Raw genomic sequence first — 119,537 nt, 5'->3', positions numbered from 1 at the left:
CTCAAAAGACTGCAGGAACGAGCAAATCACCTCAGTGAATTCATAACCATTTTATGTAATAACGTTCTGTGAGGGAGCTTTTAGAGGTGGACGTCTGGTTCCTGTCACCACCACTGTGATTAATTCTGAATTGGTAAGTTTCTCTAGAATGGAGCGTTTCACACCAAACCAGAATGACTCTGTTAATACATTAGAATTATGATATATGTATCTTATAATCTTAACCATATAGTTATGTAGAAACTCCCCTTTAATGGAGCTTTCAACAGATCCAGTAATGAGCTCACACCTGCCTTGTATCATCTTTTTAGCTGGTTTAAAATATCCAGCTGCTCTTTACATTGAGTCAAAATTGTGCCTCAAATGCACCAATAGAAAAGTGCAAAATTATATATTGGAGGAAAGATATTATTTTAGAGACAAGGTTTTGTTTCAAAAGCCACACTTTGTTGATGACATTCACATGTATTTTCATGCATTCTGCCCAAAATGAATCCAGTGAAAGTGATCCATTAATCCAATCTTTTTTATTTTTTTTTAAATAATCAACATGATGCCATTTGTTTTTTAGAAGATAGATTAAGGTTTTAGTTAAAATTCAATTACAGACAATACCAATAACTTAAAAAAACTGAATAAAGCACACAGGGCCACTGACTGAAGTTCTGGGATCTAAGAGATCCAGCTCTTCTTGGTGAGCTGAGCTGACTGATCTGACCTACATTCACAATCAGCTCTGCAACATTTACACTTCATTCACTAAGAGTTTATTTCCCTGATCATCCTGGAGGAATGTTGTTTTGTCTCACTGTGTACTTGTATATAACTGAAATGATGATAAAGCCTGACTTGAGTTGATGGAGGACTAGTGTCTGTAGATGATAAAAGAGTGTTGTTTCATTGGTGAATTTTCCTAATTGAAATCTGTATTCCCCTGACTTTTTCCCTTTTTTTTAATATGGTGCTTTAATAAAGGGCTTTTAAAGTTTCTCTTTCTGTCTGCCTATCTCTTTTTTTCTTTTCTTTCTTTGTCCCTCTCTTTCCATCTCTCTCACTCTCTCTCTCATTCGCTTACTTTCTCCCCCCCCTCTTTGGCTAATTTCTTAGTGGGAGAAGCAAAGTTGGCAGTATGGAAGTCCTTCAGATTGGGGTCTGTAGGGCAGGAGTCGGATGTATTAGAATTGCTCCAGGTCTTAGTGAAATCACACAGAGTTGAATTCATTTTTATCAAGTTTTATCAATTTTTGAGAAAAAGCGATGTGTTGGTCACAGTGACACAAGTGGAACCTAATAATGCGTAAAAAAGGGGTTCAAAAATTCTTATCAGATCCAAAAATTTCCCCCAAGAAAAGGCTCATAAGTTTTAACAAAATCAAACCTTATTTGCGGTGTTTACAATGCAATAAAACCCAATTTAGAATGGAGAAGCACTCCAAACATCAACACAGCATGGCATGCACACATAAATAATTCTTTACGGTGCGACTAGACAGCAAAAACACAACAGCCCCAACGAACGAACCAGTGCACAATCATGTGAAAAAAGCTCACCTTAATTGCCGGCTTGGTGCGGGAGTAAGTGCACTAAGGCTGTCGGTGATGCAGCAAGTCACAACACATCCGTTCGTGACGCCAAATTCTTGTTGTTTATTAAATAGCGATGATGTGAAGATGACGAAGAAGTCTCCACTGACACTGTCTTGCTTGTATAAGATGTTTATTACAAAGTAAAACCGTATCATATCAAGCACCATAAAGTACCTGAGAGGGGATCCATGCCAATTCTGAAGTGTCCCCTCCAGAATAATATATGCATCTACTTATATAGGGAGATTGTTTTCGAAAAAGGGAACAGAACCTATGGTCCTTTTTAAAATGATCTCATCTATCTGGAACTAAGAGAGTAAGGGAGAGGAAGGGAAAGGGGCCCACTCCCTATGGGGCCTTTGGACCAGGGGCCCCCTAACTTAAACATTCCAAACCTGCTAGAACACATGGAACTTCAGACACCACAGAAGCCTGTCCAAATGCGCTGCTGTTGTTCTCATCAAGCGCTCATCATGTTTCTATTTATTTACCAAGAAACTGATCGCTGGTCCTCTCAGTCTCACTCAGTTCATCTGATTCCCTTTAAATACTGTAAATATCAGTTAACATGATGCTAATAATGCTAATGTTTTCCTCTACTCACCCAGAGATGTGCTGTTAGACCTTCTCTCTTTGGCCAGCACTGATTCAACCATCTCTCCAACACCTTTATCCTCAGGAACTGAGATCATCCTCTTCAGCATCTTGTTTACTGATTTGATATGAATAATTATTAACATGTGTCCAGCTGTGTTATCATCATAGAATCAGGTAGAGATCACGACACCGATACTGATACTGAAACCTTGAGTATCGGCCAATAGTGTTCTGATATTTGATCTTAAAAACGACTAAGCTTTAAAATGTGCTGTTTTTAATTGAAGCACTAAAGATGATCATCTAAAAGTAGCATTTTCTGCCGATATCAGTCTGAAACTAAGAGCTGCTATAACATGAGTGCCATCTTTAGTATCTGGTGGTCATTTGTTTACTCACCCAGGCGCTGGTCAGTCGCTTTTCCAATTAAGTACACCAGGCTCTCCATGACCCCAGTGGCGATTTCAAGGTCAACTTCGTTGTCCACTAATTTATTTTGAATGGATTAAGTAAGACAGATTAATGTCAATATTAAACAGAATTCCTGCTTTTGCCTGAATGTAGTTATTTTATAACTCCTTCTTTTACTCACCTGGAGGTTTCCCCATATCTTCCCGCTCAAACTCCTCCAGGTAGATATTCCTGAGGGTTTGGACAGCATCAGCAGCCGTCATCACCTTAACTGTCGTCTTCTCATCTGCTTTCACATTAATAGATACTGTCAGTTGTCCAGCTGTGTCATTTTCATTCTTCAAGTACTTGCACGACTATTTCCATTACATACCAATGTACTGGTCAGCCTCATCCAGGTCTGTGGACACTGGCTTCTTAACATCATCCGTCTTCTGTTCCTAATTCAGATTTTGAAAGGATCAGCAGATGTTCAGTCATAGTATGTTGAGTTCTGATGATCCTCTTCAATTCATAAAGTGAGAAAATGACCACTTCACAAAATCATAACTACTGTCTGATGGAGTTTGGGTGGTCATCAACAACTGATTCATTTATTAGGTGAACAGAAATGGACCGTGTGGACCAATACCAGCCTGGTTTACTGCGTTGCTGTGGGATGAGAGAATGTTCTGGCTGGTGATCTGCACAACTTATCATGTGTCTATTTATCTACAGAGAAACTGATACCTGGTTCTCTCAGTCTCACTCAGTAAGTCTGCATATTTTTGAAGATACAGAATATTCAGACTTACCATAATGCTAATAATGCTAATAGTTTACTGGGCTACTCACCCAGAGATGTGCTGTTAGATGTTCCAACATCATCTTGCTGTGTTTCCCTCAATTTACTGCTGGCATCATCCTGAGGTTTTTCAGTGATCAGCGGCAACATCATGTTTTCTGATTTAATATGAATAAATATCAACAGCTGTCCAGCTGTGTCATCATCATAGTATCCATTGTTTTTTTATCTTTACTCACCCAGTTCATCCAGCTGGATTTCTAGGAGCTCACTGATCTCTGCAGTCTCAGTTTCATTGAAGTTCACTAGATTATTTTGAATTTATGTGATAACACACCTTTACTTAAAACTTGATTATCCTGAATTTATTAATTTAGACACATTAGTGTTCATATTATGGTCAATTCCTGATTTTACATGAACTAAACATCAGGAGTTTCTCCAGTTGTGTTATTATCATCATGTGATCTGTTGATATTATTTACTTACCCAGATGTTTCTCAGTAGATTCACCATTATTATCATCTAAGTCGATGTTCATTAGGTCTTTGATGGCTTCAGCCTCGGCTTCATCAGCCATCATCATCATTTTGATCTCATTCTCTGCTTTAATATGAATAAATATTGTTAGTATTACTTCACTAGGTTGTTTTCAATTTATTCAGTAAGTGCTAATAATGAACAGAATTCTCACCTTTGCTTAAATATTATTCACAAATGTCCTCTGTTGATTTTCTTTACTTACTCAGAGGTGTCTCCACAGTTTCTTCATCAGTCTCATCCCCGTTAATGTTGATGAGATGTTTGACAGCTTCAGGCTCGTCTTCAGCAGCCACCACCCTTGTCATCATCTCACTCTCTGCTTTCATATAAATAAATACTGTCAGTTTTTCAGCTTGTTCTTTTTCACAGTATCTCTCACCCAGACGCTTGTCATTAACAGTTCCTCCAGCAATTTTCTCTTGCAGCAATTTCCATCTCTACAGGAGCTCACTGATTTCAGTTTTGCTCACTTTGAGAAGCTCTTCTGCTTTAAAATGTATATCAGCATTATGAATATGAGCATTTGTTCTGCTAATGTGGAGTCATCATGAAGATATTCATGCTAATAGGTGAGCTGTAAGAGGGTCCAGCGTTGTCCAGCAGTGTTTCCTTCAGATCTGCTTCATTCTCTGGTTACGGCTTCCATCATGTTGACCTCTTTTCCACCATCAAGAAAGATTTTCTGTTAAAACTCATTTATTTTTCATTTATTAATTTAGACAGATTAGAGCTCATATTATGGTGAATTCCTGCTTTCACATGAACTAAATATCATTTTGTTTTAATCTGGGATTATTATGAATCATCAACTATTATGAATTATTCAGTTCCTACTATGAATGACACTTAATAATATGAATTATTCACTCACTGTTATAAATATTCAGTAATTATTATGAATTATTCAGTAACTACTATGAATTATTAAGTTATTTCCATGTATTATTAAATTCCTCCTTTAATTATTAACTACAATGAATTACTCAGTTACTGCTGTGAAATATACATTAAGTACTATTACTATTCAGTACCTACTATAAATTATTAATGGACTATTATGAATTATTCAGTGATTCCTCTGTATTATTTAGTATCTACTGTGAATTATTCTGATTATGAATTTTTCAGTGTGTCCTATGAATCAAGTGTCTATAATGACTTATTCAGTAACTACTGTAAATTATACTGTCATCTACTCATTTACTCACTCAAACTCTGCTCAGTGTTTGCCTTGACCTCATCCAGCAACTCTTTCATTAGATCTTTAATGCTTTCCTCCATCTCTCCAGTAGTAAATTATAGTGATGCTGCTGTTTAATGACTCAGTTCTGTTTGGAGCAGATAATATGAGTCAGGAATAGATCTGGCTGATTGACAACTTTTAGAAAAAGTGCTGTAACTTCATTTCATCACCCTTACAAAGAAAATCTATAGTAACACTATAAGAAAACATTTCTATAGTGATCAATAATATCTACAATAATTTGTAATACTTTTACCTTTATATAATGTTCCTGTAGTACTGGTTTCTAGGAATCTATAGCACTTGGTTGATTGATTGATTGAATGATTGATAAATTTACTTCATATTTAAAAATCCACACTGTGCTGCAGACTGTTCAGACTGAAGGATGTTTAAAAGTGAGGTAAACTAAGCAGCTGCCTGTGATGATGTAAAACACTGCCAGCTTGTTATCGACCTCAGGCTGGAGCTCCCCTGGATTAAAACACTAACACTGCAGCTTCATTTGTTAGTGATAGCTACACTGTAACAATGAAATCTAAGCAAGAGAAAACATCTTTAATCTAATCAATATATCTAAGATAGTTATAAGAATATTATGAGATTATTTAGTCTATTTCTAGACATTTTTACTTGTTTATAGTCCCTCTTTTCTGGTGAAAGTCTTTTATTCCATCAGCAGATTGAATTACCAAAGATGGGCACATGAGTAAAATATGAATTTTAATTGGTTATTTCAACATTCAGCAGCCATACTCATAGGTTAATGCAGATAGAACCTACCCTTCTATCTCATTAAAAAATCAGGACACCCCACCCCTACGCGCAAACACGCAAAACGGAGGGCAAAGGGCTAAGTGGGAGGAGGCCTCAGTTGCATCTTTGCCAGGCTTAAGTAAGGAGTGTGACTGATACTTTTGTGAAGGACTGAGGCAACGGACCATGTACTAAGGAACATTTAAACATATTGAGCAACAAGGGAGCTAATTTGATGGCCAATTTCTTATAGAATTCCATTGGGAACCCCTAAGGACCTGGAGATTTACCACTTTACATCATACAGACTGCATGCATGACTTCTTTTATCTGAAAAGGTTGGTCCAAATGTTGTTTTAGTTCAGAGGAAATGGTAGGAACCTCTATTTCATTAAAGAACTCTCCAGGTGATTCTGGTGTATACAAATCTGAGTAAAGGTTTTTTTGAACGTATTATAGATTGTAAAGGGGTTACTAGACAGTTAGGCATTTTCATCTTCTAGTTGAACTATGAATTGTGGTGCAGAATTAGTTTTCAATTGATGGGTTAAGAGACTGCCTGCCTTTTCCCTGTGCTCATAGAAAAAGCTACCGGAACAGAGAATAAGTTGTTCAGCCTGATGTGTTGACAGTAGATTATATTGAGTCTGGAGTGCTACTCTTTCTTTATAAAGTTCAGCTGTGGGAGAAACAGAATATTATTTCTATAATAAATTGAATAAGCTGTTGGAGTCTTAGATTAGAATAGATTAGATTCAACTTTGTAATTCTGCAGAGTACAAGCACAGAGACAATGAAATGCAGTTAGCATCTAACCAGAAGTGCAAAATACAGTTTTATTCACATATGAAGTGCAGGAGGTAACCGTGATAAGTGATGCTGTGGTTACAATATGTACAATACATATTGTAAAAAGTACAGTAACAGTGCAGTGAGTACAAAGATGCAGTTAAAGTGGTGGTGTGGAGTTCAACAGGGTCACAGCCTCAGGGAAGATGCTCTTTCTGAGCCTGCTGGTGTGGGAGCAGAGGCTCCTGTAACGTCTGCCAGATGGAAAGAGGGTAAAGAGTCCATAGTTAGGATGAGAAACATCCTTGATGATGTTCCTCACCCTGCTCAGGCAGTGCTCATAGTAAATGTTCTCAATGAATGGTAACTGGGCACTTGGGTAGTTTTCACCACCTGCTGGAGTGCTTTGCGGTCAGATGTGGAGCAGTTGCTGTGCCACACTGAGATGCGGTTTGTGAGTATGTAAAGTAAGTAAGTAAAGACGCTGTTACGGCTTTTTGACCATGATGGAGGAGTTTAAAGGCCAGGTGAGATCATCAGAGATGTGGATGCCAAGGAAGTCAGACACACGCTCTACTTCAGCTCCGTTGATGTAGATGTGGGAGTGTGCCTTGCTCCTGCCCCTCCTTAAGTTCACTATGATCTCCTTGGTTTTCTGGGTGTTGAGTGCCAGGTTGTCATCACACCATGCAGCCAGGTGCTGCACCTCGTCCCTGTAGGCCATCTCATCGTCACCTCTGATCAGGCCTATCACTGTGGCGTCGTCCGCGAGCTTGATTATGGAGTTAGAGCCATAAACAGGAAAACAGTCATGGGAGAACAGCGCGTACAGAAGAGGGCTCAGCGCACAGCCTTGTGGCTCGCCTGTGTTCAGAGAGATGGGGGAGGAGAAGAGTTTGTCTAACGTAACAGACTGAGGTCTGTCAGTCAGGAAGTCCAGAATCCAGTGGCACAGAGATGTGCTGATACCAAACTGGCTAAGCTTTAAGATCAGACTGGAGGAGATCACTGTGTTAAACACTGAACTGAGGTCAATGAACAGCATTCTGACATATGAGTTTGAACAGTCTAGGTGGGTCAGTACAGTGTGGAGAGCTGTGAAAATGGCATCCTCTGTTGACCTGTTGCAGTGGTAGGCAAACTGGTGTAGGTCCAGTGTAGTAGGCAGACAGGACATCAAATAAGAAAACACTTGGAGATGATGGAGGTGAGTGTGACAGGGCGGAAGTCATTCAGAGCTGAAGCAGTTGAATACTTTGGCACTGGTGGCGGTCTTGAAGCTAGTTGGTACACCTGCCTGGGCCAGCAACAGATTAAAAATGTCTGTGCAGACCCCAGCCAGCTTCTTAGCACAGGTTCTTAGCACACGACCAGGTACACCAGTGTGAGTGGCTGCTCATCAGGTGGTAAATCTGTTTTGGAGAAGACCACCTTATTTCGTGGTCTAGCTTATTTCGCTATTGTCGAAGCGAGCATAGAAGCAGTTAAGCTTATCGGGGAGTCAGGCACAGTTGGTAGGGGGCACAGTGCTAGGTGGTTTAAAGTGAGTAACTGACTGTATGCCTTGCCACATACGCCGGGGGTCAGAGGGGATGAAGTGCTCCTCAATCTGCTGTTTGTAGCAGTGTTTAGCCTCTGAGATGCCTCTTCTGAGGTTGGCTCCAGCTGAGCTGTCTCCAGACCTGAAGGCAGCATCTCTTGCCTTGACCAGGAGGCGTACCTCTCTGTTCAACCAGGGCTTCTGATTAGGGAAGGTATTTATTATTTTGTGAGTTGTCACTCTGTCCTCACAGCTGTTGATATGATCCAGAACAGAGTTAGTGTAGAGGTTAATGTTGGTATGAGAGTCTGTGGTGGCCTAGGCTGCAAACACATTCCAGTCTGTGTGCTGGAACTGTTACTGGAGAAATGAACCAGAGGGGTGTGGCTTTAAAGGCATTAGCCACACTGGTGTAAACGTGATCCAAAGTTCTTTGTCCTCTTGTGGTGCAGGAGACATTCTGATGAAACTTTGGAAGTACAGATCTCAAATTGCTGTGATTAAAGTCCCCAGCAACAATAAAGGCTCTGTCTGGGTGCACAGTTTGCAGTTTGCTAATAGCAGCACAAAGATCAGATCAGATCCAGATCAATAGAGCAGTGGGTATCCACAACGACAGAGTCAATGCAAAAAAATGCAAACACCACCACCATGGCTCTTACCCGAAGCTGTAGCTGACCTATCAGCTCTGAAAAGAGTGTGCCCCTCTAGTTCCACTACGCTTTTAGAAACATCACTACTTAGCCATGTTTCAAAAAAAAACATGAAACTGCAGTCCATGAGCCTTTTCTGTGTGAGGGTCCAGATCTTAAATTCATCATTAATTCATTGGTCTCGGTGTCCTGGTCAGCTCCGGGGGTAGCGGGGTAGACACATGATAGTCAAATTCTTGCCTCCTTTTTTTAAAAAAAACATGCATGTGGGGCTTCTGAGTGGCATAAACGTCCAAGCATTGACCCTGTCATCAGGAGATCGCGGGTTTGGTCCCTGGTGATGCTGCAGCCATCCGTAGCCGGGAGTCCAAAAGAGCACAATTGGCCTTGTTCTCTCTGGGTGGATAGGATGGCCCCCCTTCTCCCCCCATCACTCAGCGTGATGCTAGTCAGCACAGGCGTCTGTTAGCTGACATAACAGATCTGGAGGTTGGCGCTTTCCTCCAAGCGCGTTCAGCTGTCCAGTGACGTTGCGTGAGCGGCAGTTTGAAAAAGATGCAGTGACTGGCTTCACAGGTCTCGGAGGAAGCCTGTGTTAGCCTTCGCCCTCCTAGCATTGATAGTATCATGTGATTGGGTGAGTCCTAACTAGCGGGTGGAATTGGAGACGACTAAATTGGGGAGAAAGTTGGGTACGCATCTATGCACGTATGTATATATGTGTGGCAGTGTGATGTTACACTAGATTATTCACTTCGGGGATTTTATTTTGAAACCAGCGATAGCTTTTAATTGTTGGAGCAATTCATTGATGAAAGAAAAGTAGAATTATTAAATGTAAAAGTATTCTTCCTGTCTGTAATATTCTTAGTTGTATTTATTTTATTGTTTCTTTTACCTACTGCAAATTATTTAGCTTGAGAAATGTATAAAAGAGTAGTTTGATTTACAAGAGCCAGTTCTATATGGGTGGAGTCTCAGCAGGCTTTACGTGAGTGGAGTACAAAGTAAGCTGTAGCCCCACCTTTTGTCCTCTTTGAAAAACACCACTGTGAAAGAAGGTATGTGCTGGCGCAGCTCCGTAATTTTGGGTTAAAACATGTTATGTTTTCCAGTTTTCAACATAAAATGAGTTAATTCAGTCACATAAACATTATGTCACACACTGATTATGCTGTTGGTGTTCTATCGGGTTGAGGTCAGGACTCTGTGCAGGTCAGTCAAGTTCTTCCACACCAAACTTGCTCATCCATGTCTTTATGGACCTTGCTTTGTGCACTGGTGCGCAGTCATGTTGGAACAGGAAGGGGCTGTCCCCAAACTGTTCCCACAAAGTTGGGAGCATGAAATTGTCCAAAATCTCTTGGTTTGCTGAAGCATTAAGAGTTCCTTTCACTGGAACTAAGGGGCCAAGCCCAACTCCTGAAAAACAACCCCACACCATAATCCCCCCTCCACCAATGTAGTCAGACAAGTACCCTTCTCCTGGCAACCACCAAACCCAGACTCGTCCATCGGATTGCCAGACGGAGAAGCGTGATTTGTCACTCCAGATAACACATCTCCACTGCTCTAGAGTCCAGTGGCAGCACTTTACACCACTGCATGTGACACTTTGCATTGCGCTTGGATGCAGCTGCTCGGCCATGGAAACCCATTCCATGAAGCTCTCTAGGCACTGTCCTTGAACTAATCTGAAGGCCACATGAAGAACTATGCGCCTCAGCATCCGCTCACCTCACTCTGTCATTTGACGTGGCCTAGCACTTTGTGGCTGAATTTCTGTCGTTCCCAATCGCTTCAACTTTGTTATAATATCACTGACAGTTGAATGTGGAATATTTAGTAGCGAGGAAATTTCATGACTGGACTTCACAGGGGGCATCCTAAGATAGCGTCGCAGACGGCGACACTGGTTGGGAGCTCCGTCGTGTTTTGTTTGTTTTTGTTTGTACTGTTATATGTGAACCAGTCTCACTCACATACACTGCAGAAGATCTGCTGAACATCAGGCAGTCCATGCCACAAGGCATTTTTTCTGACTTTTCACTTTCTGACTGTTTTTTGGACATTTTGGTGAGAGGAGCGGCTGCTCTCTAAAGCAGGTGCAGACGCAGGCGGACACGCAGACACTGGAAACGCACTGGAGTGCTGGTTAAACTTCGACAGCACGGACTCTCCCCAGCATTCACATGGCGAATCTTCGCTCCTTAAGAAATAAATTGGACGAGCTTTCCCTTCTAAACAGAACTAACAAGGACTCTCTCTGCTGTGCTGTGCTGTGCTGTGCTTCACTGAGTCTTGGCTCACTGAGTCTACCCCGGACAGCGCGCTCCAGCTCCACGGCTTTAACTTCTACAGAGTGGACCGCTCCACGGAGCTCTCGGGCAAGAAGAAAGGCAGCAGGATCTGCTTTTACATCAACCAAGGCTGGTGTACAAAAGTCACAGTGTTAATGAAAACATGCAGCCCTAACCCGGAAACTACGGAGCTCCAGAGGGGACGGAGGTAAAAAAAAATAATTAATTCGAGCGAACATTTTGCAGTTTGTACGCATGTTTTCTTTTATTCGTGATCATGATTTTCTCATTTGTTCTCTGGTTTTATTTTAATCATGGTCATTGTTACGACCTGTCTAGGGGTTTGAGATGATCATAACATAAAAAAGACAAAAGAGAGCCAGTTGACGTTTAAACAGGTCAAATCGTGTTATTTTCTTTTTATGCTGCTCTTTTGTGTATATGACACAGGAGAACGTCAGAGTGGGCAAGCGCCAAAACAATAAACATAACAAGCCTAGCTAGAAATGTTAGATAACTAACTTACCTATGCAAACATAAAGAAACAAAAGTACAGTCAGTCTTTCCTAACTCCCTAACTATACCAAAAACAGGAGAAAACAAGATCAAAAGAAATGGCACCCACTCCTACAACCTGGTCGGCATAAGAGTGAACATTTACAGAGACAGATCATGAGCTTACAGTTTAACTGCAGAGATAACTGGGTATAGAACAAGAGGTAAAGCTAAGCTATTTCATTTGAGAGGAGAGTAGACAATCGCTAGCAATAAAACAAACAAGCTGCGCTGCGGTTCGGATCTAAAAACAATCGCCCCAAGCCGCCATGGAGGAAAGCCTCGATAACATCCGGCGCAGCCGTCGAAGATATACGCCATGCAATTTCAGCCAGCCAATCAGATGAAATTTCGTTACGGTACTCCAGCCAATCACACGCACAAGTGGGAGGGTTCCTAATAAGCGAGAGAATAAGAGAGAGAGAGAAAGAACGAAAGGGAAGCAAGCAAAACAAAACATACGTCCTATATGGACGTAACAGTCATGTTTTATTTATAGCTGAATGCACGTTGTTTGTTTGTTTTTTTTAATTTGTGTGCAAAATCAATGTAGGAGATACAGGTCGTGTCATTTCTACTGTGCAGAAGATAACAGCTCCCTGAGACTGTCTGACGGGTTTTGATGTGTTAGATTGATGAGATAATGGACAGAGATGCTCATCAGGTCTGATTTTGATTTTGATTTATGAGGAAACTGCTTATAGTTTCAGGGAGCTGTTATCAAAACACAAACAATGTGTGTTCAGTTAGAAATGAAACATGACCACGATTAAAGGAAAACGAGAGAATGAATTAGAAAATCGTGACCACGAATTAAAAAAAAAACATACCCACGAAGTAAAGAAAACGTGCACACGATTAAAAGAAAATGAGGGAACAATTTAAGAAATCGTGACCACGAATAAAAGAAAACGTGCGTACGAACTGCAAAATGTTCGCTCGAATTAATTCTTTTTTTTTTTACCTCTTTTTTACACTTTTTATAAACTGTAAACCATTTTATTGTCCGAGGGAGTTTTCGTCTGTTGTACTCACAGGAATCTATATTCCACCCCAGGCGTGCGTGCACACAGACTGTTTTTATCATTTTAGGGGACTTCAACAGAGCGCAACTCACCAGCAAACTGCCTAAATACAGACAGCATGTTACCTACCCCACCAGGGAGAGTAATATTTTAGACACTGCTACACTGTGTCGCTCTGCTCTGGGCCTGTCCGATCACCCGCTAATCCACCCCCTTTCCAACCTATAGGCAGAAGCTTAAGTGTGCCAAACCTGTAGTCAGCTCTGTGAAGAACTGGACCACCGAGGGGCTTCAGGACTGCACGGAATTAACATATTGGAGTGTGTTTGAGGACACTACAGGCAGCCTGGATGAATATACGGATACTGTGACATCCTACATCAGTTTTTGTGAAGACACCTGTGTTCCCACCAAGACTCGCATTAAATATAACAACAACAAGCCCTGGTTTAATGCCAGACTGAAACAGTTGTGCCGGTCTAAAGAAGCAGCGTATAGGAGTGGAGATCGGGCTCTGTACAATCAGGCAAGGAACACGCTCAACCAAGAAATCAGAGCTGCAAAAAAGAGCTACTCAAACAAGCTGAGTAGTATGATGTCCACAAATGAGCCATCAACCATCTGGAAGTGCCTGCAGAACATCACCAGCTCCAAAGAACACCCCCCCAGAAAACAGGTGATGATCAGCTGGCTGATGAGCATAACACCTTTTATTGCAGGTTTGAAAAGCCCAGGCTACAAAGGAGCTTCTTCCCACAAGCCATCACTCTCTTGAAGAGTTAAAATATTACACATTAAAATATTTAGACCCATACTTTGCACAATGTAAAGGTTACAGGTATGACTGTGTGTGTGTGTATGAGTGAGTGATGGTAGGAATGCATGTTTTATTTATTTATTTATTTTTTTGTATTGTATTTTTATTTTATTTTGTTGTATTTTATTTGATATATTTTTATTTTATTCACTACATGTAAATGTCTGTCTGATACTGTGCACTGTGAGCTCCTGTAACCAAAACCAAATTCTTGTATGTGTAAGCATACCTGGCCAATAAAGCTTGATTCTGATTCTGATTCTATCACAGTACCACGCTGGAATTCACTGAGCTCCTGAGATCGACCCATTCTTTCACAAATGTTTGTAGAAGCAGTCTGCATGCCTCGGTGCTTGGTTTTATGCACCAGTGGCCATGGAAGTGATTGGAACACCTGAATTCAATGATTTGGATGGGTGAGTGAATACATTTGGCAATATAGTGTATGTTAAAGTGGACTGTTAAGGTGGAATGCTAATTACGAAGTTAGATAAGTGTTCACAGGACATTTCTTGTTTCTTTTGCTTAATAAGACATTTAAACCATCAGTGCGTGCATTTGGTTGTTTTTTAATAAGAGCTGTAACTTTTATTCACGATTTTAGGGTTTTTATAGTTCGTGTAGTGTAACAGTTTTGTTGTAATATGAGTGCATAGTGTTTAACAGGCGCAGCTGAGAGCACAAGACAGATAGAAAAGCTAATATAGCCTGTTTATTCGCCTTTTGTGCACTCTGTGGAGGTGGAGAAAATAAATGCTCCCTCGTGTTAAGCTGGTGTGTTGGTGTCATCACTCTGCTCATCATTCAACCCTACACAACACATCATCAGTCAAAGATACAGTCCCATTACTTATAGCATTAACTATAGCAAAAAAAAAAAAACAATACTGCTAAATTGGAAAGATAAAAAAAATATTTCTGTCACACAGTGGACTAACCTATTAACAAAACACCTATCTTGTGAACAAGCATCAGCTGCAAGCCACAACAAAATAGATGCATTTAATCTAAACTTTTCAAACTTACTAAAACTATGTAACATGACATGAGTAGTAGTACCCCGATACTGAAAGATTTTTTTTTGTTGTTTTTGTTTTTTTTCCCTTTACATATTTGAGAGTGTGTAAATGTATGCATATATGTATATATATGTACATACATATATACACATATTTTATAAGGACATCTTGTATAATGCAACACACCATCAGTGAGTGGTGCTGTGCAGGGGCATGGGATGCTGTGGGGTCCTTAGGGGGCTTCCCCCACCATTACCACCATCCGCCCCCCTCCCGTTACAGCAGAGCTCTGGTGCCTCCTCGGAGAGAGCAAAATCAGCAGCTTTCACTGACAAACACAGAACAAAGGAATCCTGTGCGTAGTGGCCATCTCAGTAAGGCCACATGGGCACTTCAAAGGAATCCTGTGCAAAGTGGGCTTTTAAATAAGACCCAGAAAGTGGCTCTGATGCGATGTTCAGCCTGCGCTGGGAAGCAGGTTGGGGCTGGAGGGGTGGGGGAGAGAGACGAAGAGTACAGAGGGGACAGAAAACGGTTGGTGGGGGGTCCTCAGGGCACCCTGGCTCTCCCTTTCTTCTGCACAGCAATGCAATATTGCCTACTTATTATTGCTGTAATAGACTATTGTATTTTATGTACAAAATGTTGAATGGGTGTGTGTGTGTATATGTGTATACATAAATCTTACTACTTTATTCACTTCGTATACTGCCTGTCTGTCATTGTTACTATTATTATTTTTATTATTATTATTATTACTATTATTACTACACCTCCTTTTTTTTTGGTTTGGTTTGTCTTGTATCACTTTGTTAGTTTGCCTTATGTACTGTCTCTCTGGTATGGGAATAATTTCTTTTTTTCTTTCCTTTTGAGTGTGTTTTTTCTTTGTGGCTTGTTTTGTCTTAATGTACTTGTCTGTCTCTTGTACAATATATTTGTTGCTAATAACCCACACAACACAGAACTCGTTACATGTATGTATTTCATATATTTCTCGCTTTCTTGCTATATATTGTTTTATGACCTCTGTGGCATATGTATTTTGTAGTACTGTATGTTCACTACATGCTGCAGCCCCTTCGCTCCCACGGCTCCAATCATCAAGTGGTTGGTAAAGAAACACACAAAGAGCAGTCTACCTTTCACTCTGGATCCATTTCAGTTCGTGCAGCATCCTAACCAGTCTATAAAGGACACCATGTCTGCCACTTACCTTTTACTGAACCACCTGGACAGAAAAGAAACTAAATTATTCAGCCATGGTCATAACCAGGGGGTCAGCAGAAGTGATGTGTGATGTGAACCAGACGTCCACTTTTGAAAGCTCCCTCACAGAAATGTACTACATGAAGTGGTTATGAATACACTGCCTGATGTCAGACATAGTCTACAATAGTTTTGAGACTTCGATTTAAAACATATTTTAAAGGGAAACATGTAGGACATTTGTGTACCTTTGATTTACATACATATTCATAACATCGGTGGAACACAAACTGCATCCCAATTGTCGAGTCAGCCATATCATATTTTTATTTAACAGGTGATTTTCTCAAGCAGTTCAGACACAATTTGATTTCTTTTTGTTTCTTGGGCTGAAAAGCAAGAAGAGTTTTGCTCCACAGTTTTAACAAAGCAGTAAAGTACAAATACATATAAATCAGTTTAATGATTACATATAATCGCATAACATGAAAGCTGAAATGAAAATTGGATATCCTACTGCACACTAACTAGATTCATTAGTTTAATAAAATGGTCATAGTTTATTGTAGAAGAGATGCTGTGTATTCATGATCTTCCCAAATGATTTAAACTAACATTTGCATTCATTGCATTTGACAGATGCTCTTATTCAGTGACTTACAGTTTAATATTTTTACACAAATAGATGATGGTAGTCTTGCCCAAGCACTCCTATTGGTATAGTAAGGGGGGGATTAAATCACAGTCTATAGCATGGCAGGCAGGTGTTACCCACTACACTACACCAACCACTTCTTTTTTTTCATGCAGTGGTTTTGTGAGGATGAAGCCAAAATAGTGCTGCTTTTAGCAGTGTTAACAGGACTTGTTACATGTTTACACATAAATGTGCAGTTACTCCTACACTGCATTGAAGAACAGAGCCAGTTTTGGGCAAGACGATACAACTTTGAAAACAAAGCATTTGTTGGAGAAGAATAGCGAGAGAATCTCCGCTTATCAAGGACATCACTGTTGTTGTTGAGTGAGCTGCTTCACCTGCACATTGAAGGGAAGACAACTGTAATGAAATTGCCTGTCAGTGTTAAAAAAGTTGCCTGCACACTCTGCTGTTTAGCAGATGAGGGGACATTATGCTAGACGTCAAACGTTTGGATTGCCAAGACAGGTGGTTTTGAAAATAGTAAAGCAAGTGTGTGAAGCATAGATTAAATTTGATTAAATTCCAATCAAATATGACATGGAAAACATGTAAATGAATCACTCTGGCTGCGAGTACATGACTTCACTGCAGTAGAAATCTTTAGTGGTTTTGGTGAACTTCTCTCTCTGCATGTTCTTGAACAATACTAGAGTCGGGGCAAAGACTTCAAACACCAATCTTTCACACAGTTTTATAGTGGCTTCAAAAGACGGGTCATAATTAATTACTCTTTCTTTCTGATTGATGAGCACTGCTTTCTTAACACCACACACCCACATCTGATAATTGAGGAGAATTCTAGTGTCCTTTAGGAGGTTTTTCTTGGCAGCCTCATTTTTCTTATCAAGGACAATGATCTGTTTTACTTCAGTTTGGGGGTCCGTATGCATCATGACCTTTTCTGCAATGAAACATGGGTACTCACTGTGTTCTACTTGGTTTTCAATTGAAATGCAGTCAAACATTTCTTTGGCTTCTCCCTCATTGTGGCATTTTTCCTTTACCCACTCACACAGCAGCCTGTAATGTTCATTCATTTTGCTTTCTTTCAGCTCTTGTGTTTTGTCTTTTTCTGTTGCCTGGTTATTGAGCTCTTGTGTTGTTTTGTCTTTTTCTGCTGCCCAGTCTTTCCTGTTCTCTGCCTCATAAGGCTCACTGTTGCCCTGTCCTAGGTCAACCTCCTTGTTTGGTTCACTCACAATCTGCTGCATGTCCACAGTGATTCCCTCTGGTGGTGCGTCATCTTCTCCATCAGACTTTGGAGGTTTTCTTTGGGGTTTTTTTGCTTGCTTTTGAACATTTTGAGGCCGCAGCTCTGTGTCTCTCTCAAAAAACAAATCTACTGCAAGATTAGGAAAGTCCACACCCTGTGACTGAAAAAATCTCTTAAGTTTTTGGTTACTCTCAATTTTTTTAACCTCATTGATGCTAAAACAAAAACTTTTTTTCAGCTTCTTATCTTTTAGGTTTTCTTTCAGTGCCTCCATTTGACCATCTGCAAGCTTGTTTTTCAGTTCATCAACAAGGTTCTGGCTGTTTTCCAAAGCAGACACCCATTTTTCCAGCTTGGCAAAGGTGAACAGGGTCTTGAGATCTGTTTAAGGAAACACTGATGTTAACAGATTGCAGATTAGAGTGAACATTTTTAAAGGAACCCCAGCTGATGAGATGTTTTGACGTTAATATGATGTAAATAACAAAGTAGTTAGTGAATCAGAAATAAGAATGCATTTGTCTGTCTTAATGTGACATATTGTTGAGTGAATCAGAATATTTGGGCAAGAAATATTTTTTTTTACTTTTTAAGATGTAGATGAAGCAAAGTTGTCAAGTCTAATTAGATAATGTGTGTGAGATGGACTGTGTGTGCACATTGCTCATCAGCAGACCTGCCTCACAGCTTAGAGCTAAGTGCTATTATTGTGAAATGGAAGCATCTAGGAGCAACAACAGCTTAGCCACAAAGCAGTAGAGCACACAAACTCACAGAGCAGGGCTGCCGAGTGCTGAAGCGCACAGTGCCTATCCTCTGTTTAACGACTCAAAAGTTCCAAATTGCCTCTGGAAGCCCCATCAACAAAAGAACTGCACTCATCTGGGTTTGGCGAATACCAGGAGAACGTTATCTAGCTGACTGCATTGTGCCAACTGTAAATTTGGTGGAAGAGGGATAATACTATGGGATCGTTTTGCAGGGGTTGGCCTAGACCCCCTAGTTCCAGTGAAGGAAACCTTTAGTGCTTTTAGTGCCCCCCATTTGGGATGAACTATTACATAGATTGTGAGCCAGGCCCTCTAATCCAACATCAGTGTCTGACCTCACAAATGCTCTTCTGGATGAATGGGCAAAAAATCCCACAGACACTCTCTAAAATCTTGTAGAAAGATTGTTAGCTGCAAAGGGTAAGGTTTGGTATGAAGTGTGTCCCCAGTGTGACCAGATGAGATCCGATTGTACTTTTCCTGTGTAAAAATCACATTGACATACATGTCATTTCCATCGGCTCAGACAGCAAGAAGTCTCTTGGTATGGAGCTACCTTCAGCCTTGTGTATCCTCCATCTTTAATTTAGTTCTCGCACCTGCTCATCAGATGCTTTTTGCTTATGTAATCTTATACCAATCAGAGTCAGTTTAGGAGGAGCCTGCCCTTTTCCTATTTCCCCATTATAGCAAAAAACAGGACTGCAAAACACCAGAGGACGCCCGCAAGTGAGTCCTCAATAAATGGGGGGCAAATGGAGCTAAACGGCTAAAAAAAAAAAGTTAAACTAGGTTCTAATCACTTACCTAGGACCTTCCTTTAATTTAGAAAGTAGAGGGTCGTATTTCACTAAAAAGGCAAAGAAAACCTGTATGTAGGGTTTGGCGTTAAAATGATAATAATTATCGTGATATAACTTTCCTCGATAGAAGTATAAGAAATGTTCGATAAATGTTTTATATAATAAAGCATTCTCACACTTCTGTGTTCTGGCGACAGCCCTGATGGCATTTTCTACTGCAAGGAAAGCAACACTACTCTGCTGTCGCCATGAGAGGGCGCACTTCTGAGTTTTTTGACATGATTAGAGGACGGCAGTCAAGGAGTGAAATGAGTCACCTAATGCACGTTATCAACGTCTGAGAGTTCCTGGTTACTCTGGAACATCTGATGTTTGAGGTGGCACACTTGCCTTGTCAGACTGTGATATGAGGTGAGATTCAGTCTTTTCCTCACTCTGCATTGGATCTGCAGAGTGAGGAAAAGTGGAGTCAGGATCACAGTTCATTTGTTGGCTTTCACTTAGCATTAGACTGTCTACTTCCACACTCAGAGTGGTAGACTGAGATGGCTCTGCTGTAAATGTCTCCTGCATGTCCACTGTGGTGCCCTCTAGTGGTGCACAGTCTTCTTTCTTAAACTGTGTCTGGACATGTGTGACATTTTGGCCCTGGGCTGCATGGAGATCTTGCGTTTGCTTTTGAACATCAGACTCTCCAGAGGGAAGATTTTGCTGAGATTCAGATGACACATAGGTGGTTTTGGGCTCAGTGGGTTTTTGCTCATTATGCTGAGCATATTTGTCCTCTGTATGTTCACAGGGAGCACAGAGGTCATCAGACTGTGTCTGATCCTCACTTTGTGACAAAACATAATTGCTGAGAATAGACTGATCGCTGTAACTTGAGCTGTCAAAAGACTCATTTCTGCTTCTGTTTAAATTCTTGTCATCACTGTAGTCTGCAAAAAATGTCAGAATTGTAAGATTAGGAAACTTTACACCTTGATTTTTTCTGAAAAGTGACGGCTATTAGTCGGCTATTGTCAATCTCTTTAATATTTGTTACACTTAAACGTAAACTGTTTTTCAGAATTTTATTCTTCAGTTTCTTCTTTCAGTGTCTTCATTTCACCAACAGTAAGCAATAGGATCTAACTGCTCACCATGTAGTCATGAGGGAGAGGGATGCAGGCTCACTTCCCGCTCTAAAATGTGGAGGTGTGGCCAAAATAAGGCTCTGCCTAATGATTATAACTCTGTTTCATTAGTGGGACAGCATCGTTTAAGTAGATTTTTATCAGAAAAATAACCTTGGGATGAATCTAAATATTTCAATTTCACTTTAAATGAAATCAAAATAAAAATAATAAAAAAAACAACACCGTGGTGCAATCTTATTCAGCCCGCAAAATTATTTTGAATTTTCTATTAATATTTACACCTTACTTTTTACACCTCTGACAAAACCTGAATAGGACAATAAGCTTAAATTTATTTTAATTAGAATAAGCAGTAAAATGTCTTTGACTCCTTTTTTGCCATACAGTTCGGAATAAACATTTAGAATGTTTTGTACTTGCATCTCAGCCAGTTTGTCAGTTCAAATGAATGTTTGTCAAGAGGCACAAATTACAGTGAAAATTAAGTACAGCTGACATTTTTAACCATTAAAGCTTTAACTGATGTTTAAAACATAGAATTACAACAATACTACAAAAAATACAAGACTTACTAGGTGTTCCGAGACCACTGTCTGTCTGATCCACAGCTTCTGCAGAGCGTCTGCACCTCTTTCCTATGTGTGTGTTAGAGTGGGTGTGTGTGTGTGAGAGAGAAAGTGTGTGTGTGTGTGTGTGTGAGAGAGAGAGAGAGAGAGAGAGAGAGAGTGAGTATGGAGTGAGATTACTTTCTTTAATGAGAGCGCAAAGAGAAGGTTAAATCGACTAAGTCAGAAAAACGAGCGCGCAGAATCAAGAAAACCAAGCGCAAACAGCGGCAGTAAGAGCACAGAAACAAGAACTGCGCGCTTCATTATTATTACAGCAGGAAATACGTCAGCGGCTTGGTAGCTGATTACCTGAACTGTCGATTGCAAGCGTTCACGGTTTTGATCTGTCTATCTATCTATCTACATATATATATATATATATATATATATATATATATATATATATATATATATATATATATAACATTTGAAGAAGTCAAGCCAGAGTGCAGGACAATGGTTCTAAAACAAAAAAATTATATAGTGCCTCTAATGTAAGGATATGTATTTTCTGGCTTGGCCTTTGGAAAGTTCCAATACAATATGTAATACACAATTATCTAGAGGTGGTCGTTCACAAGAATGAGAAGTTTAGAATAATCGTGTTTCATATTTAAATAGAAACTGATGCCCAAACCTTTTACTTCGTTTTGCCTATGCATGTGACACCTATATATCCACAGGATAGTATGTCATGGGTTAGGTAGGTTAGGTGGGTTGGGTATGTCAGGTTAGGTAGGTCTTTAGCTGTGACACTTGTCACCTGAAACATCACTTTATTGCATTCAAAAGCAAAAGAAAATAAAATGTGCCATTTAGACTGTAATAATATTACCACATAAAATATACTTTACTGCTCAGCTCTCTGGTTTCTTGATCTGTGACATCATCTGAGGTAAGGATCAATTTGTCAAAATCTAGGCAAGGTGTAGCGCCATTCACGCATATAATTTGGTGGTGGACTCTTTGAGCCAAGCTTGCAGCAAAAAATGTCTCCAAAAGTCCTAAGAATATGTACACAACAATTAAGGTGGCCAAAGAGTTTATAACAATATATTTACTAGTAATAATTATAGATCAATACCTGAAGTAACACTGGTCAGGGGCAGTTACTGAGCAGATGGGATTCTTCCCTTTTTGGTCAGAGCTTAATCTAAAGAAATGTGTTTTAATTATTGACATCACGTCTGCCAAGAAATTAAGTGTATTACATTTGAACAGCACTACTAACGCAACCCCTCTCAGAATATGGAAAGCACACCATAAAACGACATAAAATTCTCTCAACCTACTGAAAGTACTTGAAAGTGATTACTGATGAGAAAAAAAGTATTTAAAATAATTAATATCCAAATAAACAATAATGAATCATTAAAGAAACTGCCAGTTAAAAATTCCTTCAATGCTCCTGTATCTACACTGGCTTTACCCACAGATAACACACATGCAGGGAGCATTGTGGGGTGCTTTTAGCGTACAATGTGTTATTTTTTAAATAAAACTTTTATTATTAAACGTTCAGCTAATTTTTATTTTTTTTTCCCAATTTAGTCGTCTCCAATTCCACCCGCTAGTTAGGACTCCCCCAATCACACGATACTATCAACGCTAGGAGGGTGAAGGCTAACACAGGCTTCCTCCGAGACCTGTGAAACCAGCCACCGCTTCTTTTCGAACTGCCGCTCACGCAACATCACTGGACAGTTGAACGCGCTCGGAGGAAAGCGCCAACCGCCAGATCTGTTACGTCAGCTAACAGACGCCTGCGCCGACTAGCATGAGTGATGGGGGGAGAGGGGGGGGGGCATCCTTCCCACCCAGAGAGAGCGAGGCCAATTGTGCTCTCTCGGACTCCGGCCTACGGATGGCTGTAGCATCACCAGGGATCGAACTCGCGATCTCCTGATGATAGGGCCAACGCTTATACTGTCTGCTTTTGCTGTCGGCCTGCTTAATAATATAATAAATAAATTAGTTCATAAAGGCAAGACTGAAAAACAGTTGTTGGATATGTGTATAATTCAGATAATTCAAGGTTGAAAAAAACAATGGCAACAAATTCAAGCAGTCACAGACTGAACACTTGCAATCGACAGTTCAGGTAATCAGCTACCAAGCCTTGGCCGCTGACGTATTTCCTGCTGTAATAACGAAGCGAGCAGAAATTTCAGAATCAAGCAAAAAGTGAAAGGCGAGCTGAAATCAGTGGAGCGAGCGCAGGGCTGAGATAAGCGAGCACACTAAACCCCTGGTGTGCCATATCTGAAGCGCGCAGTTCTTGTTTCTGTGCTCTTAGTGTCGCTCGGTCTTCTTGATTCTGCGCGCTCGTTTTTCTGACTTAGTCTATTTAACCTTGTCTTTGCGCTCTCATTAAAGACAGTAATCTCACTCCATCTGTGAGTCATAATAACCTGTACATGACAGAGATATGAAATAATACTGAAAGAATAATGCACACTTTATAACAACTCACTTGCTGGGGCTCCACCGTCTGTCTCGCTGCTCTTTTCTGTATGAAATTAATAATAAAATAAATAAATTCCACACACGCTAAGTCAAATAGATCGTAATAGCATTAATGAAATGCTTATTATTAAGACATCACTGTTGTTCAATTTAGCTCTAATGATTCTGAACGTTTTGTGCATCTTTATGTGAGATACCACTGCAGACTAATGGAGAATAAAGAGAACAACACTGTGCTGTTAAAGACACACAGGCTTACCCAGCTCTTCAATCAGATCAGGCTCGTTGTCCTGCAGCCATTTCAGCGTCAATTCAAATCCTCTGTTTGAGTTCAGATGCTCATAAACTTCACGCATTTTATCCACTCTGGTTTTCTGAGTGCGGATCTTACTGGCCATTTCTTGAGAAAGAACGCTCGGCTCAGAAAAACTTGGTTGACTCAGGACGTCAGCCAAACTGTCCACATCTCTCACACGCTGTACAATTGTGCTTTGGTGGGTCTCCAGAAAACGCCAAGCCTCAGATTCTTGCATATTCCTATTAGTACAAAGAACTCAGTTAGAAAGCAACATTATTAATGTCACTGCACAGAACTTCAGAAAATGAATACTGTCTTCCGAAGTTTCATTTTCAAACTGCGCATGCAGTTCACTTTACAGTTCATTTTAGAAATGCTGTTTTCCACTTGCTTTGTAACTGATTCACCATTTCAAATGTGTTCATTCCTTCTCATACCATCTCAAAATACCTGGGAGCCAAAATATTTTTCACATATCATTAAAAATATTAAGTTTAAAAAAAGTGCATAGAATCGAAGCTTTCTGTGAGCTACCATGTTTCACTGTAGAAAAGATGCACATATCCTCAGTAGCACTCAGAAGTGGATATGCGTGTCAGAATTGCTTTGTTTTTGGTCATGGGTAGATAGATACCAACACGAGATCAGAGCAGCCCTACCTGTAGCCATCATTAAAAACATCTCTGATTGATACCACAGTAGCTCTTCTGTTGGTTTTTCCCTCCTTAGACCACTGTCAGTAGGTACTCACCACTGCTGACCAAGGTGCCCCAGTATTATCTGCTTCATCTGTAAGTTATCATAATGTTTTGGCTCATCAGTGTACACACCCCCGTCCCCTTTATGAGCTCCACCTACATTATAGCTCCACTTTGGGGAAGTGCAGACCTACACCCAAAACATTTTAAATGGCCATTTTTGCCATAAGAAATTTTTTTATAAATTTTTATTATAACATTAAATGTATCATATGTGATACACAATCCTTGGACCCCCTTTTTCATCTTCTAGTTTTTTTATTTTTATTTTATTTTTTTTTTATTTTTCCCACAATTTTCTTTCCAATTTAGTCGTCTCCAATTCCAGCCGCTAGTTAGGACTCCCCCAACCACACGATACTATCAACGCTAGGAGGGCAAAGGCTAACACAGGCTTCCTCCGAGACCTGTGAAACCAACCACCGCTTCTTTTCGAACTGCCGCTCACGCAACGTCACTGGACAGCCGAACGCGCTCGGAGGAAAGCGCCAACCGCCAGATCTGTTACGTCAGCTAACAGATGCCTTAGCATTTTATGAGCTTTATGAGCTCCACCTACATTATAGCTCCACTATGGGGAAGTGCAGACCTGCACCCAAAACATTTTAAATGGCCATTTTTGCCATAAGAAAATGTTTATGATTTTTTATTATAACATTAAATGTATCATATGTGATGCACCACATTTTTCACCACATACATACCCATTTTTGATCTTCTAGTGGAATGCACTACCCAAAAACTGATTGTACACTTTTTGCTAGTGAAATATCAGTGCGATATAAACCTTTCACACACATTTTCCAAACAATTAAAAAGTGCTTGTTTGCATAGTGAAGCACAAGGACACTGAGTAAGAAATTTAGCAATAGAGTTAAATGGAATTGAAAAAAGTAATATTTGAATACTACTTGTAACATGCATGTCAAATTTGATGCTTTGAGTAAATTATTATGAGATATTATGAGTAAATTTCATAATAGCAATGTTTACTATCTATGCCATTTTTTTATAGCTGCTTTGCCACCTCAAACAGTTCTTTAGAACAACAAAGTAAATATTAAGACAAACCAAATAAAGAACAAAAACGCTGATGAATGAATACCTGACTGACGTAAATTGTCAGCTACAAGAGAGGGGATTCCCAGTGGCACTTGGAAGCTGTACCTGAGTTTCATACCAAGTAGGCTGTGTTTACTAATTTATTGCTTACACTGAGTCCACTTTCAGCTGCATTTATTCAAATAACCTCCTCACATTATATTAAACATTTTAAATAAAACTCCTTGAATAGGAATTGGTGGTGTTCTCTGGGTTATTACTCTGTAACTGGTTTAAATTCAGCCATTAAAGAATCGGTTTAGCTTTTCCTGCTTAGTTCAGTTGAATGATTAACACATTCATCCTTTCATTTCAGAGGAAATGCAGAGATCAGTTTCACTTTCAAGTAGTTCTTTATTGCTCTGAGTACTTTAACCGAAAGATCTTCATCTCTTTTTTAACCTGTACGGTACACTAATCACACTACTTACCTTTGGTTTCTGTTTAGTTGTGTTTATTCTGAGTTTAACTGACCCTCTTTGTCTGACTCGCTCTGCCAGCACTGTAATCCCTATGATTGAATAGTGTCTTAGAGGTTGAAAAATAACTTGATTATCTTTCTCACTCAGGCTGCTGGAAATAGCACAAGTATGAGGTACCAGCGCATCAGTTATGCTAGGTTTAATGTCTCGGAGGTTAAATGCAAACACTGTTATCCAAACGTTTTATTAATGATTCAGAGGTTTTGTGTATTACTTTAAAGCATGATCTTTTTATGGCTGCCATTCATCCAGTGAATGACGAGAACAATTCCTTATTCAGGGTGCAGGAAAAGACTGGAGTAGAGCTGTTGTGCTAATTTTAATCAAACTTTTCTGGAGGTTAAATATTAGCACTGTTATCCCATGGACTGCATTACAGGTGGTGATTACCTATTTTTTCGCCATTGTTTATTGGTTTATACTTGTAAGCACTTTGTCTTTATTTTTCCTTTTCATGTTCTTTTTACTTTTATTAAAGCACATTAAATGGCCTTTGTGTAATAAATCTGCTATGTAAATAAACTTGCCTTGTCTTACTTGACCTAGATTTTCTTCCAGACCTCAAAGAGCTGTAATCCTGACCACCACATCATCTACAGGACTAAACTTACATATCAGACTGACCTCACAGCAAGTCAAGTCCCAAGTCAAGACAGTAGAGTCTTGATTCAAGTCCCGAGTCAGTGCAGATGAGTCAAGTCTCAAGTCAATAGTCCTAATCTTCAAGTACTAAACAAGTCATTTATTCTTTAGCTAATTTAAGGCCATTTCAACCTAAACAACAAACATGATGTAACAGTAATTTTAATGACAGTGTGTTAGTGGTGTGTGGCTGTATATTCATTTAAGTATTTAATTTTTCTTTTACCCTTCCAAATAAAATACAAAATCCATAGTACATAGATAACCATTACAGACATAAAGGTATACACAAAGTACAACTACACACTAAACTTATAAAAAATAGCTCAGCAAACTAAAAACAGACGCTAGTTTGAACTGAATTTAGTAGACAACAGAAACCAAAACGACAAAGCTGAGCTAAACAAAGTTTACAGAAAAGACAGCATAATAATAGTAAATGTATGAAGCTGGAGTTGACTTTCTATTCATCAGCTTCTTATTCAAATATTCCATTCTACCTTAAATCGTGCAGCAGTTACATTCTGGCGCCTATCTGCTGCACCATTTAAGGTGGAACAATAAATTCCAATATGACTTCAGTCTTTAGGTGGATGTTGCAGTTGTTTTAACTGCAAAAGCTGTTAAATCGGGTCAAACAGAGAGAGCTGTGTTTATTTTTTTTCCATGAGGAAAATGGTCAGTTCGCCTGGTAAGTTTCTCCAGTACAGTGCAGGCTTATTTCTACCTTATGGAGGAAAACTTGAAGTCTAACGCTTCACTCATCCTCCAAAATAAAATAAGCCAAGCATAAGGACAGTGACAGACGTTTGATGATGTTGCTGTACATCAAATTTACAGCAGGAAACACATCCATTCACATAAGCGGCTGTGTAGAGTCCCATCTGCAGTCAGGCTCTCCACATCTTTTCTGTTTGGGCCTCGAGTCTTTCAGAGTCATAAAGCTCAAGTCTGAGACAAACAGAGTTATTTATGTTTAAATCAAAGTCGATTCGCAAATCATCAAATTCGTGACTTGAGCCTGATTTCAGTCCAAGTCATATGACTTGAGTCCACACCTCTGATATGAGGAAATAATAATTGAGCTGAGGATACAATTTATTTGTTTGCATTTTGTTTCTAGCAAAACAAAATGAAGGACTGTGCAAAAGTCAGAGATCACCAGCAGGAAAAACTTTGGAAAAATTTGTTACCTTTGTAACAAAATTTTGTATTTTTATAAAGTCAAGGCCGAATGTTTATTGATTATGAAGAGGCGTTAACTCAGGGGACGGCTTGGGAACGTCCACACCTGTATAAGTTGTGAGATGTTACCTTGTGAGTGAGGCTGAACCCTGCCTAGTGTGCTCATGGCAAGGTGATGTGATTTATCAGAGTTTGAACGAGGCATGATAGTGGGTGCCAGATGGATGGATAGGAGCAGAAGATCCACCAGAGTGCCTCTGTTAACACCATGACATGACCTGGGCTTGACCCAACTGGACCCTAGAAGACTGGCAACACGTGGCGTGGTCTGATGAGTCATGATACCAATTGTTTTGGGCTGATGGTAGAGCTCTTGTGTAGTGCAGACCCCATGAAACCATGGACCCCAGCTGTCAACAAGGCACTGTGCAGGCTGGTGGTGGTTTCCATACTGGTGTGGGGTTTGTTCTCATGGCATTGGTTGGGTCCACTGGTCCACCCAAATGGCAATGACCGGTGACTGCTACATTTCGATTATACACAAATATATATATATATAACACATCTGGTTCAGATTATTTATACTCGTATAATCGAATATAAATAATTCAATTAAATTATGTGTGTGTGTGTGTGTGTGTGTATATATACATATACGTATATATATATATATATATATATACGTATATATATATATATATATATATAAACACTGGAGACTAAGCTACATGTATTTCTCCAACTGCATTTATTAGCTGTTAAAATGATGTACAGTGTATTCTAGTTCAAACTATTTCTTTCAGATTCATGGGCTGAAAAGCAAGAAGAGTTTTGCTTCAGTTTCAAAAAAGCATGTAAAGTACAAATACATATAAAGCAGTTATAAATGTTTACGTAAATGATCACATATAATCATATGACAGTGGAAATGAATAAAGTGGATGTAGTTTATTGTAGTAAAGATGCTACGTATTTATGAACTGACCATACAATTTTATTCTAACACCTAATAAAGTATTACAGAACAAACAGGAATTGACAGCATAGAGACCTTAAAATTCCAATCAAACCTGACAGAGCCATCAGTGAAAACTGTTAAATGAATTACTCTGGCTGTAAGTAAATGACTTCATTGCAGTAGGTATCTCTAGTTGTTTTTAGTGAGTGAATGCAGTATTTTTTCTCTCTGCATGTTCTTGAACACTGCTAGAGTCGGAGCAAAGACTTCCAAAACAAACCTTTCACACTTTTTTATTGTTGTACTTTCAAAATCCGGGTCACAATCAATTGCGTCATCTTCCTGATTAATGGGCATAGCTTTCTGAGCACCACACACCCACATCTGATATTTGAGCAAAAAGTCATCCTCTCGGGGCTTGTCATTGTTCTTTTTCTTGTTCATTTTCTGATCAGTGACAATGATCTGTTTTTCTCCGGTTTGGGGGTTTTTATACAAAATGACGTTCTCTGTATCAAAGCATGAGTACTCACTGTGTTCTACTTTGTTTTCAATAGAAATGTGTTTAAACACCTCCCTTACTTCTTCCTCACTGCCACTGGGGCATTTTTTCTTAACCCACTCACACAGCAGTCTGTCCTGGTCATTCATTTTCTTTAATTTGCTTTCTTTGGGCTGTTGCTCTCTTTTGGATTTTTTTTGATGTTTTTTTTTAATCATTTGATGGTGCACTTTGCATTGGATCTGCTGCCACACCCACACTGGTGGATGACTCTGCTGCACATGGCTTGCATATTTAGATCACCCTGCGTGTTCATGGCCTCCTTTAATGGTATATCGTCTTTGTCTTTACACTCTATTTGGACAGGTGATCCAGATTTCCTACATTGTTTGTGAGACGGCAAATTTGTACCCTCAAACTTGGGGTCAGGATCACAGTTCATTTGTTGGCTTTCACTTGGCATGATGTTTACACAGCAGGTAAAAGTGGCCCAAATCCGATCTTTTTCTTCATATATGACACAGATGTGTCATCTGTGTGGCAGTGTGAACAGCAAAAACGCATTGAATCTGACATTTTCAATTCCGATTTGAGACGCTTTCATATGTGGTACTGAAATCCGATACATATCCAATCTGCGGCAATGCGACTCAGTCTGAACAGCCAGATCGGAATTCATGCGACTTTTACGTCAGTACAACTCGACATTCGTCATCATTTTGTGCTGCTGAGACTCATAAACATTTAGACTGATGTTTCTGTACCAAAAAATTAGAAGAGACTCATCACAACCGCTCCGTGGTTTAGAGGTTTAGAGACCGACGCTGCAGCGTCAAAAAAAAGTTTAAAGAATCCGAGGACACAAACCAAAGAAGTGGCCGTGGTCTCAGACTGTCTACTTCCACACTCAGAGTGGTAGACTGAGATGGCTCTGCTGTAAATGTCTCCTGCATGTCCACTGTGGCGCCCTCTAGTGGTGCACAGTCATCTTTCTTAAACTGTGTCTGGACATGTGTGACATTTTGGCCCTGGGCTGCATGGAGATCTTGCGTTTGCTTTTGAGCATCAGACTCTCCAGAGGGAAGATTTTGCTGAGATTCAGATGACACATAGGTGGTTTTGGGCTCAGTGGGTTTTTGCTCATTATGCTGAGCATATTTGTCCTCTGTATGTTCACAGGGAGCACAGAGGTCATCAGACTGTGTCTGATCCTCACTTTGTGACAAAACATAATTGCTGAGAATAGACTGATCGCTGTAACTTGAGCTATTGAGCACCATCAGCTATTTTTTTTCCTGTTTCTCAATCATTTGTTGGCTCTTTTTAGGAGTGGAGACCCATTTTTCCAGTTTGGCAAAGGTGGACAAGGTCTTCAGTTCTGTTTAAGATTCAGAAAACACTGATGTTAACAGACTGCAGGTTTTTAAGAGCAGGTTCTGTTGAAGGAACAGATTTTTTTTTTAAGTGCCATTGACATGAAGTTTCAATTAATGGACTGGCTAAATATGCAGCTCATTTATTCAATTATTCATAAGGATCATCATAATTTTTTATTTTTTACAAAAACAGGTGGAAAACACCCAAGTAACGGTATTTCATTACTCTAACGCTTTGTATCTGTACTTTATTCCAGTATTATTGAATTTGAATATCGCTTATACTTTGCTGATTTTTTTTACTCCTGACATTTTCATTTAGACCCACGGCACGAACAACCCTTCAGCTAGTAATGGATGAATCTTTGACTGTACTGATGAAGTAAGAACCCGTTTTTGTTTAAACGGAGGGGCTAGTTACTTATGTTGTTAACTAGAACGAGGCTGTCAGTTAGCCAACAGGCTAAACAACTCCAACATGAATACTTGGCTTACACACTTAAAATATCCATGTTTCAGTCAGAAGTAGCATCAAACCCAGGCTGAATCCCAAACTGTTCCGTACTCCCTCGCTAAATAGTGTGCTGTGTAACATTTTTCTGTTCCTCCCAGCAATCAGTTCCTGTGTATTTAAATTAACTGTTTTTATTAAAACATCCATCCAAATCCATATCAGTGTAAAATAAATTGTCAAAGCTGAGGGCAGTTGAGTTTGTTCGAGGACTAGTAGTAGAACACTTAATTTCTACTTTTTATAATTTACTTTTAAAATTAAATTTTACATGTATACTGTTTAACTGTCACTCAAAGACATATTTTGGGTCTACTTTTAATTGGATAAGATATTGACACAGTATCCAACTTTCACCTAAATACAGTTTCTTTTTAACTTGTTTCTTTCAGCTTTTTACATCTCCAACAAACCCTAAATAGGATAAGCTTAAATAAATTAGCTTAAATTTAAACAAGCTTAAATTTATTTGAACTAAAATAAGCTGTAAAATGTCTTTAACTCCTCCATCGCCATCGCCACAGGTGGTATTGTGTGATTGGGGGTGTCCTAACAAGTGGGTGGAATTGGATATGTCTAAATTCGGGTGAAAATTGGGGATAAAAAAAGAGTAACAATGTCTAATGTATTAAGTAAATTCTTATTCATGTGTTTACTTGTTCAAAAATATAATATGTGAGACAACTAAACCAAAACGTATAAATGTTCGGTGTTATAAGATAATGTTCTTTACATATCAAGCAGCAAGCAGCGGTTCAAAAAGATGCCGTGGTGCTTCACAGGACTCGGAGGAAGCCAATCGTGTGATTGGGGGTGTCCTAACTAGTGGGTGGAGTTGGATATGACTAAATTGGGGAGAAAATTGGGGGAAAAATCACTTTACTAAACAAGAAGATCAAACTGCATAAATAGCCACATTTTTGTTCAACCTTAAAGGGGTAACATTTACTGTAGTACTGAGTTTGCTCGGATAAGTAGTTGGTGCTGTGAGACTCGGGGAGCTGCAGCTGCTTTAGTTTCTCTCCTTTCTTAAATGTGGTTTGGTTAATGAAGCTGCAGGTGTATTTAGAGAAGAAATACTCAAACTTTAGCTGACTTTGTTACCACAGTGCGGTGCATCACACTTTAATTTTACAGCACTGCTGCCATCATTAGTTGACAGGAAGAACTGCAGCGTACTGGTTGGTCTTGTAACACACTCCTGTTTAATCATGACTTAACTACAAAATTGAGTTAATTCCCATCTACTATTTACATCGATCTAATATGTCTAATATGATGCTGGTCCTCTGACTCACTGAGGCATGAACTGTGCAAGACCTCTGAAGGTGCCCTGTGGTATCAGCAGGGGCTTCACTAGAGGTTTAGGGAAACTCCCTCTATAGCAATATCCCTGCTGATCACTCTGTAACAACTTACCGTTTCACTCCGTATATTATATCAAAAACTCTATATTATATCAAAATCTATAATTATAGATTTTGAATAAGGTCCTTTAGTAAGCTTTTAGCCAAAATCCTGTGTTCAGTTTCAGCGGTTGCTGAGTGCCGTTAATTTGCAGAGTGAGCAAAACCAGAGACCCCCCTCCTGGTCTCCCCTAGTTGGTATGATTGGCTTACAATCATCTCTGGTAGCTCAGCAGAGGCAGCGCTGCATTAGTCATGCCCTGCTATCAGAGCATGTTGTGAATTTGAAGATGCGATGGCATGGTTAATCTGCAAAACAGATTAAAAAGTAAAGCAAATAAGCCAGTAATATAATTTTATATACTCATATTCGAGCTGGGTGATGGCCAAAAATCTTTTCACGATAAAAAATTTTTGTATCATTTCATACTGATATATATCGAGATAAATGTCAAATCATTATTTTTTTGCAAGTTTAAAGGCTAATTTTTGCTCCTGAGTGGTCAGTTGCTGTTTTAAGTTATCCTTTATGGTCAAAACATGACAAACACTCGCCAAACAGTGGAACAATTCACAAATCTGTCATAGGAGAGTGGGAGAAAGTGGGACGGATCACTGCTTCAAGTTAGCCAGCTGCTAAAAACAGCTAGCCTCGAAAGATAGCGCTCTCCCACTCTGAATGCCACACACAGCGTCCTCAGTTTACTTTAGTTTAAATCAGGGCTGTAACTCACATGAACCCACTACTTTCTTTTACATTTGCTGCTTGTGAATGCACTAATACTAAAATATGACTGAGCGCTGTAGTTGTGAGGAGCAGACGTGATTTAACGATGCTAAAGCTTGTTAGAATGTAAAGAAAAGAGGCTCACTGTAGGACAGTACAGTTACGCCACTTGTCTCATCACTCACACTTGGTCACAGAAGAACAGATCGCCAGTCACTCCACTAGAACAGGGAATATAAAACTGCACGTTTCAAATGTTGCTAAAGTATATTTGGTGACTCATTTTCTCACCCAGCCCAACTCATATACCAGAATATGCAAATTCCCCCAATTTTCTCCCAAATGCACCAAAAAAGTAGCATCCTTCTGCATTATGGACAGTGTGGTAAAGTTGGTTTTATATTGGACATTTGTTGGATATTTGACTTTCTCTCCTCAATATCTCATAAAATAAATGCTCAAACGGATTAAACCTACATTTTCTCACTCCTAAAAACAAAACAAACTACAACCAGATATATTTCAGAAATGTCTGTTGTTAATTTTGCAGATTACTGTTGCGTTAGTCACTAAAGGGCCCTCTTAACACTGTAAAAAATTTCTCATGTAGAAATAACATCACTTATCTTGGAAAAATCACATCAAATCACTTGTGGTAAAGAGACGGGCATCCCTAAACTGGGTGTCACTGCTAGGTTGAGAGTGAGCCACCACCCAAAAATATCCATCCAAGATGTGGTCAGAAACTGGCCACTGATAAATGTCTACAGGGTGACTAACACAAACTGTCAGATTATCTACAGTCTCTAACTTTACATGTGTTCAAAACAAGAAGTCATGGGATGTTTATTGTTGTGTGAGTGTAGCATCACCTCTTTGTGAAAAGATTTCATGTTTTTTATGAATGACTGAGCAAAAAGTATCTACCCAGTCAGCTAGACTGGAAGGAACAGGAAAAAACAGCTGTGCCAAAGGAAGCATTCAAACACTTGATGGCACTTTGTGGCCAGCTTAGCAGATCTAGTAACTCAGATGACCTGACAAATATACCCTGGGAAGCTGTACCTGAGCTACATACTAAGTAGGCTGCTACTGAATTCACTAATTCATTGTTCAAGCCCATTTTCCAGCAGCATTTATCCAAATAAACTCCTTACATTATATTAAAATTCTGATTTTTAGGAAAACTCCTTGAATAGGATTTGACTATGTACTAACAAGGAGTTTGACAATGAGTTATTAATTTGTAACTGGTTTAAATTCACCTATTAGAGAATCGGTTTAGATAAATATTAGTTTTAGCTTTTCCTGCTTAGTTCAGTTTAATGATTAACACATTCATACTTTCATTTCAGAGATCAGTTTCACTTTTAAGTAGTTCTTTATTGCTCTGTGTACTTTAACCAAAAGATCTTCATCTCCTTTTTTAACCTGTACGGTACACTAATCACACTACTTACCTTTGGCATCTGTTTAGTTGTATTTATGCTGAGTTTAACTGACCCTCTTGGATGTTAATTGCCAGCACTGTAATCCCAATGATTGAATAGTGTCTTAGAAGTCTTACTGTACTTTGGGGGGGAAAAAAAAACCTTATCTTCCTCACTAACCCAGCTGGCAGGGTGCTGTTAAAGGTCCAAGGTTTCAGTGCATCAGTTATGCTAGGTTTAATGGACTGTCTTGACTGCCAACACTGTTATCCCAAGGACTGATTAATGACTCAAAGGTTTTGTGTATTGCTTCAAAGTATGATCTTTTTATGGCTGCCATCCAGTGAAGGATAGGAACTCAGGGTGCAGGGACTGGAGTAGGACTATTATCCTAATTCTCCGAATTTTCTGGAGACTAATTGCAAACACATCCCATGCACTGACTGGTGCATTATAGGTAGTGATCGTCCTCATTCAGAGTGCTGGAAAAAGACTCGAGTACTATATTACTTCACTTTATATTTTTCAGTTTTTTGCTTTTGTGTAAAGCACACGGAATTGCCTTTGTGTAATAAATCCGCTATGTAAATAAACTTGCCTTGCCTTACTTGACCTGGTCAGCCTCCAGACCTTACAGAGCTGTGAACCTGACCACCACATTTTCTACAGCACTAAACCTACATATCAGACTAACCTCACAACAACCTGAACTCTCACAGGAGATAAAACCACAACAGAGCTGCTTTAACAATCTGTAACGTAATTAAAGATACACTTACCTGTGGTATGACCAGAACTCCGACCTGCTGCTGAAGAGTGCAACTGCGCTGTGTTTGACTGACCCGCAGTTTGAACCTTTGGTGCCAATAAAAGGCGGGAAAAGAAAACAAGCACGTAGCGTTTCTCTGGGGTGGTTCAACAAAGGCTGTGTTCACATGCAAATATTATCGCCAACCGACTGAATTCGTTGCTTTTGAAGGTGAAGACGGACGTGTTTATATGCTCTGTACTCAAAAAGCCAATGCAAATCTATTTACGTGTGCACTACAGGGAATCAGAGCCAAAACAAAGCGCATGCGTAGAGTACCACTTGGTGAGGACATTACTATGACAACGAGCGTCACGAGAGAGCCGCTCAGTGTAGCTATAGTTTCAGATGCTTACGTGTTACCTTATCATTAATTACTGCTTCCTCAATGCTTCAAAAGAGAAGCTCAAGTTCGGGCACATGTGGAGTCTGCACATATTAGTAAAACCGAAACCTCGTCAGGACTGAAATCAGACTCCGTTCTCATTTACCAGAAACTATGACTTAAAAGTCTTGTCTTCACTTGAAGCAGCAGGTAACCATCAAATTACAAGTTACACAACACAGCGTGTTTCTGCCTTTTCTGTTTCTCAGGAAAAGGAAACGATACAACACACTTTCATTCAGATTTATTTTTGTTTTTACAGAACAAGGAGAATCAGCAAAATTAAAGTGGGGGACAGCAACTCTAAATAATCCAGAAATGACTTGTTCTATACTAACTATATGAGCAAATCAAATAATAGTTAAATAAAAAGTTCAAGATAGTTTAATATTAATTTCTTTTCATTCCACTTTAAAGCAAAAACCAAAAAGAGGTGTAAAAAAAGGACTCAAACTAAAAATAACTCCTGACCTGAGGAGTCCAACTGAAACCTCTTTAACCACAGCAGCCGGGACACTCTGATGGGGCTGCTGTCGTGTCAATCCTGAAGCAGGTGTGAGGAGGAAGAGAGGATGAAACAGACGAGGATGCATTGGAGGAGGTCACCATTGAGGATTTAGAAGAATTTGTTCGGCTTCAGGCTGCCTGGGTTGGTCTTTCAGAGACTTTACTCACTCATAACATTGTTAACTACCACTGCCAGTAAAACAAACAAAGAACAAAACTTCAGCGCAGCCTCTCTCTCACACACACACACACACACCGAAAGGCCTTGAAAGAGGTTGGAGTTGAGGAGAAGGTAGAAAGCTGTGGTCAAACCCTCCACCCACACCTGAGAAGCCCTGAAGACTGAGCAGCCAGCCTCCACCATGCTGCTTTAGGACAGTCTGCTTCAGCCTGCAGAGAATCAGAACTGACCAAATGGTCTCTCAAGTTCAGAGTCCAGGTTAATGCTGAGTGCAGTTGAGAGTTGGGCAGCAGCAGCTCGGGCAGTTTAAAACATGGTCGGGTCCCCGAGTCTTTCTGACTGACCATCTCCACGTCCAACCTGCACAAATGGGACGTGTTCAGATGCAACTCGAGCCTTCCTCTGATTGGCTGTGGCTCAGGAACACTCTTCCCCTATTCGCTGGCATGAGCGGCCCACCTTGCGCTCAAGCTTCACCATTTTCCTCACAGCTTCCTGCCGCCCGCGGCCCTGGTGGTCAAACACACAGTCGTGCTGCTCGGGCAGGCGATGCCGCATGCAGAACACATAACCTACACAGCAAAAGAGAGAGAAAAATCACGAGACGAAAAGCCTACAAGCTGAACATAGCAGATCAAGAGTTGGTGCTGCAACAATGATCCATCATATTGATTATGAACACATGGCTTTTAATTGTAGACTTAATTAAATTACACAATTATTTTAATTACTTATTACTATATTAATGTTCATATGATGCATGTGCTCCTACTGATGTTTGATTTAAAAAGCCCTCTATAATGTCCATATGATCCACACAGTCATTCTGACAGACTGTAATACACTACAGGAAGTGTAGGCAACATTAAGTTTCTGGTAGTGGATGTTGGCCTACAGTCACAGTGCTGTCATGCTTGTCCCTGGGCAGGAAAAGGGCACCATCATGCTGAGTTCTACTTTCTCAAATCTTTGGACTGGTTTGGAAAATGTAATCTGTTCCCACCTTAATAAGTCTGATCTGCCACTAACATTCAAGACAAATCTTGTTATGAGATCATATCTAGCCATGCTACGAAAGAATACATCGCACAGACACAGCTATTGTGTACGCAGTTGTATACGTTAAGGGTGGAGTGCAGAGTACTGACCGCAGCGGCAGGAACCCAGCTCCTGCTGAACCAGCTCCAGTTTACTCTGACAGCGGAAACAGCGACGACGGCTCTTCTGCTTTTGCTCCTCCGGAGAAATTCGTGCTTTCTTCCTCACAGACTCCTCATCTACACATAGATAGATAGATAGAGAGATAGAGAGAGAGAGAGAGAGAGAGAGAGAGAGAGAGAGAGAGAGATTAAAAGTTAATATATAAATAAGTAAAACAATTGATTAGATTGTTTTGAAGATAGAATTAGACAGAATTGAATAGATTATTTATTACATATTTACAACTTTTGATAATTTAGAAACATTTTTCACTGGGTGAATGCAGAACCTAAACATAAAATCAGTTTCAAATTTTCATTACTCACGTCCAGCCGATAATAATACACCAATCAGGCATAACATTATGACCACCCTCTAGTTTCTACGCTCATTGTTCATTTTATCAGCTTCACTTACTCTATAGGGGCACTTTGTAGTTCTACAGTTACAGACTGTAGTCCATCTGTTTCTCTGCATACTTTGTTAGCCCCCTTTTACCCTGTTCTTCAGTGGTCAGGACCCCCATAGACCCTCACAGAGCAGGTACTATTTGGGTGGTGAATCATTTTCAGCACTGCAGTAACACTGATGTGGTGGTGGTGTGAGTGTGTGTTGCGCTGGTCTGAGTGGATCAGACACAGCAGTGCTGCTGGAGATTTTAAACACCTCAGTGTCACTGCTGGACCGAGAATAGTCCACCAATCAAAAATATCCAGCCAACAGCGTCCTGTGGGCAGCGTCCTGTGACCAGCGTCCTGTGACCACCAATGAAGGACTAGAGGATGATTAGCTCATACTGTACAGAAAGAGATGAGCTATTGTCTCTGGCTTTACATTTACAGGGTGGACTAACAATGCAGGTGCGTCTAATAGAGTGGACAGTGTTTAAAAACTCCAGCAGCACTGCTGTGTCTGATCCACTCGTACCAGCACAACACACGCTAACACACCACCACCACGTTAGTGTCACTAACAGAGTCCTGAGAATGATCCACCACCCAAATAGTACCTGCTCTGTGAGGGTCTATGGGGGTCCTGACCACTGAAGAACAGGGTAAAAGCGGGGTAACAAAGTACGCAGAGAAACAGATGGACTACAGTCTGTAACTGTAGAACTACAAAGTGCACCTATATAGTAAGTGGAGCTGATAAAATGGACAATGAGTGTAGAAACAAGGAGTTATAAATGTTATGCCTGATCAGTGTATATTTGGTTGATTTTCTAAATGAAAACAATCACATCCACTATACAGAATACACTTAAATTTGGCATTTTTCTGCCAATTATAGCACAATTTCAATTTATATGTTGAGTTTACCTGTGCACTAAAATATTCAGAAGTTTATTTTTCCATACACAAACACATACATACAGTCAGTGAGTATATATCATATACACAGTCAGTGGTTCAGCTCCTCCATGATTGTATCTCTTGCTCTTGTTCATACAGCTTGTGGGTTCTTGTTACAGTGGAGGATTTCAAGGGGAAATGAAGCTCTAACAAGCTGCTGCTATTAGTTTGCTGCTGGTTGATTTATTCATAGTACTCCGGCAAGCATCTGTCCAGCGTAGTCTGCTGAAGGTGCTAAAGGTTTTGCTTTAAGACGTTTAAAAGCTGTATTTGAACGAGAGCTCTACAATCACAGATTCTATCAGAGCGACATACAGCACTACAGCTGAGCTTCAGTCTGAACTAGAGATACGACTAAAACGATTAACGTTCACTTTAACAGTCCTAAAATAAAAGCATACATACATTCATACATTAGAACAAGCAAACAACAGTTCAGCCAACACAGCCATAGTTTTAGCACTAGCGGTATACCTGAATCACATGGCCGTTTAGCTGATGTGCAGAGAGGTTCTGTATGTGAAGCTCCTGAAAGGAAACCACAGATACAGCACTATTATCAATACTGTTATCAATTTGGATGTTTCAATAAAGTAAATGTGTTGGAGCTTGAGTGGCAAGAGAAAAACAAGGAAAAATTCTCTGAAGGTCCACATGAAAATGCAAAGGGTAAAAGGTATGTTTCTAAGTATAGTTGTATGCAAAAGTTTGGACTTCCCTGGTCAAATTGTGTTTTGTTGATTTTCACTTATATATAATTTAACATATTGGCAAACCAATAAACAAAAAAGCGGCCTGTGCAAAAGTTATGGCCAAATTTACACATAATGTTTTATTTTTTGTTAAACTAAGCAAATACATTGACACTGTGCACAAAAATGAGATAAAAATGTAGTTTAGGTTTGTTCCTAACCTGATGTGTTATTTTCACTTACATAAACTTTTGCATGTGACTTAAGTAAAAACATGTATGAAGTATTTAATTTCAAATATACTTGAGTACTAATCATACAAAAAATACGTAAGTACCTAAACTCTTAATTACCCAACTACACCACACAGAGTTCTTTGAATGATGGAAGAACCGCTTTTGTTCTGAAAAAGATTGTAAAGAAACTTTTCATGGTTTAAAGAACGTATGTAATGTAAAGGTTACATATCAATTTAATAGTTCTTTCTAGAACCATTATGTTAAAAGTTATTTAAACGGATCTCTAGTGGAACATCCACTGTAAGAACCCCACAAAAGGAATCATTTTTGGCACTTTTATTTTTACACATTTGCTTATTTTACCTCATGAATTTGCTCTGACACATTAAAAAGGATTAGTCTGCATTTCTGTTACTTCAATTATTTTTAATTCATTTTAATTAGGCTTGGCTTCAGCTATGAATAAAATGAAGAAGATCAGTTTGTGTAATTGTACCTAATTTCAGGTCAGTGACTTTATTTTCCACTTTACAACATTCCTGCACCCTCAATGCAAATGAGCCTGTCTGCTAAGATACCATTTCAAATCTATGCTGTTCTACTTTTATCATATGAATGAGTGAAACATTAACTGGGACTAAAGCTGACAGTCAGCTGTTGAACAATTAATCACTGGATTATTCTAGACCCAAAGTCCTGCCACAGAGTGACAGCTGCTCTCCATTAAATCTTACGTTTTGTGTACAGAGGAAGCACAATAAAGATGGTAACAGCCCCCTCTACTGGACATAGAGAGGCTACTGCTGTATTAATAGAGTTTAATGTATTAAAAATAGATCTACTTAACAATTTAAACACATTTTTGTTTATTATTAGTCTACATGAAATTAAATGCTGTTTATTTATAATTAATGAAAATACTGCCTTTAATTAAAGGGGCTATCATAGTGTTTAAAAACTCCGGAAATTTTCTGGTAAAGTTTCAAAACATACCATTCACTCTCCAGCTCATACAGTCTATATATGAAAAGTGAACTACTAAAACATCTTGTTCTAAATTCACTATCTGTGATGTCACAAAAACCAGCACATTTACATATATCCACCTATTCCGCACACAGTAGTTAAGCCCCACCCACTGACACTGAAGTTAAAGGAGTGTTTCAGCTCAGACTGCTTTTTGAGTGATTCACAATACAGTACAGTCAATAAGAACAAATCTCACATATTTCAGTCTATCGGGCACAGTAACAAAAACAGCTTATTTCTGCCTTTAAACCACACACACATAAGTGGACCTCAGCGAGGAAAAAATAAAATCCAAGAGAAATATAACATAGGCCCTTTAAAACTTGCCTGAAGCCCACAAAATATTGAGGCAGAAGATGTATACAGGTCTAAATACGGAGTACTAATATATCCGCGGTGAAGATTTGCTTCAATTTCAATAATGCCAATAATGCCTTGCCTTAAACTTGAGTAAAAAGTCATGGTCACATTACAGAATGCCAAATTCCATGTGCTCTGCAGGGAAACTAGAGCACAGACCAAAAACATCAGCTCAGAGGGAATACAGGCTGCAGTAGACTCACACTGATCCCTCAATTTTTCATTGAATCTCTGTCTGCCACATTTGTAGCCTACCGGCCGATTACAATGGACAATGATGTGATTCCTTGAAAAGAACTGAAACCCTGTTGCTTTGGAACTCATAACAGACACCAATCAGAAAGCGATAAATTCAGTCTGCAAAACGTGTACGTTTTCAAAAAAAACATTTTCACGACGTCTTCGGTCAAGGCTGTTTGTGAATTTGTATAGTTTTATATAGTCTCTCAAATCTCCATGAACAGGAAGAATCTGTGGCAATTTGTAACCAGCAGGCAGAGTTTTCTGAATAGCATGGATACCAGGAAACCCAGGAAAAGCAAAAGTAACCAGAACTACTTTTTAAACTTGGGTTTACTCCAGTGTTGTAATGCTGGATAAAATTTTATAAAAGCAGCTTTAGTTAGATATTCTCTCAGTCTGCCTGATGAGCAAGTTCACCTCACAGACTTCCAGGGCGAATAAACTTGGCATGTGAAATTAGGGGAACTTTGACGTGAACTGACCAATAGCGCTGCTGCTTTGGCTGTGCTGACCACTAAAAGGGCAGGGCCTCAGATGGCAGCACTGAACCTTCAAAATGGATTTCATCAGTTTTTAAACACAAACCCTCTAGCATTTCTTCCCCACTGACTATAAATAACTATACTATACTAACTATAGACGGCATTATTATTTTTACTTTTGTGATTTTACTTGCCAACTGCAGTGTTAGCTTTTGGGCTAATTGCGGCTGCACAAAAGTCACTCCACTGCCACTAACCATGCCAGTTATCTACACCAGCTACAGAGATCAGTGTATAGCACAACGCTGTGGTGAGTATATAATTACCTGATATAACTATGTGAACTATTTTGCTGTTGCTGTTTATGGTCAGCGAGTTGGCTAGCTTGCTGACTGCACTGAAATGGAGGATTTTTTCCCATCAGCCATCTCCCAGACCAGCCTCAGTCACACCCATTTCAAAAGGTGATGCGAACTGCAAAAATCTAGTGAAAGTGCTGCTTAAGAGAGTGATAGAGCAGCTGTTCTTATTTCTCACATACACTATTACATGGTCTCCAGCAGGTGGAGCCAAAGCTCTTACCTTCCTGTGCTGTGAGGTCAGCTTGTTTAGTTGAGTTCTGCTCTGAGCACTTCTGTACTGTCAGTAAAGCCTGGCCTGCACTACTACTGCTGTTGCTGCTGCTGGTGTCACTGTTGTAGACGGATGACTGGCTGCTTCCAGAAGCTGGACTGGACTTTGTGGAACACTCAATGTCCGACTGTTTCTTCTGGATGTCTGAGAAAGGAACACAGCAGGCTTTTAATACCTTTACAGAGGACACATACCTGACAGGCTCCTCCTCCATTCACAAAAGCACAAAATCTGACTGCGGAGAGCAACAGTAGAACGAGCCTTCAGCACTAACCACCAGACGTCGCTGTTATACAAAGCAGCTTATTTCTTTTGCAGTAAACTGGATCACTTATTAGATATCAAAATAAGAGCTACAGTTAAAAATAAACCTTCCTATTGTGACTGGCCTAACTATCATGCTTTTATTTTACATTTTTTAACTTACATCCAACTAATGAATAGAAAACCTTAATATTAAGTCTTTTGTTTTAATTGCACTTTGTAACCTTGTGTTAAGAAGGTGCTATTTAAAATTTCACGTTATTATTGCTTCACTTTTGTTATTACAACCCCATTTATAAAAGACTGGGAAGCTGTGCAAAATGTAAATAAAAACAGGATGCAATGATGCGCAAAATATTTAAACCCTATATATATTAGCTCAACAGTTCTGGGTTTTCTTTGTTGTATTTTTCATTTCATAATGTGCCAAATGTTTTCAACAGGGTGACAGGTCTGGACTGCGGGCAGGCCAGTTCAGCATCGCGACCCTTTTACTACAGAGCCATGCTGCTGTAATACATGCAGAATACGGTTTAACATCGTCTTACTGAAATAAGCAAGCCCTTCCCTGAAAAAGACGTTGTCTGGATGGCAGCTAATGTTGCTCCCAAAACTGTATATATCGCTCAGCAGTAATGTACACTAATGCCCCCCTATAACATCATGGATGCTGGCTTTTGAAGTGTGCACTTATAAGCTGGACTGTCCCTCTTCCTATTAGCCCGGACAACACCTTGTCCACGATTTCCAAATTTTGATTTGTTGGACCGCAGGACACTGTTCCACATTGCCTCGGTCCATCTTAAATGAGCTTGGGCCCAGAAAAGACGGCAGAGTTTCTGGATCCTGTTAATATATGGTCTCTTCTTTGCACGGTAGACTTTTAACTTGTATTTGTGGATGCAGCAATGAAAGATGAACCACTACTGAATCGTGTCTGTTTTTAATGCAGTGCTGTTTGAGGACCCGAAGATCACAGCCAGCCAAGACTGGTTTTTGGCTTTGTCCCTTGCATACAGAGATTTCTCCAGATTCTCTGAATCTTTTAATCATATTATATACCACAGATTTTTTGCTATTTTATGTTGGGAAACTTTATTCTTGAATTGTTGCACTATTTGCCCATGCAGTCTTTCTCAGAGTGGTGAACCCCTCCCCATCTTTACTTCTAAAAGACTTTGCCTCTGGGATGCTCTTTTTATACCCAATCATGTTACTGATTACTGTTGCCAATTAACCACCAGTTTTTTTTTGTTTTTTTTTAGCATTACACAATGTTACTAATCTTTTGTTACCCCTGTGCCAACTTTTTTTAAATGTGCAGCATCAAATTCAAAATGGGCATGTATTGTTCAAAAAATAATTAAATTTCTTAGCTTTAACATTTGATATGTTATCTTTGTGCTATATAATTAAAAATAGGGTTTAAATTATTTGCATTTCATTGCATTCTGTTTTTATTTACATTTTGCACAGCATCCCAACTTTTTTGGAAACAGGGTTGTATATTTATTTTTATTATCATTATCATCTTGCTAACTAGGCTAATTTAGCCACTGTTTTCTAGCCAAGTGCTGAAGCTTCAGCCTTGAGGCTCTCAAGGATACTGAATGTAAAAGTATGTTAAATCTCCATTTTTATTTTCTTCACTTTTATTTTAAATATTCATTAAATTAGTTCATTGACAAAAAGTAGCAATTTAATTCAAATTAATTTCTACTCTTTTCTTTTTTAATACCAGATTCCACCAGCATAACCAGCATATCACAGGCCCCAAAACATGAACGTGAAGTCCAATTAAAGTCTCTTTACGCCCTTAGCATTAATGTTATTGTACTGTTGTTTACATTTGCTGATACTCTGAAAAGAACTGTTCATTGTCTGGGTAAACTGGGTAAACATTGTTTTTTAGGTGTGTATTAAAGTGTTTATTTAGTTGTGTCTAAGTGAAACAAATAAAACAGGATTAAAATTGAACTGCAAATAAAGTTATTTATTTATTTTTTAATTATTTTACCCCTACTGGTTTTTAAAGTAGAACAAGAGATGAAAAATGATCATGGGAGTCAAACTGCAGTCCTGAAGGCCAAAGCTCAGGACAGTTTAGTGTTTAACATCATTTAACATGCCTGATCACTAACCCCTCATTAGCTGTCCTGGGAGTGTTTAAGAAAGCAAAACACTGAAATGCAGTGAAGCAATCAGAGCCTTTAAAGCCTGCCAGACGGTTACAGATGACTTTTCACCAGAAAAACAAAGAACATGAGGTCATGAGCACATTAGCTTGCTTTACAACATAATGTCATGTCTTTCTCACACAGATTCACCCACTCAGAGACGAACAGCAGGAAACTTACCGGCAAAACATTTAGAGCACAGGTTCATGGTTTTACTGGACCTATAAACACAAAAACAAAATCACCCACATTAACTCGCTATTTTAACCAGCACCACACAGTAAACCTAATGTAAGAATGTGTGCTAATATGCAAATTACAACATGATTTCCAACAAAGAACAAATAGCAACAAACAATTAAATAACCGTTTCTGATATCTGCCTGAATCAAACTTGTAATGGGCTTTATACTCATTTCAATATAAGATCAGTTAACTACAAATGTGTCACAGTTCTCCTGTCCAGGCTCTGCCCACAAACACATTCTTTTATAGCTACTGTTGCAAGGTTGGGCATGCTTTAGAGAACGCTGTGATAAAAAAAAACTCATAATAAATAAACCTAATAACACAGGACAGAGTTCAGAGTCACCGCATAATGTCAAAGGGAAACTCCACCATTTTTTCAAACTTTTCTGCATAATTAAATGATTAGGATGTAAACAAAGTTATTGAAAGTAGTTTGGTCTGAAATAAGGTTGGGCATTACGACAGTAACAGTACACCACAGTATGTAAAAATGATATTTAAAGATGATACCAGTATGTCAAAATTATGATGTAGCAAATTTGTAAACAAACATTTCACCAATTAGCTCCACCAGTTATCTCACCAATGGGCGGCGATAACAGCAAAAAGGGAGTCATGAAAAACCTGAGAAAAACTAAGTATGATAGCAGCTCAGTCACGGCAAAGACCTACACATTTTATACCAAACCACTCTGAATGATTCTGTTTAGATCTCAAACACTGAATTATGTGGAAACTCTATTAAACAAAACAAAAAAACAACAAAAAAAAAAAAATCTGTAAAAATTCACCTGTCTCCAATCTCATGCAGCACATCAGCTCTTTACGCTGCTTGAACAGAAACCTCTTTCTTCTGTATCATAAGTTATACATTCCAGTCTCATACTGTAACAGCTGAACTACAGAAAGAAAAAGAGGAAAGAGGATCTATTCCCAGAACATCCATCTTATTCATATTAGCTCAAAGGCTAATATTACTACAGCTAATATTAGCTCGAGCAGCTTTTTTCCCCCCTCGTCGAACAGGCTGAGCTACTTAAACGTGCCAAACAGAGTTAAGGGAAGACACCTGAGCTCTTGCTGAAATCAATGAGTTACAGCCACAGGAATTCTAGTCTTTAATCTTATCAGCAGTGAGTAAAGTAAACTGAGAGTGAATGTGTCATGTTCTCGCTGGGAGCTCAACTAATGCCACTCCAGGCTTTTCTCAGTGTCCATAGGTTACAGACGCCTGAAACACGTGAGCTGAAACCAACACGTGAGCCTGAGGCCAGTGCCCTGAGAGCCATTTATGAACAAGGTTAAAGTATACATGTAAACATATGATAAACTGAAACATATGTCAACTCTCACAGGGCTGCCTCAAAGGGGAATTCCATTGATTTCTTACATTTTATGCATAATTCAATGGTTGAGATGTAAACAGAATCATTCAGAGTGGTTTGGAGTTAAATGGGTCATTGCACACCCTTAAAAAAAAGATGGTTCTCTTCAAGGGTTCTTTAGTAAAGAAAATGGTTCTATATAGAAACATGTACACTCAAAGAACTCCCTGCATGATTAAAGGGTCCTTTGTATCATGAAAGGTTTCTTCACACTGACGGAGTATGGGCTGTAGATTCAATAATTCAATAAACCTTTCTGAAAAAGGTTCTATATAGCACCAAAAAGGGTTCTTCTATTGTTTCGATGTCAAGCTTGTAACAACAGAAAAAATATCCTTATAAGAAGGTTAGAGAGGAACTAATTTACTATTCAATATTTTAAACCGTCACAAAAATATTAGAACATAACATCCTTGCTGTGATTGAGTAGTTAGAGCATGACAGCCTACTTCTGGATGCTCATGTTGAGTGACGTGCTTTAATTAAAAAGAGCTTGGTACTGGCTGATATTCAAGGTTTCAGTATCTGTATCGAATGAGAAAGCGATATAGTCCAATCTCTATATAAACTAAGATTGAAAGCAGAGAAATCAGCAATACTTTAAGAAAATATTTGGTCGCTGTCAAAATGTATTTGTAACTTCATAACTATACTCTAAATGCCCAACAATGGACAAAGTAAAAAGAGCAGTTGCTGCTTTTTTTCTATTTTAAACAAAAACAGCAAAGATAAAAAAAAAATTAAAATTAAGAATTAAGGTCTCCACATATGAGGTCTCCACATGACGGCAATGATGCATAATTACTGCTATAAAAGCTATATTATATAGCTATATGTATTGCTATATACAACTATACTCAACAAATGTCAACAAATATTGGTTTTAAAAAAATATAATCAGATCTAAACATCAATCCAAGGCTGAGTTTTCTTTTTAAACCAAATATCTTCCGATGATGTGACTCTGACATCATTGTGCATCACTATTCGAAGTTTTAACTGTTTTTTTTTCTAAAAAAAAAAGAGCCCTAATACAGTACATACTAGTATTATAGAGAACAGAAGATAAACTGTATGAATAATTGCAACACAGGCCTAAATCACTCCGGGCTGGTCTTGTGACGGGCGGACTCCTCCCTGAGGAATTCTGACAAACAGCGGATGTTTATCCAGGTGATGACGAGACTAACTACTTTTGCAACTTCACAAACGTCATCACTTTTCCAATAGTAGTGTACCTGTTTTGATAAGGAAGCAACTACTTGGGCTGCACAATACCTGCGAGCAAATTAGAATAATAAGAATGTGTGTTCAGTGAAGTTATAAATATGTAGGTTAGAAGAACACAGTTATAAAACCTAAGTTTGGTTCCTGACTTCTCACTGCACTCCAGTCATGGCATGGATTTGTTCAATTTAATCATCTGATTTAATTTAATGAAGGACTCACTGATTATTATAACTGATGAACCATATACTGAAATTTAAAAGCTGTAGTTTGGTATTTTAAGAACCCTAACACACACAGCAGATGACCCTATCCCACTCCCCACTTATTGCAATTCTTGACATAATTGTCTGACATACTGTAATCAAATATAATTATTGCATTTCACACTGAAATACTTTATAATACTTTACTTTAATTCTTATAATTATATAATTTATATATCTGGTGAACCACTACTGTATTCCATTGCTTTTGTTCTGGTTGCTACCTCAGTGACTGCTATGTTCTCATATGCTGGGCTATCTGCTAATATGTCATTGTATGTTACATCCTGCTTTGCTCTACATATTCTCAATACCATGTACTGTCTGTGCCCGGTTTTGTATTTATTCTAAGTCTTTTGTATTTATTACAGTGTATTGTTGGTCCTGGAAGAATGTTGTTTCATTTCACTGTGTACTTGTATGTAACTGAAATGACAAAGCCTCTTGAACGTAAACTTGAAATTAAGTATTAGTATTCACATGGTCACAGAGAACCTATACACAGATAGGCAGTTCAGTCATGCTTTTAAATGGATGTAGGTCAGGCTGGTCAAACTGGGGACCTTCTGGGCCCAAGTGCTGTGGAGATCAGCGTTTACCCTCATCTAACGCTCTCAATTCAGTTCACAAGGCCTTGCTAAGTAGCTTCTGAGCTGAATCTGTTGTGTTTAATGAGGTGGTGTGCTGATTGTTGCAGCCTGCTATAACTGGAGACTCATCAAGCCTTTTGGTTACTCAAGGAACCTGTTACAATACAAGACACCTTTGAGGAACACCCTAAAAAGGGATATCTAGGGTTCATAAATAACCCCATTTGGTCCTATAAGATCTTCTAGGAACCCCCAAAGGTGCTTGAGGAGAGTTCCTCCAGAAACCCTGTGCTGAAATGTGGCGCCTGATGGAACCAAGTAAGGTAGTTAGAAGTGCCTATAAGAGCTTGTAGAACCATTGATGGCTCCTCCAGCAACCCAAGCATATGGGAAGCTTTTGGGAGGCACCTAAAATGAACCCTACTGGATGGGCACCTTTATTTTTTACAGTGAAGGTAAACTAGGTACTGGAGGGTAACTGTAAATGCCGGACTTCCTCGAGGAGAGCTCTGGAAATGGTTCAGCAAGCACAGTGACAAATGAATGTTTTGACAACCCATATGTAAATTAGCCTAGAAATCATTTCCCAGATGCTATATTTAATCATAATGCCTCAGGTCTGTGCTCTACTTGTCACATCACCACCTCTTAGTTTGGCATTCTAGGTTTCTCTTTCGTGTGGAACATAATAGATGAAACACAGCTGAACCCAGCACAGGAGAAACTGGAAGTCCACTGCGTATTCAGGTCATTGTGACCGTTCAGTAAAGAGCTGGAGGGGCCCTCGGTCTTCAAACCAAAACGGGTTTTGTTTTTTTTCTCTGCTTTCAGAGCAGAAAGGTGACATTGAGAATGTGGAGAAAACAATCGAATTTGGTTAATATAAAAATCAATATCAGCAGAGGAGAAGAGCCAAAAAAAGGGGTGGGAAACCACATGAGCAAGTCTATCAGAGTAGGTGATGATTTAGGCATGCAGCTGATGCTGATTGGTGGGGTACAGGCTTCTGGTACCTGTTAGTTACATTAGTTTTGAAGGTTCGGTGCTACAGAAGAATAAAAGTTCAGACATATAACTAATTCTAAGTCACAGGTCACGTAAATTAATTCTGACTGTCTTTACAGCATCATAAGTATACATAAGAACTATAAAAACAATAAAACTGGACATGGGCCTGAATGATATAACAGCAGCTCCTGCAGAGCCTAGATCACTACAGGGATCCATCCAGTTCACCTACAGGGAATTCCATGATATCTGCTAATTTTGTGCCAACAGTGATGCTTTCTGACAATTTTCTGCCTTGGGAAAATAAAGCATCAACCAGCTGCACTCCCACTGCTAAGGGCACAAAAGCCATGCTGTTTAACCCCACCAGACGTCCATGCCTTTCAGAGAAGTGCCATGAAAAGCATGAAGACCTCTTGAAGGGAGAAACAGCCCGTCAGGCGCTGGATGGCTAAAAGCAGGTGCGGCCTGTGGACGCTCTGCCATAAACACCTGAAATGGAGCTTTCAGTGTCTGTAGTCCAGGAGCCCAATCCTGGTCCTGGAGATCTACCACTCTGGAGATTTCAGATCCAACCCACCTGGCTCAAACATTTACAAGACTCTGGAGGTCTTTATGAGCTGGATCAGATAAATTTAGTTATAGATGGAGCTAAACTCTGCAGTGTAGTAGATATCCAAGACCAGGATTGGTCACCCTTACTACTGTCTAGAATGTATTGTAGAGGTAGTCAACATGGTAAAGCTATATCATCACGATTCTTCAAGACATTTTCATGGTGCAAGATATCCATCAGCTTTCAAATTTAGTTTGATAAGGTAGAACAGACAAAACACTATTAAATCATGAATACAGCGATTAATGTTTCACATACTGCGCTGCACTAAATCTAGGTCGAATCATACTCTCTCTGTAGTGAGAAATGCAGTTGGTCAGTGTTGTTCAAGCACTAACATTTACGATATGACAAGGAAAGCATATTGTGATGTAATTTGCCACGATAACACCAGTCATATTACGGCCTTACTATAACGTTAAGGTAACAGTACAGTAGAATACAATGCCTCTGTTCCAAGAGCAGGGTTGAGATAACAATGCTCTACACCCATGTTCAGGGTTGAGCCTGTCATCCATTTCCTAATTTTACGACCTTGTAGATCACACCAAGGCCCAGAGGAACAAAAACCATTTCAATGAGAGCCAAACTAGCCTAGAATACTCAACTTGTTTCACACCCAAGGTCTTCAGACTTAAAAAATAAAAACATAACAAAAAACCTTACTCACCAAATTATAACAAATCCCAAATCATTTTAAGGACAAACCATCCCACTTTGATTATTTGACAGTGAACTAATATAGCTAGAACACTGACATTAACTCTCAAAACCTAACCAGGGGGAGTTATTTACAGAGCCCCTAATGTGACATGGTGACTGTTTTTTAATAAAGCAAGGCCACACATTAGCATACTAAGGCCAAGAGTTAATACATTTAGGCCACTAGTTACAATATTGAAGCCACAAACTATTTGAGATTTAGTTATGGGAAACTTAACTCGTGGCCTCAATATAGTAATTCGTGGCCACGCCTTTAAAAAAATTAATCACCACGTCACCTTAGGGGCTCCGTAGTTACTACAGCCCCATCAGAAGTGAACTGAATTCACATTTACAGATTTCTGTCTTTTACAAAATCAGCTGGTTATCTCCCCCAACCCCCCACCCGGCCACGACGACACAGCAAAGTCTCTAGTTTCGAGCTGACCGATTTTCGGTCCAAATATCCACTTTATTTAACAGTAAACAGGGTTAAAAACAGAGATACTCACCCCCAGAATCCGCAGGGGCATCGAGGCGGTAACGCCGGCGCTTTGCTGCGCTCACTGCCCTCCATGAAGCCAAGCAAGACCGAGGATGAAGCTGAGGCCTACCGCTTAAAAACGGTTGAAGACCAAGAAATAAGCACGGGTATCTACCTGAAATGTTAGTTTAACCCTCCGGGAACCAAAAAACGGTGTTTTGTTCAAAGACAATGGCATAAAAGCGAAGCGCAAGGCAGCAGGATTTCGGGTGACTGAGTGAGAATCAGTTACTGAAATCAAAGCGATCAGCTGGATGGGATGTACCACAGACTTACGGAGGGGGACGACGTAAGCGTTGATACACAAATAAGCAAAAAAGAAGAAAGCAGTATCATGTTAATGGCTCAGTTTTCTTAAATGTTCCAAAATATAAAAAACAAGAAAACTATAATTGGGTTACGTAAGGAAAAGTTTGACAAAGTGCCTGCACATGCAGTATGGTCTTCCAATCCGTGTGAATGGAAGCGCCCACATTAGTTCTCAGTAGTACAAAGCTCGTTTAAAGGGGTTGAGCTGCTCAGGCAGGAGGGGTGGGCGATACCACTGTTTCCGATCCGATACTGAGTAATATGAAAAGGCTAATATCACGATGCCAAGTGTTCTTGTTCAAGTAAAAAGGCGAATTCTTTATCAGGGTTGCTGCAAAATATTTTAAACAATATGCAATGCTTTTTTATTTTAAGGAAAAGCATAACATTTCCACCATGCAACAATGCACACAAATCTCAAAAACAATGTTATTCTGCTCAAACAGATTGTAATCCAGAAGTAGATAGGAGTGTTTAGTCCTTTATCACAGGACCACTGTTGGCTAGATATTTATGTCTGGTGGACTACTCTGAATTGTTATATACAATACAGCTGGTCTTTGGGTATCATCTCAGAATTGAATGCAATTGGGGAGCTATTTTCCAGTTGAGTGATATTCATTTTACAAATGTGTGTAAAGGTAAATGATATTTAATTCACACAGATAAAACATCCCTCATATGCATGTTTCAGATAAGTAACGCCTGTTCCATTATAACTACACTTTACCTCAAACTATAATCATTAAAACACTAAAAAAGTCTTAACATCTCATGCTTGAAACGAGTTGATCATTATAGGTTATGAAAAATGTACATTTTAGGGTCCCACACATTCACCCCTCTGAAATATCTTGAATATTCCACAAGACACATGCTCAACAGGAAATGACATCATCCAAATATTCCTGAAGATCATGAGTGTCTATTTTCTTTATTTTCATGACACAGTGATATTCACTGACAATGTCACTTTGAAAGTACAAATCTGCTACCCAAATTATAGATTGAAAGTAAATTATTAATAAAAAATACATTTTAAGAAAATCATTACAATGTCCTTAATGCCCTCAGGCCATTAGCCTAGATACTAGCTTTGTGTATTTGCTAATTCTATGCTAAAAATGTATTTTTACTCATTTAAGCCACTGTAAGCTAAGAGATCTTTGTTTTTTTACATTCACTGTGCAAATATGGTAAGTAAATAAATGAATAAATAAAAAAATCCCTTCATTTTCAAGAGTTAAAAGAGCTAAATGAGCTCAATCATGGATTCACTTTAATACCCCTGAAAAAACGAGGCATTTACAAACCTTGTTAAAAACATATTTTGACTTTTTAAGTAAATTTAACTCAAAGGAACCTTGTTTTCCGATTTTCTCAGTGAAGGCCAGTAGCAGATCAGCTTTTGTATGAGTCCTGAATAAACTTAAAATATAAACTGATAATTTATTGGACTGAAATAAATGATCCACCATCATGCTATAGAGTTGATTTATGATTACTCAGCATGTACGTATGATGAGCAGAAGGAAAACAACATTTTAACATACAATTTCATAACATTGAATGAGCTGTTTAAAGAATACATTTGATATTGATATTCTTATCTGAGGATTCTCAAAATGAAATGTGAGCATCATAAGTATTGATCGCTTATCAGACAGAAAAAGCAGCAAAACCACACGTCTATATCTAAAAGTGGAGACTGACGAAAGCAACATGGAGCCTTTTACCTCTAAAAATTACTTTTATTCAGCTTAACACAAGTACAAATGAGGACACGCATGCCTTTTAAAAGCAATTCACAATTTCCTTCAAGATTAATAAAGTTTATATCTATCTAAAGACTTGGAGGCTTCTCAGAAAACGAACCATGCAGACTGTGCTGCAAAAGTGTACACAGTTAATGCCTTCCTTAAAAATTACATATAAAGAGAAATGAGGGAAGAAAAGAGGACAGGAAAGCAAGAAAAAGGCCTGTAAGCATCAATCAGACCCCACCAAATCCACTGCACTTCCAAATTTCAGCCCCATTTCAGTACTACTTTTAACATGTCCTCCTTGCCCTCAGCTAGGTTAGCTTAGCAAAGTTAGCCATGCAAACATCGCAATGTTTCTTTGAGAAGTTTTGAACATAATGTACATACATTTTTGTGGATAACTGCTTAGTTTGGCGATAACTTTAGTTTAAAACCGCTGTAGTGCCTTTATTATTTGTTGTTAGCTGTGTAGTTTAAAGGTTTTAGCATTTTTACCCTTCTCAATACTGATATCATTTTTTGCTTATTTTTATTAGAAATAAAGCAGTTTATAATACTGTTAACTGTTCAATCGCTTAACTTGAAAGTTTTCCTTTTAAACTCTAAGGAAGTGAACCAAAGTGAACCAAAAGAACAAAATGTCATGTGACACAAGGGAAAAGAAAAACCTCAATTGCCATCAGCGTGTTTTGGTAGTGAGATAAAATCGCACCACATACTATATTTCGTAAAATACACACGAAAGTTTAACCACCCTGGTCGAATGAGTTTTGTTCACACATCCTCTACAAAGGACAAACTTAAATGCTGCATTTTTCTGCAGATTTTAATGCACAATTTCTAAGAGGTTTAGGCCATTTTATTTCTTACCGATATGTTAAATTCAATTGTGCATTAAAATGTGCAGAATTTTCACTTAGAAAGTCAACATATGATTTGACCAGGGGTACCCAAACCATGCATACAACTGTTTTTTAAATATTTATTTATATTTAAATATTTAGATTTTAAATACTTAGTATGACATCAGCATACAGCATATCTTCAGATCTTGTCTTGTGGTATTGAGAATTTGTCAATTAAGATGGAAAATTCAACTAAAAATCAATTTGGAATAAAAATCATTCAGGTTTACTTGTAATGATTTAACCAGTTAACACTGTTTATGTATTTTAAAAAGATGAAAACATTAAGTACATTAAGTTTTTCAGATTGGATCCCAGTGTTGCGTTTCACGAGAATAAACCCTCTCGTGGGCAAATGGCAAGGGGACAGTAAAGTGATATTGAAGTGGGTGGAGGGAAGACCAGTTTAGATCAAGAGAGAATGGACGCAGTTTGAGTGGGTCAGTCTCAGCAGGACGCAGCACACTCAGCCCTGAAAGCACATAAAGGACACAGCTAACTCTCTAAGCAGGCATTAAATTACCATTCACACGCTGACTACAGTTTTAGCGAGCAGTGCGTTGGAGCTCTAAGCAGTACCAAAAGGCTTTAATACTAATGCATAACTTGGTTGAGCCCACTTCAATTCCAAAGTGCAAGTGGATCTTTAAGGAAGTAGACAAAGATTTCTCTAAAGCAAATACTGAAATACTGAATTCGGAACCAATACAGCAATTTGAGCAATAAAACAAAGAAAATCGGAATAAATACAACATATGTCTTGTTTTAAGAGATACTGAAATTCAAAAAGAAACCACGTTCACAACATCTAAATAACAAAATATACACTAATAAATAAGACCAGCAATCAGATAAACATAATTATATATAAACAGAGCTTATTCCTAATCATAAGTGGATGAGTATTGCTGAGTAACAGTTACAACAGCAAAATGCAATACAATCCTACATGAGGAATCACTTAAGTGCTATTCTACAGAGCAATAACTCCTTTTTGTGGAAATACTGTGATGTTTACCAAATGGATCATTTAGCCTAAAGCGCTACGCAGCCCAGAAATAAAAATAAACCTGAGCTGCTTTCATCCATAGTGAAAAAAGTTAGCAGCGTATAGTGTCTCCACGGCAACTCAAGGCCACTTCCAGGACATCTACAGCACTATTCAAAAGTCAGAAACCACCCATCGTTCGTTTAGTTTCCAGTCAAAACGGCCATTAAGTATTAGTTATTCATTTTTCAGGAGATATTTCCGAGGAGATTAGATATAAGATAATCCACTTGCATAAAGAAGGAGAAAGTCAAAGGAGAAACAGGAGTTTCCAGACGTTCAAGAACTGATTAAAAGCTACAGAAAAAAAAAATGGGACTCCTAACAATCACCTGGAAGACCTGGTAGACACCAAAACTGTCCTTAACAGCACTTAAAGCTTTCAGCTTTGAGAGAGAAGAGAAAATCAAGCTGCCTCAGATCGGAAAACATCCACAGGTGTTTCTGTCTGTTTTTTTCATTTTTTTCTGAAAAATCCCTTGAAAACTTGTAAAATTTGTACTTAAGTGATTTAGACTGGAAATTAAATAAACAAAGGGTCTTTTGCACAGTATTGACCTCTGTATAGTACTGTACATTTCAGTGCAGCGCTTAGTGCTGTGCAGGGGAGGAGGAGGAGGATGATGAAGTCGAAGGTGCCTGGGAGGGCAGCAGGCTGTGTGACCGGGCGGGTCGTGGAGGCCGGAGCTGCTGAGTGGACGTGCCCGCCTCAGGCCAGGAATTCCCTGGACTCCCTTCTTTTACCTCAGTGTCCAGCTGAGCAGGACATTCAAAGTGCACACAGTGGAAAACCTGCAAAAACATTAAAAATATGATTTATGAGTAAGCATATGCAATATGACAGTATGTTATTGTTTCTGTCCTACTATCTGTCCAGAAAGTATCTCGACAGCTGTACTAACGAGTGAATTCAGCTACTTTAAGGTCACCCAATATACACCGATCAGGCGTAACATTATGACCACCTACTTGTTTCTACGCTCATTGTCCTTTTTTTCAGCTCCACTTACTATATAGGCGCACTTTGTAGTTCTACAGTTACAGACTGTAGTCCATCTGTTTCTCTGATACTTTGTTAGCCCCCTTTTACCCTGTTCTTCAGTGGTCAGGACCCCCGTGGACCCTCACGGAGCAGGTAGTGGGTGGTGGATCATTCTCAGCACTGCAGTAACACTGACGTGGTGATGGTGTGTTAGTGTGTGTTGTGCTGGTACGAGTGGATCTGACACAGCAGTGCTGCTGGAGTTTTTAAACACTGTGTCCACTCACTGTCTACTCCTTGTCAGTCCACCTTGTAGATGTAAAGTCAGAGACGATAGCTCATCTGCTGCTGCACAGTTTGTGTTGGTCATCCTCTAGTCCTTCATCAGTGGTCACAGGACGCTGCCCACAGGACGTTGTTGGCTGGATATTTTTGATTGGTGGACTATTCTCGGTCCAGCAGTGACACTGAGGTGTTTAAAAACTCCAGCAGCACTGCTGTGTCTGATCCACTCAGACCAGCACAACACACACTAACACACCACCACGTCAGTGTTACTGCAGTGCTGAGAATGATCCACCACCCAAATAGTACCTGCTCTGTGAGGGTCCATGGGGGTCCTGAAGAACAGGGTAAAAGGGCGCTAACAAAGTATGTAGAGAAACAGATGGACTACAGTCTGTAACTGTAGAACTACAAAGTGCACCTATACAGTAAGTGGAGCTGATAAAATAGACAATGAGCGTAGAAACAAGGAGGTGGTCATAATGTTAATACTTTACTTCCAATGAAACGGGTGTTTTCGTGATAATCTCGGAGCATACTGTGGATTTGGTCAACGATTAAAACACTTCCCTACTGTATGTATGATTAAAAAGAGAGCATGATTATCCCTGTTGAACTGGATTTAGTGAAGCGCAGTATGTGAAATGCTGAAAACAAATCATTGTATTCATAGTTTCTGATAGTATTTTTTTAATGTGGCACTACTCATCTGCTCTAACTTAAAAGATGTCAGAAAAGTTTAATGATACTACATTTTTGCCATATCGCTCAGCTCTACATAAAATACCAGGCTCCTGTCTCTCGGAGCGTAGAGACACTTATAAACCCCAAACTAAACACATAATTTTGAAATAATTAACTGAAATCACTGGTAATAATTCACAAAAACTTTTTTTCCTCTCCAGGGGTTTTGGCTACTACACATGCTCACATCTCCATAACGAGGGTGAGCTTTTCCAGCTTGTGGCCTTATCTGCAAGTCAATTGGCTTTTTTATTGAAGGGTGTGAACAGATGCCAAGTTGAGCGTTACAAGCTTTCCCTGTTCATTTTCTAACCAGTCCAACACCATTTCTCAACTGCTCAAGCCATCTGCTTAGCATAGTAGCACAAGCTGTGAAGCAGGTTCAGTTCTGGAGTTTATGGTAGCTGAAGTTCTTCAGGCAATACCAACACTAAAGAACAAATCCAGATGTTTGTAAACAAAGGCCCTTGCCAAGTACAAAATGGCAAGAAAGTGTTTAGTTTGGAGCTGTAATGTCATATTTAAATTCTTCTGAATTGGGATTTTACAGTTTGCCTAAATGAAAAAAAAGTCCTACTTTTCTGGAAGCTTTACTATTCTTGGCCTATTTTTAATAATAATCATAAGCTGACTAAACTAAAAATCACTATTACATAACAGTGAGCCTTACTTTCACTTCACATTCTGAAATGTCTGACTCCAACCATATGTGCATTACTGCTATTGAGGGTTTTCAAAGACTGTGTTCAAATAAGGCCCCCCCCCTTAGTGCTAACAGTGCTCCCTTGTGAGGAATCTGAAATATTCAAGAAGTTAATTCTCTGTATACACAACATGAATATTAAAATACAAAACTTTTACACAGTGATTTTGTTATTATTCCACAGTTAATATGACAAATCGTTCCATTTATATATTTTAGAAGCATTTTATGTTACTTTTATTTCAATGCTAAAAATTTGTGCTACTTGCAACTTTTATAGCACCAGCACTACATGCTCAAAAAATGTACATATAGCCCTGTCCACACATGAAAATGATTGAGCTTATGTATGCTGCGTGATGTAATATCTTACATTAATGCCATATTTATTGTATCTAATATTGATGAAACCAATGAAGAAACTGTCTCAAAATTACCAGAAGAAACAATGTTCCTATTATTAGTGGTAGCAGTAGTTGTAGTAATAGTAATAGCAGTATCTTTAATTACATCTGCTAATGCTTCTGAACACATCAGACATGATGATGATGCTGATGATGATAAAAACGATACTAACAAAGGTCATTTTAACTAACTCTGAAAGGGACAAGGGAGCAAACACAATAATAGCATCTGAGTTTCCTGAGCTATCGCTTTTGACAAATAGAAGGCCACACAAACTGGTTTAACTCTTCACCGCAGATATTTTACAAGTAGTTACTGGAATAAGAGCATTATGTTACCAGCACAAACCTATCCTCAAGTACAGTGATGTTCTATTTTTGTCAAATTGCCAAGTCTTACAGCTGAGTGTATTTCCTTACCTCGTTGGCAGTATTGTGAGTTCCCACTATGCGAACAAAAGAAGCTGCATGCTTGTCAAATTTCAGTGTCTGCCAGGATCTGTGAAGCACAGAGAGTCTGATAAGTGAAAGTTTGTTATAGTGATGAGTTAAAGGCAGATGCAGATGTAAACACTCACCGACATGCCACTTTGGTTCGATCCACTACTTTAGTCCAGTGCTGCTGATTGGTGGAAACTTCAATGTAGTAACTGTAGGATCTCTCATCACAGTCCCACAGCAGCAGGCTAAACGTTAAAAATAAGATGTTATCTTCACTGCAACAGATGCTAAATGATTTAATAATACACCAGCAACAAAAAGTACACAATGTTGGTACATCAAAACACTCCATGCTTCCAAATACAGTACAAGTCAAAAAGTTGACACACTTCTCCTTCTTTTTACTGAAAAGTTCGTTCAATCAGACGAGTACAAATAATACCTCCACGAGTAAATCATTTTTCTTGTGCCCTAGAGCTGAACAATTATTTATTTTTTTTTACATCAAACATTTTATATATCACAAAAGCTGATCTTAAAAGATCTTAAAACGTTGTCTTAAACAGATATAAAGATATTTATATTCAGATATAAAACGTATAATTTTAAGTGTTAAGTAAATTTAACCTCAACTTAAAACAATACACACACACACAGACACACACACACACACAGACACACACATAAAGAGACCTCAGTCAAAACCTGGTGGAGAACACATTTGAGGATGTGAGTAAAATATCTACTATTGTCATCACATCTTTATGGGTATACTGTTGATTTTGCATTTGAGACCTAAACATCAAGCTGGACTGTCTTTTCTGTGCTCAGTGTGTGTGCGTCAGTGTAAGTACACTGGTGGAATGAGTCTGCTGCTTCACAGTTTTATTTGTGTACTGTTTTGTATTGTTTGTGTGTATGTTCTGATGTTTCTCTGCTGGCTGGGGACAATCGTATCAACTGAGGTAGTAGCCAAGAATTATTTTTCCCAGAGGTTCAGAGGGTGCTGGGGCTGGCCACCTGATGCAGCTACACTGCAGCTCCAAGGCGAGAAGGGTCCTGCTGCAGACATGCACTCTAAGCCTGACATACACCGACAGCCTATTAATGACGTCAGTGCACGCTCTGCCATGACAGTGGTTTAGTCGGTTTTATGAGGAAAAACAGCGAACCATGTACTGTTGGGCAACAAGAGTTATACTGAACAAATATTAACGTTGTCATACTGATAAAAAGGTAGAAAAAACAAACAGGCTACTGCTGAAACTCATGAAAGCCATGCTGAAGACGATAGAGAACCATTAGGAATAAAACCTGATGGCTTGATGGTTGAATCCTTTGCGCTGTGATATCAACCCATTAGGAAAACACAGAACACCATTAGTGACTACTGGACACCACCAGGAACCAACAGACACTTTTAGTGGGTTCTATGACTTTTTTCAACAGGGAGGTACATTGTATGGAATTCTCTAGCTGTGTTCCAGGTGAAAAATGGATTAAGTAATGATATCGCTAAGTAGCAGCAGCCAAAGGTTAACATGCTGTTGGGCTGCTTCTGCCATTGTGGCAGAGAGTGCATGTGCATGTGACGTCACTGGGGCTGAGAGTACATCTGGCTGAGAGTGCATGTCTGTAGCCAGACTCTATCGTGCGAGGCTGCCAGAGCCGGCCGCATATGTGACGCTACACTGTAGTAACGAAGGCCACCCTCCACCAGCTGAGGAATTGTATGTGTGTGTGTTTTGTTTATTGTTGATTATGTATTTTGTCACTTCTGTAAAGTGTCCTTGGCTTTGAGAAATATTAATAATTAATACATTAGGAGAAATTCATTATTCCTGTCTTACCGCAGAGAATCGATGATGTAAGGCTGTGCAAGCTGGATGACTATGGCTCCGGAGCCCAGCTGATGGCAGGTGTAGCCTGAGTCCCAGTCATAGTTGCGCGTGTCTCCATTCAGCAGAGCGTTCCGACTGCGGCTCACTCCCTCTATCACACTTGCACACGCTGAAACTGTGGCTACATTCTCATTGGCCACTGCAGAGACATACAACAAAATCAAAGAGGTCACACATTCATGGATGTTCAGCCTAGCATGCTCCTAACTGACAGGTGTTAAAATAAGGAAAAAATAAACAGAATAAAATGGAACAAATAATAAATACAAAAACAGAATAATGAACTAAAAAACTAAACAACAAAATACAATCCTACTTAAATGCAACATTAACACCTTCAATTTATCATGCCTATAAGTTAAAGGTACTAATTTCCCAAATTTCTGCTTAATTCAATCGATAAGACGTAAACAGAGTCATTCAGAGTGGTATTGTGTGAAATTGTTTATTGTAGGGATTTTTTTTTGGTGGTGGTGACAGGAACTGGGGATCACCAAGTCTACAAAAGTATTTTCTATTTTCTTTTTTAATTAATTTTATTTATTATCCAAAACCACTAGTGAACCTACACGTGTCCTCTGAGTTTTTACATGGAATACTGATGAAGGCAAAATAGTGGAAAACTTTAATGGAAAGTTTTCTTTGGGGACTATTTTGCCTCACAACACCCTGCATGTATCCCTCCACCATGAATGGATTTCAAAAATACAATTTAGGCCAACATTTTCTCAAAACCATCATAAAACAGTGTCTCAGACATCAGGCAGTGTTTTAATAACAATTTCATGTAGTAACTTTCTGTGAGGGAGCTTTTAGAGGTGGATGTCTGGTTCCTATCACCACCACTGTGAACAATTCTGACCCTGAGTTTCTCTAGAACAGAGCATTTCACACCAAACCACTCTGAATGGATCTGTTTACATCTTAACCACTTATTTATGCAGAAACTTTGGAATTCTCCTTTGAGAATAACTCAGTCATCTTGTTTTCCATATAATTACTAAATAAGAAGCCACTGAATGTGATTTTCACAGGTTAAATAGGTGCATTTAAAAAAGAGCTAAAGATGTCAATTGCTCTCAGTTTTTCAGGCAGAGAAAATGTTAATACGAGAGAATTAATAACATATTACGGAATGTATTCAGACATACAGCACTCTCATGGAAATCAGTCATTTGCAAAGTCTCACAACAATGAAGCATTAAGTAGCTGTGACTCTTACCCAGAAGCCCTTTCTCCAGGGTGAAGGGACGCTGAGTGAACATGCACTCAAAGGCCACAAGATGGAAGACCTTGTTTACAGTATTGTGTGTTCCAACAATGCGCACGTACCTGCAACACAAACATCGCACTGAATCAACTCACTTCAAATGTGAGTGAAAATTAATTTACTGTTAGTGCATTATTTATATATTTATTTACATTATAAGTCTATCAGTCAGTCAGTTTACTGAAAATGTATTGGTCTGTGTCAGTTATCTTTGTTGCTTAACTGAGTTACCAGTGTAACATGCCTCTACAATTATAACTGATACATTTGATGATACAACTAATATTGACTGACTGACTGACTGACTGAAAATATATGAAGAGTGAAGCAGGTTTTCCTGTTTACCCACAATTATACATGGTTAATCAGAGACATTATGAAAGGGACACAGTTTACTGGATATAATCTGAAGAAATAACTCGTAACATGGTGGGAAGTTTTTGTTGAAGTCATAAGCAAGAAAGCCCAGCTGGTTGTGGAGATATGTGCAAGAGTAGTAGACAGAACAACCTGAAAAATATTTTTTTGTGTGTAATTTAAAGCCAGACAAAACAAACTATTTCATGCAATTTGTCAGTTTTTTTAGCCAGAGATTTAACAAACAACACTGTGCAAAAGTCAGAGACCACCCTTCACTTACTTAATTTCCAGTCAAATCAGCCATTCAAGAAAAAAGCCGAAAATATTTATCAAAAAATTACACAGAACCCATCAACTAAATATAATATCAGATGTTTCAGTATTTAGTGTGTCCACTCTTTACCTTTATCACAGCCTCCATTCTTTTCAGGAGACTCACTTTCAGTTTCTCAAAGAATCTGCAGACAAACCTGCACAGTTCAGTCCCAATTACTGTATGTTTTGAAGCAGCAGCTTTCCTTACAGTTTCAGGTTTACAGGTCTCTCCCTGCTCATCTAGTGAAACTTGGTCTTGTATGACCGGGGCAAAGGCCTGGCCAAGACAGCTGCCCAGTGGACGGACCTTCCTATTTGTCTGTCTCATGTGACATCACTGCTATTGTGATGACCAGGAAAATTTAAATATTTGTGTGCTGTGAAAAAGAATCAAACTTATCCACACTATCACTTTGTGTAACGGTCCACACGGATCATTGTGATAACTAAGATAACTACACTAGTTATTTATACACTTTTATTTTATTTATATAACTTCACATGTTCTCTGTCCTATTCACAGACAGTTTATAAATGTTACGATAAGGTTTTTAGCAGATGATGCTACCTACAGAGATTTAAAACGACAGGCGAGTGTAGCAAGAGGAGCCATGCAAAAGTATTTTATATACAACAGCAACATTAGAGTTTGTGTCTGAATAGGGGAAAACCTTTGTCCTCACATGTGTCCACTGCGAAGTTAAAACTTTAAATAATAGTGAGAACTTCCAAGACAAATTTTAGTTTTAGTGTCGGATGGAGTGGTGTAGAGCATGCCACCACTGCACGCTATTCTGTGGAGTGATAAACCATGCTTCTCTATCTGGGAGTCTGATGGACGAGTCTGATTTTGCCGAATGCCAGGAGAACATTATCTGCCAGACTGCATTGTGGTAGTTGTAAAGTTTGGTGGAGGAGGGATAATACTATGGGGTTGTTTTTCAGGGGTTGGCCTAGGACCCTTAGTGCTTCAGCAAACCAGGACATTCTGGACAATTTTACGCTTCCAACTTTGTGGGAACAGTTTGGGGAAGGTCCTTTTCCGTTACAGCATGAGTGAGCCCCAGTGCACAAAGCAAGGTCCCTAAAGGCATGGCTGGGTGAGTTAGGTGTGAAAGAACCTGACTGACCCACACAAAGTCCTGACCTCAACCCCATCAAACACCTTTGGGATGAACTACAACAGAGATTGTGAGCCAGGTCCTGACCTCACAAATGCTATTCTGGATGAATGGGCAAAAAATCCCACAGACATACTGGAAAAGTGGAAATGATTAAAGCTGCAAATTTAATGCCTATGGATTTAAGATGAGATGTCATAAAAGCTCCTGTAGGTGTAATGTGTCCCAATACTTTTGTCCATATAGTATGTGTGGGGGGCCGCTTTGGAAGGAAATGGCCAAACAGTTTACCTGCACACTCGAGGAGGAAAGTAGAGATTCTGCCAGGAGCGGCAAAGGAACTTTGAGTGATCCACCACTCGCACCCAGTCCAGCTCATCCATAGACACTTCTATGTAATATGAGTAGGACCTACAGAGAAAAAGAGAAGCCCAGAAAAATTATCTGATGCAATATTTTTATATTAAAGGAACAGTTCAGCCAAAATACAAATTTACAGTTTTCTCCATTTAAGTGTGACGTAAACACTGCTAGTTTCACTGTTAACACATTGTTCACTTTCAGTCCATATATATGGAAACTAAGCTGCAAAAACAGCTCGTTTTGAATTTACTTCTGTTGTGAGGTCACAGCCTTTTCATCTATGTATATCCACTTATTCAACCTATAGCTGTTTAGCCCTGCCCATTCAAACTGCACTTATGTGAAGTGTTTCAGCTTGAATTGCTTTTTGAATGCAGCACAGCCAATCAGAACAGAGCCCATTTACATTTATCAGTCTTAAAGGTACAGTGACAAAAACAGCCTGTTTAATTATGAGGAATAAAGAGAGGCTGGAAAATTGGCACGTAAAAAGAAGTTTTGATACACAAACCCACACAAACTTTAACTGAAACTCAGAGAGAAAAAACAAAACACATCAGATGTAGGATAGGAAACCTTTAATTAATCTTGAACAGACATGCTTATGTGATTTTTGACACGGAATGATACACTTACCTTTCACTTAAAGACTCGACATGGTTTGGGGAAAGTGTGTGATGAGGTAACCATGCAGTTTCCACAATGCTAATTTGGGGTGTACACTTCCATTAATTGTTAGCTGTGTAGCTTTGGTGTAAAACTAAAGAAGCAAACTTCAGACACCAAATATGTCTTTGCTAATTGACTACATTTAAGTTTAGGGGGAAAACTATGTTCCAAATATGATTTTTGACCAAACTATCGCTTTAATGTCTTGGTGGGTTAAAGTTGGTCGGTGGTGTACCTGCTGTCCCGATCCCACAGAAGGATGCGGACGTGGTTGATGATGAAGGCCTGGCCGAGCTTCACCTGGATCCCCGCTCGGCCGTCCTCTTCAATGGGGTGTCGAGAGAAGCCGTGGTCCAGGTCGTAGTTCTGAGTGTCTCCATCCAGCAGCGCTGACTTCAGCTCACCTTTCACCACCTGAGCTCCGTACTTCATCGTAGCAATGTTCTCCTCAGGAACTACACAGAAACACAGAAAAACACACACAACTGCTAGTTCAACAAAGCATACAAAGCGTTAAAGGGCCCATATTCTGTTTTTCTTGTCTTTTTCTTGTCACAAGCTTTCTGTAGTTTTAAAGTCCACTTTTACATGACTGTTTTTCAACCTTTCGTTATCTCTTAGAATTAAACAGGCTGTTGTTGTTAGTGTGCCTTTAAGAATGATACGTATATAGGCTCTTCTGACTGGCTGCTTTATTCAAAAATCAGCCCAGGCTGAAACAATTAGATGTGAGTGGACGGAGCTAAACTGCCATAGTCTGAATGTCTGAATAGGTGGAAAAATGTAAATGTATTGGCTTTTGTGACATAACAGAAGCAACTGATTCAAACCAGGCTGTTTTTGCAGTTAGCTTATATATGGGTTGTATGGACTGTGATATATTTAAAATTTTAGTAGAGTTTAAAACAAACATCAAGCTTTTTATTTAAAAAAAAAAAAGAGGAAAATTCAGTTTTCCATTATATGAACTCTTTAAGACACTCTTTTATAAGATCGTATCAATTGATTGTCGTTTCACAAAACCTAAAATCAGCACTAAATGAAACGTATAGGCTCAAACAGAACATACTGATTTGCTTGCAAAACTGCATGCATAAATTTGAATCAGGGAATTAGTTCAACCTAGACACAAGATGGTAGTTTTTCAATGTTTTATTCAATATTTCTTGTGTTTTTGCACAATTCTGCCTCAAGATTTGATTACTAGCTTCCTTTAAATGGTGGATTCAGTTCTACTCAGGTCACTGAATAAAACAATGGAATAGTTTGTAATATGTAAATCCACTTTGTTAAGGAGTTATTATTGTACATGAACTGACAAAACTTGTTAATGTGGCAAGTGTGTACAAATTCTTGTACTGTGGACAAAAGTTTTATGAAGAGTTTCCAGTGGGTTTATATTTTCTGACTCATTAGAGAGAGATCTAGAGGCTCTCTAAGGATCAAACTGAACTCACTGAGCATGCCACGGTAGTTCAGATCCATGTCTCTGCTTTCTGAACGCAACTTGATGGCATCCAGTAGATCGTCAGGACTGACCAGCCCTGAGGGTCGCACCACATTCAGCATCTCCGTCAGGGTCATGAGCGGCAGGCGTACCATTGACATCACTTCCTGCGTGGCCTCTGCCTCTGCATTCTGGCGACACCAACGGCACAAAGCCTGGAAGATTTCTTTCTCGCTGGCTGCGAAGGAATCCCGACAGACCACCGTCAGCAAAGCCGCCTACAAACACACAGGAAAATCAGAAAAATGCAGGAATTAATACAGAGGAACAGCACTGAACAGTGTGGTACAGACAAACGAGACACTGGATTATTGTTTTTAATTTTTTTAGACTCTTTAACAGTTTAACACAATTTAACAGACCCACCCAAAGCCACTTTTACCTTAGAGAGGGTGAGGAAGCCATCTGAGGCCAGCACCTCGGGGGCATGTCGGTCCATGTAGGCACAACAGGCGGAGCTGAGCGCGCTCAGACCGTACAGCGTGGCCACGTCAAACACCAGGCACACGTTGTGAGTGTTTAAGATGGTTCGCAGAAATTCAGAAGTGGAGTCCTCCAAGAGCTGCAGGCCGTAGCGATGCGCTAAACCCAGAAAGTCCAGCAGGACCTCCTCCCGAGCCGCACTGAGGCTGACCCGACCCGTGTAGATGTAACCCAGCAGCATGGAGAAGGCTTCAGCTCGAGTCTCCTCTAGACAGACCTCTGCCTGTGGCTGAGACTCCTTCATTCCACCGTACAGCAGAGCTCTGCAGGACAGAAAAGTACAGCTGTCAGTACTGATTATATCAGCACTTGACTAATCTAAAGATGATGATATTAACAATTACCCAAGCAATAAGAGACCATGAAGAACCTTTCAAAAATAAACAGGGAAACCTTTAAAGAAGCTTCATTAAAAATATATAATCACTTTGTTTAAAATTATTTTCATAGTTTCGACATCCCTTAAATACACAGGCTGGGTTTAAAAGTGCTGCAGTGCATCATGATGACTCGATCTGACGGTGGCAATTCAGCTGTACTGATTTTAGAATGTCAAAATTAATTATAATAATATTTAATAAAATATGCATTTATTTGTGGCCAAAATTAAATTCTCAGGCTATTTGAGATGTTTTTTGTCTATATTACATTACTGTGCAAATAGTTCCTACAGCGACATTCATATATTTATTATTTTTTATTTTTTAAATAATTCCATATCGTAGCAATCAAATCAACTTGTGGTGACATTTGAGAATCTATAATGCACTGAATTATTTCCTAAGGAATAGTTAACAGTGATTTAAACCCCTACAACAGTGGTTTTAACCCTGGACCCTGAGTTTAGCTCCAATTTGCATTTAACATGCTGCCCCTCCCTTTCCTAACACTAATACATCTGATCCAGCCAATCAGGAACTTATTAAGATGTTAATTAGCTGGAGCAGGTGAGGCAGATTGTGGTTGGAACTAGACTCCGCAGGAAGGTATTGCTCCAGGACCAGGGTTGGAGACCAGTGCCCTACAGGTTATATTTTGAACAGCGGAGACCAGGCTTTATCCCCCTACCTGAAATAGTGACAACGTGCTGCCAGAATGACGCGATGCGCAGGAAAACGTTTCTGCTCCACTACGAACGTCACATCGCTGTACTCCTCCCCCGGTATGAGCGCCCCCAGCTGCTCAGACAGCAGATCAACATGATCGATCTCTGACACGGAGCCGAGGGGGCGTAACGGGTGGCTGCTGCTGCTCATCACCGCTGCTGCAGCTGTAGCATCTGTCAGGAGAATAATTACAACAGGACAATTTAATGCAAAACCAAAAACAGTGTACAGCATCACAGCCAGCCAGAGGAAGAAATATTCTAACTAACATCTCCTCTTAATCTCATTTATGTCTCCTGAGTCCTGTTTGAGTCATCTCACCCTAGTCTGAGCAGAATAACACTGGCCTTACACCTTTTAAGCGATTTCACTATCACAGACAAATTTCCAATATTGGAATAAAATCATGAGAGTCTTGCTGGTGTTTTAACTCCACTTTAAAACAACAATAAATATATTTCCCTAAAGTGTAAACTGCCTGTTTTAATATTTTAAGTTCCCTGAACGCAACAGTGATGTAAGGAAATGTGCAGAGGACTTTTAGAGAATTTAGAGAATAGCATTACTGAAGAAGCATCAATTTTTTTTTCACCCTTTTGTGTGTTTTCAGTTACAGTGGTTTCTTATTTTGTTTGTTCCTTATTTATGGTTTAGTTCATAACACACAATCAACAATGCTGAATCACTGCATGTTTTGTTGATGTGTAAATCTTTATGGTAAATACAAAGGTAACTGCACATTTTACAGATTAATTAAAAAAATACTAATGATGATGATGTGCAAGAATATGCAGTTCTACAGTGAATTGTGCTGAGCCCTTTACATGCCAACGTATCTTCCCATTTGTATCACTACAGAGTGGAGAAGGAAAACAGCTTCTCTGCTTGTAAACTTCCAAAAGGTGCATGATGGGAAATAATCTCAAAACTCTAGTTGCAGTCTTACAAAGAGTGACCCTGCAAGATCCCCAGTCTTTGCAAAATCATAGTTTATGACTAAAAATCTGACATGGTCTTTAGATGTGAGAGTGTCAGACTAGAAGTTTTCTAGTATAAGGTTAGCATAATATTTACATAAGATCTCAATAGGCCTCATTCACCAACCGTTCTTAAGAAAAAAAAAAATCTTAAAACCCACTTCTGACATTCACCAGTGTTTTCTTATTTGGGATTTGTTCTTAGGTAAGAACAGAATCTACATACACTTGAGAGCACAAAGGAAAGAACAGTTCTGCGCTTTAAGAACACGTCATAAATCTGACAGAGACTTTTTCTTAGGATCTTTCTCAAGAACATGTTTAAGAACAAACTTAGAAAGATGTTTGGGAATGAGACGCACTGTTTTCTTTCACAGCTCTCTTCTACATCTCAGAGATCTTTAGCAGTCTATGAGTACAGAAGGAGAACAGATGTTTTTCTCAATCATCTCCAGAACTTCTTACAGCTAAATGCTGAAGCTAATCTCCTCTTTCCTCCTGAGAAAGGTTTTGGAGAAAGAACTTAGAAGCCCGTGATCCTTCATTAACACAACATTGCAACCTCAACCTAAAGATATTTTGGTTGTGGTTATGTTCCTGCCTAAAGCAAACAATCAGCATACACAATACTGAGCAACAGTCTTAGGCGGCTGTTAATATCATTTATTTATGTGGGCAGAAAATGTGTTTTGCCAGTAAAAACACTAAATGTCACTGTAATAAATACAAATAAACACAAACATGGTTGTTGATATCTAAGTTGGAAAGATACAGTTAGAAGATCTTGGACCGTAACTGTATGAGCAACACAGTGTTTTTGTGGGTTTTTTCCTAATGCTTTACATATCATTTTCTGAGATGGTTTTTGCAGAGTACTGTATATTCCGTACAATACTAGGTATAGCTAGCTATTTTTACACACTTTAAAGCGGTCAATTTAATGGATGTTCCCTTCTCAAACTTTGTGACCTATGCACTGCCAATACAAAAGTAAACTATGTGCCATGCCAATAAATATGGAGACAAATTTCTGCCAAATTGAAAAGCAATTACTACAGTGGACAAATGTGAAATGCAATGCACACAACACTACTGTTCCATAGCGAGATGCAGAATGCAAGCCAAAATTAAAAACAAACCCTCTATAACACTGTTTTCACCTCGCTGGAGACCATCTGTGTCAGAGTTGAATACAATCTGCCTTGAAATGTAAAGAATTCGCTGCCATATTGCTTTTTCACAGTGCCGTACTTTAACAGTAACAGTGAAAAGTAGTGCACAAAACATCACTGCTCTACAGTGACATGTGAAATTAGTGCCAAAACGAAAAACAAAACCTCTATGACAATGTTTTCACCTCTCTTGACTCCTTTTTTGTCCTTCAAACTTTCTGCCTCATTGAATTGTAGGCAACAGTGAAATGCACTGCACATGAGAGATTGCATTCAAACTGTAGGTTAACATGCAGAACACGTGTCAAAACGAGACGTGATAGATCCATTACACTGATTTACAATGCTCAAGTACTGCAAGGGGAAGCATTACATTGATGAAGTACCTTCATTACATTTCAAGATGGACTGTATTAAATTCTCACAATTTCCTTGCATTTAAGAAAACTTTAAATGCATGTACTGTTTTCAGTAAATACATTTTGGCATGTTTATATGGGACAGTAATGTCATGTATGCATTGCATTTCATGTTCTTCCACTGTAGAGACAGATTTTCAACTTGGCACAAATTCATCTCCATAAACAAGACACTGAAATAAAGGACGTGGACTGGATTTAACTGACTCCAGAAAGCTGGCCGTTAGTGTTGAGCTTTCAAACAGCAGATTCTGATAAGTAGACAGGTCCTGTGCTGTTAATTCCCAATTTTATGCCACACTTATATAATAATTTCGAAATTAAGGTATTTTCCTTTTGATAACAGGCCTTTTATAATCGATGGTTTGAGCTGAAAAGTAGCATTTAATCTTGTTTACTAACTACGCTGTAAACTGAAGCACGATTTTTAGCTTAATTACTGCTCACGACTAATAAATCAACAAAGACGTCTGAAAAGATTGGCTTCTTACTCGACTTGACCGTTCCACCTTAAAAGTTGCAGCGGTTACACTCTGGCGCCGGTTACTGCGGCACCATTTAAGCCATTTAAGGTGGAACAGAAATTTCGAAAAGAAGCCCAGTCCAGCGTCGTATTTGTCTCATATTTAGTGTTATGGATGGCTAAATAATTTCCAGTTCACCCGCTAAAATGTGTGCTGAATTAGTTTAAAGTCAAAAACTAAAGCTAAAAGGATCATCATTTGTCCTACCAGCTCTCTGCGGAGCTCTGTCCGTCCGCGCTATTTTCTTCCGTTTCTCTTTTTAGACGTCAGATTCAGCTCCACCATAAAGGTCTGACAGTCGAAACGTAAATAAAAGGGTAAATTCTCAATATAAAGCCAGAGTAGTTGTTGTGTAAAGAGTAAAAATGTGATATTATACTGAGGTAAAGAAAACAGCTGTCACGAAGCGGCTCCCAGCCCCGAATAACCCGGATGTTTTTGAGTTTTTAACGGTTCTAACCACAGCCGGTTTATGAGGAGCCTGGCCACTTCCTATCACACACAGGACTGCTGAACAGCAGAGGGCGCCCGCGAGCGAGTCCTCACTGAATGGGAGTCAATGGAGCTCAACGACTAAAAACGAAAAGTTAAGAAGTTTCTAATCACTTACCCAGAACGTTTCTTTAATTTTAGAAAGCAGAAGGATGTCTTTCACTAAAAAAAAAAAACAAAGAAATCTTACCTATATATTTCCTTTTTTCTACATTGATTGACGAATAGAGCAGCTCATTGGCTGTTCGCGCTCACTGACGTCACGAGCATACATGAGGCGCCGTTTTAAACTCCTATAACTCGAGTTTAAAAGCTCTTAAAAATGTAACAGCGGTGTTAAGATATTTTATGCTATTCAACGTTCAGGAAATGATCGCATTCTTTTACATTAAAAATGTTTAAGTATTTATAAACTATGATTTTGCTCAAATGCTCCATATCAGCCCATTCATTTTGGACTCGCTCGGGAGCGCCCTCTAGCGTTTGAGAAACCCGGAAGGCATTGAAAAGTGGTAATTCTCCTCTCTACAAGTTCTCTGGTTTTAACGCAGAGAGAGAGAGAGAGAGAGAGAGAGAGAGAGAGAGAGAGAGAGAGAGAGAGAGAGAGAGAGAGAGAGAGAGAGAACGCCCCCTCCCTGTGGAGGTGCAATAACATCCCAGCAACGCTGCTTATATAAACTTTCTGCAGTTGTACAGTTTAATCAAACCTATTTAGCCTTAAACTGCCTATAATTAACAATATAAACCTTCAAACCGTATTTATGCTCGCGTTCAAGCATTTTATTCCTGCGTCACAATTCTATGCAGAAAATAACATCACTGCACTGCCATTCAAACGTTGGGAGTCGTTGTTTTCAATGCTATAAAAGCAGTTTTGTTGCAGATACATGAATAAAAGTACTTGATTGTGATGCAATCATTCTTTGTTTCAATTTAGAGGAAGCTGTTAAAATAATTTTACACAAACCATTGATTTATGTTTTTGAGTGTAGTTTCTAACATTGCAATCTACAGTGTATCAGTTCATGCTGAATAACAAATATTTAAATAGCAGAGTATATTCTTCTTCTTCTTCTTCTTCTTATTATTATTATTATTATTATGTTAATAATATTTATTTATTTTTAATATTTTTATTGCTTTGTATGTGATAGCTGTATGAATAGATTTATTAAAATACATTAGTTGGGCTCCTGAAAAAAGAATGCAGTAGTGAAATATACAATTTGTTGCATTTCAAATGAATTACATGAAATGTGAGGTACCCTTAAAGCAGGAAAACACAAGAAAATGCAGTTCATACACATAACTTTTGTTGGATACACTATATGGACAAAAGTATTGGGATGCAACTCCTAATTATTGAGTTCAGGTGTTTTAGCCACACCCATTGCTAACAGGTGGATAAAATTAAGCACATAGCCTTGCAGTCTCCATAGACAAACACTGGCATTAGAATGGATGGTACTGATGAGGTCCGTGCCTTTTATAGGATACCACCTCTGCCACAGCACGCCGTGGTGTAAAGCACACCGCCACTGGACTCTGGAGCAGTGGAAACGTATTCTGTGTTTGGGGAAGACACTTTTCTGTTCCAGCATGAATGTGTCCCAGTGCACAAAGCAAGCTCCATAAAGGCATGGTTGGGGAGTTTGGTGTGAAAGAACTTGACTGGCCCACACAGATCCCTGACCTCAACCCCATCAAACACCTTTGGGATGAACTAGAATGGACATTGCGAGCCAGGCCCTCCAGTCCAACATCAGTGTCTGACCTCACAAATGCGCTTCTGGATGAATGTGCAAAGATTCTCAGACACACTCCAAAGTCTTGTAGAAAGCTTCCCAGAAGAGTGGAAGCTGTTATAGTTGCAAAGAGGGGACCAACTCTATATTAATACCTATGGATTTAGAATGGGATGTCATGAAAGCTTCTGTAGGTGTAACATGTAGGTGTCCCTGTACTTTTGTCCAGATAGTGTATAATAATTCTCTTGCCATTCTTCACTTGCCATTCATAGAGCAAAAACATATGCAGAGTGTTTTAGTTTCCATATCACATCACAGTAATGTGTGAGGTTCAGCCCAATAGTTTAAATATCCATATATCTAAAACAATGATAATATGAAAACAGTTTTTCTTACATGTTGGAAATGATGCACACATTTGCAAAATCCATAGACTTACATTACACTTTATGGTACATAAATAATATCAGTTCCAGTCACATAACACTAAGCAGGTGAGCTCACAGACTCACTGTAACAGATTAAAACTGTGTTATATGATGCCTGAGACCTGACTGAGGTCCTGACTGAGACCTCGTATTTTTAGGGCTAGGCTACTAAAGCTGTCACACTGTGTCTGATGTTTCACTCTGGGTAGCTGAGGGTCTCTCTGTCTCTGAGGTCAGAGAAACCATATTGTTTGGACTCAGAATCTCAATCCAGTAGCCGTCTGGGTCCTGAATGAATGCTAGTCCCTTCATCGTGCCTGTGTAAACACAAAAAAACATGAAGAGAATCACAGGTTGGTCACTCTGCTGTCCCTCTAAATTGGCTCCTACTAGTTGAGAGAGCAGCAGCCCACCTTTTCATAGCGTAATGTTTGAAAACAGAACGGTAAAATAAAAAGCCTGGAGACAAGACAGGGTGAATGGAGTCAATGCAATTTATAAAAAAAAATTTCAATGGATTATGGTACCATTATGTTCCTTGACTAAAGATACTGAGATGAACCCTTGAGGGTACCACCCCAGTAACAAGAGGGGTACTGCCACAGTGAGTTGGGGTAAGGTACATTTTTTCCTGAGATTGCCGGATCTCTTACAGCTTAGTTGGTGGAAGATTTTCCTACAGAGCTCTAAAGCATTTCAGAAAATATTAGGAATGTTAGATTGATAGGTGTTTTTAAATCTACATTTGATCAGGCTAGAATATACGAAGATTATTGTGGTTCATTTTCTACTGTAGTCTGTGAGTGCACTGTAATTATTATTATATTATATTGAAAGTCGCTACTGTCGGAACAAAACCTCATGTCTCCATTTTTATTGTTTTTCATTGCTCTATATAAATTATAAAAATCCAGGTGCCATTTGCACAGTGTGAAAATGTCATGATGAATGGACCAAACGACCTGGTTCAAAATTACTTAGAAAAAAGTCACAAGGTGACACTTTATTTTGAGTGACACTTTATTTTGAGTGTCCTTTTAGATGTTACAGACTCTCAGTAACAGGTCAGAAACATATGAGGGTTAGGATTAGGTTTTGGGTTGAGGTTAAAGTCAGGGTTAAGATTAGGTCGAGGGTGAGGGTTTGGATTAGGTTTTGGGTTGAGGTTAAGGTTAGGGTTAGGATTAGGTCGAGGGTGAGGGTTTGGATTAGGTTTTGGGTTGAGGTTAAGGTTAGGGTTAGGATTAGGTCGAGGGTGAGGGTTTGGATTAGGTTTTGGGTTGAGGTTAAGGTTAGGGTTAGGATTAGGGCCAGGGTGAGGGTTAGAATTAAGTTTTGGGTTGTGATTCAGGTTATGGTTGGGATTAGGGCCTGAGTGAGGGTTAGAATTAGGTTTTGGGATGAGTTTAGGTTTAGGATTAAGGCCAGGGTTAGGGTTAGGTAAAAGTAACATTTTAACAATACATCTACTTAATGTCAGAAATGTATCAACAGTAAATTTTTAAGACAATTATCTTAATGTATTCAGATGCTTCTTTACGGATACTTCACTGATATGTTGTTGATGTGTTACTGATAATCTGTTAAGAGTTGATTAATCATCTACAAAGGACCACTCCAAATAAAGTGTTACCTAAAATCTTTTTACATTGACTTCCATTACATTAAGAATGTTTTTTCCCTTCTACTGTAAAGTTACCGTTTTGGAGATCCGAGGTTTTGTTCCTACAGTGACGAAATGCTTTACACCACGAGTACAATTTACACTGGGGAAGCTAAGAACGTGCATCCTGTTCTTTTTTATACTCAATTTTGTTCCGACCACTTTTTGAAAGTGTAGTCCCTTTAAAATCCTTTAGAACTAACAGAACTAAAATACACTAACATTATACAATAACAAAGTTACATCCACGTCACCAAACCTATCTGATGCACCTTGAGGGCATCTAAACTACTGCCTGATAGAGATGAATGTGTGAAGGATGTAGTGCTGAAGGGGGAAGGTTTCCGTCTGTAAAATAAGGACCCACCTTCATCTGGCTTCTTCACAAATGTAACCCCCAGCTCTTCAAAGAGTTTACAGGCAGCGTATACATCTGGAACAGCAATGCCTATATGACCTACAGAAATAGAGCAAATATAACATCAGTAAAAAACTTTTTAGAAAACAGTGGTTCTATTTAATAGAACATATAATATACATATACTGAAAGGCACTATTTAGGCAATATATTACAACATAATGATCCTCATTCATCAAAACTGCACATTGAAGCTGATGAGAAGTTTGGTGGCTCCCATAAGAAGTACAACCAAATAACAATTGGACAAACGGCTAAAATTATCTTGCAAAAATACGTGGCATCATGCAATAGGATAGTGTGAACACAGCGTGCGCGTCTTTGTGAACAGCCTACAATAAAACTCTTTGCTAATAAAACCACATCAGTTCTCTTATGTCTTGGCTATTCTCTGCGTCTTCGTGTTGCTGACTTTAAGTCAAAGGTTTCTAAAGTTTCTCTGCTCCAACTTCAATGCTCTCCAGTATTAAACCTGAGTGATGCAGCTGAGTGCGCTTGATTATGAAGTTACATTATGAATTCATGCTTGCCTCTCAAATGGAGGGGTCACCTGAACACCTCAACCAGCAAGCAAACATATATTTCATTAAAGTGAGCTAGTTATCACATGAAAAGTGGAGCTTATCCACTTAAATTGGACATCATTCAACTTAGAAACTACTGAAATCCACGATGGAACAAGTAGAATCTTACAGATATAATGGGGCTTTAAATGTAATGCGCTCCACTGTCTGAACGCACCCAGTCGATGTAGCCGTTTGTATGCCGTGCTCCAAAGTTTAGCTTCACTTTATTTTTTGCTGCTATAGAGGGCAAGACAGGGCAAGTTTTTGTTGTATGGCACATTTTGTGCACAGCGGTAATTCAAAGTGTTTCACACAAACACAAAAATAAAATAATAATAAATAATAAAGCTTATAACGTTCTGAGATCTAGCACCTCAGAAAGGCATTTGCAGAGATAGTTGCAAAAAATCAAAGTGCTAAAGATAAAAGACAATAAAATAGAAAATCAAATAAAATAGTATTAAGAAGCATGTAAAAAATAGAGAGTTTAGTGGGGCATGACAATGGGCTGGTGGGGCATTGCCCCCTAAAATGACCCCCTGAAGGTGGGCCTGTGGGTTAACACTCTCACACACAGAACAATCACAATGGATTGTTTATTTGTTTTATTGTCATGTATTCTAATGTCAGTGTTTTTAAACAAACAAACTCCTACTGCCCAGATAAACGACTCTAGCGCAGTGCTGTGCATTTCTTATTGTAATTTTAAGGATCTTTATTAGTTGAATATAGTATGTTTGGCATAGGGAACACTGGACTGTTAAATGCCAGAGTATTTAATCATAGAAATATATGTTTTTTGGTATTTTTTCCTGATTCATTGTTTTTATTAACCCCTTAAATGCCCAGGGCCCACCGGCAGGTTGAAAGTTTTATTACACACCTAAGATAACCTAAGAATAGCTCAGCCAGTTTGCACTGAAGTTCCTGTAGTTTCTGAATAATAAACCTTAGTATGAGATATTAAGAGGTTAATTGTCCTCAGCATGGAAACTGAAAGGCTCTAAATTAAAGTCATAAACTCACCAAAGCCTTTAGGCTGTGTGTTTCCATGGTGATAGAGAAGGCGTTCATCAGCTTCTGATCCCCAGTTACTATCAGAGACAGAACGAGGATAAGATGCCAAGGCCTCAGGACAAAAAACTTTAAGAATTTTGAGATGTTTTGAGCTCTGCTGGATAGTTATCTGCTGGATTTATCATGAAAGAATGTAAAACATAAGAGTTTGGTTTAGTTACTCAGTGATCACAACATGCAGGGAACATACTGAGTAAGTTCAATGGTGGCTCGTCTGGAAAACGTCCAGGCTGTCCTCTCTTTCACTTCTTGAGGGACTTCTTTTTTATCCTCATAACCAAGATAATACAGCGTGAAGTGCATGGAGGGGAAATCAATCTTCTGCAGCAATCTGGAACGAGTCAGGCACAAAACACTGCTGTGAGCTGGAGCTTAATATGTAAACAGAGTCATTCAGAGTGGTTTGGTGCGAAATGCTCCGTTCTACAGAAACTTATTGAGTCAGAATTGTTCACAGTGGTGGTGATAGGAACCAGATGTCCACCTCTTAAAGCTCCCTCACAGAAAGTTACTACATGAAATGGTAATGAATACACCGCTGGACGTCTGAGACACTGTTTAACAGAGAAGACTTTTGGCCTAAAACTTATTTTTATAACCATTCACGATGAAGGGACATGTGCAAGGCAACATTGTCCCCAAAGAAAACTTATTATTTCAGATTTTCCACAATTTTACCATGATTCATTCCATATAAAACTGAGAAGACTCGTGTAGGTTCACTGGTGGTTTTGGATAGTAAATAAAATGTCTATATTTGTGTTGTAGTCATGGCGAGCCCTGGTTCCTATCACCACCACTGTAAAGAAATCTGAACCATTTCACATCAAACCACTCTGAATAACTCTGTTTACTGTTTACTGTTAACTCCGTTTAATAGAGTGGAGGAGATGTTGCAGTCTACTGATTGTGTTGTTATGGCCATAGTCAGTTAAATACTGGAACTTACGTGAGGCCCAAGATACGTGTATAGAAGTCAAGTGATTTTACAGGATCCTTCACCCTTAGCATGGTCTGCTGCATCATATAATCCTACAGAGAGAGAGAGAGAGAGAGAGAGAGAGAGAGAGAGAGAGAGAGAGAGAGAACTTTAGGCACAGTTGTTGTTACACACAAACTATCCACTTTTTTCAGAAACCCCTCTCTTTTAGCTCATCTGTTGATGTACAGTTTGTGTTGTTCATCCACTAGTTCTTCCTCAGTGGTCAGTTTCTGGGTGGTGGTCCACTGTCAGTCTAGCAGTGACACTAATGCGTGTAAAACTGTGCTGAGAATGGACCACTACGAGTAGAAACACAAGGTAGGTGTTTCTAATAAAGCAGCCAGTGAGTGGAAGTACAAGGTAGGTGTTTCTAATAAAGTGACCAGTGAGTGGAAGCACAAGGCACAAGGTAGGTGTTCTTAATAAAGTGACCAGTGAGTGGAAGTACAAGGTAGGTGTTTCTAATAAAGCGGCCAGTGGGTGGAAGCACAAAGTGTTTCTAATCAAGTACTATTTTGCAGCTTATTACTGTCAGAAATAATTAAAAGAAATGATGTTTGAGCTCCACTGTCTGAAAATATGATTAAAGTGTAGCCAGTTACCTACTTTAGTGATTGGATTTCCCTCCTTACATGCCGCCTTAATATCTTCTTCAGTGAGTCCGTGGTCTGTCAGTTTACAAGCTGGTTTGGTATCATCTTCAGTGAGACTTTGGTCTGTCGCTTTACAGTCCGGTTTGGTATCTACTTCAGTGAGTCCCTGGTCTGTCATTTTGGGGGGAAATTCGGTGAAGGGGGCAAAGCTGAAAACTGTCAGTTAAAAGTTGTGAGCGGCACACGGACACTCCCAGAGACTGTACACTGCCGGGTGGACGACTTTCAGGAAGCAGTTATGCAAGTTTTTAGCCTCAGGGTGTGACTAAACTGGTATGTTACCTGCTCAGGTAGGAAGGCTTTGACTCACAGCTCAATCTCCAGCATGATAAAATTCTGCCTATATGGTGCCACCATCTGGCCAGTTTTTAAAGGCAACACATATGGAGCCTTTGTTAAAGGAGCAGGTCAGCGTAAAACTACTGTCTGTTGTAAGTTGTATAGTGTAATATTCTGTATCTCTCAGCTAGTTTGACAGAATTTATGATTTTGTATCCTTTTGGTGTTCTTATTCATAAATGTTCTCTCACTACAATACCCAGGATGCATTAAAACATGACATTTTTCTTGTATTTTTCCCCTTTGTGATGGTACCCAAACCATCATAGTTCATTTTTGCATGACCATTTTCCAACCTCTCTTTATCCCTTTAAAATTAAATAGGCCATTTGGTTACTGTGCCTTTAAGTGTGATGTAAATGTACAACCCCATTTGCAAAAGAGTTGGGATGCTAGGTAAAAAAGTAAATAAAAACAAAATGCGATGACGTGCAAATCATTTAAACCCCATATTTCATTGAAAATAGAACAAAGACAAAATATCAAATGTTAAAACTGAGAAATGTTATTGTTTTTTGAAAAATATAAGCCCATTTTAAATTTGATGCCAACAACACATTCTAAAAAAGTTGGGACGGGGCAACAAAAGGCAGGTGGAAATCACTGCATGGGCTCAGAAACACTTCTGAAAAACAAACACTGTCTGTGAAAACAGATCATTACTGCATCCACAAATGCAAGTTACAACTCTAAAATGCAAAGAAGAAACCACATGTAAACAGGATCCAGAAACAACACCGTCTTCTCTGGGCCTAAGCTCATTTAAAATGGTCTGAGGGGAAGTGGAAAAGTGTCCTGTGGTCTGTCAAATCAACATTTAATATTCTTTATGGAAATCATGAATATTGTGTCCACCCAGCTAAAGACCACTCAGCTTATTATCTGTGCACAGTTCAAAAGCCAGTATTCATGATTGTATAGGGGTGCATTAATGTACATTGCATGGGTGACGTGCACATCTATGAAGGCACCATCAATGCTGAGTGATATATACATGTTTTGGCAACAGATGCTGCCATCCAGACGACATCTTTTTCAGGGAAGGCCTTGCTTATTTCAGCAAGACAATGTAAAACCACATTCTGCATGTATTTGCTCCGTCGTAAAAGAGGCTGTGTGCAAAATTGACCTGCCTGCAGTCGAGACCTGTCACCACTGATAACATTTGTCACATTATGAAATGTAAAATACGACAAAGGAGACCCCGAACTGTTAAGCAGCTGTAATTCTGTGTTAAGCAAGAATAGGAAAACATATCACTTTCAAAACAGCAATTGGTCTCTTCAGTTCTCAAACACTTACAACCATAAAAACCATCATCTAAACCGCTTATCCTTCTGGGTCGCGGTGGGGTGCTGGAGCCTATCCCAGCTGTCATTCGGCGGATAGCAGTCAAACACTTACAGAGTTTGTTAAAATGAAAAAGTGATCAAACACAGAGGTAAACATGCCCCCTGTCCCAACTTTTTTAAAACGTGTTGTCGGCACCAATTGGGCATATATTTTTCAAAAAAACATTAAAATTTCTCAGTTTCAACATTTGATTTGTTGACTTTATACTATTTTAATGAAATATATGGTTTAAATAATTTACACATCATTGCATTTTGTTTTTATTTACATTTCGTACAACGTCCCAATTTTTTTGGAAATGGGGTTGTAAATGACCTCTGTTCTGATTGGCTGCCTTGTATTTTTCCTTATTTAAAAAGCAGTTCGGACTGAAACACTCCTTATAATTTTAGTGTGAGTGGGTGGGGCTATACAGCTCTAGGTGGATATTTGTAGATGAGTTGGTTGTTGTGACATAAAAAAACAATGAATTCTAAAAAGGTTGCTTTTACAGTTTAGATTCTGTACATGGACTGCATGTACTGGAGAGTGAACAATATGTTTTAAAACTCTATAATTCCATAAAAAGTGAAGAAAATTGACTTTTTCCATGATATGGGCCCTTTAAGCAATAGAACATGACAGGGAGTGCGTTAATAGCATGATGGCTATTTTGGTTGCAGGTATGAGCTGAAAATGAGTACAGTAGATCATCATATTCACCACAACACACGACCTGCAGTGATCTATTACTTTTGTACAACATTTCTGCAAAATAAACAAAAAGAGCAAAACAAATGAAAGTTCTATAAAATATGCTTTAACATTGACAATTCCTTCCACCAGATAAAGAAGCACCGTTCTGGATTTCAGATGCAGAGGCATAAAATCAGGTTGAGCTCAGCTTGTTCAGTGTTTTCTAGATTAAGCTAAATGTAAAGATTACTACTACTATATTTACATTAATTGTGATGTAAATATATTACTCAGGCAGTTTTTCTTTTTTTTTTTGTATTTACAGATTTCACTGATATGTTTCTTGCTTTTGAAATTGCTATATTGCCCTCAGAATGGCTCTCTTGCTTCTGAAATTGCTCTTCTACTTCTGGAATGTGTTTTTGGGATGGCACTCTTGCCTCTGGCTCTTGCTTTTTGCCTTTGGAATCACTTTTTTGCCTCTGGAATGACTCTTTTGCTTCTGAAATTGCTTTTTTGTCATCTGAAATCAGTCAGTGGTCAGCTGTTAAACCATTAGGATCCTTTACATTGTGATATTAACCCATTAAAAAAGCCAAAACACATTACAAAACCATTAGGATCCAACAGAAACTGTTTTTTAAGGTTTTTTAATAGGATTTTTTTGGAATCACTGTCCTGACTCTAGAATCACTCTGTAGACTGTAGAATAGTTGTTTTGCCTCTGGAATCACTCTTTTGCTTCTGGAATTGCTCTTCTAAGTGCTGGTGACTAAAAAATATTAGAACACAAGATATTTTTTTAGATACTAAATTATTAACCTATCATCATTAATAGAATATTTTATTTACAATGTACTTATAAAACAGTATTTGGCAAATCGCAAACATCCAGAGCTTCTGTATCGCCCACCCCTCCCTTCTATTTACATGAAATGGTTTAGTCCATCCTCCTATTCCTACTAATGAACCAGCCCTGTATCTCCATCCCCAATTAATTTTTATATGACCATTTTCTGACCTCCCTTTAATGAATTAAGAGTAATTGAAGATTGATGTAAAAATGGGTGCTTAACATCACAAAGACAGTGAACTCAACGTGCTGTTTTTGCAGCTTATTTTGTACATGGACTAGGGAGTGAATGTTACGTTTTGAAACTCTAACAATGTTTATACAGTATAACCCTTTCTTCTAAAAAAAAGTGAGGAAAATTCAGTTTTCCATGATATGGACCTCGGGGCGGCACGGTGGCGCAGTGGGTAGCGCTGTCGCCTCACAGCAAGAATGGCCTGGGTTCAATTCCCGGCCGGGTGACCAGGATCCTTTCTGTGTGGAGTTTGCATGTTCTCCCCGTGTCTGCGTGCGTTTCCTCCGGGTACTCTGGTTTCCTCCCACAGTCCAAAGAGATGCAGTCAGGACGACTGGACATGCTAAATTGCCCCTAGGAGTGAATGTGTATGTCTGTCTGTCTGCCCTGTGATGGACTGGCGACCTGTCCAGGGTGTATCCTGCCTTCTGCCCAATGACGGCTGGGATAGGCTCCAGCACCCCACCGCGACCCAGAAAGATAAGCGGTTTAGATGATGGATGGACGGACGGACGGATGGATGATATGGACGGACGGACGGACGGATGGATGATATGGACCTTTTAACTGAGGCATTCACTCCATTCTAGTCAGGTAAAACATTATTGAGCATAAATATTATTATGTTTTTTAATATTTATTTTTATTTGTATTGTTTTTATGTATTTTTTCTGTTCTCAAATGTTTGATTTTGTGGCACTACTTTTTGTCTCAAATGTTTAAAAATGCTTACTTTAGTCTGAGTGGCCACCAGGTGGCAGTGTGGCAGTAAATACTGCAAACAGCAAATACCCATCGTTGGTTAAAGTTTTTCACATAAAATGCATAGTGTGTAATACACACACATACACACATACACACACACACACATATGTATATATATACTGATCAGGCATAACATTAGGACCACCTCCTTGTTTCTACACTTATTGTCCATTTTATCAGCTCCACTTACTATATAGCTGCACTTTGTAGTTCTACAGTTACAGACTGTAGTCCATCTGTTTCTCTGATACTTTGTTAGCACCCTTTTACCCTGTTCTTCAGTGGTCATGACTCCCATGGACCCTCACAGAGCAGGTACTATTTGGGTGGTGGATCATTCTCAGCACTGCAGTAACACTGACGTGGTGGTGGTGTGTTAGTGTGTGTTGCACTGGTCTGAGTGGATCAGACACAGCAGTGCTGATGGAGTTTTTAAACACCTCAGTGTCACTTTGCTTCAACATTACCAAGTCCTCACACAGTGAGAAAATAGAAATGCTGTATAGAAAAAAAGATGCATCGATAATCGTTTTATAATCGCATCGCAGCCCTCTGAATCGTAATCGAATCATGAGATACCTAGAGATTCCCACCCATATATACGCACATGCATATATTTTTATGACTTCACAGTTCATTATTCATTCCTTTACTCATCCATCACTTTTGTTGTGCACCTTTTCCTTTCATTTTTTTCATTTCTCATCCCCCCATTTTGTAAAAAACTGCTGTTATTAATTCACAAACTGATTTGACTCCAGCTACCCTGTTTACTTTATTTAATTAATGATTTATTGACTAAAGTGCATTGTCATTTATACATAAGGAAACTGACAGACCAATCCAATCTAACACCGCTTTTCCACAAACTCTGGACAATAATTCTGTCACACTCAGAATTGTTTCTCAGTTTATATTTTTCAGTCTTAGTAGCCAATAACAGTAATCTGATCAGACTGCCTATATGGAAAAAATATATATGGACATGTATTTTTATATATTTGAAATACGTTTCAAACACATTGCAGTCCAGTGTGAAATACATTCCTAACACTAAAATGTATTTCAGAATATATTGCCATATTAACCAATTATATTTTAAAATACATTTATTTTAAAATGTGTGGGGAAATATTACACATAGAAATGTACCACACAAAAAAGTACAAATATCTAAATATATTTAACAAATACATTTGAAAATATATAAAAACAGCCAAAATCCTGTCTAATGCACTTCACTGTTTGATACCTTTTGAAATGAATTTGTATTCCACTATCTTAATTTTAAATATTAGCAAATGCACCTTTAACATGACAAAAGCGAGTGTTGTATGTATTGATACTCTGTGAAAATGCAGTTATGATTTGATATCCTGTTTATCTGAAATACATTGGGTGTGAGTGTCTTACTGCATACATACATAATTAATGTAAAGTACAATGCAGATCACAGAAGTCAGTACCGTTCATTTAGTTACTGTGTATTTAGTTATATCTGTAACCTTTAAAACTCCACACAACTGAAAAAATATATGCATTTAAAAACATATGAAATAAACATATTTTTTGGCCATTATCGTACATTCCAAAAACTGTATTTCATAAATATATTTGGAAAATACATTTAAAATGCATTTACAAAAAAATATTTAAAAATATATTTTTGGAACACAGTTTTTCCATATGGGGCAGCAGGTGTAATCACACGATACCACCAGCACTAGGAGGGTGAAAGCTAGCAAAGGCTTCCTCCGAGTCCTGTGAAGCTCCACTGTATCTTTTCAAACTGCCGTTAACACAACATCATTGGACAACTTAACCTGCTCGTTCTGTAACGTCAGCTGACAGAAGCCTACGCTGGCAGATTGTGTTTGGTGATAGGGGGGAGATGGCGAGGGGCATCCTACCCACCCAGAAAAAGCGTGGACAACTGTGGTCTCCTGGTCTCTCAGCGTCACGGATTGCTGTAGCATCACCAGGGAATCTAACTTACGATCTCCTGATAATAAGACCAACGTAATTAAATAAAATATTTTTCCCCTGTAACTGCTTTGAGATGAACTAGGACTCTATTGTCTCTCTGAAATGTTGTGACTCTGTGTTCAGCTGCTAGCCAGAAATGAGGGGTGAATGGGGAGAGGTGAGACCCCCTGCTGTGAAAAGCAATTCACACCTCTCCACAAAGATGACCATGCTGAGATAAAAAGGACAACTGCAGCTTTCTTCATAGCAAGGAATCCTGTACAACTGACACAATAAACACACAGCATTTAAACACAATAACGACACATTTATAAATGTTGTCTAATTCGCCTCTAGTTTTATAAATCATAAATATTTTCACTGAAATATGTTCCATCAATGTTATTGAAGAAAAAAAAATGCATAGTTCAACTGAGGGGCCTCCAAAACAGGCAGAAATGGCATTTTATATCTGCTTTGACAGAATCTAAATGCTAGGAAGAAATTACTTGAACAGCACAGATTAAAACTGTTGTTTTTATTAAATCAAATAAATGAATTAATAGTAATGTTGTACTTAACAGAGAGGACAGAAACACTGGACAACAAACTGTACAACAATTCTATAACTGTAATAACAATTCTAACTTTATTGTTTTCTATGGACACAAAGTAATCTGAACCTCTTAAATGAGGCCACAGGCCTTTAATACACAATAAATACAGTTAAACAAACAGTGGTTTTAAATAATTGTGTTTTTCTTTTATATAAGGTCTCACTGAACATATTTCTCTTTTAAAAAAAATCCTACAGCTTGGTGCTGAGTAATGATAAAAACAGCGTTTGAGATGTAAATTCAGAGTGGTTTGGTGTGAAATGGTAGTTTTCTTTACAGTAGTGGTGACAGGAACCAGGGGTCACCATGACTACAACACAAATATAAGAGACTATTTTGCTTCACAGCGCCCTGCATGTATCCCTCCACGACGAATGGATTTTAACAATACACTTTAAGGCCAAACTCTTCACAAAACTGCTGTTAAACAATGTCTCAGACAACAGGCAACAAATTCATTACTATTTCACACAATGACTGGGTGGACGTCTGGTTCCTTTCACCACCACTGTGAACAATTCTGACTCTGTAAGTTTCTCTAGAATGGAGCATTTCACACCAAACCACTCTGAATGACTTTATTTACATCTTAACCTTTGAGTTATGCAGGAATTTGGAAAAATTGAACACTGTAATGGTAAATCAGTTGTGCAGTGTCAAGGCTTACAATTCTAAAAAACAACACTGATAACATAAAAAGACAGTAAGACTCTAAACGATTTTTGCTAGTTCAAATGAGTGAAATACTTATAAGTAACACTTAAACTGGCTACTGCAACAATCTGCAAGATCTGAACCGTCACGTATTTGACATACGACATCAGTAACCAGATTTATTTCTGTCAACCATTCTCAACTGTCCTACAGTCAGAAGTCTTGGCGTTCTGGTCAAATTGCATGTTTTATTAATTTTCTAAGTGAAAATAAGTGAACACGTCCTCTACACAGAGCAAAGAGCACAAAATTTAGCGCACAATTTCTATTTATTTGCTGAGTTTACAGAAATGTGACATAACTTTTGCACAGGCCGTATTTATGTTTAATTTCTTCCCAAAACGTTAAATTCAGCAATTAAACAGTAATTCTGCGTTAGAATGTGCAGTAGTGTGTTTTATGTAGGACTGTGTTAACTTGATTTCATGTAGAAAATCAATATAATAAATGTAACCTGACCAGGGGTGCCAAAACTTTTGCATACGACCCAGAAGGATAAGCGGTTTAGATGATGTATGTATGTATGTATGTATGTGCTACAAATATGATTTTAAAAAGATCGTAATTTGATTGAAGTCACAAAATTTATCATAGATTTCTAGAAACAGTGATATATAAACAAAGATTACATGTATAAACAGTGAAAATGTAAAACAACAACAACAAAAACAGGCAAATGTAATTAAACAAACAATAACAATCAAACTAACACAGGTAATAATCACTGTAGACAGCTTTTCACTCGTAAGTGGTCTCACGCTGCGTTTGGAAATGCTTCCCAGCACTCATGCTCTAAATTAGCTCTCCTCTGGGAAGAGAGGTAAAAAGAGAAAAGGCTTTAATCCGGATTATCTGTTATCTGGCTCGGCTCGGCCTCCTGCACTCCCGTCACAGCCTGAGAGCCCCGGGGGTCTGTCACGCAGCCGCTCACTGGGGTCTCCTGGACCTCTTCATTTACTGAGGCTGGGACTCTCCTGGAAAAGAGCACAGACTCTATTACAACAGTGCTCAAGTTCCACAGGTCATTCATAACAAAGTACTAGAAGGGACACTCCAACCAAAATGAAAATTTAACAATCACTACATCCAGTGATGCAGAAGGCTGCTGAGGGGGCAGCACTCACAGATTTTAGGAGTGTTTAAATAAAACAGCGAAGAACAATAACAGAAGAAAAAGAATAACCAGAACTTTAAAATATTTTGAGCACAGTGAAGACCCATGCCTGCTTTCTGTTGGGTGAAGTTTGTATTTTCATTTTGTGTTGTTTAGGTATGGATCTTTTTACCAAACTGGTTTGAAGTCAGGGGTTAAAACACATTTGGGACTTTTAACTGACCTTGGACTTCAGACTAAAATCCTTTTGCTTTGAGTGACCCTATACCTTAATTATGTTTATTTTATTAAAACATATGATGGAATATTCAATTTTGTCACCATTAAAACTGTTTCGTTAGTAACAATTTTAGCTCATTTTGAGAAGACCTTAAAAACGCAGCCAGTACATGACTAGCAAACACAGCTTTACACACATAAAATCATCATATTTTTCATTATAACAGAAAAAAAGTTCTTAAATTCTTAATGTTCCACACTGATTTTCAGACTTCGGGACACATTACTTCAAAACAGTGGGATCTAGCTGCTCACCATGTGGCCATGAGGGACAGGGACGCAGCCTCACTTCCTGAAAAAAAATGAAAATATGGTTCTGACAAGTGTAAATTTAGGGGTTAGGGTTTGGGACAGACACCTCCCGACAGAAAGTCCCCTATAAATGATGGTTTTGTATATATTTAGCTTATTACTATCTCTATTAATGCCTTGGGTTTAAATAGATCAGAATTATATGTACACAGATCCGGCATAACATTGTTTCTACGCTCATTGTCCATTTTATCAGCTCCACTTACTATATAGGTGCACTTTGTAGTTCTACAGTTACAGACTGTAGTCCATCTGTTTCTCTGATACTTTGTTAGCCCCCTTTTACCCTGTTCTTCAGTGGTCAGGACGCCCATGGACCCTCACAGAGCAGGTACTATTTGGGTGGTGGATCATTCTCAGCACTGCAGTGCGGTTCATGTGGTTGGAGAACTTGTTGTTTCTCGTTTTCACCACTAGAGTGTTTCTTATGTTCATTCCCTGTAGTCTTCTTGTGTTATAGTGAATAATTGTAAAAATGGATGATGGCACATTTTCAAATATACTGTATATTTCGTGTAGATAACAGTGTGTAGGAATGTAATTAAAAGGTTATTTATGATGCATCTGGTATTGTTTATAATATTTAGTAAATTAAGAAATATTCAACCACTGTACAATCACTATCTTTATGTTATTGTATATACTGCCCTACATTTATACACACACACACACACACACACACACACACACACACACACCACACACACATATATATATACATACATACACCCCCCCATTAAAAAAAAAGGGTCCTGATATTAAAACTATAGAAGGACACTTTTGGTGATATATAGAACCATCTACAGCCCATTCTCCATCAAAGTAAGGAACCATTTTGGAATTTAAATCGCAAGAGCATTTATCAAAAATGTTGTCATAAGTTTTAAATGAAAAAAAAATAACCTTATAACACAGGGTTTGTGAACTGAACTAGATGAGTTAAATGAGTCAGCTGAAATATTTTTTGCTAGTTGGCTAATTCTTCAGCTGAAATATTTCTGTAACAAAAAGCGGTTTTCTATCAACCAGCACAGATGTGTTTATTAGTGTTTAGATCAGTGGCTAACAATCAGGATTTGTTGATGCTGTAGGGATTCCCAGTGATATGTTTCTGTAATGCATGCTGGTTATTGTACTGAGAGAACATTGTTGTGTTTTGGGTCAGTTTCAGTCCAGTGTTAAATTGCTTCCTGGGCCTGTTTAAGACCAATTTTTACCATGTTCTGGATCAGTTTCAGACCAGTTTTATATTGCATTCTGGGGTGGTTTCAGACTGGTTGTTATATCATGGTTTGGGGTTTCCGATTGATTTTAGATTGTTTTTCGGGCCAGTTTCAGGCTGAATTTGTATCACATTCTGGGCTGGTTTCAGACTGATTTTAAATTGTGTTTTGGGCTGGTTTCAGGATGATCTAATGATTTTTCTATATAGTTTTTTTATTTGAAAGAATATGGCTTTGTAAATTTCACACATTTTCTCTTGTATGGAATAAAATATAAAGTATAAAGAAAATATAAAGAAAGCTCACCAACGGGTAACTCTTGGTAACTCTTTAAAATTTCAAATAACACAGATGCATCTTCATAGTGGAAAGATGTTGACCTGCTTGTGACATCAGATAAAAAGCACATGGGTCACATACACTGTAGAGCTTGTGATAGTGTTTTGAGTTCTGATGACAGGACTGTTGTCTCTTTAGTGACATATGGACCATGGTACAGTCATTTCACCCAGAAACAAACATCAGTGCCAGAGCTCTTCCTCCACCAGCTAAGTCAGCATCACTACAGCAACAGCTCGGCTTTCAGATCAGTGTGGGGTGTTTTTTTTTAAGTTATTTTTCTGTTCATCAACTCAGACTCTTAGTAACAAAGTAAAGCTCTGTAAACTATGTCTGAAATAATCAATCTCAGTCAGTGGTTTTGAGCTTCAAATTTAGCAATACCTGTCCGGCCTGCTTAGGTGTGGCTATAGGTCGGGTTCAGGCTTTCATTTCATGAAATAGCCCCTAATATGGATGAATTAAAATGAACTTAATGTTAATGAACAATAAGAAAGGGTGTGTACACTCTCAGCTTTTTCTTCCAAAATGTTTCATTTTTTTTCCATGTATTTTCCCCAAAGTTCCATTCTTTTAGCTATAATTAGGTATAGGTAATCATAATATTTTTTCCATTTCCATTTTTTTGTTCAGTAATGTCCTTGTGCTGGTCACTGCCCTTTCAAGTGCACAGTGAAAAATGTAGATATTTATAAATTTTGAATACAGGTGTTGGACCGACAACAACCACACACTGTTGATAACCTCCCAAACCTGAAGTTCAATCTCTTATTTGATCCCCTGCTACAAATTCCCACTCCGACTGTCTGAATCTCTCCTGTTACAAAGCACCAATCAGTCTTGGAGTGGAAAGAAAACCAAATAGTGCTGCTCACACAATGACAAATGAATGCATTTTGAGGGAAGCATAAGCATTTACTCCCTATTTCTGCTTACAGAAGCTGCCCATGATTTATATTTGAAGCCACCCGTCCCATCTAGGGCATTTTTCCACTGTACATTCAAAAACATGGACTGACCCAAATGGTAATTGATGGACCTAAGCCTGCGCACAATGCGATCCTATAATAACCGATGTAGCCTTTCACACCAGCTGCGCGCCACGTGCAAAAACACGCTTTGAGTCTATTTCTGACGCGTGCCACGCACGGCATGTGTTTCTATGCATAAACAGTAAAGAAATGCAATGTCTATGTTATAATAGCCAATCTAGGTTAATAAACGAATCAACAAATCTAGTCGTAACTCTTTGACAGGTTGATTAATATCTCTTAGGTAGGTTAATGTTGTGAACACACAGGCATCTCCTCCTCTTCATATAGAGCTACATCACCTGGTGAGAAAGCCAGCAACAGTTACGGTGGCTAATTAACAATGTCATCTACATAAATAAGTAATAAATGATCAACACAGACATTTATATTATGTAAAAATGCAACACAGACAGCAACCGCTCTTGCTTCATGACGCGCGTGTGTTGCGTCCGGTGTGAAATAACCAGCGTCATGGAGTGGTTCTTGGTTTAATGTGTTCTGTGTCGCATCTGGTGTGAAATGGGTGTTACAGCTCTAGTTTCATCTCCTTGAGACACAACTGTAATTGTCTTTTTGGTCATTTTGTACCACTTTAAAGTGTTTACTTTGGTAGTTACACCCCTTGCTAGCTATCTTACCTTGGTTCACATTGCTCTGTGCTCACATATTCACAGAAATGTCCACACTTACACAGAATCATGTGTAGAATCAAACAAAGCTCACATTTTTCTCTGTCGAGTGTGAAAACATGAAAACACTAAAACACTTTTGGTGAAGGCTAGCATAAATGCTAATAGTGTTAGTGCTTTAGTGTTAGTTACCTAACTAGATTATGTCATCTTTGGTGAACTCTTACAGAGTAATAATTCTAAAAATAGTGATCGACATGTTGACATACCATTCAAGTTTATATTGTGGTGCACCTGTCAGTGATAGTGCTTGGTGAATTTATCTTCACCTGGAAGAGTAGAGAGTACACTTTAATAGTAGATGGCTTCTGCTACATCTGTTAGCAAAGACACAGGATAACATCCTAGAGTATCGTTACGTCTTGCTGGTACCGATCTTGAGCAGGTACCAAAAACAATAAAACTGGAACCTTCAATACTGGGCTGATGGCCAGTGGAAAAAAACACTATTCCAGTTTTCTGTTGCTGAGGTTTCTGGTTCTAGCAAAAGCTTGGGGCCTAGCAACAGGACACAACCCCTTTCTACCACTCGTGCCACTTTGGAGCTCAGCTATTTTGCCATTTTGAGAATACAGGAGAATATTATGTAGGGCAGCGGGCCAGGTATCCGAGCAATCACTCACCCATGACCAGGTAGAAAAGAGATTCTAATCTAGTGGGATTACACTGAGCCTCCCAGGTTAATGCTCCTGATGAGATTACATGGAGTTGGGGTGGGGGGAGGGTGTTGTTGCTCTAGTGCTCCACGTCCAAGTGTTCGGTTCACCAGTTCACAAAGCTGTTCATTAGCCATTCTGGAAAAGTCAACAAGCCTTATGCTAAGAGAACAGTGATGTGTTTAAATCTCTTAGAGCATTATGGAGAAATGTTTGCTGCTATTTTCCCACTTTCACATGCTATTTCTATTTAGCAGGTTTTTCTGCATCTGCTTTTTCTAGGTCACTGGTTGAAGCTAGCGTGATACTTATAAGCAGTGCTAGACATGGTAGTTGCAATGGCACGCACACAGGTATGATAATCACTCAACTTCACATAAACCAATTTCTTATCTGCAGTTGGAGTCAAGGTTTCTGCACGGCTCAGTAAAGCCCCTGTCACGGACCCTGCAGCTCATTTCTCAGCTCAGGGTATTTTCTGAGAAGGAGAATCAAGGCAAACAGGTTGGGCTGCCAATCAATGCAGAAATGTGCTGTTCAGAAGGTGGACATTTCAGCTAAAACCATTTGTTATGACAGTGAATGTGTCATTTCTGACACTTTCTGATCTCTCTTTTTGTAGAACATAATTTACTGTTTTCCCCGGGGTGAAAGCCACAAACATCCTCAAAACGTGAAAATAGCTAACATGATCTGAATGCCATAATAGATTCCGACCTGTTTTTAACAACTGTAGTAGACTTATAGCAAACATACATTACTATTTAAAATCTTGGAATCACTTTCATATCAATGATCACAAATCACAAACACAGTGTAGACTGCATTGTTATAAACCAGACACCAGACAGAAACCATTTTTTTTCACAATTTAAAGCTTTTAAATGCCAAATTATGACATGGCTAGAAAATAGTACATTTTATTAAATTATAAACTGTAGTTACTTATTTATAGTTGTCGTTAAGTTGGATATTTATTTTCATTAAAATTTATTCTCAATATTCTCCAGCCTTCTCAGTTGTAATAGAACCTTCTACAGCTTCATTTATCATTGAGAATTTCTCAGTTTTTACAAATGTCTACAAATTGTTTGAAACCTATAGAATATTAGCACCATATAGGATAATTCTACACAAAATTGTAAAAATGGTTTAAAAAGAATGAAAACCAAACTGATTCCCAACTTTTGAACAGTGCAGTAGAAGGTAATTAATTATTGACAGGTTAAAAGATATGGTGGTGGAGCCTGATTGACTGGAACAGTTGTTTACTATGTCATAGTAAATAAACTTGTTTACTATGACATTCAACAAATAATCTTAAATGAATGATTGTAACTGAATTGTAAATTAATTATAACATTATTCTAAAAAATAATAATATACTGGTATGATTTTAGATATGCATAAAATTATATTGATCTTTCACTGTCTTGGTTTCTCATTAACGGGATTTCCCTGCTTGTTCTGGTTATTTTGAAGCATTGCTACCTGCCTGTAATTTCCTTATTTAAAAATGACATTAGATGGAGTTTGCAAAGTTATATGCACTAATATTAATAGATTCTTTCCTTGGCAATGAATGGTTTTGTTTAGAAAGAATGTTTGCAGCTCTTATGTTTTGGGAAAAAACACAACTAAACCAAATGAACCAGAGTGAATTAAGGGGAGAAGATGTCTGTGTTTGTTGTTGTTTGTTTGATGATCTCCGCTCATATGACCTTTTCAATGACCTGATAGACTGATCCAGTTGAGACAGACTGAGAGACAGCTGACGGACAGCTGCAATCTGTGTGGCAGCAGATGGTTCAGTTGTATTTATTCGGGTGTAGTTTGTTTTTCCCCCATGCCGTATTCTTTGTGCTATCTGTGAGGCTCTCCTGTTTTTTCAACCATTGTAATTATCTCTTACTAGATATGCATGTGTGACTATGGGCAGCACCACCGATTTCTTGCCTCATCAATAATCTGGTCAATGCCCAGCTTATTAGCAAGATGTTCATCCAGTAGTAGAGAGAAGAGACAGCAGGGTGAGCATCCCCAGCACAGAGAAATTACAGGCCTACAGTGACAAAATCTTACTCAATTAAAAGACAATTATATAAAAATAAACTCAAGAGAAGATAAATACATATCAAATTTTACACATACTGAAGTACATAAAAGTAAAAAGCTTTAGCAGATAAAGTGAAAAGTTTTCTTTCTTTGGTGGTGTGTGGTGACCAGTCAGCACTAATGGTCTTTAAAAGACCAATGTTAATAGTTGTGGGCAGTTTAATTTGGTTGGAAGTTTTTACACCGAAAAGTTTTTGGTTTGTTGTTTAAAAACAACATATTCAGATGCATTGGAGCTCAAATAATTGACAAAAGAAACAGATTAATCTCCTGGCCTTTGAGATTTGTAAAGAGTGCTTCTAAAAAGATCTAAATGAAAATGTAAGGAATGTAATGTTTTTTACAACTGTAACTATTTAAGTTAATTTCAATAATATTGTAAAGCACTGTAATAAAAAGTGTGTTTTTAAGAGTTCTCTAGCAAAAGCACTGGTTACATAAGAACCATGAACATTTTAAAGAACCATCTGAATACTTTAAAAGTACTTCTCTATGATGGAAAACCTGTTTTATATGGGTCTTCAAAGTACTGTTATAAACCAAAGAATCTTTTTGATACAACATAGAACCTTGTTTGCTGAGACACTATAATAATGTAGATATAGAATTACTTATGTATTTCCCTTGAAACACAATCCCCTGTCACACGAAACCAGTTCATTCACTGAATGAATCTTATGGGAAACATTTACCTCTCATTGATCTGGCTGTGGGGTTGTGTGGCACTGGGGAATGGCTGTTGCTGGTCAATAAGGGTGGGCTTGACACCTGAAGCGCTGCTTTTCATGAAGGTTTGGGGTAGTCGACTAGACTGCAGCCTTCCCCTGGATGGTTCTCCCCATGGTCTTGGTAGAGTGGACATACAGGAAGTTGACAGTGACTGGGTGGCTGACTGGGTCTCCTGACAGAACACAGAGCGAGCATCATAAAATGAAAGTGAACTAGTGCCATTTTCTTCATCACTGCTTCTCCTGGTCCATCTTTGGACATTGGGACTGTATGGTGTGGCTCCCCACTGACCACAAGCTGGGGAGGTAGGTAGAGCAGGAGGACTTGGGATTCTGTGGCGTACAGAGGGACACGAGGGTGGAAGTCGGGCTCTGGAGACTGGCGGAGTTGTTGGTGGGTAGCTGTTTGGGTAAGGCATCAAGGTTTCATTTTCCCCTGAGTCCTTGCTTCCCTGTCTCGCCACTGATTCTGCTCGGGTGATGTCTGGGCCACCTGGGCCTGCTTTGGCTGGAGAACCAGATGAGTGTCGCAGATGAATGATCTTTCGAGGCTGCTGGTAAAGGCTGACTACCTCTTTTTTCTCTGTATTGACTCCAATTTGCTGGTCACCATCTCGGCCTTGCCGGCTTCCAACCACAGCGTCCTGCCTGATAGGACGGGCAGGTGAGATACTCTGAGAGCGTCTTGGAACACTGGCTCTGCTGGGGAGCACAGTACCCATCTGCAGCGAAGCTCGTAGCCGTTGAGAGACACCGCATCTCTGTCTCTGTCTGGAACAACCCTGATTTAGGGTTTCCGTGCCCTCTTCATCGCCAGGGGGTCCTTCACTGCTCTCAAAAGAGTTGTCCATCAGTACTTCAAGGGGAGGCGGAGGAAGGCTGTCCACATCCACATCATCAGGTCTCTCTGAGATCCTCTGGTCAACTGAAAAAATGTTGTTATTGTTGTTGCCATTGGCGGAATCGCCATCCATGCTGTTGGCTAACATCGGCAGAAAACCTCTTTTGTTTCCTGTTACTTTCATGGGCCCATTAGGGGTCTTTTGAATAGATTTGTCCTGCACACCTTGGCTAAAGGTATTTATGAGTCGTTTGACTGCGTTTCTGCCAGGAGGGGCAGGCACGATTGCAGAAGGTGAGCTAGGTGGCAGAGTAGCCTTAAATGGTCCCTTGCTTCCATACTGGAGGCCGTAGCATCTTGCCATATTCTGGTCTTCTGACGAAAGCCTCCTCAACCTTGTCCTGACAAGACAACCATGGACCACACCTCCAGTCAGACCTGTTCCAGTGTATACAGGTTTCTGGCATTTCTCCTGCTTCTTCACTGTATAGTCATCTATCATGCAATACAAGTAATCAGCAGATTGTGCCCGACGCAGGCCCCTTAAACGGGAATGCCTGGGGTTCTCTTGACTTGGGACTGAGCGACTTTCTGCAGTTTTGGGTCGTTTGGTGTTTGTATCTCTCTGTTTAGTCCATGCCAAGGTAGTATTTGTTGGCCTCCCTCTTTGGGGTGCATTGCTGGAGAAATTAGACATCTTTCTTTCCGTGATAGCTGTTTTTCTTCCCTGCTCCTCTTTTGCCTCCTCTTCATCCTCACTAGAGTCTTCTTCACTATCATCATTGTCGTCGTCATCATCACTCCTATCCTCTTCAACTCCATTAAGGTGAGGCTGAGAAGGTAAAGTGTTCTCAGGGTAGCCATATGATGAACCAGAGCTGGCTCCTGACCCAGAGCTCTCCCGGTGGCGTCGAAGTCGCACAGAACCATTCTGACATTCGTTGTCTGCACCAATGCCACTGTCCTCACTGTGCAAGGCAGAGTCTTCCAGACTAGACTTCCTCAGGGTGGCAGCCTCCACATGATCCAGTACCTGTTTCAAACGTCCCTCTGCTGCTCTCTTTACCACCAGCTTCTCTTCCAGCAGTCGAGAGAGTGAGGCAAAGTAGTCTACCGCTTCTTCCAAGGCAGCGTCCCCCAGCCTTTTAACCGAGTCCTCTACAAGTTTCATTTTCTCAGTGGAGTGTTGGAGCATCTGCTGTAGCAAGTCTGGAGGAGGTTCCGGTGAGTACAGTTCAGCATCTGGTTTGGCTGGGTTAAACAGAACCTCCCTATGTGCAGCTGGCCAGGCCATATCTTTTCCATGCTCTTCCAACATCTGCTCCCCTTCCACAGCAATTTCCTCCAAGGCCTGGTTTATCTCCTCATAGCGCAATGCTAGCAAGGCCACCATAGGTTGTAAAGAGAGATGAGTCTGTGTTGCTTGGTCCAAGAGCCCTAAAAGGGACTCATATTTAGAAATGTTGGGGTTCAGATAAGCATAGGCGGCTTGGTGGGCTTTCACCATTTTTTCTGGGAGATCTACTTTTGACTGAATTTGTATAGTTTTGCTCACCCTCTCCTTGTGCTTGCTCCTTTTGGATCCTTTAATTTTCTTTTTCCTTTCGCCCTTTTTGCCTGCCTTCTCTTGAGCCAGTAGTTCCTCTTGTGAATCCACATTTGCTTCTTCAACAACTTCTTCCCTTACAACCGTTGTTGTTTCGCACACTACATCACAAAGAGAAGATTCTTTACCTGAGGGTGGTTCATCCTCTAATATTGTTAGTCCAGCTGAAACTATGTCTGTCTCTGTTTTGCTCTGAATTTCTGTTCCATCAGAGAGGTTATTGTTGTTACTTTTCTGTGATTCATGCTGCAGAGCTTTGTGGGCGGACACTCCAGCAAAAAGCTGACCTTTGGAAGGTGAGCAACCCATTCTGATAGAGAGAATCGGATCTTTATGTTGACGATGGAGCAATTACAGTAGGCAAAGGTGTGGATACAAAAGTAGCAGCTTGTTAAGAAAGGTAGCCTGTGTTTTCCATCCTGCCTTTTGGTACGGTCATCCTCATGCCACTTCTGGGCAAAGAAGCAGCTGCTCTTGAAATTCTCTCCGTTCTGTCAAGATCCCCTCATGCTGTATGTTGCCGTCTCAGTCTGGGTGTTCTTCATTGAGTTGTTTTCCATTGAGATTCACCAGTATACAGAGGCAGTGCATTCTCTGCACTCAGTTGTACTGTGCCTTCTTCAAATAGCCGAGTGGCTGAGAGGATAAAGCAGGATTGGAGATCCCCGCTCTTAGCATGCACAGATGGTCATGTTAAAAGAATAAAGCACACACGTAAGACTGTAAGCTTATCAAGGCAACAAGGTGGCCTGTGGGTTGCCTTTTTTTCTAAATTGTAATCAACACTTAATTACTGTATAGTAGCTGTCTTTACTCTATGGCAGTGAACAAAGATTATTGTTTTCTAAGAATATTATTTATTCACTGTACCAGTAAACATGTGGAATTGTTGCAGTAAGAATTGTCATATTACCATACATAAGTATGTGGACACTTTAACCATAGCTAAACTTTAATGAAGTTCTTTAGGTTACTTAAAATCGTTAAGAAAATGGTATTTCTTTTAGAGAAAAACACTTTTAACTTAGAATGAAACTGATGGTGTAGAGAACTCTTGTAGAGGAACAGCAATACGGGTTCTGTAAAGCACAGACGTGGAAACAAATTTGCGAGCGTTTTTCTTATTGTGCTGTTGCTGAGCTTTTGTTCATTGATGGGATCATGAACTCAGAAGTGTACAAAGACAATGTGGTGGCACACCTGCAGACGTCTGTAGAGTGATGATGATCAGAAACCCACTATATATTATATATTTTCAGACAATATTTTGTCTGCCAGTACAATGCACTTAAAATAAGTATGTAAAATGTCCAGATGTGTCAAACTGGCACAATAAAAAAATCGTATTGCTTAAAGTGCTGAAGAGCATTATGGAACAAAATATGAAATCCCTCTGTCTACAAGCAAATCCAAGTTTAATGCCAAAATAGGGATTTCTTCAATGCAGTTTTTATTAAGTAAATAAATAAATAAATAAATATTTAAATAGTGCTTGTGCCTTTTCTTTCAGGCAAAAAACTGTGTGACTGTTGTAGGGGAGGCAACTTGGACTGGAGTTCAGGGTGGCCTCTGCTACAAAGGGGAATTCCAGAGATTTTTCATAATTTCTGCATAGTCCTTTAATTTAAAGGTTGACTCTCCTCAGCTTCCTGAGGAAATAAAGGCATTGTTGGGCCTTTTTAACAAGTTGTTACATGTTGAGTGTCCAGGAGAGATGCTCAGCATGCTGAACTCCGAGAAATGTCATTTAGAGTGGTTTGATGTGAAATGCTCTGCTCTAGTGATAGGAACACGATAAGAGGAGTTTAATGTCTATAAAACCTGCTCCACAGAAAGCTATTATATATGAAATAGTTATGAATACACTGTCTGATGTCTGACACACTGTAAGATAGTTTAGAGAAGGTTTTGTCCTAGAAATTTTTTTTTAAAACCTATTCCTGGTAGAGGGCTTCATGTAGAGTGCTGTAAAGCAAAACTTAAAAAACTTATTTTTTCAGATTTTCCACTATTTTACCATCATCAACATTCCATATAAAATCTCAGAAGACACATGTAGGTCCACTGGTGGTTTTGGATGGTAAATAAAATGGTTGTATTTGTGTTGTAGATATGGTGACCCCAGGTTTCTATCACCACCACTGTAAGAAATCTGAGTCTTACAATCAACCATTTTACAACAAACCACTCAGAATGACTCTGTATACATGTCAGCCACTGAACTATGCAGAAAATTTAAGTTCCACATAAAGCTTGAAGTAGGCTAGAGATAGGACTGAGGAACAGGAAGGAGATGGGGAGTTAATGGGGTGCACAAACTTTGTCATAGAGAGAGATTAAAATGTATTGCAGTTTAGTTTGTAAATACTCCCAAATGTAGTTAATTTAAAACTCCAGTAAGTGATAAGTATATAGATAAAGATGTTGTGAAGTCTATGTCACAATAGCACATCGGCTGAAAATATTGATGTTTATAAAAACATAACCCAAGCAAAAGTCTTTCTATAAATAGCCCCCTAATTATTTACTTTACCTCATCTGCAGTTTCTTAACACAAATTTTAGAGGGTTTAAAACTTGTTACTCGTTTTAGATTTCAAATGTATGTTAGTGTTTAATATTACATTATTATATTGACTGCTGTCTGTTTCCACAGACACAGTGTGCTTAGTGTGACTTCAGCTTGTTTATTAAGTTGTTGTCCTCCTCTGAAATCTTCTCTGGATGCATGCCACAGGTCTGTCTAACCTACTGCCAGTGCGTCTTAAGATAGGTGACCTGAGGAGACTGTGAATGTGGGATTACTGATGTTACAGGCATTAAACACACCAACAAGGTTTATCTGTTCATTTTTATTCCACATATTCAAATTCTAATGGAACTGAAGGAAATACATTTATCCCAGAAGGATTTTCCAAAAACCAACATATATAATATTTAAATATTTTACAATATTTTACAAAAAATTACAATAGAACACATTAGGCTTCATGCTCATGCATATGGATTATTAAAAGTTCATTTTTGGTGAGGTAGATGGGAAAAACACAAAGCCAGACAAAGAGGTGGGTGAGCAAGCTAAAGATGATTAACCCTGTGTCGTTCTTTAAACAAAAAAATAGACCTGATTGTTTCTATTAAACTGTTTGGTAAAGAGGAAACCAGTTGTCACAGTAGGCTTCTGTTTTTTTAGCTGGGTACACTTGCTTTAACAGCTGCAAATAACCGCTGCCTGATCGCAGACAGTGAGTTCTCTGTCTTTTCCCAGAGGACCTGGTAGCATTTTGGGATGAAGTGACAAAAAATAATGCCATAGTTGGAGACCAAGATGGCAGAAGCCTGAACAATCGGCCGCTGTTCATTTTTGGTGATGTAGATTGGAATAAAGCAAAGCCAGACAAACAGATGGATCAGCATGCTAAAGATGATTATACCTGTCTCATTAAAATCTTGGGGAACTTTTCGGCTTTTGAAGGCAAGCAAGAAACATACGAAGGCTAGAACGGCGATATAGGCATGCATCACAGCAAAGCCAATTATAGATCCCTCGGCACACATGAGGTTGATGAACATGCTTTGGGTTGATGGTAGGTCGATGTCTGGGGATGCAAATATCAACCAGAATGCACAAATAAGCCCTTGGCCAGCATTGACAAGGATAATGATGAGAGTAGGCTTGTAAAGCTTTCTAAGCTTGTGCTGCTTGTCTATGTCAAAGGCCAGAAATGCCAAAAAGGTGCAGAAGGACTTAATTAGAATGCAGCACACACAAAGGGTAAAACCAAGACCATACATGATCTGTTGGGCCCTGCAGAGATGGATGTTTGGCCTGCCAATAAAGGCAATAATGCTTCCAAAACTAATAAGCAGTCCTAGCTTCATTAAACAAGACATTTCAAAGCCAGACTTCTTAATGACAGGTGTGCGTTTGTGCCACACATATAATATTAACGAGATTAGCAGCAACAACACGCCTATTGCTGCTCCCACCATCAGTGCAATGGGATAAGGGTCATTCCACTTTAGAAAGAGCACAGTTCTTTGCTTGCACTCTGTCGAGTTCTTCTCAGACCAGGTGTTGTTAGGACATTTTTGGCAGGTGGGTTGATCTGTGTGAGAGACAGAAAATGCAGAGGTTAGATGGTACAAAGGATATAAACAGTACATGAGTTATTGCTTACCCCATTTGTCAGTGTAGGTTCCCTCATTACAAATAGTACAAGTGTAGCAACAGGCAACATTTGATATGTTCTTCACACTGCCAGGAGGGCAAGACGGCGAACACCTCGAAAAAGGCACCTGAAAGATAAAGAATAGTTTTAACTGGTTGAAATGAGGCTGATGCTAAAATAAAATAATAAGGCAATTCACAAATTTTTAGCGCTTGTGACATTCTGTATCCATGAGATCTGGTCAAAATATTTAAATTAAATTGCATTTTAGATATTAATAAATCAGTTTGATATAGCTTGAAACAGCAAGCCCTTTATTACAGAAAAGCCTTCAGTCTGAAGGATACAAAGAAGAGCTACATGCATTAAGTGCAGTATTTAAAGCAAGTTAAAATAGCACAGTTTTGACAGCAAATATGCTAGCTAGCTTAATTTAGCTGAAGCGGTCAGGTAATCTATCTGAATATCTATTGTGTTAGCTAGCATAATTCCTATGCTAGCTACAGGCTAACTAACCATTTCAAGATGTTTGTCCCTTTCCTTTAAACACCACATTTAATGCATGTAGCACTTTGTGTCCATCAGACTGAAGGATTTTCTGTAATGAAAGGCTCGTTATTTACAGCAGAGTTGAATTCAAGAGGTGTTAAGTAGGGCTTAGTTTTGTATAATGCAATGCAAGCAGCTAATAACAAAACTACATTAAAATTCTAATCTAAAGACTCAAGACTTTAGACTCATCTCTGACTCACATGAAGCCACTTGTGAATGCCTTTGCATGACACTAATAAACTGGTTGAGACTATGCCTGTTGGTAAAATATCATGTGGACCACTGTCCTTGGCTCATAATCTGTAATTTTATTTTACCGAACTGTTGGTCCATAAGATTTTCTGGTCATAGATCTCCACGTCTCCATTCTTTATGAGAAATTTTCCCACCACTTCAGGCACTCTTTCATCACCTTCCTTCTTCCACATTATGAAATCATAACCATTCTCAAAATCGCCAAATTGATTGAAGAAAAATGTCTGGCTGTCCAAGGTAAAGTTCAACTCATGAAGGATCTCGACAAGCTGCAGGTGTGAAGATACAAAGATATTTCTGTTGTTTGTCTGGGCCTATAATTATTTATTTATTTAGTTAGTTTTACAAAAGCAGTGGTAAAAGCAAGTGTTTACAAGGAAAACCAAAATTATCTTACCTTCCATGGCCTTAAGTTGGTATCTCCAGAGCAGGCAGTGTCATTACATTGAAGAAGTTTCTTGATGGCATGAGCCACAGCATACACTGCTACTCTCTGACTGTAGGCTTCTGTCACGTCCACAGCATGGAGCAGGTAGTCATCGTTCGCCTCCAGGGGGTCTGTCACACTGCAGGCCACAGGGGACGTGTGCTCTGATTGCTGACCAGGGCTGCAGTTGAACCTCATTTGCTTGTACTCGTCAATAAAATCATTTCTTGCCCCTCGACCTGGTCTCAGATTCTGGAGGTAGTCTTCAAAACCTGGGATCTTCCCCGTGACAAAGGTAAAGCCAAAGATGTCTCCCACCTTGTTTATGTTCTTTATTTTCATTAAGTTGCGTGTTGCGGACCAGGCATCGCTGGCGATCCAAGTCAAAGAAGTATTTGTCTTAATCATCTCTTCAAACAGCATCTCCACATGTTCTGGTCTCAGGATGAGCAGCACAACTTTGGCAGTGGAGCTTCGGATATGATCAGCCACCTCCTTGATGCGCTGCTTGGTGTACTTGTTGTCTAAGTAGTGTGGTACCACTTCCTGGAAAGCTGCACATACATGTTCTTTCTCTGCATCCAGCAGAAAGTTCTCGAGAGCAGCTTTGCCATAGTCATCATCTAAGGACACCACTCCGACCCAGTCCCAGGAAAAACGTGCCATGAGCTTTGCCAGCGCTTTTGTCTGGTAGACGTCACTTGGAATGACGCGAAAGAAGGACGGACAGCGCAACTTGTCACTCAGTGCTGGTGCAGATGATGTGCAACTTATCTGTTGCGAGAAAGGTGCAACGTTTTTGTACAATTTCCCTGCATTTGAATACATTCTACATGGTAATGATAATGGAAGGTAGTACTACTTGTCAACATGATCTGATTTAAGGATTCAGTATCTTAAAATGTAAATGACAGTCAAGTCATTCATTAACTTATAATCCCACCTTCCCCCTCAAGATGACCTACCTGTGGAATCATGTAGATGCTGAGCAGTCTGGCCATAGGAATAGACAATTCAGAATATCTTTCTCCCAAAAACACCTTCACAGGTGACCTGAAGTCTGAGTAGTCAGAGAGGACTGGAAGTGTCCCATTAACAGAAAGCATGTGCTCCACACAGTGCAAGGCTTGGGTAGCGTGTACACAAGGATCACACATCGCATATCCAAGCCGGATTCCCGGAAGAAATCCAGAATCATTGATCATTTCGATGGTGTGAATTGCAGCTAAAGACTGTACAAATGGAATGAGATCAAAGCTGGAGAAGAAAGATGAGAATTAGTTAAGCACTGAATGATGTTTTAAAATTTGCAATAGCTGTAGGGGCTTAATTTAAAAACCCAAGCTGAGATTTGCACTCTGGCCTGTGTCTTCTGAATTCTCCCTTTCACAAATAATACTTAGAATGAACTTTCAAATATACATACATACACCAAAGAAATGCATGATAACATTCCTCAGATGTAGCTGAACAGTCCTACTCTAACATTTGCTTAATATTACAGTGGATGCCTTTCGACATTCATTCTTTGTAATCAATTCAATATTTTGGTAATAATTCTTAAAGCAGACATGATGTTTGTACCTGAATCCCTTTACCTTTACACAAATAAAACTGTTGGGGACCCAACAGAAAATGATTAACATATATAAAGTACTATATACAGTAATAAAACATTTTAATATATTAATATAGTTAAATGTGAAAGTTTGGGTGCCCCTGCTGAAGTTACTTGTTTTGTTGACATTCTCTACAGGGAGCAAACTAAAATATGGCATTTTACTGGTAGTAAACCAAAAGTAGCAACATTTTGCGCAGGCCAAATTTTATCTTTTACTAATTTTTTCAATATTATATATTCAGCAAACTTAGAAAATCAACACAACATGGAATTTGACCAAACATTAGCGTACGACTGTAAATATAAGATGTTAACAACAACAAAATAGGATGCAGATAATTTCAGTTCAGATCACAGATTGTAGCAATCCCAGTGAACAGTAAGTTATCTGGGTTGCATTATCTCCAAACTGTTTAAACAGTTTAGTTTTTAAACTGTTTAAAAGTTGTCTCACAGAATCTGAACTCCCTCATATACTCACTCTGTGCAGGTAAACATCTCTGGGCGAATTCGTCCCTGAAGGTCGTTCACCTTTGAGTGAACTGAACCCAAGATTCCAATGACAATGTCACCGTGTGCATAAGCCCCAATGGGTGATGGCTTAATGTCACAGTTAATACAACCCCACAACCCCAACATCACCATCAGCCCCAGCTTGGAAACACCCTGACCAGCCCTCATGTTGTGAATGCCGACATGGACACTGCTGGTGTCCCTTTTATTTCTGACTGGTTTGTGACTTGCAGTGACGTAAAGGCTGAGCTAAACACTCTGGAGTGTGAGGAGATGATAAAACGTGACTTAAAATATGTTTACAAGAAACATAAGCTCTCCATCACGCTGGGCTGCTTGAGGGTTTCCCCGAAGCATTTTTGTGCACAAAAGAGAAGAGATGGCTATGCTGTTCATTCACTAATCCATTAGTCAAAACCTGTCAAACCTGAAAGAGTCAAATTGAAACCCCTGAAAGGGGAGTTCCATGTTTACTTACTGTCATACTGCTACCAGAACCTGATGAGACCTAGAATGGGTAAAAATGCATTAAAATGCATAAAAATAAAATACAGAATATTACATTTTATACATACAAAAATATCTACAAGAAAGTATGAGATCAGTAATTACAAAGCTCCACTATTAATTAGAGGAACAATTCTTGTAGATTAGAATACATTGGTGACCTCACTAGCTTGTTAGCAGGCTGTTTTACAGATAATGTAGGTCAGCTGTGTAATGAACTATTAGCTAGCAGTAGAAATGGGCGATAGGACTCGAAATCAAGAAGAACACCAACCACATGCCAGTATAAGCATTCCTGTGCTGAGGAATCAGACATATGAGGAGTGTCATAACTCTAAAAGTTCCCTCACTGGAAGTTATTACATTAAACGGTTATGAATACACTCCCTGATGTCTGAGACATTGTTTCACTATAGTTTTGAGAAGCTTTTGGCTAAAAATCCATTCATGTTGGAAGGATACATGCAGCGAGGCAAAATAGTCCCCCTCAAATTTTTTTTTTTTCTTCATATTTACAACTATGTTACCATCATCAACATTGCATATATAAACTAAGAAGACACGTGTAGGTTCACTGGTGGTTCTGGATAGTAAATAAAATGGCTATATTCGTGTTGTAGTCATGGCGACCCCTGCTTCCTATGACCACCACTCAAAGAAAGCTAGAAACTGTATTAATGTGTTCATACTGAAGGTAAGAGGTGAATTAGTTACACCTAAATACAAAACATTTTCACTTTTGTTATTTTTCTACTCCATAATCTCACTAAGTATGTAATAATCAAGACCTTTGTACACAATTCCGACTTTTACTATGTTACTATGCTATTGTATTGGTTAATTTAGTGAACAACAGAGGTGTAGACCCAAGTCACATGTCATGATGGCCGAGTTATGAATGTGATGACTCAACAAAGAAATAATAAAAAAATATGCTTGTGGCCAGACTGACTTGAACACCAGTAACTCAGACTTAGACTTGAGCCTTACAATGCAAAAATACTCAAAACCCAAAGTCAAATACAGTATTTTTTGCCATAATTATTGATTCCCATGCATTAAACATCACAGAACTGACCTTCATTGTATCCTTATTTATCCTTATTACCTAGCAACCAAAAAATGTTCTGGGGTTTTGGGGCATTTCATGGTTAAGTGGGGCACAGAGGTCAAAATGATCTTCAACTAAAACGTTTTTTTTAATGTTAAATTAAGTAGTACTTAAAAATGCCTACTTTTTGTTACATGTGTAGTAGCACTACTGTTTGCAAATACCATTGTGCCTGTCATGGTTATCCATGTACCATAGAGTTAGTCACTTTGGAAGGGTTATAAATCAAATTTAATACAGTACTGTATACTACTAAGTATAATTAAAAGGTCTATGCATTACATTTTCTGAACACACACTGGAGTCTATGCAGTGAACTTCAGAATACAAAATAAATTTATTTCAGTATATCTCAGGTAGCTGTGTTGAGCTAAGACAAACATTTTGTGACGATGTCATGCACATTTCCTGTCAGATACAGCATGTAATAACAGATCAGCTACCTCAGCTCCAGTTTTCTTATTGTCCTCAGAAAGAATGTGTTCTGGTCTGGGTTTGATCCTGTTCTTGGTGTCTTCAGGTGTGAAGTGTTTTATACACACGTGGATGTTTTCAGTCCACATAATGTACATAAATGTGTTTTGCTGTAGTTCATGTAATTGATAAGAGCCTACCATTTATCATAGCTGCATAATCAACAGCACAAATCAACTTATTGACTGACACAGAGAGAATTAAGAAAGCATAGTTTATGTTTGGAGATGTTTGGGTATAACTCTGAGAGATACAGGTATACATCATTGTATGTTATGGAATAAACTAACTTAATACACCTAAATCTAAATCACAAAAGGTTATATTTTTTGGTTTGAATATTTTAGAGGATCTAGACTCTGATCAAGACTGTTTAACAGCATAACTGGTCCCATTTAAGGCTGACCCAAACCTGAACCCCATATTTAAAAGTATATATTTTTATGTTATAATGACACAGAGATTTTGTTATGTAATACAAGCTCCAGAAAAAATGGGATTAGTGGATAAGGATTGATGCTGGAATGTTCACTTGTTAGAGCACAGCTCTAGCAAGATGAGACTAGGGCTGGGTATCGTTTGAAAATGTTTGATACCGATACGATACTTTCAATTCGATATTGATACCAAAACTATACTTTTTTCTATAGCTTTTGTCTAATTGAGACAAAAAAATACAAAAAAAGGAATAATTATTATTATTAGGATTTTCTTTTTCTACTGCATACTAGGCAGGTATTAGTGTGTTTGACAGCATATCTCTGGATGGGGCCTGGAACTTGGGATTTAATGCTTTTGTCCTCTCTCTGAATACATAAAAACATAAAAAAAAAAGCTCTGTGGTGTTCTCCCCTCCTCTGAACTGACATCCTTAACTTTTATCCTACAGTGAAAGGGGTTGTTTCTCTGTGGGCAACCGCATTAATGTGAGTAGAACTGGCCCTAGCACTGTCAAAGCCCTCACCTACAACATAAAAAGGACATGCAAGTGGTTAATAGGGCTCATTTATGAAATCTTCGGAACATGAATTATAACAACATTACAGAAATGTTCATACAGCGGCTGAATTGTAGCCAGCTAGCAATGACTTTTCTCTTGCACAGGCCGCTAGCTAAACAAACAAAACTGTTGTCTTATTTTATTTTGTTTCAGAAGAAAGAAAAACAAGCTACTTACAGCTGTGAAAGCTCCACAGGGTTTCTCTGCCATGAGCTGCCTCTGCTTCAACAGTGCTGCCATTAAACCCCACCCACTGACCTGTGGGCTGCCTTGTGATTGGCCAGATTGAGTTCCGTTAGATCCAGGCTTATTTGCTTTTTCCCCAGATGCTTTCCCTGAATTTCCAGACCTGAATTTTTTTACGACCTGAATTTTTATCACCAGAATTATTAACTGAAATTTTAGTTACCTGATTTTTTTTTAAAAAAAAATGAAATTTCTGCGACCTGATTTTCAAATATCTAAGATTTCACAGTGACAATTTTCAATTATGCCAAATTTCACACGCTTTTATTTATTTTTTTTTTAAAGCATGATGGATTCAAGTTCAGCATGACAAATTCAGGTTCAGCATCATGAATTCAGGTTCAGGTGCTGGTGATACTCATTTAACTTCATACATTACCATGCATGTTTAGTTTCACACATTCTTGTCCCAACACACAGGATTAGATTAAACAAAAAAATAAAAGACAAACATAAAACATGTAATCAACTTATACATAATCATTCTTTAATAAATAATAACACTGAAAGAACAACAACACAGGATTTGACAATCAGTGACTCTCCATATACACAGAGTAGCTGGTTTTGTCTGATTAAAAACAATTCTAGATAAATGATATCAAAAAGAAAATGTAGCCCTCTTTCTCCAAAAGAAAGCACCAGACAGGTTTATGGCACTAAGAAGTTTGATAGTGATCCTAGAACGGAAATTTGTCATTTTCTGCATAAGTATGCTCAACACTGCCAGTAGGAGGGGGGTTAGCTGCCTTTCCCAAGGGCACAACCAGGAGTACCCTGTCAGTCTTGGGGTTTACTGGGGGATGCTGGCTCACCAATCTCTAGCCATTATTACAATACACCAGAATGATGTTTGCAGTTTATGTCAAGTGAGTGTGACCATTTGGCCAAACATATTTCTATTATTTGTAAAATATAAAAAATACACAACTGTACATACAGAACTCACAGAACAATAAAGAATATGTTTTTAACACAGATTTTTAAAAAAATATATGTGCCTTAGAAATGTCTGGCTGCGACAAACTCTATCGAGCACACATTAAACAGACATCTGAAAGTTTTTTTTAAATTAAGGAGGATTTAACTAAGATTAAAAAGAAGACAAACAACACAGTGGTATTATCTCTTTATGATATTCTCTCAACACTGTTTTATAACACACCCTGGAACATCTGGACCAGTGTTTTCCTACCTTCCTCCCTAAGAAAATCACAGGCCAAATTACCTACTGTATTTCAATAATGGCTAAATAATTTAAATTCTGTCCATGCAGTAGATGTAGATGTCTCCACAAATTGAAGAAAAAAAAAGGTTTTTGTCCACTGCTACTCGCCTTAGTTTCCTAGTGTGTGTATCCATATTAAACACTTTTTAACTAGCAAAATGACAGATGATTTAAAAAAGTCATTCAACCATTAGTCTTGGTTTAGGTCTCTCTATCTTTTATACATTGGTAGAACATCAGCAGGGGGAGAAAGAAAGAGGTGATTAAATGGCAGCTACAGGTATAACTTTATATTTTCGTACGTGCTATATCAACAACTTTTAGTTTTGATATGACCATGTGTGATGCAAACATCTGGGTTTGTAGAAAATACCACCCACTAGAAACGTGCTTGTCCTGCTGTTTATAACTGGTAAGATGTGTAAGAATTTTATTACAGATTTTACAGATGAGTTAACCAATTGAACAGGCTTATAAACTCCTTAGTGTCCAGCTTCTTGGTCTCAGACTTCTTGGTCTCAGACTTCTTGATCTCCAACTTCGTCTCCGACGCCTAAATGAGGCTATACTGGCTTCTGACAGACGCAGGCTGTCAATATCCCAGTTGGATTGTTCTGACTCTGCAATGCTGAATCGACTCAGTGGAATGCTGTGTATTGACTCTCTTGAGCCAAATGTGAAGTTAGAAATCACTCCAGAGTCTGAGTCATTTGTGAGAGAATCAACTGGTGGTTTTACTGCCTTCAATGTTTCAGCCTTTTCTGAGAGGGTCTTAAACCATTTTGGAGCAAAGTGGCAGAAGATGACTCCATAGTTGGAGACCATAATGCCAGAGATCTGGACGATGGGGCGTGATTCATATTGAGTGATAAAGATTGGAATAAAGCAAAGCCAGGCAAACAGATGGATGAGCATACTGAAGATTATAGGATCAGTCTCGTTATCTCTCCCCTTGAAGGCCAGTCCAAAACACACCACAGCTAGTAAAGCAATGTAGACATGCATCACACCAAAGCCATACATAGAGCCCTGAGTGCACAGACGGTTCAGAGTAAGTAACTGAGTTTTTGATTGTTTCTCCTCAACATCAACAGGATCAAAGATCATCCAGAAGATACAGATGAGAGCTTGAATAGCAGTGAAGATTCCTATGATGACAAAGGGCTTATCAAACTTTCTTAGTTTGCGCTGCTTTGCAGGATTAGAGGACATTAACTCTAAGAATATGTGAAGGGCCTTAACCAGAATGCAGGACACACAGAGAGTGAACCCAAGACCATACATGATCTGTTGTGCTCTGCAAAGATGGATATTTGGGCTGCCTAAGAAAAGTATTACACCTCCAAAACTCACCATCAGGCCAAATTTCATCAAACAAGAAATAACTAAGATGTCCTTTATGATGGGTTTTTCTCTGTGTAGAATGTAAAAGATAAATGAGAACACCAGCAGTAGTGCACCTATTACTGTTCCAATCACCACTACAATGGAATAAGCTGAAGACCACTCCAAAAACCAAACCTTCCATTTCTGACATTCCCTCGATCCTGGAAGAGACCAAGAGCCTTCTGGACATTGTTTACAAGTGTGCTGATCTGTGTAGAGAAAGAAAGAGAAACATTTGACATTTAAGTGGGTAATATAGACAGAATTATTAATTGTTTTCGTTTCTACACAATATACCAAAAAGGGCTATTTTGTGACATTGCTCCAAAACTCTTTTAGCAACTTTATATTTTATATCAAGTTCAAGTATTTAATACAGACATACTCTATATAGCCGAAAGAATGTGGACATTCCTACTTCTTAGTCGGTTTAGCTATTTCAGCCTCACACATTGTTAACAGTAGCACAAAATCAAGCAGCTGTAGAGTTTCTGTAGAGAAACACTTGCGGTAGAATGAGAGCTCAGTGACTTTCAATATGGCACTGTTATAAGTTACCACTTTTTAACATTTTACTTTGTCAAATTTCAGCTGCACTAGAGCTGCCCCGATCAGTTGTAAATGCAGTTTTTCTAAAGTGTTAATGTCTAGCAGCAACAACAGCTCACTGAAAAGTGTCTATATACAGAGTTTGGCTCCAAAAGCAATGTCAGCGCAAGAAAAGTTTGGTGGAGAAGGAATAATGATCTTAAATAACTCTAGAATAACCATCTAGAATAACCCAGACATCAGACATCGTCCACTGGTTAGCATTGCTTCAACAACAGTTTATTATCTTACTCACCTGTTTCATTAGAATAAAATCCTTCAGTACAGTTAGTACAGTCATAGCAACAGGAGATGCTTGATATGTTCTTCCCTGTGCCAGGGGGACATGGCTGTGAACACCTTGACCAGGGCACCTGGATGTAAAGAAGAAGGGTTTTTAGTTATTAATGCTTTAGATAATGCTAATGCACTGTGGTACAGACATTTTGTCATTTTATCTCACCGTATTGTTGGTCCAGGGGATTTTGTGTTTATAGATCTCAATGTCTCCAGTCTTTATTAGAAACTTTCCTACCACTTCACATACTTTTTCATCACCATTCTGTTTCCACATCATGACGTCATAACCATTCTCAAATTCACCATTTTCATTGAAGGAGTATGTCTGATTGTCCAAAGTGAAGTTCACCTTACGAAGAATGTCCACAAGCTGTAAATGCAGAGGAATAAACCTTCCTTTATTTATATAGTTAACAGAATGATCTCAACTAAAATAATACTGAATGCTAAATACTAGTGTTTGCAACCCAGAACTATCAAAACATGATGAACAGCAAACCTAATACAGTAAATTTTACTTCGTTAAAACTCTACAAAGAAAGTAGTATTCCCTGTAAAAAAACTTAATGATTGTATAAAAATTTTTACTATTAAATATATTGATAATTAACAGTAATGTGTAACAAGCAAGATGTACAACCACATTTCCAAAAAAGTTGTAAATAAAAACAAAATGCAATGATGTGCAAATCATTTAAACCCTATATTTAATTGAAAATAGTACAATGATAACATATCAAACTTTGAAACTGAGAAATTTCATTGTTTTTTTGAAAAATACATGCCTATTATGAATTTGATGCCAACAACACATTCCAAAAAAGTTGGGACGGAGGCACGAAAGGCTGGTAAAGTTGTGTAATGCTAAAAAAACACCTGGTGGTTGATTGACAACAGATCAGTAACATGACTGTGTATAAAAACGCATCCCAGAGAGGCTTTCAGAAGTAAACATGAGGAGGAATTCACCACTGCCCAGGCAAGAATAACATTTCTCAACATAAAACAGCAAATAAGTTTTGCTTTTCATCATCTAATAACATTAATAATAATAGCATTACAAGATTCAGAGAATCTGGTGAAATCTCTGTATGTAGGGGACAAGGCCAAAAAACAATATTTGCTGGCCACGGTCTTTGGGCCCTCAGGCAGCACTGCATTAAAAACAGACATGATTTTGCAGTTGAAAAATCACTGCATGGGCTCAGAAACACTTTTAAAAACCACTGTCTGTGAACACACTTCGTCGCTGCATCCACAAATACAAGTTAAAACTTTAAAACACAAAGAAGAAACTGTACATAAACAGGATCCAGAAATGCTGCCACCTTCTCTGGGCCCAAGCTCATTTAAGATGGACTGAGGGGAAGTGGAAAAGTGTCCTGTGGTCTGACAAATCAACATTTGAATTTTTTTTTGGAAATCATGGACACTGTGACCTCCGGGCTAAAAGACCACTCAGCTTGTTATCAGTGCACAGTTCAAAAGCCAGTATTCATGATGATGTAGTATTCAATAATGGGAAAACATTTCACTTTCTAAACTACAGCAGTCTCCTCAGTTCCCAAATGTACAGAGTGTTGTTAAAAGAAGAGGTAATGAAACACAGTGGTAAACTTGCCCCTGTCCCAACTTTTTTCAGATCTCAGTTTTAACATTTGATATGTTGTCTTTGCAGTATTACATGATTTGCATAGCATTGCATTCTGTACATTCTGCACAGCATCCCAACTTTTTTGGAAATGGGGTTGTATATTATTACACCCCATTTTTACCTTATACGGCGGTAAGTTGGTATCTCCAGAGCAGGCAGTGTCATTGCACTGAAGAAGTTTCTTCATGGCATGAGCTACAGCATACACTGCTATTCTCTGATTGTAGGCCTCCGTCACGTCCACAGCATCTAGCAGGTAGTCATCGTTTGCCTCCTGGGGGTCTGTCACATTGCAGGCTAAAGGGGACGTGTGCTCCGACTGCTGACTGCAGTTAAATCTCATTTGTTTGTACTCCCTGATGAAGTCATTTCTCGCCCCTGGACGTGGCCTCAGATTCTGGAGGTAGTCTTCAAAACCTGGGATGTTCCCTGTGATGAAGGTAGTGCCAAGAATGTCTCCCACCTTGTTTATGCCCTTCATCTTCATTAAGAGGCGAGACATAGACCATGTGTTACTGGCGATCCAGATTCGAGAAGTGTTTGTCTTAATCATCTCTTCAAAGAGCATCTCTACCTGCTGAATTCTTAGGAAGAGCACCACAACTTTAGCAGTGGAGTTTCGGATAATATCAGCCACCTCCTTGATGCGCTGTTTCACATTACCGTAGTTTGATACCACTTCATCAAAGTCAAAGCATATCCTCTCTTTCTCTGCATGACGCACAAAGTTCTCATAGATACCTTTACCATAATCATCATCAAGGCTCATAACCCCAATCCAGTCCCAGTTAAAGTGCCTCATCAGCTTTGCCAATGCCTGTGTCTGGTATATGTTACTTGGAATGACACGAAAGAAGGATGTGTAGCGTAACTTGTCACTTAGGGCTGCTGCAGAAGATGTGCAACTCACCTGTAATGAGAAAGTTGAAATGTTTAGATATAAACTGATCCTTTTAGTGTACATGTAACATAACATTAAGAAGGAAGAAACTGAACTGATTTTATATGAATGAAAATGTGCAAGAAAAACTGTGTTGGTGTCCAAAGGAATGAAGCTGTTTAGAAATCAACAACCAAGCAAAAACTGGCCCCATTTTGCCCTAAATTTAATTGTTCAGACATTTTTCTTCATAAATGTGCTTGTGAATTTTTTTATTAACTATTTTGTTTGTCAACAACAATACTGTGGCCCTAATTTCATATAACAATTTAACAATATAATAATAATAGTAATAATAATAATAATAATAATAATAATAATAATAAAAATACATTGTATTTATAAAGCACCTTTCTTACACAAAGCAGCTTAACAATTGAAGAGTAAAATTATATAATAAGAACAGGGGGGTGTTGGAGCCCATCCCAGCGATCACTGGACATATACATATACATCCACACACACAACCACACTTAGGGGCAATATAATGTGTCCAATTAGCCTGACTGCATGTCTTTGGACTGTGGGAGGAAACCCACACAGACACGGGGAGACCATGCAAACTCAGAGAAAGGATCAGAAAGGATCCACACAGACCCTGGTGGATCACAAACAGTTTAATGAAAAAATGACTACATAGAAAATATCTTGCATAAATATATAAACAAACAAACATAATAATGACAAGTTATTCAGTATTACCTGGGGAATCTTGTACAGGCTAATCAGTTTGGCAGCAGGAATAGATGTTTCAGTGTATCTTTCGCCAAGGAAGGCTTTCACAGGTGGACTGAATTTTGAAAAGTCAGAGAGGACTGTAAGTGACCCATTAACAGCCAGCATGTCCGCCACACACTGTACGGCCTTGGTTGCATATGCACACGGATCACACATCAGATGTCCAAGCTGAATCCCAGGAAGAAATCCAGAGTCATTGATCATTTCAATTGTGTGAATTGAAGCTAAAGATAGTACAAATGTTAATAGATCAAAGCTGAAATAAAGAGACAAAGAACATTAGTTAGAATGAGAGTGTGGTTTTAATACGTAGAGGTAATTATGTGAGGATATTGTTTTAAAGCAATTTGATACAACCAAGGAAACTCCTAATACTCACTTTATACAGACAGACGTATCTGGAAGGATCCAAGGCTGAAGATCTTTTATGTCAGTGTGAACTGAGCTCAGAATCCCAATGACAATGTCCCCAGGTGCATACGCCCCATACATGGACTCTGTAACACTGAATTGAAACTGCAACCCCAACATTACAGCCACCCCCAGCACAAAAAGACATGAAAGAGACCTCATATTGAGAACTCACTGTCTGAAACTGGAGTGAAGGAATAGAAATTTGTGGTGGAGCTTAATTCAGTGTTCCAGGGGTGTGTTCTTAGAGAAAGACAGCAAGATGTGGTGTGAAAGGAACACAGACACAAACAATGTTCTGATGAAAGTTAAACCATCAAGAGGAAGAATGTGGCAGGACAGGAATCACAGGATAGTTGTTTTATCTAAAGGTAACAGGAGAAATTGTCAACTGAGAATGCACAACCCAGAAATGACGCACGTATTTACGTAGTTCTGCCTTTTGGGTTTTCGTCTATAGAAGCCCTCAAGGGTAAGATGGAAAAAAAGTTGAAAGCCTGCTCCTGAGTCCAAGTTTCACTTTATTTTTTATATTTTTTCCTGTCTGAAAATCGTCTGAAGAGAATAGAAGAAGAGTCAGTCAGTCCAGAATGTTAACAGTAGAGGAAAGCAAGTGAAAGTGCACCTTTGAGACATTTAAATGTTACTTTTCCATCTTTTGTGCGAGATGTTTCAAGTATTTCAGTCTATCTCTTATTATGATTTTTCTTATTTTAACAAGCTTCTCTTGTTCATAAAGGATTTAGCTTTTCCTGGATGCTGTTTTTACACCTAAGCATAATAACATCACCTCTTTTAAAGTGTTTTCTGAAGAATCTGAGTCTTGAACTGTGGTCTGCTTTTTCACTTCATGTTTTCTTTTACTCAATTTGTTTTGGTTTAAAAGCATGTGCTGGATTTAATGGGTAAAATGTGCATACAAGAACAGGTCTACCTGAGAAAAACCTATCAAACTCAGATGTGTGAACTCCACAAAGGCAATTTTAATTATCTCAATCTGCCACCCCGAAAATTAATTTAAGCACTTGTGCATCACCAGGCTGAATACAAATGCTTTTTCATGCATAACTATTGAGGTTCTTGATTTTTTTTAAACTTGTTGATTAAGTTCCATTATGTTTGTGATATTTTGTATCATACTTTAAGGGGTTGAAGTTGGATGGTAAGCGGTACTGAAGGGTTTCCATCTCTGTATGTGCTTAATAGGTTTGTAACATGTTGCAAGAAAGCAGTTAACCGTAACACCCCTCATGACATCAATAAGAGATTGTAACCCATGAGATTGAGAGTTTGGTGTCAGTGCTGACCCAGTAATTTCTAGTACCCTAGCCCAAAATCTTTGAATGTCTGGATAGACCAGTACAAAACCTGCACTGGAGATGCATTTTTTGTGCCAGTGAGACACCTTATGAGTGAATCAGCACCATAATTATTGGCAACTTTGAAAAAGATTGGTAAGAAATCTAACATGTAATTGAGGTAAATTTAGTCTAAAAACACAAAAACCTGTAAAAAAATAAAATATGTCAGTTATTGGCAGCCCTTATAAATTCTTATATAATTGAATGAAACAGAATCACCTCATATTTATACCCTAGTAAAACAGGAAGTACTGGATGCCTGATTAAAGCACAATTACATCCTAAGGCCTTTTTTTCATTAACATCTGAAGTGCACTGCTCTATAATAATGAAATATACCAGCCTTGCTAAAAATGTGAACACATCTTTCCAAACCTGTAAAAATATCATTTTTATCATGGTCAGTTCTGCCTCTGCTGCACTCCTCTGGTTCAACTCTGCTCTAGGTGCGGATGACCTTCATACTTCATACACGTCACAGTATGCAAATCAGTCAAAGAATGTTACCAGCCCCTGATGAGGCCCTACTCACGCTGCACTCATAAATGTGAAAGCATAGGAGCCTAGAGCGAGGAGACAACCACACTCATGCACTGAGCTTAATACCCCCAGCACCACCTCACAAGGGTGGCAAGCAGCACTGGAACTATGGAAAGCGAAAAGGTTCAGGAAAAGTTAACGTTACATGGCCGACTGTGCCAACCTTTCATCCATACTGCCTTTCTCCACCTTTTTTCTGCTTTCCGTAGTTTCTGTGTTGCTTGCCGTTGATTTCTGTTCAGTGAGTGCGGCGCACGAGAGTTTGAATTATGAAGGGAAACGTGAATTTAAGTGGGAAGTGAATCGGATATAACACCAGTAAGTGCCATGAACAGCTTGCAGAAGATAAGGATTTAGTGCCACTGCAGCAAACCCTGTCTGACCGGTGATGCAGTCTGCGACCTTAAAGTCAAACTGAATGAAACTTAGTGTTCAAAGAAATCCACTTCATACATTCGGAATTCAGCGCATCTATGAAATCAGGACTCAGGATATACTGAATATAGACCTGCTGAACAGATAATTCGAAGCTAGCTGTTACGGTTTTAGGGAATGTTCTACCATTCGGTGCCTCTGCCGCTCGCTGTTGATCATTTTCCTGCACTACGTTGACCCTTCAGTGGTTTGAGTCAGTGGCTGATACTGTTAAGACTCATGACTCACTGCCTGATCAGAAACACCTTCCCTCGTAGAAGATGGGGATGGTAGTGTAGAAAAATCGTCGGCCTTGTAAGACCTCTCAGTTGCAAAAGTGCTGTTTGATTCTGTGACTCTCCATATTTTCTGGTAGCTAATGTACGCTAGCACTTGAAAACACAGCAGCCCAGCCCACCTGGTTTCCCTCGCAGCCCCACCTCCAAACCCGTAGATCACTGCAGTGCCCCTCTCAGTGTGCCCCTCCCATTTTTGGGCATTTTCAAAGTTGAGCCAGTGGTGGAGTTAGCTGAAAATAGTGGGGTCAAGTTGCTCTTTAATACTCCATGCAGACTTTAAAAAAGTAAAAATCCGGATGGACTCACATAGTCCGAATTTACTCATTCATTCATCTACATGGGGCAGGATTAGAGAATATGCAAATGAAATGAGCTAAAAGTGTGTTGACCTTCTACACACCTGAAAATGCCCACATCCTCAGGGCAATAACTGAGCTTAAAATAAGATGGAAGCGTGTTTAACCCATTTGCACAGTGAGTAGGATGGTTAGAGAGACAAAAAGGAT

The 119,537-nt window shown here is 38.9% G+C and overlaps 7 protein-coding genes across 10 annotated transcripts; all 7 read right to left on the bottom strand.

Annotated features, from left to right (window-relative positions):
* Positions 1-16,143: 16,143 nt before the first annotated feature.
* Positions 16,144-36,021, bottom strand: LOC118801870. 3 transcript variants are annotated; one of them, XM_036562263.1, is made up of 5 exons: positions 35,686-36,021; positions 23,790-24,067; positions 23,538-23,573; positions 21,029-21,091; positions 16,144-18,125 (listed from the first exon to the last, which is right to left on the bottom strand). In XM_036562263.1, exons 2-5 carry the CDS (start codon positions 24,061-24,063, stop codon positions 17,089-17,091), a joined length of 1,410 nt encoding a protein of 469 aa, XP_036418156.1. In that variant the 5' UTR covers positions 24,064-24,067; positions 35,686-36,021; the 3' UTR covers positions 16,144-17,088. The 3 variants fall into 3 exon arrangements, with proteins under 3 accessions (XP_036418156.1, XP_036418155.1, XP_036418157.1); XM_036562262.1 differs by lacking the exon at positions 35,686-36,021 and adding an exon at positions 24,580-24,919; XM_036562264.1 differs by lacking the exon at positions 35,686-36,021 and adding an exon at positions 24,488-24,594.
* Positions 36,022-36,328: 307 nt separating this feature from the next.
* On the bottom strand, positions 36,329-52,347 carry LOC118801871 (AN1-type zinc finger protein 3-like). Of its 2 annotated transcripts, none has more exons than XM_036562266.1 (6): positions 52,014-52,347; positions 45,639-45,679; positions 42,967-43,161; positions 39,814-39,867; positions 37,936-38,064; positions 36,329-37,359 (listed from the first exon to the last, which is right to left on the bottom strand). In XM_036562266.1, exons 1-6 carry the CDS (start codon positions 52,076-52,078, stop codon positions 37,205-37,207), a joined length of 639 nt encoding a protein of 212 aa, XP_036418159.1. In that variant the 5' UTR covers positions 52,079-52,347; the 3' UTR covers positions 36,329-37,204. The 2 variants fall into 2 exon arrangements, with proteins under 2 accessions (XP_036418159.1, XP_036418160.1); XM_036562267.1 differs by lacking the exon at positions 52,014-52,347 and adding an exon at positions 46,499-46,842.
* A 4,086-nt stretch (positions 52,348-56,433) lies between these two features.
* LOC118801873 (BTB/POZ domain-containing protein 9-like) lies at positions 56,434-72,293 on the bottom strand. The gene is made up of 11 exons (XM_036562269.1): positions 72,024-72,293; positions 68,687-68,897; positions 67,518-67,881; positions 67,086-67,353; positions 65,864-66,083; positions 64,888-65,007; positions 62,753-62,862; positions 61,480-61,669; positions 59,767-59,874; positions 59,609-59,687; positions 56,434-56,862 (listed from the first exon to the last, which is right to left on the bottom strand). Exons 2-11 carry the CDS (start codon positions 68,872-68,874, stop codon positions 56,662-56,664), a joined length of 1,848 nt encoding a protein of 615 aa, XP_036418162.1. The 5' UTR covers positions 68,875-68,897; positions 72,024-72,293; the 3' UTR covers positions 56,434-56,661.
* A 2,368-nt stretch (positions 72,294-74,661) lies between these two features.
* LOC118801869 (lactoylglutathione lyase-like) lies at positions 74,662-80,088 on the bottom strand. The gene is made up of 6 exons (XM_036562261.1): positions 79,797-80,088; positions 79,158-79,240; positions 78,399-78,539; positions 78,158-78,225; positions 76,515-76,604; positions 74,662-74,801 (listed from the first exon to the last, which is right to left on the bottom strand). The coding sequence occupies exons 1-6, from the start codon at positions 79,959-79,961 to the stop codon at positions 74,662-74,664; spliced, it is 687 nt and encodes a 228-aa protein (XP_036418154.1). The 5' UTR covers positions 79,962-80,088.
* An 8,109-nt stretch (positions 80,089-88,197) lies between these two features.
* Positions 88,198-98,604, bottom strand: LOC118801867 (photoreceptor cilium actin regulator). The gene is made up of 2 exons (XM_036562260.1): positions 95,813-98,604; positions 88,198-88,333 (listed from the first exon to the last, which is right to left on the bottom strand). The coding sequence occupies exons 1-2, from the start codon at positions 98,602-98,604 to the stop codon at positions 88,198-88,200; spliced, it is 2,928 nt and encodes a 975-aa protein (XP_036418153.1).
* A 2,879-nt stretch (positions 98,605-101,483) lies between these two features.
* Positions 101,484-106,002, bottom strand: LOC118801866 (G-protein coupled receptor family C group 6 member A-like). The gene is made up of 7 exons (XM_036562259.1): positions 105,803-106,002; positions 104,666-104,957; positions 103,877-104,474; positions 103,671-103,831; positions 103,336-103,542; positions 102,476-102,593; positions 101,484-102,403 (listed from the first exon to the last, which is right to left on the bottom strand). Exons 1-7 carry the CDS (start codon positions 106,000-106,002, stop codon positions 101,484-101,486), a joined length of 2,496 nt encoding a protein of 831 aa, XP_036418152.1.
* A 3,780-nt stretch (positions 106,003-109,782) lies between these two features.
* Positions 109,783-116,658, bottom strand: LOC118801857 (G-protein coupled receptor family C group 6 member A-like). The gene is made up of 6 exons (XM_036562249.1): positions 116,386-116,658; positions 115,971-116,262; positions 114,450-115,238; positions 112,838-113,044; positions 112,631-112,748; positions 109,783-111,995 (listed from the first exon to the last, which is right to left on the bottom strand). The coding sequence occupies exons 1-6, from the start codon at positions 116,577-116,579 to the stop codon at positions 110,872-110,874; spliced, it is 2,724 nt and encodes a 907-aa protein (XP_036418142.1). The 5' UTR covers positions 116,580-116,658; the 3' UTR covers positions 109,783-110,871.
* Positions 116,659-119,537: the final 2,879 nt, after the last annotated feature.

Source organism: Colossoma macropomum, unplaced genomic scaffold (assembly GCF_904425465.1).
Source record: "Colossoma macropomum unplaced genomic scaffold, Colossoma_macropomum, whole genome shotgun sequence".
Lineage (NCBI taxonomy): Eukaryota > Metazoa > Chordata > Actinopteri > Characiformes > Serrasalmidae > Colossoma > Colossoma macropomum.
This window is presented reverse-complemented; position numbering and strand designations above follow the sequence as displayed.

What these genes read in the sequence shown, in the direction of transcription:
- LOC118801870 (XM_036562262.1), bottom strand. Translation starts at nt 24,617, where the DNA reads ATGAAGCAGATAATACTGGGGCACCTTGGTCAGCAGTG. An exon ending in TGATCTGATTGAAGAGCTGG is followed by an intron (nt 23,574 to 23,789) that starts GTAAGCCTGTGT and finishes AATTTCATACAG; the next exon opens with AAAAGAGCAGCGAGACAGAC. An exon ending in AGACGGTGGAGCCCCAGCAA is followed by an intron (nt 21,092 to 23,537) that starts GTGAGTTGTTAT and finishes ACACACACATAG; the next exon opens with GAAAGAGGTGCAGACGCTCT.
- LOC118801871 (XM_036562266.1), bottom strand. Translation starts at nt 52,078, where the DNA reads ATGGAGGGCAGTGAGCGCAGCAAAGCGCCGGCGTTACCGCCTCGATGC. An exon ending in TGACCTCACAGCACAGGAAG is followed by an intron (nt 39,868 to 42,966) that starts GTAAGAGCTTTG and finishes GTTTCCTTTCAG; the next exon opens with GAGCTTCACATACAGAACCT. An exon ending in TAAACGGCCATGTGATTCAG is followed by an intron (nt 38,065 to 39,813) that starts GTATACCGCTAG and finishes ATCTATGTGTAG; the next exon opens with ATGAGGAGTCTGTGAGGAAG.
- LOC118801873 (XM_036562269.1), bottom strand. Translation starts at nt 68,874, where the DNA reads ATGAGCAGCAGCAGCCACCCGTTACGCCCCCTCGGCTCCGTGTCAGAG. An exon ending in GCTTCCTCACCCTCTCTAAG is followed by an intron (nt 67,354 to 67,517) that starts GTAAAAGTGGCT and finishes GTGTGTTTGTAG; the next exon opens with GCGGCTTTGCTGACGGTGGT. An exon ending in TACATCATCGATTCTCTGCG is followed by an intron (nt 59,875 to 61,479) that starts GTAAGACAGGAA and finishes TTTAACGTTTAG; the next exon opens with CCTGCTGCTGTGGGACTGTG.
- LOC118801869 (XM_036562261.1), bottom strand. Translation starts at nt 79,961, where the DNA reads ATGACAGACCAGGGACTCACTGAAGTAGATACCAAACCGGACTGTAAA. An exon ending in AGGGAAATCCAATCACTAAA is followed by an intron (nt 79,241 to 79,796) that starts GTAGGTAACTGG and finishes CTCTCTCTGTAG; the next exon opens with GATTATATGATGCAGCAGAC. An exon ending in TGTGAAGAAGCCAGATGAAG is followed by an intron (nt 74,802 to 76,514) that starts GTGGGTCCTTAT and finishes GTGTTTACACAG; the next exon opens with GCACGATGAAGGGACTAGCA.
- LOC118801867 (XM_036562260.1), bottom strand. Translation starts at nt 98,604, where the DNA reads ATGGGTTGCTCACCTTCCAAAGGTCAGCTTTTTGCTGGAGTGTCCGCC. An exon ending in CACAGCCAGATCAATGAGAG is followed by an intron (nt 88,334 to 95,812) that starts GTAAATGTTTCC and finishes GCTCTTTTCCAG; the next exon opens with GAGAGTCCCAGCCTCAGTAA.
- LOC118801866 (XM_036562259.1), bottom strand. Translation starts at nt 106,002, where the DNA reads ATGAGGGCTGGTCAGGGTGTTTCCAAGCTGGGGCTGATGGTGATGTTG. An exon ending in GAGGTTCAACTGCAGCCCTG is followed by an intron (nt 103,832 to 103,876) that starts GTCAGCAATCAG and finishes GCAGTGTGACAG; the next exon opens with ACCCCCTGGAGGCGAACGAT. An exon ending in CCAACTTAAGGCCATGGAAG is followed by an intron (nt 103,543 to 103,670) that starts GTAAGATAATTT and finishes TCACACCTGCAG; the next exon opens with CTTGTCGAGATCCTTCATGA.
- LOC118801857 (XM_036562249.1), bottom strand. Translation starts at nt 116,579, where the DNA reads ATGAGGTCTCTTTCATGTCTTTTTGTGCTGGGGGTGGCTGTAATGTTG. An exon ending in GATACGTCTGTCTGTATAAA is followed by an intron (nt 116,263 to 116,385) that starts GTGAGTATTAGG and finishes TCTTTATTTCAG; the next exon opens with CTTTGATCTATTAACATTTG. An exon ending in ATTTTATTCTAATGAAACAG is followed by an intron (nt 111,996 to 112,630) that starts GTGAGTAAGATA and finishes TTCTCTACACAG; the next exon opens with ATCAGCACACTTGTAAACAA.